The sequence below is a fragment of the Sardina pilchardus genome, chromosome 2 (assembly GCF_963854185.1).
Source record: "Sardina pilchardus chromosome 2, fSarPil1.1, whole genome shotgun sequence".
NCBI lineage: Eukaryota > Metazoa > Chordata > Actinopteri > Clupeiformes > Clupeidae > Sardina > Sardina pilchardus.
Window position 1 is genome coordinate 40,220,830 of NC_084995.1, and position 144,179 is coordinate 40,365,008.

A 144,179-nucleotide genomic window follows, 5' to 3' on the forward strand; every position below is an offset into this window, starting at 1 on the left:
GCATTACCTAAATGTTCCTAAGTGCTCTCAGATGGCAGTAAAACAGTGATATGGATGCTGGAAAATCAGCAGGGGTAGCAGCGAAACCCCTTTAAAACTCTCCACTGTTTATAAAGTTTACTATGGATGGCATTCTAAGAGGCAAGAGTATGCAGGCCAGTCTTCCCAAAGCTAACCAACTGCAGCCCTGATGTCAAATAAATGTTACATATCAATGGAGCTGCCTGTGGTTAGAAGCCCTTCACTGTTTGATCTGTAGCTTGGACCGGGTAGACAATGTTTTTGCGACGCCACTTTGTCTTCACCTAAGGCAGATCACATTTTATCTCGAACTCCTCAAGCAAGGTTATCTGTCAAACGGCATCACTGTGAAATGAAAGGATTAAGAAGCTCTTCACCACCATCTCCGAGCGTTATGCTCACTGCTTAGGGCCTGGCGGATCGATTGAGTTAGGATTGATCTGTGGACGCTCGTTCTTGACCCTCTGTGTTTTAGGTTATTTGGAGGTCAGAGAAGGCACGGGGGGTGGAGGAGTGTGTGTGTGTGTGTGTCTGTGTGTGTGTGTGTGTGTGTGTGGGGGGGGGGGGGGGGTGACGATAGCCCCAATCGCTGGGGGGGACACACGCCAGCAGAATGGCCCCCAAGTCTCCATCAGCTTCAGTTTACATCGGAGGGGGTGAGGCTGACTCCGAGTCTTCCCCCCCACACGGCGAGGCCTGGCAGGCCGGGCGCAGACACCGGAGTGAGCCGAGCGATCCATACGGCTGCATTAGAGGGCCTGTGGGGCAGCATCGGGTTACGCCCGAGGGTCGCTGCCTGAGAGGCCAGTGGGCGAGGGGAGGGGAGGGGGTGGAGGGGGGAGGCCAGGAAGCAGGGGTCCCGAATGGAAAGCAGATCTATAGAAATCGCGTTTGGAGGTCAAAGCCTCTCCTGACGGGGCAGACCCAGTGGACAAGGGCTGAAGTGGAGTGGAGTGGAGAGAGGAGGGCATTATCACCAGTTTACAAACATCTCCACTGACCCGCGATCAATAGGACAGGCCTCTGCTGCCTTGTTCGGTGATTTCCTCTATTGCATTGCCTGTCTGTTGCCGTGGTAATTCACACCTGGTCTCCAGGCCTGCTCAGCTGCGCTGTATCTTCTGTGGGGGCCCCCTGATCGTCCTCTTCCTCTCCAAATCTCCACGTAGTGGCTACAACTCGGTCAATTAGGCAGCTCTCTCCACCGTGGTCTTTCCAACGCGATTGATCCAGATTAGGAGGTTGCCACTGGGTTTGTCTGAGGTTTCAGAGCGGATACCCTGCGAGGCATTGTTGTTCGTTAGCTTCCACCTGAGAAGGAATTCATAAAAAAAGGGTGACAATTGCTCTTAATCTTGATAAACTATGTGAATTTAAAGCTTAAGACGTTATTACTTTTATTCTCCAGATTGCCTTTGTAATGATGAGGCACAACAGGAATGCCAATAACCTTTTAAACATTTCTTTTTTTTCTCAGCTTTTCTTGTTTTGAGTTGTACAAAAATGCAAAGTATCTGAATGGGCTAATTTGTGGTTTTTCTAAATAATTAGAGCTTAACAAAAGTCGAGCCAGACAAGTGGAATTCTTACAGAAGCCCTTCTGTGACTGTCAGAGCTCCAAGAGGCGGCTTTTGTGCTTAATCTCATGATTACAGCCTTGCTAAATGACTTTCATATCCGTGCACACTTAAGAGATCGTCCAATGACATTAGGAGTATTTAGAGGGGAGCGTGTTTCCTCGGTGGCAAGGCGAGGCTGGGATGGCTTTTGTGAGAGTGTTCATGGAAAGGATTACTGTCAGCTTCATCACAAAGGTGCAGTGCGGAATTCAAAAAGGTGCCTCGCCGCGCTCCCCTTGTTTAATGACTGTGTGCTAGCCTGTGCATGCTTCTCTCTGTGAGTGTGTGTCCCCCCCCCTTTCTCTCTCTTTAATATGTGTGAGTGTGCGTGCGTGTGTTTGTGTTTATGCGTGTGTTTTTGTCTGCACGAGAGACATTTTGGTTTGTGATCTTCTCTGTGAAGACCAATGCACCCTGAGTTACCTGTCATTTGGTCTGCCCTGCAACTTTCTCCACCGCAGCCTTGACCATGCCCTTCTGCACAGGTAACACAACAAGCCATGATTCTATTGCTCTTTAAACAAGCCCTGCTCCTCTGCCCTGTGGCCACGCACCCCCCCCCCCCCCCATCCCCACAGGGCTCTCTGGTGGACAGGACAAGGGTGAGTTATTTCCATACTGCTGATCGCTATCTGTCCCTTCAGATCTTCTAGGAAGGCCCGAGGTCAGAGCCCAAGAGAGTGTGGGCTTGTAATTAATTACTGCCAGCAGGTATGGAGGGGGGGGGGGGGGGGGACCCTCTGGGTCCCTCCAGCGCTGGACAGAGGTGAGGCCAGCAGAGCACCACAGCTCAGAACACGTTTGAAATCACCTCAGCAGAGATTTAAAAAAAAAAGCGGCCAATTAGTCGGTTTTTTGGTGTGAGAGAAAATGAAAGACTTCTAGAGGCATGGTAATGGGACGTATCCGATTGAGAATGCTTGACCATTATCTGTTTTCTGTGAATGCAAATGCTTCAGGTGAGGTGGGGTTTTTTTTTTTTTGCATTTGTTGGAAATGCAGATGGCGCTGTAATGCAAGGATACTTAATTAGATGAAACAGAGGAGAGAAGATTACGCACAAATAAACATTTGCATTAAAATACTGTGTTGCACCATTACATTTTACTGACTGATGTGATAACATACAATTTGTTATGCTTATACAGGTAAATTGTCATTAATCATCAACTTATTATGTCAAGAGGCATTTGAATTGCTCAGGTCATTCTGCTGTATCTTGTTCTATGAAGGAGGACTCATACTGAGATATTGTCCAATGTCCACATAGATCTCTGAATCATTACTTCAGCGAGTGAGAAGGTTGTTGGAGAACAAGTGTTTCCTAAGATCAGGGAATACATGCAGGTTTTCTTTCTGATGTAGTGCGACAGGATGACCACATGAGGGCACTATAGCCATCAAACATCCCCTGCAGTCCAGAAGCAGTTTTTGTGAAACCATACTGTTGTAGTATTGCAACGAAATACTGCAGACACGGGGCAGTGCCACATTATGTTATGTCATTTTATTATTATTATTTTGATATTTGCGATTTCATGCACTTCCAAAAATCCTATATATCATAGATGAAGAAAATCCATGTTGAGAATGTTGTTACATGTGTCGTTTTTTGTCTCCAAACATGTAATTTTCTCAACTGGTCCATTCTGAATTTGATTCAAAACATTTAATATTTGTATATGTGTCTGTCATGTGGCCTTGCCCTTGTCGTGCCACTGTCCGTCACAGTAAAGCTCGGTAGGATACAATGCAACACATTTGGCTGCATAAACACCTGTTTGCCTGGCTTTAAAGGTGTGAATTGTGCTCAATGGAAAAGGGATGTAAGACATATACTAGATCTGTTACCTGAACCCTGTACCCCCACCTTCCCACAAACACCTGAAGCCCCAGTCCACCGCAGACCCCAGAGCCCCCCCCCCCCCCCCCCCCATCCCCCATCCCCCATCCCCAGACCCCCAGACCCCCTGACCCCCCGTTGTCGGGCCAGCCGCGCGGCGCAGACAGAGGCGCAGACAGCTCCGCCGCCAGCCAGTGGTGGGCCGCCGGGCCTGGCCTATCAGCCTCCTCATCTGTCCCCTTCTCCACGCAGCCTTTCATCTCGTGTCAGCGCCTCGGGGCCAACACTGGGCCTTTGTGTGTGTGGCGGGATAGGGGACAGGACTGGGGGAGGTGTGTGTGTGTGTGTGTGTGTGTGTGTGTGTGTGTGTGTGTGTGTGTGTGTGTGTGTGTGTGTGTGTGTGGCAGGATAGGCAACAGGACTGGGGGAGGTGTGTGTGTGTGTGTGTGTGTGTGTGTGTGTGTGTGTGTGTGTGTGTGTGTGTGTGTGTGTGTGTGTGTGTGTGTGTGTGTGTGTGTGTGTGGTTGTGTGTGTGTGTGTGTGTGTGGCGGTATAGGGGACAGGACTGGGGGAGGTGTGTGTGTGTGTGTGTGTGTGGAGGGGGTGGTTGTGTGATTGATTTTGAAGGTGGGGGGTTGGTGTGCAGTGGCAGTAGAGGTGTAGAGGGCAGAGGGGGGGGGGGGGCTGAGATAGGATACAGCCATGAGCTATCAACTGTACAGTACCTGTGCACTCCAAACCAGAGTGATGACAGCTACAGCATCACTGCAGGACCGCACACACACACACAACCACAACCACATGCACAGCATTTGGAAATGTAGTGGGTTGAAGAAAATTGCTTTGTATTTTTTAGCAATATGTGTAGGTGTGTGGTTTTGTAGGTTTTTTGTAGAATACTGACAACTCATTTTGGTAAGATCAACACTTTAGGTGATGTAATGAAAGCATAAAAGTGCAATTAGCTACCCTACCTGGCTGAAGAATTGTGCTAATTAGAATCAACTGGTTTAAGTGAATGGTTGGAACAGATTTGGCAGGACTTTTACTCTCTGAAGCTGGACTTTTCCACCTCTTGTGGTATATGGATGGGGTAGTTTGGGCGCTCATTTAACAAATCCTGGCTTGGACAGCTGTTGTCCACATCTCACTACTTGGCCACCACGGGGGTCCCCCAGGGCTCGGTGCTGGGGCCCTTCTCTTCGCTATTGAGGTGGTGCAGCATTCTGAATCTGAATTGTAATAATCTCACTACAACGATGCATTGTCATAGTTTTGTCGATGGGAAAAGTGTGAAGGTCATCTCCCTATATTAAAACATCCCTTACAAAAATGATCTACAGTAGTTTGGGACATATTATAGAAGTATTGAAGTATATTGAGTTATGCTATAGAAGTAAGACTGTACAGGAACACTATAGAGAGTGAAGGGCCGTTCACCAAGAACGATAACTATTATAAACAAAATATCGCTCTTGTTAATATGAATGACAACATTCATACATGTTTCTCCACTCCCCGAGTTCATTAGAACAGCATGGTACATATCTGTTGGGAAACACACTTAGTTGGAAGTTCATCATTTTCTGATGTGTTAACAAAACACACCCTCAATCTGTGTGGGATCTGTGTGTAAACCAGGGCTGGACTGGTAGGCCTACAAAATATCAGCCCAGGCATATTTGGCCCAAACTTGCTTGTGCATGAAGATGACATTGAGTATTGTAGTCTAGACTCTTGTCTCCAAGTACTCTCACCTTTTCCTGGATGTAAGGGGTGTGGGTTGGGAAACACCCTTAGTTGGAAGTTGGAGGAGTTCATAGCTTTCTGCAATACACACCCTCAAATGGTGTCTGTGTAGAACAAACCAGAATAACACAAAAAGTGAAGAAGTGTGAAATACTATTAGATACCATTAATAAGCATATAAATAATAGTAACTCTACAAAAAAAAAAAAAAAAAAAATTATACAATAGTAGGTCCGGTCGAATTACAGCCGTGGCAATATCCTTTACCAACCCCACTCCCACTCGTGTCATATTACTCCACCTGTTCATGAATTTGTATGTGGGATATTTGGTCTCCTCAAATACTAATATTGATCTCATTTGGCATCAACACAACAATATTTAGCGTTTCAACGCTATCCAGTTAAAAAAAAAACAATTAAAAGGGCCATGATCCTTCCTGATCAACAGCGTTATACAGTGCAGTATCAAACAATCTGGGCACTGACAATGTCAAGGACTGGTCTCTACTTTGTACCACTTGACAAGTTAAGTTGTGACTATTAGAGTGCAGCTCTGATAGCCTGTGTATTTAGGCTATGAGATGTAATAGGCAGGTCAGCATCTGTTTTTAGGCTTATGGCATGTGTATAGGCAGAGAAAAGTTATTGCTCTCAAACATCCACTTACAGTTTTTCTCAGTCACTTCACTTTGGTGCATTTCTCAGATCATTTAACTTACAACTGCTTGTTTAAGCTCATATAATCTCACCTCCTGTGCTCATCATAAAAGCAATCTCTCCCAATCGTGTACAACAGCAAATGCTTTAATACATCCATGCAACTGATTGTGTAGAAATGTCTGCTGTTGTTTACATTTTCAGTTGCTATTGACATGTTGATCAACATGCACTGTTCTAGTTCCATGCTGAATTCACTTATAAAACAAATAGGTCTTACTGCATCACATGAGTCATTTCATGGAAAAGTGATGAACTAATTGTAGTAGAAAACAATGCTTCCTTGTGGATTTTTCATTAGGAAATACAACGGGACAAAGCAGTTTGAATATGTTTCATTGCCATAAATACTGTACTTGCTTTTGAGACATAAACTAAGCAGTCTGAGCAAGATACATGCTTTTGCAGGTAATACACTATATGGTGCAGTTTGCACTGGTTGTCTTTAGACATGCCCATTACGCATTACGGTGACTGTTGTGCAAAGTTAATGAAGATTCGAGAAAACAGAGTCATCAGTCAGTATACTGATGAAGGAATATTATATTAACAGAAGGTTTGCAAAGTGATTTCAGGCTCCTTTTAAAGAGTATTTTTAGTGTTTTCTAGTATTAGTGCTTTGATGTATTTTTGCCCATCCCTGTACACACACACACTCTCTCTCTCTCTCTCTCTCTCACTCACACACACACACACACACACACACACACAACACACACACACACACACACACACACACACACACACTCAAACAGGCACATCTGCAAGGCAACCATAATCACAATCACAATCACAATCACCATCACAATTGCACAGCATTGCATAACGCACATTTCTTCCATAGTCATCAGTCTTCCTCCATGTGTACAGATCAAGGCTTTTCTAATGCTGCCAAAGTACCGCACTGACACAATTCCCTCCACCCCGCCTATCCTGAGTCCACCTAAGCTTCAATCCAGAGTGAGTTAAAGGAGTCTAATCTCACTGTATGCTAAGTAGTCGTACCACTACACTATACACACGCTGTCATCCTTAAGAACAGAGGGCTTCAAGACCCCTAATCCTGTTCTGTTATTCTCTCTCTCTCTTTCTCTCTGTGTTTCTCTCTGAGACGTAGTTGAGTTTCTCTTCAGTGTGATTGGCTCATTCATTCCGTCACTCTCCACCTCAAGTTGGTGTGTGTGTGTGGTAGGCGTTCTGGCACATAATGGCTGCCGTGCATCACCCAGACGGGTGCTACACATATTGGTGGGGCTTAAGCGAGCCACCACCCGCTTTGAGTGTGGAGAAAAGCGCTGTATAAACGTTAAGGTGTTGTTCTCCTCCCTCAGGTTCTCCAGCAGTGAACCCTCTCTGTTTGTCTTCCTATGGGATATGTTCGCCTAACTGAATGATAATACCCTTAATTGGCCACACTAATCCTTGTCATAAGCCAGCGACTGGCACCTTCGTTGGTTTAAAGGGATGTGTCACGGTTCTACTGAGGGGGGGGGGGGGGGGGGGGACGCTGTATCTGGCCGCTTGTACAAAGCTGGGCAAACATTAGTCACACTCTGTCAAACACGAGGACAATGCATCATCACCCATGGCTTTAAGGGTTGCTTAGTACACTTCACCACTTTGTTTTGACTTGTGTTTTACCGTAATAACAACGTAATGAGGTATCCGTAGCCTTTGCTCAGTCGGCGTGTGCTTGCTTGGGGATTTAGAGAGCAAACAAGTGCATGGCCACAGCAGCGCAAGCATCCGTGTCCAGTTGGCAGGCAGGCAGCGTGCTGAGGAGGATGTTCATTTGAGCAAGCACACTTAGTGGGTACAGGTGTATTGGTAAGCCACACAAATGCCTTGACATGGCTTTTTTTTCTGATGACTATATGCATGCTGCAAACAAGGACACAAAAAACAGGGCTTTGTAGTCCAACGTGCCAAAACGTGGCGCTGTCCAGTATGTCACCTAACAGTACAGGCCTGCATGCGTAAACATTTGCTCTGTTCCCAGACGGCACAATGGGTGGTGGTGGGGGGGGGGGGGGGGGGGGGGGGGGGCACGCACGGGGATGACCCTGGATGTGATTATGGAAATCAGACCGCGCCATATCAGCAGGTCCCCTCTTATCAGCTGGGGTCGGGGCTGACCCTTATCACCTGTCCGCTCACTGTAAGTTACTCAATACACACACAGGCATGACCCTGGATGTGATTATGGAAATCAGACCGCGCCATATCAGCAGGTCCCCTCTTATCAGCTGGGGTCGGGGCTGACCCTTATCACCTGTCCGCTCACTGTAAGTTACTCAATACACACACAGGCATGACCCTCTATTAATCCCTCAGGTGGACAACCCAACCCAACAGATATAGTTTAGTAAGGCTATATAGCAGCTAAAGGAGGGGAAGAGAAGAGAAGAGAAGAAAGGAATAGTAGGACTAATAAATCAGAAGAAGAGAGGGAAGAGGGGATGAGGAGAAGGGAATAGAAGGACCATTTCAATCAGAAGAGGAGGGGGAGGAGGAGGCCTAGTGTGGGGTTAGGGAGAGGCTGTGTGTGCAGGGTTATCTTGGACAATAGCATGCTGATTCCTCTGGTCAACATGGGATCAGTGGTGGGGGCAATGTTGGCTCTTCCTCGTCCATCAGCTCTGCAGGGAAGACCATTGTTAGTAGGAGGTTTTACGTGTGTGTGTGTGTGTGTGTGTGTGTGTATGTGAGAAAGAGAGAGAGTGCACATATGTGTGTGTGTGTGTGTGTGTGTGTGTGTGTGTGTGTGTGCGCACATGCTCACATTTTACCAATACCAAATACAGTATGTCTTATGTAATATGATTCTTCCCTCAAAGTTGTTGTCCAGCTTTCGGGTCCATGTCACCACATCAGTTACCACTAGGGGGCATGGTTGAGACTTGATACGCATTGATGAAGAAATGCAAACGGGAACCTTTTACACATTTTTATGTTTGCCAAAGGCAAAATTTTAGATAAAGTTTCACGCATATTTCCACCGCCTGATTCAATTTTATTTGCACATCTCAGATTGTGTTGGATTATTATTAATTTCAGACAGCAGCTGAAGTCAGCACCCTCTGAGTGTCTGTTATTCAGATCAAATTGGATCAAATGTACACTGAGAGGAGTGAATGAGAGCTTGAGGGGTGGGGGGGATTATCTCCTAGGTTACCACCACCGCCCCACCCCCCTCCCGCTCACACACTTCCACCAACTTTTTTCTCAAATTGTAAAGCACCTGTTGCCTGGGGCAGCCGAGGCTGAACTCACCTGTGCAAACATGAGGGTTTGGAAGGACCGGTTTTAAATCCGCCATGTCGTCCCTCTGCTGCACAGCTCCTGTCTAACCAGCCCCCACACTTACCCTTTTCCCTTTCCTTACACAACCACCACCACCACCACCACCTGCCCCTACATCCTGGGGCAGTTCCTTTACACAGAGGGATTCCCTTTATGCATGTACCACTGTGAAGATTCTCACACACACACAGTGCATGGTTGTCTAGGCAAGTAAACACTGGGACACTTCATTTGAATAAGTTGTTATGATATGTTCATCCCTCTTCCAGGATGTGTGCGTGAGAGCCATAGTCAAATGTGTTGCGCTCTGAGACCCTGCGTGAGACGGTGTGTGTGTGTGTATGTGTGTGTGTGGGTGGCTGGCCGAGGCACTGCGCGACTGATGGCCATGGCCTTGCCTCTTGGTCAGGCCACTGGGCATAAACTGCTGCTGAATTTCTGAAATACTTTAACTGACACCTGTTGGTTTTTCCATATCATTTTTTAAAAAAAAATGCTGTTTGGTATAATTCATTCTGTTTTGATGTGTTTGCTTATTTTATGTGTGTGTGAGGGGAGGGGGTTTGTGGAGGTTTTAACATGAAATCGCAAACAAAACACGTTTTTTCTCAAAACACGGTTTAAAGTTACGATTTTATGAAGAAATTAAATTGGATTCTTGGAGAAAATAATCAGTGGAGAAATGAAAATATATTCTTACATCCTGAACAAAAGGGGGGCAGCCCTGTTGAGCTCTATAGGGGCTGTTTTCACTTCTTGTTGGTTTCCTTATGACTGATAACAAACTAAGCATAACAGTCATGCAGGTTTTGGGCAAGTCATTTACATAAAAACAGTTGAATCTCTACCTGTGCCAGTCAAAGTAGCTACAAAAGTATTTTTTTTTCTTGTGCATTAGATATGTTATTCACTGTTGCTGGATAACTAAACTCAAAACACCTGCATTCTTCTTTCATGCAGTGTCTGTTCCAAGGAAACCAAAACCTTGTGGTCCTAAAACCAGAAACAAAAGGTAAGGGTTTGAATATGTTTCTACACATACACATAGGATTTTATGACTATATAATACCATACAGACAGAGTGAAGGTAAGTAAAATGACAAGGAATACCTAAATAAAGAAATGTCACTATTGAAAAGCTTAAAGACTCTAGTTCCTCTGCCCTCTGTGAGCAAGGGATTTTGATGTGGTGTCAGACAATAGGCGATTTAGAGATTTCCTGTTTGAGAGTGTCATATGATTTGTCCTCAGGCTATGATGTTTTAGAAGCTTTTGTGTGGCGTTCCAAATGGTGGAAACTATACTTCCCAAAGGTTCTTTATGTCACTCGCTGAATGCCGGGATCGCAGGCCTTTGTGGGGTGATTTATGCTCAGTAACGCAGGCTTCAATGACCCCAGGTTGACGTGCGCTGCATTAACAGTGTATTTGATATGGCTGCCTCTTCTTCTGCACAGTCTCTCTCAGAAGAGAGTGCACATTGTGGCGGACAATGGCTTTTGTGCTGAGCCACAATGAAAGAGTTTTAAACCAGCTATTCATGTGTCTGCTGTTAGTGAAGCTACATGCATGTGAAATTGCATCAGATGACCCCCCTCTCTCTCTCTACACACACACACTCACAAACATCCATACAAACACACACCAATACAAGCCAGCCAGCGTACACAACAAACAGTCTCTCTCACACACACACCCACAAACATAGTGAAAAAAAATGTGTACCCACACAAACTCAACGCTGGCAACGTGTCAACCTCTCACTGAAAGATATGTTCTATTTAAAGGTTACCGTCAACAACAAAACAACAAAGTGCTGAAAGAACGTGTGGCCCGGGCCAAAACGCCCGCCAGCGACATCCCTCCATCCACCTGTGAGTTAAAGTGGCCGGGGGAGCCGCAGCGGTTGGGCACAGGTGCGGGGAATGCGCCGCGCCATGCCGCGCCGCGCTCTCTTCTCGGGCCCTGCCTCGACCTTTTGTGCCGCGGCAGCTCGTGCCTTTCTGTTGACTTCCCGCGTGTCAGCTCGCGGCGGCTCGCTCGTTGGCTCTCTCTCCGAGGAGGCCCTTCGGAGACGTCGGCGGCTAAGCGGAGCTGACAGGGCAGCGCACCCCGTCAGCAGGGGAGGCGCGAGGAGGAGGACGGCGAATCTGTCGCTGCACGCCCGCATGCCTCCCCCAAGAATTTCTCACTGCAAGCAAAAATGTCATGGAGGTGCTTTCGAAAAGAGGCTAATGTGTTTTGTGTGTGTGCATGTCTCTTTCTTTCTCTCTCTCTCTCTCTTTCTCTCTCTCTGTGTGTGTGTGTACAAACATGTAGGTTACGCATCATGTTCAATGCAACTCTTCATGTTGAAATGGTGGACTCATTGTGGATATTGTGGTTGCTACATCATATCATCATAACATCTCAGGAGTCAGTTACCACTTAGCACATTGACTGCGTGAACTCAATCCTTCGTCTACATAACAACCTCGTTTACTGTGACACTGAAGCAGGGCAAAGCCTCTTGCATGTGGCTGGACAGATAATGGGTTGTCCACAACAGAAAGAGAGAGAAAAGAGAGAGGGGGATGAGAAAGACAACGAGAGAGAGAGAGAGAGAGAGAGAGAGAGAGAGAGAGTGTGTGTGTGTTTGTGTGTAGCATGAGAAAGGTGCCTTGCTTTTCTTCCCTGAGACATCAAACATGGGGGGGGACTCTTGGGACTTTCATCTCGTCGGACGGGTTGAACTGATCCCGCCAGCCCCATTCAGGCCTGGGGATCAATACCACCTCGACACATCTGTGCTCTTTCATGTCACCCTGGTCATTGTCATTGAGATGCCACGGGAAGCCGTGCGCAATCTCATTACCCGCTCGCCGGACCGACTTCTTACCTGAAGTTCCACCCTCACAATGGAGTTGTCACACTCCTCTGGGGGGTTTTATGTAATACCTCCCAAAATGTCTGCGCTGCTCTCTGATGTGTGGCCTGTCACTTGTCCTGTGGATGATTAGACCTCTTCCCTTCCAGACTGTTTCTGCTTGGGATTTGAGTCTTTGATGTGGGGGGCCCTGATATTAGGAGGGGGGTGGAGGTCGGATTTGGAGAGAGGACTGTGCCCCTGTGGCATCCCCCCCCCCCCTCCCCTCATCCCCCAAACTTGAAGACAGCTCAGTCCCCTCTGGCCCCCACAAACAGCCCTCCTCGACGGGGTTGGGGATCCCTTGATGCGGCGTTGGGTAACCCGAGTCAGCTGCGAGGGTGAGTGTGCGTGAGTGAAGCGTTGTGATCGTGAGTGCCAGCACTGAAAGATTCCTGCGAGGTAGCTATGGCAACACCGGTGCCTCAACAGTCCAATTTCGTAACATTCAGCAACCCCTGCGCGGCCTTCTCTCTCCAGAGCTGCATCCTTCACTCAACAGTGTGTGTGTGTGTGTGTGTGTGTGTGTGTGTGTGTGTGTGTGTGACAGAGAGAGAAAGAGAGAGAGAGAATGAACAGTGGCACATTTACTCTTGATCAGCATGGCCTGCAACTCCTTTAAAACTATATTTGGATCTAGTCATGATGCATATCCTATGTATCAATCCAAATAAAGAATTAATACAGTGTGTGTGTGTGTGTGTGTGTATTTTTCGTACCCACTCACTACAATGTAAATGTGATTAGGACAAAGTCACGCGACTGATCTTTGACACAAAAATGGGAGAGTGTGTGTGTGCTTTAGTGTGTTTGGGTGTTGAGAACGTTTCGCGGCCTGCAGAGGGGGAGCGTGAGAGGAGAGGAGCGGAGTGGAGCGGCGGAGCGGCGGAGCGGATCAGCCACGAGGGAGCCGTGAGTGGCACGCACAGCATGCAGCCACCTGTCTGGGGAAGGGCAGCAAATCCCCCTCTCTGTCTCAACCCTCGCCATCAACCACGCGCGGGCCCAACCCGGCCCCGACCCGGCCCGGCCAGCTCACACAGCCGCCAAACGGCCACGAGTTCACCACCAATCTCCTTCTGTCTTCCGCTCTCACTTTCCTCAGCTCCTAACATGCCTGACAGGAACCGTGTCAACTTTTGACCCAGCTTTGACACATGACTAGGAACATTTTAAAGACGGCTTGCAGATCCATCGTGACACCGATTTGTAACTGACAAGATCGAGGAGCAACTGTCAGAACGCAGGTATTCCACAACATACTGAGGCTCCTTCGTCTACACCGCCCCAATACATTCTGCCAACATTTGCAGCAAGAGCAACTTTGTAATATGTGTTTAATACAGAGAAACTATCAGAGTAACAGAGTAAACAAAATGCAATTAATAGAAAATATATTCTTGTGCATATTTATAAAACAAAAAATATATAACTGACCTACATGATATCAAGACTCCTCAGACTGATAACTCAGCCAGCAAGTGGTTAAGCTCTGGTTCACTTTACTTTCTTTTTTTTTGCTTCAATGGAGGGCCATAAAATGAAATCATCAAACATATTGCAGGCTGCTGTTTACCAAGGAACTGTTTGGAGACCAAATAAGCTTCTTCCTCTTGAAGGTGTTTATTTTTCGTACCCACTCACTAAATGCGATTAGGTCACGTGACTGATCTTTGACACAAAAATGCCACCGCATAGCTTCTGGTATGTTATCTGGCATGCAGATAACATACATTCTACGTATCACTACTAGGAACTCAAAATCGTGTAATCAAAGTCAAGTATCTAACCCAGGTGTATTTTGCGAACCTTAACTTCATTGATCCGTGCACTAACTGACAAACAGACACACACACACACACACACAGAGGAGCTGACGAGTTTGCAACGAGGACATCGATGACCCACGGCTGTTGACAGACGAATGGAAGAAAGAGGAGGACTCTAGAAGGTGCCTCATTAGCCACTGTGTGGTGGTGAAAGTGACGCTGAGAGCAACACATGGATCTGTCTCATCAGTGAAACCATCAAACGTCTCAAACACGCGAAAGCTCCTCAGGCCAGGCTGTCACATACCTGACTGGCTAAGCACCACACTCCAGTATTGGCAGGTTGGAGATGATGACAAAGATAAGAAGGGGAAGTGTGTGTGTGTGTGTGTGTGTGTGTGTGTGTGTGTGTGTGTGTGTGTGTGCGCTTGCGTGTGTATGTGTGCATGTGTATTTTGTGATACACTTTGTTATCAGTATGTTGGTATGCCTATGTGCATACTGTACATGTACTGTACATGGTGTCTGCAGCTATGAGAGAGATAAATTCCCCTGTATGTAAGACTGTCGCTGTTTATATTTTTCTGTAAAATAAACAAATGTATATCTCTATTTTATATGTTCATTTAGGTGTGTTACAAGTACCACATCATTTCTTCCTGCTGGAGCCCTTGTTAAATAGTACACACATATTGTACATTAACTATATCCAGCGTAACACTATAGGAATCAGGTGGTTAATGATGTGGGTTGGTTAGATTGTATGACATACATTGAACTACAATACACCTAAAAACTCAAGTCTGAGACAGTACATACTTTTAAAATGTTACCAAGAATCAAAGTATGCATAAATAATGTCCATTATTGCCCTGTAATTAACTATAAGTCTACTTCTACTTACTGCTTTAACTTGATAACTTGTATTACTTACTTAGTTGGTTTCCTGTAGCTCTCAACAAATTATTTATTTTGTGTGCTGTGTGGAAGTTGATAAAGTTCTTTCTTCCCTGCATACTAGTTGTAATTGCGTTTGATCTATACCTGACTTGACTTCGGTTTAATGATGCAGAAAAAGATTACGAAGCCTTTCCGCAATGCTTTGACCTCCTACAGAAATTGTCAAGGCTTATAGAACCACCTGTTTGAGACATGTCAAACGACATCGATCATTACCCCTTAAGCCCACGGTCTATAGACTCTACACAAACTCTGGCACATCCAGAAACGTAGTTTACACATTTCTCAACACAGCAGATTATTCACAACCATGAAGGCTCCTCACATGGATTAATAACACAAAATTACTGCCAATGCCAAAGTCAACACCCAGTTTGAAAGAGCAAATAGGTGAGCTGAAATGGGACTGGTGATGAATCTGTCACTTCTGGTTAAACACACTACATTTGCCAGTATGAAATGATGAGGCAGCACATGTGGGAACAAATGCAAAGTTATCTCCTTATCATCATACAAAAATATGGTGTGATTTAAACCAGGGTATGACTGAATCGCCTGTTTGGTGGTGTTGGTTGGCGTTATGTGGGATATGACTAAACATCTCAGACCTATCCTTTCAGAGTCAAGGACTATATCAGCGTAATGGTACAATTAGGCCTCATTCAGCAGAGATTCAGCTGAGATTCAATGAAATTACAATATTGCATGATCATTTGAAAAAGACATCTATAGAGAGGTAGCGAAGCATCATGATATAAGTGCTTTCAGTGCTGAAATAGTCATGCTGATGAGGCTCAATTGCTCTTTGTCATGGAAAACGCAATAACCATTCCTTTTGTCAAGGGCGTTGATCCGGTGAGCTTTGAGACTTGTTTTGAATCTCACGTAAATATACCATAAACATTTAGTTTGAGCACATTCAGTATGTCATCATGTGCTCATGTTTTCAACAACAGAGGTTCTTGTAAATCATGAATGTAGATTATTTAATGCAGGGAACTGTGTAGTAGGCTGTTATACACAGGATGTAAGAATTATGGTTGCGCAGATGAAGGACAAAATTGAAGTGCTTTATTTCCAAAACAAACAAATCAATCAAAAGATAAAAAAAAAAAAATCAATCAAAATACAATAGAACACGTGATGACGTACCACTCTCAAACACACGCTCTCACCAACACCAAATACAACTTGGATCGGTTTGTGCATCGACCTCTGTAACCACCGGAGGGCGTCGTATTTCTCCTACAATCAACAGTTAAATCGTCAAAAGCCAACAGAAGGGACACCTGATAGGTTAGTAGGCCTAATGCGTGTCCAATTTACATGTTCCATGAGACCCAAATTTTGCACGTTCAATGTTGTCTGCACTTTGAATCCACATTCCTCGAAAACAATACCACCAGCAACTCTTGTGTGCAAACAGGCTATTTCAAACCATTTTAACCTCCAACATCCTTGATGTTCAGTTGTTTCCTCAACACTGACCACCAATTAGATGACAAGCCTTTGTATGATCACTGTCGCCAGTTTGTTTGAACACACTGTTTTTATTACGCACCGTCTGTGACACGGCCCGGGTGATAGAAATCCTTGGAGATCCGTCGTCACGTTTACAACATTGATAGCATTTCCTTATCAACGGTTCTGTTTATGACTTATTGGTTCATGAGTAGCATAATTATGACAAAATGATATCCGTAGCGATCTGAGCCTGCATCTCTTGGATTCCGCATCCCTGGAAATGTCGAAGCATGCGAGTGTGCCTGCCAAACACATTCTCCCTTTTTTCCCCTCCAAGAACCAACTGAGATGTATATCAAAGCATAAGACAAGCAAACAGAAGCCTTATCAGACCACAGCACCATGCACCATGCTAAATTGTATTTTGATCTAAGGCGCCATTATGACCAATGCTGCATCACACTGTGATAACGAAAATGTGGAGTGTGTGAGAGAACTTTGCGACATCGAGGGGAGGGGTGAGCGCAAGAGAAGTGACAGTCTACTGGTGCACTAGCACAACAGGATCTAAACCCAGAATCACCACTGGCAATTACCATCCCGTCCCGGGCCTTTGATGTTCAGTAGCAGCAAAAGCCCCGGGTTTCCTCTTTTAATTTTGAAACGGTTCGTTGTAGTCTCCCCGGGGGGACTACTGATACGTGCCATGGCCCATGCCGCTACCATCCTGGATAGAAGCCACATACCTCCGTGCCTGTCGGGTCAGAAGGCCGCCTCTTCCTCCCCTTCTCCTTCTGTGTATATATATTCTCCTAGTTCACTTCATTCCTCTTCCCCTCCCTGTCTCGTCGTCTTTCTGTGCTAGTGCACTTAATTGTATAGGCTAGCCTACCATGCGCCATTGCGCCCACACGTAAATCTTTTCTGACAGATGGCATAAAGGCACAGCTCATACTTTTATATGCGTTATATTGCGTAGTTGTCTTGTACAGTGCCAATGGGAAAATATGACGGCAGACACGTGCAATTGTTTTATGAAAGTCTGTATGTTAGTGTAAGAACGCTGATTGTATCTTCTGGACATCAGATCAATACAGTGGAGTGGAGTGGAGTTGGGGGGGGGGGGGGGGGGGGGGTATGGTTGTAGCACTTTTTTCTTCAGCACCTGTAATTCTCTAAATCCTATGGCTATGGCTATGGCTATGGCTATGGTTATTTAGCAGACGCCTTTGTCCAAAGCGATGTACAAATCCTGTAACCGTTTCCCAAAATATCCACATTGACTTGTCATTTGATAGAATACAAGGTGATCAGTTATCACAACCAACTCCACTACCGTGGTGGGTTGTAACATACTGGGGTAAGTTAGACAAAAGACAAAAAATAGTGGCCACATCATGCAATATGCCTCAAAAACATGTTTAGGGCATTGGAATAGGTCTTTTGGATGCTTAGATGAAATGCATAGTGTTTTGCCTCAGGTACAGTTTAATGTAATGAGGATGTAGTTTTATCTTCAATAGTAAACATACTAAGCAGCCTCGGGGGGGGGGAAAAAGTTACAGGTTCATGGCACATGGAGCAGCACACTTGAACCAATAAACTTCAGAACTCCAATACAAAGTGCTCTTAATCATAGCTCAGCAGTTCTTGTATGACTGCAAATCATTTTATGTAGTATATTTCTTATGGAATAGCCTATATAGGCTACTGTAATACTATAGTCAGTTGTTCTATCTGGCCACATTCATGTCCTGTTCCACATACGTGTTTCTTTTTCTCACAGTACTGCATTCTTCTCTCCTCTCTCCATCTCGACTTTGACAGTCCTACTATGTCGGAAGACACTGTTGGCATTAAGACTTGGATTACTCTGTCAAGGTGCAAATAGATATCCATTACTCGCTTATGACTGTTATTTCTGACAATTCAGGTAGAGAGAAAAGGGTGAAAGAGGGGAGATTCTTGGGAAGCTTATGAAACTACTTGGCACACTGCCTGAAATCACATCTCCCATGTGTCCTCACGCATGTGTAGGTGTTATCTCCTCTGCTGGTCTTTCTTCAGATGAGGGTGGATTAACTGAGGGAGCGTTCCTGTCAAAGAAAGCGTGGGGCCAGCAAATCTGTTGTTATTTGTACTTCAACAGTGTACAGTAGGCCTAGTCATTTTACAGTATATTTGATGTTTGAGTAACAGCAGATACCTGAAAACTATAACATTTCCTCAGGACAATTTAATCCCACAGTATTCACAGAGTTCACATCTCTACCAAATCTAAGGCAATTTGAAAGGATTTCTTACTGTAGATGTTGTAATTCATTGAAATATTAGTATTTGTCTCTTTAACTTTTCGTGGTTGTTTCAGATATGTTAATGCATGCTATTTGAAGTTCAACACCAAACATTTTGCCACTTGCCCTGTGATTGCTTATCGAAGCGCATTGTCAGCTCTAGTAATAGCTCTCACCGGCGTACGTCAGTACCTAGAGTACTATTTGAAAAGCATTCTCTCTCTCTCTCTCTCTCTCTCTCTCCTCTTTCTCTCCTCTGGTCAGCCCAGGCCACTGTTCGGTTTGGGACTGATTGATTGGTTCATTAAGGTGTGGATAAGTGTTGGCCAGTTTAATCTTCTATTTACAGTCAAAGTTCAGTTTGCAGTGAGAGAATGAGACATGCAGGCCAAGATCTTATCAGGTTTGCACAGCTGGGAGGCTGCTTGTGCAGGAGCTGAGAGCTCTCTGCACCATGTCTAGTACACTCTTGTAGATTCAGGATATAATTCATCCCGATACTTGGTGGTCTATTCAAAGGGCGCAAGCGACTCTTGGCTTGATAGACTTTCGTTTAATGCAAAGGGTACACACCTGGTGCAAAGATTAAGGCTCTGACTCATGCAGATGGAAACACCAGCAAACGAGACTAAATGCAGTGTAATCATATGTACCATGATAGGGCTAATATTTGCACATCACGTACAGATCAGAGCAATGCCTGCAGTTGTGCACAAAAGTGCATGAAATAATTTGATACAGTTCTTTTCCTTTATCGCTGAAACATTGCGCAAATGCTATCTTGCTAGATAGGATTATTGTGCCATTTCAAGATTTCAAGAGTAGTTTCCCTGTGGTCAGGAGAGGACATTTCGCTTAAATGTTTGTGTTTTCTGTTTTTGGAGTTAATCAAATGTATCTTTCATCAGTGTCGCAGTGAGCATGGTGACAGGAGGTTTGTCTGTGTGTGTGTGTGTGTGTGTGTGTGTGTGTGTGTGTGTGTGTGTGTGCGTGCGTGTGTTTGTGTGTGTGTGTGTGTGTGTGTGTGTGTGTGTGTGTGAGAGAGAGAGGTGAGATGAGCAGAGAAGGATTGACACCTACAAGACCTATGCATGCATACCTTAAAGGTAGGACAACCAGTGATGCATGTATAAGCAGACGATTTCGTCCAAAGAAATTGACATTTTATTTGAAATAATTGCCAAACAACGGAACAAGGTAAAACACGCCAGAGAGGTAGCTCACTCCTCCATCCAGAGCTCCTTAAGAAACATTTTTGTTTTATTGTTTGGGGGACAGAGTGCCTCCACTTTGTTTGTTAGTTTCGAGTTCACTGAAACAGGGCTGTATAAGAAGATCATTCCGTATGATTTGTGTGTGTCTATGTGGTGGTGGATGGGTGTGTGTGTGTGTAATCTTTGGTGTGGGTGAGGGTGTGGGTGAGGGTGTGAGTAATCTTTGTGGGCAATCAGGATTTTCGGTGGAAGCTATTCCTCAGGTGTCTTTACGGTATATCAGGGGAGTGGTTTGTGCACTTGCACGTCACAGCCCTGCGCTTGAAGGGAGCAGGACGAGCAGGAGAAATATGTGTGCAAGTGTGAGCTATACGAACAGAACATTTTGGATTCTCTGTTCCTCAGAATATCTTTGATTGGATTTGTGGGCATTGAAATGATTTCTAAATGCATTAATGCATCATGTCAACATCATGTGAGCATAGGCCTATGCTTGTTGTCTCAGCTCATGAACACTCTGAATAGAGCAGACCTGTGGCAATAAACACCATAGCTACCTAATAATGTTCGTGACGCAGATGAGGAAGATACCGGAACAGCACAGACGTCTTTAAGACTTTATGTTTTTTAATGCATTGGTGCACAGCAAAAGACTAACGTTTCGATGAGATTACATCTTCGTCAGAGAGAATGTGTGTGATGCTTCATAATCAGTTAGCAGAAGTTGACGTGCCTTGGTTTCACATTCAGTGTGCCTTGGCCCCAGAAAGGTTGAGAGCTTCTGCCCTAATCTACCATGGTCATTGGGGTGCCTAGTGTGCTCATTCCCTACACCACGCAGGCCTGGAGGAAGTGGGAGGTGATGGCCTCCCTCATGTTCCTCCAGGAATGGGCTTAATGAGCTCTGGGCTAACGGCCACTTCCTGCCCCGCTGCAGAGTCTCTCTTACCCATGTCTCCATCAGTTAACACGGGCGGCCACTTCAGCACACGGCGGGGACTGGGGACCGTCAGCGGGGGCCCGCCAGAGACAGAGAGACGCAGGCCACTGCTGCCGCCGCTCACGAGGGACCCCCACTTCGGGCTTTTTTGTGAGAGGGTTTTCCCCCTGTGTTGTGTCCGCTTCTGGCGGCCTGTGTTTCCCACGTGCGCCACGTTTGATGTTCACTGGGCCGAGCGTACGCGGGAGGAAGGAGAGGTGTGCGGTGGCGAGGGGGAGCCGAAGTGGACCACACAAACGGATATTTCACGGAACGCTTGCGTCCGGTGTTCAGTGTCTCTGGTTGCGTTCCACCCATCTTGTGAAGTTTGGTGTGACTGTGTTGCTTTTACACTCTACTTCTGTGTTTTTTTTGTATAATGACTGCATGTTGACTAGAGAGGAACTGATCAACATGAGAGATATGAAGAGTGAGCCTTGATCGAGCAGCTGAATCACAAGTCCTCAGGCCCTTATCAGATGGGAAGGGAATCAAGTCTTTCGCTTGTCTTGAAACACTATGGGATGTGCTCCCACATCACGTCAGTCCCTGTGAAACTACAGGATGTGCGTCCAGTCCTGACAGGAAGGAGCCGAACGAGCGCTATGCGCCCAGGGCACTTTACCCCACTGTGATGATGACACAGCGCCTCCGTGTTAGCAGGCAGTGCTACATGGCCTCACCCTGAAGTGCTTCAGCAGTGCAAACAAACTGGGAGAGGCTGAGCGGAAGCGAGGCTAACACATAACACACATGTAGACTTCATCAGGCATTCATTACATATTTGTGGCAGAGTTGCAGCAAAATTTGATGGATGATTTTTGGTAAACAAATTGAGTTCACTAGAAAATATTCAGGACTGCCAACACAACATTGCCAAAGGTTAACCCTGGCTGTTTGCCAGGAACCTAATATGCAAATGTAAGGCAACTGTTCGCCAAAAATGTCTGTAAGGGGTTCTAACAGAGTTGTGGTTAACACCTTTTTCAAGTCCCAAGACCAGGACGAGTCGAGACCAAGTCAAGATCGAGTCCACAATCATTGGATTGTGGACTCAATCCAAGTCTAAGTTCAGGCTAAGTCCAAAGTGACAGAGCCGAATTCTCTACACCATTTATCTGTGTATAATTTTTCTGTGATGTTAGAAACACTGCAAATCTATACAATTAGGTCCTACTGTTATAGCATTTTCACTTCAAGGATGAGTATTGGAAGGCATTCAATTGGTTGATAGGTGGTCGATGGCAATTCCCATTGCCCAGCTATTTAAATGGATTTGGAAAAACTGTAAAATACCAACTGTCCCCCTTCCAGCTTCTCTCGAAGGAAGGTCCGCATCAGGTGATTGCGTCTCGTGAGATCTCGACTTTCCTTCCAGAGGAGAGTTGGCAAGTTTTCTTACAGCCTTCTGTAATAAACGCTAGGTTCGCTAACTTCTGTTCGATGTTGGTTCTTCATTTTATGTGTAAGGACCCTGAGGTTTTGTGCTATTTTGAACAATATTTCTGGTTACAAAATGCTGTTTGGAAAGCACAATTTTGGGCTATAGCGCACATCAGTGCAAGCTTTGTAGTGCTTGATGAACGAAAAATACTGTCTCCATAGCTTATTTGATGTGTTTTCATGTAGAAAAAGAGTTACACGTTAAGCTGGAAAGACAATACTGGACATTTAGAAGAAGGATCAGTATTAGGTCTTCCTTTAGGCAATTTCAGGCAATTTCAAGCCCATGACATTTTTTGTCACATTCAGAAATCATCTTCTCACAACTGCTAGCTGCCCATTCCATCAGTACACTGTAAAAAAAAAAAAGGTCTCTGTAGGCAACCCAGGCCCTGCAAACTGGACACAAACAAAGAGGCGGCAGGCCTGGCTTTCCCTCAAACAAAAGTGAGTTTCTCTGGGAATACTGATGGTAGGGGTAGGTAGAGTTTAATTTGATCCTTGGTTAAAATATAATGTACATATTTTTTGCTCAAAAGCGCCTGCTAAGAAATGTAAATCTGAACATAAATGCAAACAAACGTGACTTCCAGGAGTACTACAGCCCAGTCATTTGCAGACCCCATGCTCCTCTTGCCTGCGTCCCCTGGCCGGGCCCATGAGTGGAGGCTCATTTGAGGGAACTGTCAGCAGCCGGGCCGGCCTAATGAGCCCAGGCCCTCAGTGACATCAAAGTGCCTTGTTTATCTTGGTGCTGGTTCAAGACAAACACGCAGTCACATTAGCAACTAATGTGGGTCAGAGTCATAGACAAACAGAGGATACAGGATGGGATAGCTACCAGACCAGTTCAGATTTACAACATAATTCCTGCTGGGAAATCTAATAAACCGGTAGGACTCTTTCAGTGTCCAAGTTTAAACTGGATATTAAATCCACATCTACAGAGTTCATTGACAGATTTATATGATAATATTTGGCACAACATACCGTTCTTTATTAGCATCAAGCGATGCTCTTCTTTTAGTTTTTTTTTTTTTTTTTTTAATATTTGACTTTGTCGCTGTGAATCATGAAAATATACTCAAAGCAAGGCTTCAATCTATTGGAATCTGTCGCTTGTGGTTGTCCAGCCCCCATTTGCATAAGAGGGGCATGTTCGTCTTGGCACAGAACTGGTGCAGTCGTGCAAAAAGCCAGGAAAACATCTGTAAATATGAGCGGCCGGACCTCCAGGAAGAGCCTTCAAGAAGCCTGCATTCTTATACACACGCCCTTTACTGCCCTTCATTTAGCGGATTTTCTCATTTTTCACAATCCAGCGTACACATTCAGAATGCATATGAGTTAGTGTTGAAATATTTACATTTATTCCTTTTACGGAAGCTTTTATTCAAAGTGACCAATTAAGGTTCCATTACTTTATTCGGTGTACATAATGCTAAGTAATTGTTCAACAACAATTTTCCACAGTGAACTTGAATGTTAACAGATTGGACCAAGTAACATGTTTCTGGAAATTGTGGTGGATAAAGGGGACTGCTGCATCAAACAATCACTAAAAGACATCTTGGCCAGGCATTTGCGTTATCAGTGTAAGTTCTTCCTGTTGAGAGATCTTTGAACCTGTAAATCAAGGCATTGTCAGCACCTTGTGCTCGTTCATTTTCCACAATGCAGAACATAACAGTATGGACAGCTACAGAACGGGAGCATCTTGAGTCTTGCGAAACCTCTGAATGTGATGATACGTGGGGCAATTTATTGTGCAGTGTTGCTAGACAGTCATTGGTGCCAAAACTGGTGCCATAAGTTCTGGTTAGATGATCATGCCAATTTGCCTTCTGGCATAGCTCACCAGAAAAAAGATGTGGCCGGTTGGCCCAATATCAATGGGAATATGGCAGACCAATAAATCTCAGGAAGATTGAGTAATTCACTTTTTAATTAATTATTATTGGGTTTTTTTTCAATAATGTGGTTGCACTATAAGCAAATTAGCATGATCATCCAATACGAGCTTATGGCACCAGTGATGTGATTGGCAATGGCCGGCAACATTGCTCATCGGCCCGTGTTCAGTGTGCTGAGCTCCGTCCGTCATGTGGCCGAGCCACGTGGAGCTCTCTGTGCTGTGCTGTGGAGCAGCTGCCCATACGTCCCCGGGCGGCTCAGCCCTTCGGCACGTCCCTGAAGAGGCGCTGGACTCCGGCCAGGCTGAGGTGTGGATGTATGGATCCAGGAAGTGGCCTCCGCGCCCTCCGGCGTCCATCTTGGCACGGTTGCAGGGGGGGGGGGGGGCCGTGTCCGACGGCGAGTCCGACCGCCGCTCGGCCCTCTCTCTGAAGGCTTGACCCGTCCAGGCAATGACGCGGGTCTGCTCACCTCCTTGTCCGTGTAATGTGCGGAGACCTTTCCCCCCTGCCTTCCTAGGGCCAGCGAGCGGAGGAGGCAGCTGTGAAAACAAAAGAACAGCCAAGAACCGTTGAGACATTTATGCATTGCACCACCTTAACTGTCAGGTATAACACAGGGGTGACATGCTGGTCAGGTCCGATATGGCTTATCGTCTAAAACTAACTAAGACGCCTCTTTCTTTTCTAGACGCTGTCTCTGATTGAAAGCCCAGATGATCTCTCTTGAAAGACTGATAGGTTGAACAGGTAAGGAAACCAAGTGAACTTCCAACAAGTCTCTTATCATGTGTGGTGAGTGTCTAGTGTGAGCCTTGGTAACGTCTCCACCTCGGCGCGGCCCTGCCGTTCTGGTTTTTTGCTGGATGACAGACAAACAGGTGTCTAGTCCTTTTGAAACATCCTGTGGGGATTAAGCGGCTGCTTTCTGCTTGTCCCTTGTTGTTTTAGTGATTCCTCAGCCCCTTGCGGCGGAAGCACTGTGCCTGACCTCTCTCTCCTTGTCCCCTCCCAGTGTGAACTGACACTGAGCGCACGTACTGTACTGTACATGACAGGCCCTGTGTGCCACGTTTCCTTTTAAGGTGGGATCGCCTCTGTCAGGATGTACTAGTAGGCCTCCCTCTCTCTCCCAACTCCACTGCACTGGTATGAATGCAGGGCTGTTTTAATGACTCTCTGAGCAAAAAGCATAGTCTTGGCCCTCGGTAACAGCAGCATTAACACCTTATTTCCCCATAAATCTGAGCCACTGTCTTGTTATTTCACGTATTGGTGCAGATTTGAAGCTTGTCTTACAGCAGAGCTCTCCCCTGTTAGAACCGTCACCTCAGCACACCCCAGCAGTTGCCCAAGCCACATCAGTAGGCACATTAAGGTGAGTATTAGCATTGGGCTGCGAGTCATTTGGGCTTGTTGAAGCACCAGGGGCTGTGTAACGGGGATAGGGTCTCCTGCTGGGGGCTGCTCTGCTTCTGGCAGGGCAGGCCAAAGGCTAAGGCTGGCCTGTGATTGTAGCCCCCCGCTGGGCCTGAATGAGGGGCCTGCCTCCCACCACTTACCTCGGGGAGCAGCCCCTGTGCAGGCACAAGGGGTTTACAGCGCCAATCCAATCGAATCCCCAGGCAAAAGAGGCCGCGGAGAAAGAGAGCCAGCAGGTAGTAATGGCCACTTAAAACAGCAACAACATTCCTCCGTGGGCAGCCTCACCCTTTCCTGCCCCCCGTCTCGGTGAAGCCCACCAGGCACCGTATACCAGTGACGGCGTCCCATCCATCTCTGCTTTAAGCTGAACTTTATACTGAAGATCTGTGATCTTTGAGCCATTTTGGATTTATTATACCCCCCCACCATCCCCCCCCCCCCACACACACACACACACACCAGGTCAAATAATGGCTACCGTTTTCATTGTGGCTTTGGGATTTTTTTTCTCATAGTGTTGAAAGAGTTAAATTGTTTTACTATAAACGCATTTACATATATTTCATATTTTCCTTGGAAGTGTGCTGAAACTACAGTATGAAGCGTCATACAGTATGGCACATCTCCAAATGTCTGCTGACTAAGCCTGCACACTCAGGTGCCACACCCTGCCGTGAGAATCTGTCCGGTCCCTGTCCCTACAGTGCTGGTATCTGCCAGTTGGGCAATGTTGGTCTAAACCTGGCAGGGCCTGGTTCTTTACTATTGAGATTGTATAAACAGGTGTTTTTGCTGCATGTCTGGTATCTTTTCTACATGGAGAGTATGACACTCCTCCCTTGTACCGGTTGGATTCAGTCAGGTAGGGCCAGGTAGGGATAGGCAGTTGGGCAATACTATTTTCAGGTAATAATTACTCCGACAGTTGCAGCCTCACATTCCCTTTGCATTTGCCCATACTGTATACAGTATCTCCTTTGAAAATGTGCTGCAGCACATACATGGTGGCAAGTGTCTAAATACCTCACTAAGTTTCAAATTAGACAGCTTGTACACTGTAGTGTCACACCCTGCTGTGAGAATCACTGCACCATCCATGGCTACATTTATTGATTTAATACATTTCTGAAGTTGTTTATTCTTCGGTATGATTCCCCTTTGAGTAGGCCTAAAGTAAGGATGATAATGCCGGTGTATGAGTGCAGGTGATTCTTATCTTATCAGAAAGAGTATATAAAACACTCTTATATATTCCCCAATTAGGATGTATATAGGCGGAATGTTGCTAGATTTGTGTTTGCAACAGATTTGTCGTTAACCGCTAATTAATGTCTAATTGCATTCTATTAAATTGAATCACAAACTAGCACACGTATGTACTGCAATCCATAGCTCATAACCTACATTGAAGTCAGTGCATAGGCCTACCTTCAGACACTAACACAGAGAGTCAATTTTTCACACTCTCATTAAAAGTGCACGTAGTTAAACTATACTTACAGTAAGTTAGTCAGGTAGAAGTAGATATTTCGGGGGAACATCTCCAAAGGACAAAGAACGTAAAGAACACAAAGTATAAATGGTAGAGCATGAAGGCGGAAGTTGTTGGGAAATGTGGCCCCAGTATGTGTCCTAACTTATCACATGGCGTGAAAATGCCGGTAGAAAATGTGAGCCTAAACCTGTATGGGCTGGGTATGAAGAGGTCATCATTGAGAGTGACGCATATACTGTAGATGAAGTGGAGGAGTGTGATGAAGCCCAAGATGAGTCAGGAAGCGCCAATGCTGCTTGCTGATCCTAGACCTGCCACCTCACTAGAACTGACACTGAACTGACTGTTTTAAAACAGCACTCACTGATGCACTAATTCTTATCGCCCACAAGTTTTTTCCTAGAATTGTTCTGAGATTTGCTTTAAAAAGCTTAAACTGTTTACCATGTTGTAAGTCGCTTTAGCTAAAAAGCATCAGCCAAATGTAATGTAAAATGAAATTACAATGTACAACTACATACAGTATTCCTTGGGGTTTGTTGCCGGGTCTGGGGAATGGTCATTCCGCTGACCTTACCTGGCCCCCTGCTGCCATTATAAATCTACACCCTGGCCTGCTTCAAGGCTTGGGTGGAATCAGCTTTGTCTTGTTCATAGCTTTGTTCTTGCTTGTTCACTAAGACCCTGTAAGGCATCACATTGCAGCTCCACACTTTTTTAACCAGTTTTTTACCCTGCCTGATTTTCATTTTTTATATCTTTGCAGAGAAAACACAAAAAAATCGTTCAGTACGGAAGTTGGTGCAACATCACATCAGATTCTCCTGAGAATACTGGTATCAAAGACACATACGGGCAGAAATGACAGTTGTTTTTGGCCCTGATCCATTGGCTGTCAGTCACTGGAACATTAAACAGCATTGACTGTTATTTTTGCGTGTTACGTTTAAACTGTGGTTATGGAAATACCACCCACACCCTTAAAGTGCCAGGAATTGTGTTGGAATATGACTTATAATCAACCAACAAATTAAAAAAAAAAAAAAACACTGATAAGCACAAATGCTTCACTGATGCTTGCAAACACAGAACCTGGGGGTGCCGCAAACCGGCTCGTAAAGTTTGTTTTATAAATTGCCCTTACAGTTCAAGCTCAACATCAACATGTTATTATGGTTATTTGGATATATTACTAAGAATGCATTTCACAAACACGATAAAGCCAGCTGAATGCAACCACTGAATTCCAATATTGCAGATTATCATAGTATGAAAGGCATTCCAACAATTCAGACCTTCCTTTCACAGTGCACACTTCACTGCATTACAAATACAATCTATCCACAGTTCCACTTATTTAAAAGAAAAAAAACTCACCAAAGCATTTTACAGTAGCTAGTTTAAGTTGTACAAAAATGCAGCAAATCCTCACAAAGTGAAGAGATTCTACCTCTTTCCCCAAGCTGTCCAGCTCAACCCAAAAGAGCATTTGATAGTTGCTTTGGCCCCATAGTGAGGCCACTCACCTGTGTGTGCTGGCTGCTGCATCCAGGGCAGGTATGAGTGCTGCAGGGGGTCGCCGCGGCCCAGGAGAGAGCATGTGGAGAGGGGCGGGCAGCCCCTCATGAGGCCCAGCATGGAGCTCCACTCCCAGGCCTGCCTCAGGGGCCCTGCCCTCCACAGCAGGGGCCCCACTCACCTTACTCTCAGACCTGTGGGGCAGGTGGGCCCGGGCCCCGGCCTTCAGCCCTGGGTCCCAGTCCCGGCCACGCCAAACACCCTGGCCTGTAATTTAACCTGCCCCCCCCCCCCCCCAAAATTACACACGCCGCCCGTCAGAAGCGCTGTTAATGGGGCCAGTTTAATTTGGGTGGGGCTAGCTAGGCCTTCCTCCTCAGCATCCACCTCCACCCTCAGCGTCCTGTTTTTTTTCGGCCATCAGTTCTCATTCTTTTTAGTTGTCTGAGATCAGTTTCATTTCTTACTTCAAATGAAGTTATGAAACATGGCTGCCATTGTTGACATCATGTAATATTGCCAAAAATGTTTGCACATGCCATCTCTTGTTGTGGGTAATTGCAGGAGATTATGTATAATTACTGAGTTTCCCAGTTGTTTGAGCAGTCTGGAAGAATAAAAGTCATTGATTTGAATGTAATGTACAATGATTTATAGTACATTAAGGTGAAGACCTGAAAACCTTAAAAGTTATACAGTGGCGTAATTTCATCAGTTCACGAAAACAATCTGATTACATTTCCGAAGAAGCTGAGTGTTGGGAAAGGCATCGTCCTTAGGGACGTGAGCCAAGGCACTGGGGGCATGTCTGGGATTCCTTTAATGGTTTCTCCTTTAAACACCTAAGGAGAGGGCCTGGCCTGGCCTGCCCCAGCTCCCTGCCGCCCCAGCAGGTGGCCAGGGGTTGAGCTAGCCTGGACACACCGGGCCCAGCATGGGGGAGCCTCGCCTAAGAAGACAGAGTATACGAGGCAGGGGCCACGCCAAAAATCTGCACAGGTCATTTATTCAGCAGCCCCAGCTCCAAAATTCCAGAGGGTTTTCTCTCTCACGGGAAAGGTGTGAGAGGCTGTTCCGCTTTTGCCAGCGGTCGGCTCGACTCATGTGTGTGATGTGGCTTTGGTAAGTCAACACAAATGGCGTAATTTCATCAGTTCACGAAAACAATCTGATTACATTTCCGAAGAAGCTGAGTGTTGGGAAAGGCATCGTCATTAGGGACGTGAGCCAAGGCACTGGGGGCATGTCTGGGATTCCTTTAATAGTTTCTCTTTTAAACACCTAAGGAGAGGGCCTGGCCTGGCCTGCCCCAGCTCCCTGCCGCCCCAGCAGGTGGCCAGGGGTTGAGCTAGCCTGGACACACCGGGCCCAGCATGGGGGAGCCTCGCCTAAGAAGACAGAGTATACGAGGCAGGGGCCACGCCAAAAATCTGCACAGGTCATTTATTCAGCAGCCCCAGCTCCAAAATTCCAGAGGGTTGTCTCTCTCACGGGAAAGGTGTGAGAGGCTGTTCCGCTTTTGCCAGCGGTCGGCTCGACTCATGTGTGTGATGTGGCTTTGGTGAGTCAACACAAACATTTGGGCATCTTATCTGAGGTTATTGATCAGCCATCTATTTTGGCAGTTTGGCTGTATCAGAACAGGTCTTTCAAAGCATTGATAGAAGTGACCTGCATTTTCTATTCTTATTCTTTACAAATACTGCATCATGATCAGACTATGAAGTTCCACCGAAAAATAATGTGCTGGCTGAGAGCCCTCCGAGGTTCATCGTCCATTTCAGTCTTGTTAAAAGTGACCTTGTGAGATTCCCATTCTGTGCAAAATCAGGTCAAATCAAAGTCCTCTAGAACGACTTCTGCAGTATTGTCCTTGCTCGTGTAAAGTATGCATTATGACTTCGGCACACCTGCCGGTTGCTGCCTCCTGGCCATAAACCTGTTCTCTCACCAGTCCATTTGGAATTTCCCCTCAGTTATAAATCCCATGTCAGTCGATTAATGATCCTTTGGGGTGATAGCTAAGGGTTCGGGGGTGCTTTGAGATTGAGGGGTAGAGCTTTCTCTTGTTTGGACGCATCCCAGCAAGTCATATAAATTCCTGCCATCCTCTACTTCTTTTCACCCACACTTCTCTACTCGACTACCCTCTCCTCTTAAGCTCTTTGACTCGGACCTCGGGAGGACTTGTTGTCCACAAATGTTCAGCTCGTTGTACCGAAAAGCCAGTCATCAATGAGAAAAGCTTATCCTACAATAAGGATCACCCCATTATGAATGAACGGTACAGAACAGTACTCTTACATACAAGACATGATCAGACTGTGACTTCTTTATTGAATAAATGGCATCGACTTTATTAGAGTCAAATGAGAGGTGTTGCGAAGGCCCTTTGCCCGAGGGAGAACACAAAAGATTTACGACGATACTAATTCCCCAAACATTCTTGCAAGTGTGAATCACATAGTTTTTAGAAAGTAGTACAGTTATTACAGTACAAACAGTATGTGCAGTAGATGGTGGAATACTAAGTGCGGTTACACACAGACATGCATTTTTAACCACATGCAGCACGTGACTTCTGTAGTATCGTTCTATAGAATGCAGCAGGACTTCAGCAACTTCAGCACGTGATATCAGCCATACGTCTCCGCCTCACGTCACTAGCAGGCCTCCCCCTCTCCCCCAGTAAAAGCTGCTGTCTTCATCATGCTTTAGGGTGATAAACTATGGCCTAATAGCCCAGTGCTTTACAGGCTGCCCGGTGCTGTTGAATCTGACCACTTCCACCGGCGGGTCATATAAATTCCTGCCGCCTCCTCTTTTCCTTCTACCGACACCTTTCGACCAGTCTGCCCCGGACCCAGGAGCACAATCCAAAGCCCTGGGAAGCCATTAGGATCATTTAGACGGCCGTAAAGCCAGCCGTGCCGCGTGGCTTTCACATCCCCGGGCTACAGGTGTCTTCTGTCGAATGTCTGTCCTTAAGGTGCACTATAGCTACACCTGAGTGGACAGGTAAGCAGCAGCAGCTTTCTGTTATTGGACGAGAGCGATCTGCCTTCACTTCACTCAACCAGCTGCGGTGGTTATTGTGTCCCGCCTGACCAGGATGGATTGCTCGAAAGCACAAGGGGCGGCGGTGATGGTGGTGGTGTGTGTGTGTGTGTGTGTGTGGGGGGGGGGTGCCTGGGGTCACACACGCACTGAGGTCACCCGCCGGTCTATTCTGGGCTGCGGTGCCACGCGTGTGTGTTGACCTCCGACCTCTCCTGGGTAGAGGGGTGGTCCGACGCCAGCGTACCCCTATTGCTGATGGAAAGGTGCTGTGACCCTGTTCCATGAGCGCGGCCCTTATCTGAGAGAGGGCTTTCCTGTTTCCAGACACACAGACGTGAGCTGGGCCGCTCTGATATCACCTCAGCCCTGGCCTGACTCAGTTTCCATCATACGTGTTCCATTTACTGTCATCTCAATAACAACAGTTCAGGTTATGTCATCAGAACAGAAAAACATTAAAGCACTGTTTGCGACGCTGTTTGTGCGAGTGTGTGTGTGTGCATAGGTGTGTGTGTGTGTGTGTGTAACCAATACATCTGTTACGGTTCTTTGTTATATTTTAGAAACATCCACCAATCCCTGGTGAGATGAACAGCAGTAGGCTATAGTAGGGTCTATTTGTGTCAACACACACAGGATCCTGAAGTGAGGAAATGTGTGCTGCACTTTATCACTTGTGTATTGTGACCTTGGTCTACAGTATTTGTAATGATGGGTTATTTCTATGAGTGTTTTTGGCATGCTTTTCTGTGCTGTATACAGCTGACAATCAGTTCACAGTAGTGATAGTGGTAGAAATAGACGTGATCCACTCAAAGTCTCTTTTGTGGTCTCTAATTACAAAATTGCTTCACGAAGTGGATGACTATTCACAGTGTCATTTGAGCTCAGGAAAAAAAATATGGAGGGTCATTTCAAAACAGCCATTTATCTCTTAATTGGGTTGTTTTCAGAAATGTGGCCCTGCATTGGCTGATTTCAGATATCTGAGAGACCATATCTGAACGCTGTGTCCTGTTTACATTGCGAGAAGCACGCATAGTTTAAAGATTAATGCCCGAGATGATGAGCACATGACTGTTGCACGTATGATGATGAGACTGGCAGAAGCCCATATCTGAATAAGAGCGTCCAGACATGGAAAGTGTGGGCAGATATGATCAGGATCGGCCTCTTACTCATCATATAATGTGTTTGTAAACAGCATGTCTGAGCACGGGCTCTCTTCTGGATCTCCTGAATGGGGGACTTCTGACCTCCCAAAGCCCACGTCGGCGGTGTCGGTGGGAAAAAGAGTCTCTGGTGGTGAGTGCCTTCGAGGCAATGCCACTGCCATAAAGCAGGAAGATGGAGAGGGCGAGGGGAGAGAAAGGGGGGGGTGGGGGAATGGGGGTGGCAGGGTCAGAAGAGGCTTTGATTACAGTGGACACAATATGTCAAAATGTCTGAGGTTTTTCAGAGAAAGAGGCCAGCACATTTGTAAGGCTGGGTCACGCTGGGAAAGTGACAGGTGAGAGGGACGGAGAGGAAGAGGGGAGGCTCGCTCTCGGGAAAGCCGACACTGACTAAGCCGCAGTCAGACAAATGAGCTGCTTTTCTCTCTGGGTCAGTCTTTTTGTGACCAAGGTTAAAGATCAAGGCAGTTTGTCACTGTTTCCTTGTAGGTCGGAAGCTATCAGACTCGGATGTGGGATCCAACTGTTTGTATACTAGATAAAAAGCCATCAAATTTACTCTCTATCATCATACCATTCTACAAATAAACGTAATCATTGGGTAATTATAATTGTAGAACTATTGTTTCGATAATGCTTTAAAGTTTCTTCCCTCGTATCGTAAAGAATTGAGAACTTGTAGCAATCATAATTGTGTGATATTTGACGACCAACCTAGATTCTGATGGCCAGGCTCCACAATTCCTCTTTTCCTCATTAGTGAGTCAGAGTCACACAGTTCATTTTGAGTTGAGTGAGGTCGTGTTTACAGTGGCAGCAGTAGAACTGAATCTGAAATAATGGAACCACTGCCAGTCTACAGCACACGCTTTTTGTCGCGGCACTAATGCCACTTATGTCTGATAACCATTCCGTTAAAGGCTTAGTTGGAGTGAGGGAGATGAGAGCAACAGAAGCAACGGATATTTTTAGTCTGTAGCCTCTGGTGAGGATCTAGTGCCATTCATGAAGCCTCACTGGCTATTGAAAGACAGGAATACAGAGTTAACCGTCACACTGTCTTGACCCCACCCCCACCCCACACACTGCCAAAAAAAAAAAAAAGTTACATTAATGGTAAACCAATCCACTGAGTTACGAAATCCCTCGAGCCCCCTGCAATGTCCCCAGGCCATGAGAGCAGGTGAAGAGAACGGATGGGTGCATGAGAATGGGTGAGAAGGCTCTCGTGGCAGGCTTTCATGAGCCTGAGATTTTCTCACAGCCACAGGTGAATGAATCGGCCGTACCTGGTTATGCTGGTCCAGCGCCTGGAGCGCTCCTCTCCACCTCAACCGTCTGCAGCAGATCTGTTTACCTGCCCCGACAGTGCGCACAAAAGCACGGCCAGAGAATGGGCTCAACTTGCGTTACAGTCTCCCTACTTTGGCTACATGCTGTTTAATTGCTTTTGTTTTGCGTGCTATATATGGTTTCACACACCTGGGAGAACAACTTGCTTGGTTATGTCAATGTTGGGATTTCGCAATGTATGTAATAATCCATTTATAGGCCTAATCTTTTTTTTTTTTTTTTTCAGGATTCAAAAAGTCTTCTGTTGCTGCTGATTTGAAACGCTTGCAGGTTCTTGCAGGTTCTGTAAATGGAAAAAAAAGGTTGAGTTGAAAAGATTCATAATTGCTTCGTGTTGATTGCTAAAGTATGTTGCAGTGTGTTTTGCAAGCTCAGGTTTCTGATGTGCGCAGGTGGAGAACATGTTGAGCAGAGGATGTTGAGCTGGAGTCACTGAATGACTGTCTCACTCAGTTTCAAAAAGAATCTGTGCTAAAACACGAGGGCCTAAACATGTAAACATATTACTCATTTGTGTGCCTTTCCTGTTTCGCCAACAGAAATATGTGTGAGATGTGAGCCAATGAAATGGAGAATGAGGAACGGCAGGCGGATGTGGTAGGTAATGAACTTAAATTGAGAGAGTAGGTAGTAGGTAACTCACTTACCTTATTTTCCTCTTTATTTTTTTGTCAGAGAAAGAACATTCTGAGAAAGGAAGCAAAATCTTTACATGGCAACCATCTCATGTGTGGCGGAAACAGGCCATATTTAGTAGCAGGGCAGGGGAAATAGACAACTGAAAGGAAAAAAAAAGAGAGCAAAGGCAACAAAGAAAGAAAAACAGAAAGAAAATGTTTCTTTGCCTGTGGCTGTGAACATTGCCGTTTTTGGTTCTTTATCATGCTCCCCCTCGACCCCCAACAATAATTGTGTAATTGCGTGTTGTTTTTTGCGTTTGATGTGGTTTGGCCCGATCGCTATCACCGGCGCCGTTTCGAGTGGACCTGTGCAAAAGTGACGACTTGCTTTCCGCTGAGCGTCCAGTGGACAGCGGGCAGACTTTGTGTGGTCTTGCTCTGGGAACTGGCATGGCACCGCCGCTCTTGCTCGTGTGTTTGTTTAGGGGCTGGTTCCCTCGTTCCGGCTGGACCATGAGTTTGTCACATCTCATTTGCAGCTGGCGCTGGGACACGCAAAGGGCCCTGAGACCCGGCCCGCCAGGACGGACCCACACCAGGCCTCTGGGTGCCCTCTTGGCCCCCGGAGCTTGGTTGGCACTACCCTGCCGCGGTGCATAGAGCTCTCACCACAAATACGTAAATGTCTACTTTGTGTAGAAAAAGGTGTGCAGTGTCAATGCATTGCACCTTTGGAACAGTCTACCTCATGACCTCAAATCAGCATCTTTTGTGACTGTTTTTTTAAATCATTGCTAAAAACTCATCTCTTATGACTTGCGTTCAACAGCCATTGAGCCTGTGGGAACTGTGTGGATGGAGATCCTATTTGTGTTATATCTGTATGTCTGTCTCTATCTGGGGGAACCTTTTGTTTTATTTTTTGTCTGGAGGTATCAGATGTATGGTGCCACCTTTTTTCTTTTATTGTAAAACACTTTGGATGTAAATGTGCTACATTGTTTAAATTTACTTACTTACTTACTTTAAGTGTACTGTACATACTTACTAAATCAGCACTTAAGACATGTTTACTTTGTGTAGAAAAAGGTGTAGAGAGATCAAAAAAGATCAAAGTCCAGAACAAGTCATAATGTATTACATGGGTGATATAACCTGATGACAAGATGGCAAATGGTGCGGCGTTATTTCCTAGTGTGATATCATTTCAGATTCCCCTTATATTATCCAATGCTTCCTTAGAGTGGTGAGTCCTGTTTAGCAGCTGATGACTCACCCCTGCTGCAGACCAGGCCCAGAAACACACCCAGAGCTGCCTCTGCTGTCTGGCTCATCAGGGTGGAATCAGCTAATCCAGGATTTGAGAGCACTGGCGCGGCCCACAGCTATCTGATTGCACTCTCATTCTCCTCATTGCTGTCCTCTCGCCGCCGTACTTGGCTCTAGGTTAAATCGCCGTCCAGCGGTGACTTGGGGGTGTCTGGTATTGAGGAGCTCTGAAGTCATGCACCTGCATGGATGAGACAGTCTGTCTCTGATGAAAGAGACATGGTTTGTTTTTTGGTGTTGTTTCTTAAACGAAACTTCTTTAATAATGCTGATGAATTGGAATTGAGGGAAATACATCTCTAATCCCTTCACTAGTCTCTTTCCTGGTTGAGTTTTGTACAGGTCTGATTCTGAATATAAGATTTACTGTATGTCCACCAATGCTCCATACCATTCTTTGCCTACCCAATTTAGTTGCGAATCACTTATGCATTAGGCCTGTTGATGATTCTCACACATCTATGGCTGACTGCTGCGTGGCCTTAAAGGGATATTCCGCCATTTTTGGAAATACGCTCATTTCCCACCTCCCCTCAAGCAAAACAATCGATATTTACCTTGTTCCCGTTCATCCAGCCATTCTGTGAGTCTGGCGATACAACTTTTAGCTTCAGCCTAGCATAGATCATTGAATCGGATTAGACCATTAGCTTCTCGCCTGCTAGCTTCATGTTTAAAAGTGACTAAGATTTCTGGTAATTTTCCCATTTAAAACGTGTCTCCTCTCAAGTTAGAAAGTGCAATAAGACCAACTGAAAATGAAACCTGGCGTTTTTCTAGGCTGATTTGACATGGAACTACACTCTCATCTGGCGTAATAATCAAGGCAACTTGCAAACGTACCATAGGCGCAGTGATATCGTATGCAGCATCTGAAAATAGTCCCCATAGCCAACAAGCAGTAGTAGTGCCAGTAGGGTGCAAGTTGCCTTGATTATTACGCCAGATGAGAGTGTAGTTCCATGTCAAATCAGCCTAGAAAAACGGCAGGTTTCAGTTTCAGTTGGTCTTATTGCACTTTCTAACTTGAGAGGAGACACGTTTTAAATGCGAAAATTACCAGAAATCTTAGTCACTTTTAAACATGAAGCTAGCAGGCGAGAAGCTAATGGTCTAATACGATTCAATGATCTATGCTAGGCTGAAGCTAAAAGTTGTATCGCCAGACTCACAGAATGGCTGGATGAACGGGAACAAGGTAAATATCGATTGTTTTGCTCGAGGGGAGGTGGGAAATGAGCTTATTTCCAAAAATGGCGGAATATCCCTTTAAGTCTAATCATTTCACTGTTCGAGAGAAACTTTCTCAGCTGAAGGTCCCCCTGGCGTCTGACACGCGCATCATTCTAAACGCTGGTCAGGAGCCCAGTGCGTCTGTCTGCGTGGCCTTTTGTGGCGAGCAATCGGCAGCGCGCAGCGCTCGCTGGCCAGCGGTGCGCCGAGATAGCGCCGCCGCGCTAACGGAAAGGCGAGACTGGGCCGCATGATAAGGAGCCTGGAGAGACCCTCACCCCTGCTGCAGCCGAGACTGATAGCGTCGCAAGCGTCGCTCGGCAGAGTGACTGATGGCGCAGTGGCAAGCCCTTCAGGCCTTCGCAACATCCTCAGGTTTCTGCCTCTTTCACAGAGAGGAGGGGGCCATCAAGCTGACGTTGACCCATTGTTGTGAGGGAGCGAGGGGGAGGGGGAGTAAAACATATAAAAGGGGCTTGATAGCTACAGGGAGTTTGATATCTTTCAAAGGTTTCCCAAACGTATTGTCATATCCATCAAACAGCTCACTCAGATGCAGTGGATATGACATGATAAAACATAGGTAAACATTTCATCAGCTAATTTATTTAGCTAATTATGTGGTCATATTTTGTTTTGTCTTCAACAAAGAGGGAAAAAAAACAAATATGTCAGTGCAATTTATTTACCTCATAGATTGCACAAGAGACCTCAGCCACTTACAACCCACAGCACAAGATGCCATCTCTGAGTGTGTGTGTGTGTGTGTGTGTGTGTGTGTGTGTGTGTGTGTGTGTGTGTGTGTGTGTGTGTGTCCTTGGGATTAGGCTCTTCAGGAATGTGAATATGGCATACTGATACAGGACAGGCGGTGCCGTTGCCAGTGTCTAGCTAATGATTGACCGAGCCCCAGGTCTGTGCTTCCTCCCACTGCCCCTGAATGAGCTCTCCTCAGCCTCTCAAACACCACAATGCTGTTTGCTCACTGTTACAAATGACCAGGCGATGGACTGAGCTCAAACACTCTTATCTGAAGTGCACCCATTACCCCTGGTTGTGAGGCTTAGAGGTGTCTTGGGGAGAACACCCCCCCCCCCCCCCCCTCCTCAGACACACACACACACACACACACACACACCCATATACATCTCTCACAGTCATAGTTGTCCATTTAACAGTGTGGCCCTCGGGCTGAACGATCCTCCATATAATGAAAATAGCAGCAAGTCACACGTGTGTCTTCTCCATCTCTGTGTTCCACACCTGCACTGCACTACATCCTGAAGTGAAGCAGACCGTACAAATAAATAAATAAAGAAAGAACACCTCAGATGACCCTGATTTTTTTCCCACTTCTTTTATGCATGCTCAGCATACTTTGTGTGTAGAGATAATTATAGCTCTCTCTCTCTCTCTCTCTCTCTCTCTCTGTGTCTATGCACAGGCTGTAACAACCAGAAGCATCTTCTAACTGTTCTGGTTCCACATTCCTAAGCTTCCAGTGACTAGCGAGACTCCTGATAGACAGCTAATGACTCCGTGTTGACCTATGAGGTTAGAGAAAGCAAACAGGCCTCTCTCCTCTGTCACATCCTTGCTCACACTTGTTTTATTCAAACGTTCCGATTATGTTCTCCAAGCATGGTTGGGCGATATTGCTTCTGCTGATGTTTCCAGAGCTCCCCTCTCCCACCCCTGCAACTGAAACGGTCATGGACACGCATCTCATCTGAGATCGGCTGGAACAGTTTGTTATGTCTCATGGTCCAGGCTGGACCAGGCTGTTTTTTTATTGATGTTTTTGGAGCCTGGGCTGTCTACAGGGACCACATTTTCAACAGTGTATTCAGGAGATGGTAGAAACCGCGTAACAAGATAGAACCTAGGCGTTAATGAAAACATATGCAAATATATTGATGCAGGTGAAACTAAGCGGTTCCCTCTGATGTGTCTTGTAAATATGTTTGTGGTATTAGATGTCTGAGAAACGTCAGACACGAGGAGGACAAATTTCATTGGCTCCTCCCAATGTCCCAAAGTGGTGGATTGAATTTCTCTTTCACCGCAGACAAAAGAAACGCTTCTGCATCCTAACACTTACTTGTTTATTAATAGTCAGAAAATGCACAGTGCATATGAGCAGATGTTTAGCATTAGAAAAATCCTTATATCTTGGAATGCCTTAATTGTCATATTCTTTCACTAATGGTCTAGTATACAGTACCATCAGAATAAAGTCTGGATGTTATTGTCTCTATTTTTCTTTAACCCTTAAAATAGTAATTGCCTACTGACATTTGCACAGGTAAATGCACAGTATTGTGCCTGTGTGCTCAAGTGTCAGATAACCATGGTGTTTTAATAAGTACTTCTCTATAAATGCTTGTCACATGTTGCAGGCACATGACTAGCGCTTCACACGCTATGCTACCTGCCCTGTGCCAGTGCTATTCAATGCCTTGCTCTTCCAACAGCCAGTGCCGCGTGAGCTGGACACATGCCAGAAATGAAGCCAACAGCTTATCTTATTGTTTATTCCTCTCTCTCTCTCTCTCTCTCTCTCTCTCTCTCTCTCTCTCTCTCTCTCTCTCTCTCACACACACACTCTCTCTCTGTCTCTCTCTCTCACACACACACACACACACACACACACACACACACACACTCACTCACTCTGTTTTCTCTCTCTCTCTATCTCTCTCTCTATTTCTCTCTCTCTTTCTCTTTCTCTCTCTCTCTTCAATGCCTTGTCTGGTCCTTCAAACTGAAAGTGTGATGTGGTTCCTTACACAAGCTCTGGTCAGCTGGCGTATGTCCACCTCAGGAATTCCTGGGATGTGCGTGTCAGGATGACCAACGCTGGCCTGTGGAGAAAGTGTTCAGTCCATTTCCAGGGAGTTCCCTCACTGGAGCGCTGGGTTATCCAGCTGCACTTTTTACTGCAGGAAAGGAGGTGCAGTCCGATGTCCACAACACACACCCGTAAGAGGAGCTGAGAGGACAGAGGATGCTTAAACACAGATATTAGCACAATAAATATATATATATACACAGTATATATATGCAATGGTAGCATAGTGGCTAAGAAGCTGGGCTAGCATGCTATAGCCAGAAAAGTTGTGCGAGTTGTGTTATTCGTTTTTCTCAATTGCTTAGATGCACAAACTTTATCTTGATCTTCTTAGCACAGTTGCAAAACATAATTTCATTGGTTTAACATGTTTCACATCCTTTTTCAAAACATTTAACACAGTTCTCATACAAAGACTAAGAAAAACTGTAATTCTCAGCTGCCACTGTGCCCTTGAGCAAGGCACTTAAACCTGAGTTATGATAGCTGACATACAGTATGTTAGTCGCAATAAATGCTATTTAGATAGACAGATAGATAGATAGATAGATAGATAGATAGATAGATAGATAGTGTCCTGGGTACAGAAAAAGCTGAAGTTGTCACAGACATACTCCACTCTACTATTTTGGTTTCGGTGGGGGTTGGGGTGAGAGGTCCTCTTCTCAAAAGTGTGCTATTATCATAACAATTGTCACACTATTAAAATCCAAAGCAAAACTGTAGCTGCACATTCTGAGGCAGCCTAAACCTGGTCTTACTGTATGTATATGTGGGGATGAGCAATGGCAGTACTATGTACCATGTCTGTCACACAACATGAAAACAAAAGCACATGCTTTTACACAAGCACTCACCATGGATTAAAAGGCTCAATCAGGTATGGGGAGGCATGGCTGTAGTATAGGGCTGGTTCATGCCAGACCTGCTCCACGTGTTTGGGTTTGTTTTGTTTCTTCATGCATATGACATGCGGAATGGCTGTGTTTGATGTGAACTTCCTGTTTTCCCTCCAAGACTATAGGCCAGGCAGGGCAAAGGGGGAATGTACTCTATGTGAAGACAGCCGGAGGGAATGTTGGACACGAGTCAGTGCATAGTTGAACGTGGCCAACTGTTGCACATGCTAATTCAACATCCACACTTTCTTTATTGGACCATTGCTGCCTAATCCTCTCCTTAGATGTCAGAAACGGAGGTGTCAAACGAAACATGCTGTCCTTGCACCTCTCTGGATTCTCATGGTCTGTTTCGACTGAAGCTTCAGTCATTGCCCCAGTTGGCTATCAAACACAAGCCTTAATTTGCATGGTATTTCAGTGACCCAGCTCTGTAAGGGATTTGGAACCTGTAATCAACCTGCTCTGTAAGCGTTGATGTTTCACATGTAGATGCTGTTCACCAATTACAATGTTGGATGTGCTGTGTATGTTCAGCCAAGGTGACCCCCACACAGTCATGAGGCAGGTGTAAGGCCAGGTGGATTACACGGACCCATCTCAGTGTGCTTGTTTGTTTGTTAGTTTGTGTTGTTTGTGTCTGTGTATTTGCTCATTTGTTCATTCTACATTTAAACAGCCCTGCACCTCCAAAGCTGTTTGCAGAGTAAATATGTTAATTGATGAGTTCTTATCATAGAGCCTACATAATTGACTTTCAGCAAATAGCTGGTAAATAGCCACTTGTTGATACCCATCTAATCCTATTAGATTCCGTCTCCCTGACTCCCGAGATGATGGGATGGAGTGCCCTACGGTTGGTCTGGTCTTGTCACACACTCAGTACCAAATTAATCCAGGGTTAATATTTTGAATGTGTTTTACTTTTGACTAGTGTAAATGGAAAGTTCAACAGGCACTACAGTCAATAAACCTTCATAGGAAAATACGGAAATGTTATTTGTGTTTAACCACTCGCATATTTATGGTTAATGATTTCCTAATGGTCCCAATATAATGATACTGCATTGCATAATTCTATTAAAGACTGAGGACTGTAGACTGTTCATCTGGAATAATTTATTCTCAGCATCATGCTGAGAATGATAATCGATCTCTTCGAATGTTCTCTTACTTTATACAACCTGGAGGGCCACAACTGATAACCATCAAAACAAGACAACTGCCCCAGTTAGGTCATCTTACTGGAGCCATGACGCACTCTCTGTAGGTGAAACTCAAGCATTGTGTTGCTAAATAACGAGTCCTTTCACCACAACACTGTAACCCCTTGTAGTCCTGAATGGCTCTGACACCATGTGTGCTGCAGTTCACAGCGCACGTGGGTGTTGCGTTCAGTTTTCCACTACGTGGTATAACCCAATGATAACTCAATGATGTAATCCAGAGAGCTTCACGGGCGTTTGATTATGACATACTCTGAAACTCCGTCGCGTTTATTTATTTTACATCGTGGACAATAAATGACCTCGGCTGGGTCTCGGGCCCTCACATCTGACTGAAACACCAACATGATTCATTACCATGTCCTTTCTATTGATTCTAATTTCATCACATACTGCACGTCACGCCACTTGAATAGACAGACATAGAGTAATGACAATGGCAGTGAATGGAGGATGGAGTATGTGTGCGTATGTTTGTGTGTGTTTGTGTGTGTGTGTGTGTGTGTGTGTGTGTGTGTGCGTGTGTGTGTGTGTGGGAGGGGGGGCAGGGTTGACTGGTTGTTTGGAGGTGAAAGGCACCTATGAGATAATGCCCCCCACTTGCGCTCTTTTGGCTTCTTTGCATTCTTCAGCACCCAAGTCAGAGTTGAAGAGGCCGGGGCAAGACGCAGAGTCTGCAGGTGGACAAAGGCCGACTGTTCAGCTGCAGGTGTTATCTTTTCCCCGCCTCAAGTGCCCTCCTGTCGCACAAACGTCTCCCATGGACAATTTCAATGACTGAAGAAGAAGAGAAAAAAAAGACTCGGTGATCTTTTCAAAGCACTCCCACGAGTAAAGAGAGAAAGAGAGGTAAACAGTTGGCACGCTCAAAGAGGCCATACCGCCGTGGCTTGTTCTGGTCCAGTGGTTGTTTGTTTTTGTGTGGTGAAATTTGTGATCCATGCAAACAAAGGTTGTCAGTGCTGAGAGAGTCTGGTGTTACAAAGAAGCTTAATGTTTTTGGCCCTTACACACAGTCATATTTTCACCTGTTGTTGATTTCTCCGTTGATGAGAACATGCAGGAAAATACCTGCACTTAGTCAATTGCAAGTGACAAGAAGCAATCAGTGTATGGCTCATTTAATTCATTCTGCAGATGATTGCAGTAGCTCTCATATTAGACCGTAGAAACTGAGTGAGACTGTATCTCATATGGGGCAAATTAGATGATATTACATTTAGCACGTGCAAAAAATTGCGTAAGACCTCGAGTAGTATTATGTTTATGAGCGTTATGTGGATATTCCAGGGAAGCTCCTATATACAGACGAGCAAAAGGCTCCCGTGCAAAATAGGAAAAGCTGGAAAACAGAGTGTAGAGTAAATAATTGCTTTTCCCAGGTCGGCTCCCATTGTGGGCGAACATTGGCGAGGTCTGACAAGCTCCCGCCGTATCCTTTTGACCCCGGGGGCCAGACATACAGAGAGGCGGCTTTGTGTGCTAAGACAAAGTTTTCTCCTGAGCAGCAAGGCCAATTCCACCGGGGGGGGGGGGACGACGACAAAAGGGACCCAGAGGAGGGATGAGTGAGAGGGAACAGTACCCTCGCTCCCCCAGGAGAAAGCTACCTGTGCAAACCTATGGAAAACAAACAGCCCAGTGGACAGGGCAGGAATGTAGAACGGCGACTCTGTAGCTTAGCAGTACCACACTTTATTACTCCCGTCAGATCGGGAGGCCGTCATCATTACACACCTTTGCACTCCTGCATGTCTATTAGGCCCATTTATTGTATAGTTGTCCTGTTCACTTATACAAGTATCGGCGAATGAACTCTTTTGAGAGGTGATAAACTCTAATAAGAGGTGGATAAACTCTGTTTCTGACATTTCAGAGGTGGATCAACTGTGTTTAGTCTCCACTACTACATCCCTGGTGGCAGTAGTGACTATAGTGCCTGAGTGAGACATTTTGGGTTATACAAATGGTCAACTCACTATCGTATTAATTAGACATTCTTTCAGTTCCCCTTTCAATATGATGGCCTGTAAATGGATTGGTGACCTGCTGCTGTTTTGCTTTTCTTTTTGCATGATTACTGAGGGAAATCTGTTCTGACTTCCTGCACGTTTGACCACGAGGCCCTTTTGCTTTGATACATTGGGAGAGGTGGTCTTTCTGTGGCCTTGTTCGGTCATACGTTCTGGGTTATTTACTTTAGGCTGCTGTGGATTTCCCCTCATCTCTCTCTCTCTCTCTCTCTCTCTCCGTGTGTGTGTGTGTGTGTGTGTGTGTGTGTGTGTGTGATTAAGGATAATTGCTATTCTGGACCCTTTAGATTAGATTGTAATTTATTATTTTTGCTGTGGCTGAACAAGAACATGGTATAAGAAGCAAGTTTGGGAAACAGAGAAAGAGGAGGCCATTAATGAAATAATGACAAGCACCTAAGTCCCAGTTAGTCATTTCCAAACCTCTGTAAGATAGCACATTGTAATAAAGGTAGGAACACAATTATAAGACCATAAACTATAAGCCATATACATGTTGGGAGTATGCTGTTTCTGTGAAAAGCTTGTGATCTGACTAACACCATTTGCTATATTCAAATATACTGTAAGTTGGAAACAGAGTCCTGGCCAAAGGACTGGAGTTTGTATATACAGTTAGGAACACAATGATTCATACCCCTGGCAAATATTGTTTTAATATTGGTTTTCTCTTGAGCAATATGTTTGTTCTTACTATAAACGACTCTGCCACATGCCAGAAGATTGTAAGGCAATGTGGTAGAAACATGCAATCAGAAAAGAAGCCTTCTTTTTAAACATTTTTATTTTTATGCTAAATGGTGTAAATGAATTCCCTTTTTAAATAATCAATAGAAATATTACTATTAGCCATCACAGCTATAAAATTGGCTCTTATAACACCTACCAAGCCTCTCCATTGTAGGCAGCACATTTTTAGCAGCAATCTGGGTTTTGAGGCAGTTACGATACTTTGCTTTCACTTTTTTATGGATTGAGGTCTCGACTTTAAAATGTTGATCCAATCCTGTGGCAAGAACTCTGTTTCCATTAGTGCATTAGTGCTCTCTCTCTCTCTCTCTCTCTCTCTCTCTCTCTCTCTCTCTCTCTCTCTCTCTCTCTCTCTCTCTCTCTCTCTCTCTCTCTCATACAGAGCACAAATTCACTCAGGGAATCCACAGGCTATCATGGCTCCTGTGATGGGACACTGTACTCCGTCTCTCTTCCCAAGGACTCCATGGCCCACCTCTACTGAAAAGGGAACCCGCAGTCTGCACACAGACACCCAGAGCAGCAAGAAAGTTGTGGGTCCAATGCCAACCTTCCACCGTTGTTCCCTTAAGCAAGGCATTGAACCCTGAGTTGCTCTGAGAACAATGGCACTTAATGTAGTAGTTGATATATCACTTTGGATAGAGGTGTCTGTTAAAATTAAAGTAAATATAATGACTGCAGAGCCAGTTCTAACTGGCCATGAATTCCCTTTTGAGTCATCACCAAACTCCTTGGATGAGCAATCCAAACATGATAGCCTGCCAGTTTCATTATGAGTCATCGAGGCGTAATATTAAATAAATGCAGACCTCCGAACATTGATATGTTCTCCTGCATGTATCTGTGCAATAGGTGGACAAATATAATACTTCAAGCATAAGTGTAAAGTCAACACCATTATTGCATTGTATAGAGTATATCTAGTGAATGTTGACTGTTAAAACAAGTCATGCTTTTCAAACAGCACTGCTGCACAGTAAGGATCGCTGCTACCAAAGAGTGTTTTATAAGGCAAGAGAACAAAAAAATATAAGTTGCCAGATGTGGTGATATCTACATTTAGTTCAGTTGATTGCTGTAGAGGCTTGGCTGATAACAGGTGTAAACATTATGAGTAACTCACCATTAGTCATAATCAGCAGCATGTTTCTGTAGTCTAAGTGAAAGCCACCCAACCAAACATGACTGTTGTTAGACTGAGTTGAACTGGATGGACTAGGAAAGGTTGCCCCCCTTGAGTGGTCCTGGACTGTCTGATGTAGTTACAAAACAGGATGTATGGACAATGAACAAGTACACAAGTCTTTGAATAAAAACACGGCTGTGAAAACATCATCATACATGCACAATACATGCACACTTCAGTATAGCCTTTCAGAAGCAAGAAATGGGAGGAGACCTGCACTTGTGTTGGAATTCAGCACACATACACACGTGCGCGCACACACACACACACACACACACACTGCTTTTTTCCATTGACCTCCGTGGTAATTGTCAAGCATTTATCACTCAATCCAAACAATGGCAACAATAAATGACACTACCATAGAAATACATCTCCTATGTTGCAGGCTTTCATAGCACTTTAAAAATTCTATGAAATTAAAAATGTAGCCTCCTTGTGTTTTTCTCATCACAGATCAGCAATAGTAGCCTAATAGTGATAAGCACCAACTAACTCAAAAGATGACAATAGTCATTTGTGGTGTTTTAAACACATAGCTTATTAAAGACATTTAATAATACATTTATGAGACCAGAGAATTACCACTTAAGATCGTCTCTTAAAACTTATGATACTGATAGCTGGCCAAAAGTCTCCCATTTTGTATAATCTTTCAAGTTTAACTAAGGTCCTTCTCATCAGTTAATATAGACTGTGCAGTGATAACTGATTGGACAGAAGGCTGCATTAGAAGTGCGTGTGGAATTCATCAAAACGGAATCTTGTAAATAAAAGCAGCATGTCTCCAGGAAGACGTTTGAGCGCCTGCCAATCTGCAATCGTCTTAATTATGTTTATAAAACAAGAAAGACCTCCCATTTTTTGAACACTGAAAAATATGCAAACGTGACCACTGATTGTCCTGTAACGGATCACTGCCCTGAAGCGTTTACCCCTTCTATACTTGAAGATGTTTTCAGTTCAATACGCCAATAAATGTTACTTCAATGAAAAAGTAGGACAGTTATGAATGATATAACTACATGTACTTGTGTCTTATAATTAGCTACTTTATCATGAACATTAATTAGGTGTTTTCACATTTTGTTCATTATTTCGTTAAACGACTGTATTCTGGGGAGTGAGGTGCGGCATAATAGGTGCGCGTAAAAGGGCAGTGCGATCGATGTAATGACATCTGATATGTTGCCCATCGGTGGGCATTGGTTAGTTCATAATTACTGCGTTGTTTATACATGCACTAAGTATAAGTAAAATACAAATAGTCTCTCTTCAATCTTAAGAGCTATAACTGCACTCTTGAGACTTTTTTTTTTACGGAGAGGATGTGGAACGGTCCTATTTTTGTCAGTGGTTAATTCATTCACGTGTTGCGAAAATAAATTGCAAAGTGATCCGTTAGATGGTCTTGTAAGTAAACTACTGTCCCAGTCATGCATCCTCTGCAGTCCGCACTGCATGGCACACTCCATTCTGTGCAGTCCCGTTTCTGTTTACCTTCGAAAAAAAATCGACTGTTTTGACTTTAATCTCAATTTACTGAGAAAGAGAAAGGATGTATTCAGACTGCGCACAATGATATAGAATTAGCACACTAACATGTTGCGTTCTCTCTTCAAGGAAATGGGCTTTGCCCAAACATATATTGTTACACGAAGTTACAATTTTGTCCGGATTTCTTGACAAAATGACGCACGCAACTGTAATTTCTTGGTGCTGTACATAGGCCTATATAAACAAAAAAACCTCACCAAACACTATTTATTTGCACAACAATCAACGCGTCAATTGGTCTCTTGACACTTTTAAATAATTAGCAAATATGCAAAATAATTGTTTAACTTTCCGATTATGGTGCCGTTTCGATTGCACCGAGACTTCTTATGGACTAATTACCATTGTAAACAGCCTGATATTTACTTTCCTTCAAATTAATATGATGCATGCTAATCATTCAAAGTTTACTTAGGAATCCTTCAGTAAATGGGGGTGAAACTTGCGATGCACTTGTTGAATAACCAGTTTAATGGCATGCTTAGGACTATCCATTCATCCACTTACAGTTAAAATGTGACCACTCTCTGTGCCTATAGGCTACTGCTGTTCTTATAGAACTTGTATCACTAATCTACAATAATTAACGATTGAAAACGTGTCTGCTTATTCATTGCATGGTGAAAGGCTCAGTTGAACCGGGATTTTGGAGACCCCTGTCGTACGATATCCTATTGGATAGGCCTGCCTAATAATAAATCCACGTCTAGATCTAGTAAAACGCGCCAAGCCTAAAAGAATGACACACACGCTCAAAGATTCTAACAGAACATGAACGCAAACCTGGTAAAGTAGACTAATACAGTACACGTGTTTAAGGATATTTGTTTACAAATAAGGCTACATCTTTTATTAAGCACTGAATAAATATTGTTTTTTATCATTATTATTATTATTCGTTATTGTTAAATCAAGCATAATAACATAATGAAATGAAGCCCATTTTTAAATCAACCACAGAATGTCACAAACTGTCACTTGAAAAGTTGAAAGTTAATAACTCAGTTAGCCTACTCAGTAACGCTGTATAGCGTACCAGAACTGTCAAACTTGCTTTAACTTTGTTTGAGAGTAGCCTAATTCAGCTTAATAGTAAGTCTACTATTACTGCATTTCTTAAAAGATAATTCCACACCTGGCTATTTTTGACTCCCCAGGTAGCCGACGATAACCCCTCCTACCACCTCGTATCAGCCCGCCTCCAACTCCCCAAATCGTTTATAATGAAGAGACGAGCCTCCAGCACGCCAGTGACAGGTCCACTGTCAAGAGAGTGCTTTATCTGTTGGACCCTTTCGATTACAGAAGTAAAAAGTAGTTTTCTATTTAAGAAGAATTTCTTCTCGATATATGGCAATGGCCCTCGCTGATGCGATGCTGCCATCAATATCTGCTTTTGCGAATCAGACACACGAGGAGAAGCAGTCTGCTCAGGTAAGTTTTTTTTTTGTTTCTCCGCTGATCTTAACAACTGGGAAATATTATATATAGCCTCAGCGTTTAAGGTAACCGATAAGGGGTCAGACTTAAGGGGCAGAACAGGTTTCTCCCTGCACTGTGAGGTGGCTTACCTTACCAGTGATAAGATACAGGTTGGCCTGTTGCACCAGTTTAACTGAATGTCTTGTTTATTTGCAGCCCTGGAAAGTGGAGACGAGCATCGGCGACGACATGAAACCTCTCATCGAGGTGGAGTTCAGCATCGTGGAGGCTCCTGCGCTGAGAAAGGAGGAGGATGACTTGTCCAAGTTTTTGGATTTAGAGTTCATCTTGTCCAACACAATCGGGAATAACTCCGGCTGTCAGTCTACGTATCCACTTCCAGAATCGCCGGACAGCTGCAGTACAGTGTATGACAGCGACAGCTCCCACCATACGTCCAACACTTACGGCAACGGCAGTTATGGCTCAAGTCCGGGTCAGAGTTTAGTGGCAGAGTTGCTGACCCCTGACATGAGCTATCAGGGCGACACGCAGCAAGATTACAGACTCACTGAACAGAGAGAGTATACTGAGCTTGGAGTCCCAAACTCGGATAACCATGTGCACTTAGCTGCAAGCACCGTAAATCATATGGGATACAAAATTAAAACGGAGAGTCACGAACAGTCGTGCATGATGCCAACAGACTTCATGGGACATGGCTACGAGCAAAAGCCCCCGCGGCTCATGCACAACGGACTTATGCAACAGCAGGCGTGCACGCAGGGCTTTGCACCTCAGATCCTTCACGGTTTGTCCCGGGACGGAATGCCGAGGAAAGACTGTCACCTGGCGGAGATGAGCGCACACCACCACTCCCATTTGGCACGCTCCCAACAATACCTGCCAGGTGCGCCATACCCGCCACAATACCCTCAGCACCCTGGAGCGCCGCAGTACCACGGACAGTATGGCATGTTCAGGGAGCCTATGCGTGCCCATCACCCGGGCATGCCTGGCGCGGTGTTGACCCCGCCATCATCGCCCCTGCTGGAATTCTTCGCCGCCGAAGACGCTAAGCCAAAGCGAGGCCGCCGGTCTTGGGCAAGGAAGCGAACAGCAACGCATAGCTGTGAATTCCCCGGCTGCGGGAAAACGTACACCAAGAGCTCCCATCTGAAAGCGCATTTAAGGACACACACAGGTATGTTTCTGTTGTTCCCTCAAAAATGTCGGTTGTGACTTGTAGGCCTACACTAATTTTCTAAACCTCAAGACCATTCGATCAGATGCTAATGTCTTGTTTGTTTTCTCCCACAGGTGAAAAGCCTTACCACTGCACCTGGGAGGGATGTGGCTGGAAATTCGCCCGGTCCGACGAACTGACCCGTCATTACAGGAAGCACACTGGACACCGGCCTTTTCAGTGTCACCTTTGCGAGAGGGCCTTTTCGAGATCCGACCATTTGGCTCTGCACATGAAGAGGCATATGTAAATGTTTATTTTGTAATTATTTTTCATCTCGCTGTGTAGCGGGTGTTACTTTTTTTTTTACATGTAAATATGCGATTTATTAGATTAAATTATAGTTGTATTTAAGAAAGATGAGATGCTGGATGTGCATCCCTTGTAAATTATTTTCTGTTGCCATGGATAAATGGATATGAGACAAATCGGGGCAGGACCCATTCCATATTTTTGTATAGGCCTATGCATTGGGTTAGTTTTGCTTCGTGCTTTTTATTGTTATTGTACATTTTGTAACAAACGCATCTGCCATGGGTGTGTGTTTGTATTATAGCAGTTAAGACTGACTGACAGTTTCATTTTTCATTTTTTTCCCAAAAGATGTTCTGTTTGCCTGTAAATGACAATCACTTGGTCTTGATGGTTATGGAAAAATGGTACAATCGAAACTGTCTTGCAGTGAAGTGCTTATAAATTGTCATGAAATGAATGGCATGATGATGAAGTTATGGCGTATGGGCTAACATTATCTGTATACTTGAACATTTCTTTAAATCCCTGTTTGAAAAAGACAGTTCTCTATCTGACTATTGTTGGTTTTAAAGAATGTCCTTCAAATGAGTCAAAATAAATAAAAACATTCAAAAGAATATTGACAATGAATGTGTAAATGTGTTTTGTTACAAAACCTCCTCTCAAAGCAATCTAACAATTATTTCAAGCCTGCTTGGCTGTGTAAATTGACTTTCAAATATTTGTGAACAAAAAAGTTTTGTTACTGGGTCTAATCTTAGACTTCTGGTTGCCTGGTCCAGCTCTACATCCCCAATGGCCCACTGTCCTCTGATGACCAGCCATTAATAGGAGGTCAAATTCAACACTTCTCCACGGTGGCTCCTCATTGGTGGAACAAGTTGTCTATAGTGTACTGCATAACTACGATAGTTTAAGGTCTTTCAAAAGGGTATAAAGACTGGCATGGTCAGCTTACAGTGAATTAATTAATTGATTAATTAATTGATTAATTAATTATTCTAGACTTATGATTTGTATGTTTTGCTCATTGTAATTGATATTTGATATTTAATAATGTTGTTGATATTATTGTTATTATTAGTATGTTACTTAATGTAGGCTTACCAAAAAAAAAGCTATTGTCAAAGAAAGTTATATTCTGTAAGTCGCATTGGACAAAAGTGTTGACTAAATACCATGACCAGAACCACAACCAGGACCATCAATAGTAAATAGTGGGAAAGGCAGGGGATGACTGTTTATGTTATGATGACTGTTTATCAGTCATCATAACATAATAAAATGGTTATGTGTTTGCTCCATTTTAACCCTCTCTGGAAAAAATAATCAAATTTAGGATACTGATACCATCATAGCAACATTCTGGACACTGTCCCCTAGAAAAATGATACCATCCTCCCAAAATCTTTTATGTTGCTGGGGATGGTATCAGAATCAGAAGTTGGTAAAGTTGGGCCATGTGAAGGGTTTTCCCAGATCCCACCACATTTTTCATCACACATAAAGACCCATAGCTGAGGTCAACTGTACACTCTGAGCTCTGTATCATTTTGGGTAAAGTCAAACATTTATTTTTTTACTTGGTTTGAATGTGTGCACAAATTCACACAAAGAAAGTGTAGGGTGTGTGTGTGTGTGTGTGTGTGTGAGAGAGAGAGAGAGAGATAGAGAGAGAGAGAGAGAGAGAGAGAGAGAGAGAGAGAGAGAGAGAGAGAGGGAGAGGGAGATTTGGTAAGTGGCAGAGATAGGATCAAACAGGCTGACAGACTCAAAGCTAAGACATGCTGCAATGGAGGCCAGTAGGAATTTAGTAGTTTGCTGCCATCTAGTGGCACAACAGTGAACACTGCAGGTGTGTAACGTTCTTTGTGTGTATTCTCTATATGTTGTTATCATTTATGTCATTGGAGATCAATCTGAGTTGAATGGCAATAGCAATTACTGCAAAAGAGTGCTGCTGTTTACTGGGTGTCTGGATCATAGGCTATCACTAAGTTAAATTGTTGGCTTAGCCTACCACGACACCATCAATCACACAGGTTAAATTGTTTTAGATTAGATTAGTAGATTCAATTCAACTTTATTGTCTTGGTACAGAGTACAAGTAGGCTACAGAGACAATGAAATTCAGAATCTAACCAGAAGTGTAAAAAAGCTGAAAAGTGCAATGTGATACAAAGAGTAGTAAAAATAATATAGATATATACGGTGTATTAACAGTACTATTCTTAAAAAACAGAATGAATATGGATATTCAGTATGAGCCGTAAAGACAGATATATACAGTATGCACAGATATGCGCAGTGTAATAGTGACATTGTATGAGTAGTAAAAGATAAGTGTGTGTGCCGTAAGAACAGTATAAAGAGCAGTCGAATTACATTACAGTATGTACATTTATAATAAATATAAAATATAAATGTAAATGGGATAGGGTAGTGCAATTGTCCAGAGGGTGGGGGCTGTTGAGGGGAAGAACATCCACCACCTTATTGTCCCTGTCAAGGTTGCCATGGTCATGGACACCACAATAGACAGGCACAGTCAAGGAGGCATCATTAGGGGGCACTTAGTTGGTTGGTTGTCATCAGGGTGCAGAGATAGGGTGACAGCTATACAGGTTGGTCTTATTGTTGGCGGTGTTCCAGTGTTGTTGTTTTGCACTCTGCTTTTTAATCAATCTGTTTCATCACCTTTAAACATTTTCAAATGTTGCCCTTTAAAGCTTTTATGCACCATTACCTTGTGTGTTGTATGTTTTCTTTACTTTTTAAACTAGAAAAGCACTCAGACAGCGCAGACCTCCACAATGTGAAAACATAACCGCCTCTTGGATCCAGACGGTGATATGGATCACTCCCAAAATGTAATCAAAATCCATTCATAACTTCGAGTTATCTAGCGAACAAACAGACAAACAAACAAACAAACAAACAAACCCTGATGAAAACATAACATCCTTTACTTGACGGATAACTATTCTTTGACTTTTGTCCTTCTATGCTTGTATTTGCTATTGTTTATTTAAAGCACATTGAATGACCTATGTGTATGAAATACACAATAAATAAACTTGACTTGACAGGCAACATGCTGAAGAGTGCCTTAATCACCACAATGACAGGAAGTCCAGAGAGTAGAATGCAGCATGCTGGCAAGTAAGAACTAGACGTTTATAGATTGGAAGAAAGGGGAGTGCTGGGCAGTGGGCAGTGTCTGACATTTTCCTGGTTAAGATTTGAATGTGCGCTTTACAATAGTGTGGTGAGAAGAGGTGTCAGATGGCTTCACAAGCTTTTCATGTAATGACCAGAAGAGGGCAGTGTAAGAACATGTTACAATGAACACTCTTGTCTTAGCTAATGCATAGGATTACAAGTAGTACAGTAGTTTTCCCCCATTGTTTGCATTATGCTATGGTAAAGTCAACCAATATGGTTTGAAAAGGATGGGAGAAATTTGGGCCTGTTCAGAGATGTTGGATTTTGCACGATTTAAGACAAGATCTCAATAGCTGGTAAATGTGTTTTATGACACATTATAATGAAGTGACATTGAGATGAATATGCATAAATCTCTCAAAATGGACTTCTTCACAACCCTCTCAGTCAGAGGGACACTGCTGTTTTCAGAGATGATAAACAATCGGACCGTGCCCATACATTGCATATTTCCCATTCATCTCCGTTTGGCTTTGTCTCGAATTTACATTTCATTGTCCTCCCTGTGTAGATCATACGGATTGCGCTATTCTTTGCAAGGAAGCCTGCTGGACTCAGTACAAACATATATTCAGTGATTTAGCTCCATACAACCATTCCCTTTAGGAACCGTTTTGGGGCTCCAATCCAATGCCCCCACCACCCCCGTTTCTTTGCCATATCCCCTCCCAGAGTCCCTTGAATATGGTTGGCTACTGGCTCCCAGAAGGGACGTGCCAGCACATAAACTAACTGAATATGGTTGGCTACTGGCTCCCAGGAGGGACGTGCTAGCCCACATAAACGAACTGAAAAACAAAATTGGTCTTGACACACACACACACACACACACACACACACACACACACACACACACACACACACACACACACACACACATAACGAGCTCTCTGACCCCTGTGCCTTTTTTGCTTCACTGTGTAGAAGTTGTGAAAGTTCCCTCCTCACCTGCAACTACTAAGTCAAAGAGCACATGAGGTGATGTTGCTTCCATCACACGCGCCTCTGTAATACACACCTTCATTTGTAATTATACCCTGACAGACTACCAGTCTCGTGTGTGTGTGTATGTGTGTGTGTGTGTGTGTGTGTGTGTGTGTGTGTGTGTGTGTGTGTGTGTGTGTGTGTGTTTGCGTGCTTTGGGTTCTCACGCTTGTTAGAACATCCTGCCCAAAACCCCTACTCTGTCTCGATGTTTCACAGACATCAGACTGACCAGTGCTGCATATGGTACGCATGGTTGACACAGAGAGAGAAAGGTCAGCTTGTTTGTGTTGCTGTTGCTATGACAGCAATGCAATGCCGGGAGTGGAGGCCCAGCTTCCATGTTCCTCAGTGGAGGGTTCTACCAGGGTCTGTGTCCTGGCTGCACTCATAGGTGAAGTAGTAAGAAAGAGAGGAGGGGGAGATACACACCACTCCTCACTGCCCACTCCAAGCATGGGATCAGTTAAAGAGTAACTTTTAACCCTTTAGATTAGATAACATTCCACTTTACTGTCATTGTGCAGAGTACAAGTAAAAGTACAAGTACAAGTACAAGTACAAGTACAAAAACAATAGGTTTAAGGCTTTAGCCAACAACACTGGATTTTGACATCAAAATTTCAATAGGCTGATAATGTACACAACAGAAGAAGTCAATACCTTCATGGTTGCTGTAGGAGCATTATTTACATTGATGATTTGTCTAATATTGAGAAAATATCAACAACATTCACAAAACAGTCAGACCTATTTTCCCGCAGTGGGCATAGCAAACAAAACAAACTGAGATTTTTGCTTCTGGTCCAGGGCCATGCCCTCCTTTGCATTACATAAGTCCACTTGAGGCTGTGACCACTGGAGTCAGAGGCCATGAAAGATTACTCCCATCCGTGTAGCAGTGGGGTCTTCGGAGCTGAGGCGTGTAGTCATGGAATCACTGCTATGTGCGTAATTACATTTACTCAACAAAGGCATCACGCCACACACACACACAACCCCCCCCCCCCACCCCACACACACACACACACACACACACATACACACACGCAAACTGTACAATAAGGTTCTCTTGAGGTGTCAGACAGCCTTCGCCCTTCATGTTTTCCACAACACATATCGCAGACAGTACAGGATCTCAGTTGAATTCACCAGCTCCGTTTCCTCCATTCTACTTATTCCTTTGCATCACATAGCAGTTAATGCACGCAGAGTGACCAAGCTAGATGTACATGTTTGAACAAGGCACAGACCAAGTGACCCAGATTATATAGCGATCGCTAGGCAGGAATGTTGCCAGTGATGTGTCAGCTGTGGCTATAGTGCAGAGGGACAGGACAGGCAGAGTGCGCTGGGCGAATGGCAAAGCAGTGATTGGGGAGATTGGGGTGGTAGAGGGTGGTTATTGGACCTCCTCCATCTCTTCCCCTCTATAGCCTCAGCATCTGACCTCCATCCACAGTGCTGTATACACTCAGCAAAAATAACAGAGTGTGTCACAGAGTATACGGTCACTACGGGTGATTTTGCGTTCTCACCAGCACACCATAAATCCAAACAGTCACTAACTCAAAGATATTTACTTTTACGTGAATTCGTTTACCATACTTTTATCTCTCACAACTTCATAACTCAAAAAAGTGTATGGTAAATGAATCACAACTGAGAAATGGCAGAGAGCAGTACACTGAACTGCGATCAGTAGGGAAGACAGTACAACACAGACAGGCAGTGAATAAGCTTAAAATGCTACCAGCAGGGAAGATGTACAACACAGACAGATGGGAAAGCCTAAGCTATGTGGCATGGACATATGTTCTAATCAATGCTCGAGAGTGCAGGGAAAAGGTTTAATGAGTCAATTAGATCTCCCAAGTTTCATCAGTTTATTGTTCTCCACAATGGTTACACTGATACCTCTGATATTTAACAGCTTTTACTCACCAGAACACGTCAAAGTTCACGATAAAAGACACAACCCGTGTCCAACATGTGTCCTACAGTGTTACACCCTGGGGGCATGTTCAGCCCCCATGTTCATGCCCAAAGAGTATAGCACTGTAGCTGAGATCTATGTGAAAAATCACCAAAATTCAAAATTCGTAAAGGATTATGGGAGTAAATTTCACAGAATGACACTAATGGCACATTTCTTTACATCACATTCATATGTGATTAATAAAGTCTCAGACTCAAGTGCAGTTTGGTTTTCTTTTATAAATATCAGCAAAGGTAAAGTCCATAATCCACGGAGTACCCAAAGAAGAAAGCCACACAGGTAATCCAATAGGTGAACAATCCAAAACGTAATCCAAAGAGCGAAGCCAAAAACCATGCAGACCCGGTCAAAGGCTAATCAAGTTCACAAGCTCACGTTGACGCAACACACAGAGGGTCCTTTTATAGAGCAAGCGATGCTGTCTGGACACTGGGATTTTACAATTCCATGACTTTTCCAGGTTTTCCGTGGCCATGCCCTGCAACCACCCATGCCATTTGTTCCACATTCCATGATAATGATGCAAATTACACATCATGTGTATGTCACTGTGGCATACTGAGTCACCTTACCCATGCAGCCCAGGGCAATGGACACTTTATGTCTCTGTTTAGGTCATTAGAACTGAAAGACACCAGTGCACACACACACACACACACACACAGTGCAGTGATCAACCTGACACCATATCCTCATCCCCTTCAGGAGTCATTGTGGGATAAGGTTTTTGCACAGCTGACTCGCCTGTTTTCCAGTGACCCCAGTCCGTTTTCCCCTGACGTACACCACGGTGCTCAGGACCAAATATACTGGACGAGACCTGTGGTCAGCAGGGGTAATGACCCTTGGTGCTGATCAGGCCTGGCTGTCTGCACTGGGGTTTTACCATCAGTGAACTCAAATGCTCATCTGGGATGTCAGCTCCCCCAACAGAGCAGCTGCATCTGTATCAGACTATCCATTCTCAAGATGGACATCAGTCCACATTTTTTTCTTTTTATTTGACCTTTATTTAACCAGGTGAAGTCCCATTGAGACCTTTAGTCTCTTTTGCAAGGGAGCCCTGACATATAAACAGATAAAACATGATAAGAAATATGACAAACATACAGAGCACAGGAAAACTGGTCCAACAGAAGATAAAACACAGACAATTAACATACAGAAAACCATACAGACAACACTGACAGATATAAAATAAAAAATAAAAACAAAAGATCAAGACAGATAACACAGCACAAGAATGACTAGTGAGTTAGTGAAAACATTGGCATATATCAGATCTGAGGTGTTTTAGACGTTTCTTAAATTGGTTTAGGGGAATCACAGCAGACAACTTAAGCACATGCATGGAGGGTGTGGATTTTAGTATTTTGCATTTTCAGTCATGGACTGTTGAGTGGACGCTGTGCATTGTTTGGTCATGAGTCCTTCAGCGATACACAAAAGTGGCTTATAATGATGCACTGAGAATTGTGCTTAAAATTCCTAGGTGGAGTAGTGCCAGTGAAATGTTTGTATCTAACAATGTGCCCACTTTTGTGCTGTTTTAAGAAATGTTATGCATTGATTCATGTGCAGACTGACAGGGTCTAAGAATGTGGTTATTGTCTCCATAGTGGATGTTTCTAAGAGTGACACAAGGTACACATCTTGCTTTTGGAAACATTGGACCCATTGTCTGTATAGGTTGTATAAATGATGCATCATATGCTTTATTCTTAAATGTCTTGTACTGTTATATATGTATTCATATTTGTACTGTGTTGTCTCTATGGACCTTTGTGTCTTGAATAAAATTGATATATATTTATATATATACAGTATATATATACATCTTGTCATGTATGTTTGTGAGAGGCACTGATGCTCGTGTCTCTTTATAAGCTATTCTTATATGGGATCTGTCCATGGTACTGGAGGGACTTTGAACAGCTCCTCCTTTGGACCACACAATTCTGTTTTTCCACAAGCTCTTCCATAACTCAGGATAGTCAATCTTGCCTCTGTTCTTCTAATCTACAATCTATAATCTGCATGCCCATTTCAGTAAGCGATACAATTACAATTACAATATACTGTAGTTACAATAACACAACTGATTGGCTATAAGTAGTTTCTGTTACAGTTGCCCTAGACTCTAGTTTTAAACTCACAGCCTCTACTGTGATGAAGTGAGTGTTCATCATTTTAACTTTGCAGAACACCCAGCTACAGCTAAAATAGCCATGGTACAGATGGATATGCTGACTGACCTAGGCGTTAGGGAGTTGAATGTCAATAAGCAGCTGTGTCATACAGTGGTATAGATTTCATCTATCCTCAGCTACTGAGGGCAGGTTTGAAGCAACTGAAAGAAAAAGTAAGACAACTGATTCACATACATAACCTCAGTCTTTCCTCGGAAATGAGTTGTTGCATAACTGCTGCATATACATTCAATGTCATATGGCTGACATTAACAAAATGTGGTGTTGCACCTCCAGTTACAGGGAAACGCACATTTTGCACAAAATCTGCAGTTTGATAGTTCAAAAGAAGCATTTGTCTGCTTGCTCCAAATGGTCTATCATTGCTCCAGGCTTTTTATAAGATGACTTTTTCAATGTAGCTCAGAGTGCTGTTGTCAGACTACTTTAAATGGTTGCTTTGGTGTAGGCTACCTGTAGGCCTAGCAGTCTTCTGAACAGCTGAACCCATCAGTCAGTGGGCTCCAATACTGGTGATAGATGAGAGGGTATTTTGTCCACATTTACAAATTGGATTCTGTTTGTGAGAAAAAGAGGCATAGCCTACCAATAGCCTACATCAGTTTGGACTGGTTTAGACAACAGAGGCTCTACGTTGTATTAAAGCTAATGGAACTCTAGAAAGAGAGATTTCTAGTGGCCAGCTATGGGGATGCTGCCAAGGAGAGCTGTATGCCAACATTCAACTGCCTAATGCCAAGGCCAGTGAGGCTGGGTGTTGTTAAAACACTCTTCATCACAGAAACAGTGGAGAACAACTTTGAGTTTAAAACTAGGTTTGTCAGACAAACTTTCTTGGGAAATCTAGTAGTGCCCTGACAGGGTGTGGCTAACCCACATGCTTGTAGGCCTATGCTGCAAACTATAAGAAATATCTCAGGATGGCATATCAGGCAGGGTGTTCCATGTCTGCCCCATGATATAAGTTTAGATATGGTCACCTTGTCTTCAGTGACTCTTAATGAAGGGCAGGCCTGTCATTCCATAGGGGCGTCATTTGGCCCAAAGTTGCATGAAATTTGATGCAATTTCATAACCGGATGCTCTAATATTTGGTTCAAATTATTTTGGAATTCGGATATCTAGATTCTAGATCTAAATCTAGAATCTAGGATATGGAATGTTTGCAAAGTTATATCAGATGGTCTTTTTTCACTCACCATGACAACGAGTAGAACATCCCCTCCAGAGCTAGGGTTCTAGCGCGCCATAGCGCTCCACATGGTAGCGCTCTATGATCTTAGTAGATTACTATGACCGAAGACGCAAGACGGTAGGTAAGTTTTGTTTTTATATAAACTCCCAGTAGCTTGCACTTACTAAGCTCTTGATTCTTCGTTTTATGTGTAGGGTCGCTCTTCATACAACTGCAGAATTGTTGCTATTTTGAGCATTATTAGTGATTGAAAAATGGCGGTTTGGAGTGGACCAAAGATCATAGAGCGCTCTGTGATCTTTCCCGTGACTTGAAGACTTTTCATCTGATGTCTGAGACATGACTGTCAAATTACTGCAGAATTACACTGTAAGTGGCCAGTGTTTGAGAGCAACATATTCTCTGCCGACACATGGCTACCATAACCTAGGCTACAGTCAACAGATGCTGACCTGCCTGTTAGCTGCTACATCTCATATCAACTGAAATCTCTGACATCGTTGATGCTTGCCCAGAGTGAGTAGGCTAATATTAAAAGGCAACCACGTAACCGGAAGATTAAAATTATCAAAAATGATCATTAAAGATTCAAGAAACTTGGTATGTTGGTATGAGAGGGAGTGTATCGTGGGTGAGCAACCTACAAGTTAGCCTAGCCTACTGACCTTGCACTGCATCAGCTTCCTGATTCCTATCACAACGCCAAATCAGTAAAAGTTAGACTGTTGTGAGAAATGCGAATAAAACCAGAATATAGCTAATAACCTGCAAATCTCTTGAAGGAGAACTCTGGCCAATTTTACGACGGAGCTCAGTTGATCATGTTAATGGAATACTCTCGGTCAAAAAAACGTGAAAAGAATTAGTGGTTTTTGATGCTAGTTAGCCGGCTAGTGGCAGCCAAAGTGTCAAGCTATGCTATGAGGACATGTAGGCTACTAAACTGTGCTTTTGTGCCTCCTAACAGACTCATTACAAGTGCTGTGCAACATGAACAGGGTCCTTACATGACACCCCTGTGCGTGTTCAACCCAGTAATTGTGAAGGAACAATATAAATCCTGTGTTTGTAGCGTAGGTTGTCAGCCTACCTGTTTCCCTCCATTGCTTCCTGAAGCCTAAATTCCACGTCGAAGTCGCACTCATGCCTTTCCCCATTACCACGGCTACCAAACGTGAAGTTAACATGTATGTCCAAAATGAGAATTATTCAGCATTGCAATGTGTATTAATATTAATGACTGTAACAACATGGCAACTCCAAATGAGAGCTGCAGCTGCACGCTACGGAATTGTGGCATATGGAGGACCAAAGATGACAGGATAAATAGCCTACATGCAGACATAAATGATGAGATGCACAAATTAATAGATGAATGTAGGCCTGAAACGAGTTATTCATTCATTCAGTTATGTATTTTTTCATTTATTTATGTCTGTCTGTCCATTTATGACTATGTATTTCCACATTGCTTGATGTTTATATCTTTCATTTCCACATTGCTTGATTAATGTAGGCTATTCATGTAGCCTAGGCTGTTTCTACATTTGTTTCATTCATTTAGTTATGTACTTACACATAGTTATATTTATTCACTGTAAATATTTACTGTACATAAATGAGGTAGCAATTAGGTTTGCCAAATGAATTAGGCCTACCAATTTACTAAACTAGAGACATTTATTTATTTATTTTCAGAAAACAATGGCAAAATTAATTCCGCACATAATTTAAACAGTATTTCTCCACAGAGGAAGAGTCCAGGTGCTAAAAGGCCAGGTCCTACCTGTCAAATTAGGTGCGTCATGGAATGATAAAAATGATTAAGAATACCCCATACTGTCGAGCAACTGAAATGGCAGTAATGGGACAACATTCATTTCTCAAAACAGTTGTAAACATACTCTGTCCCAACGTTTTTTGAAACATGTTGCTGGTGTCCCATTCAAAATGAACATACATTTTCCATGAAATAGTACACATTTTCATTGTCAACATTTGGTATGTTGTCTATGTCCTTTTTGCTGCTGAATATGAGTTTGCAAGAATATTATCACTTTATTTGTATTTTACACAACGTCCCAACTTTTGAAGTTATATGATCACAACAAGTCTGGGAAAAGGACTAAGTCAGCACCAGTCAGAGGCTACATTCATTGTTTTACACTTTTATGGTGTCATCACATCACCAAAAATAGACTGTTGGTTTTACCAAAGATATTTGGCAGTATAACTACAAAAATGCACACTTAAAGTATTATTATATTTCGATTTGATCCGTTGCCCACCCACCGCAATGCCTTTGACAATGATTGTTGTACTTTGAAAGCTAAGATTAACCAGAGTCAAATTCCTTGTTTGTTTAAACGCAAACCTGACCAATAAAGTTGATTCGGATTCTGAATTGTCTGGGGAGTCTGCGCTGTATTTCTACTGCACAAGAGACATGATCAAGTGTAGAGGGCATAGTTCAAATGACTGCTTGGATAGTCCTTCAACCAAACAGACCAATGATCTGGGTGCGCCACGTTGATAAGCCAGGTTGTCATTGGTCCCCACATATTTGTAACGGAAGCAGGAGAAATAAATGTGCAGGTTTCCAACCTGAGCTCCAGGGTGAAATCCAGTCGCCGGCAGACCAGGCTGGGTTTACCCAGTCTAACTCTGTGGTACATCTAGTTTTAAATAAATGTATCAGAAATATTGCCCATCCCTGCTTGTTGCTGGCTAGGTAGCCTACATCACAAATCATTAAATACTTAGTTGGCTATTAGGTCACAAAATATGAATTATTGAAAAGATATGAACTTAATATGAATTCCAAAATATATGAATGTGTTGAAACATGATGCCATCCTTTTATAGCCTTCTAATACAGGCATAATATATTGCTATTCTGCGTTGCTAAACTTTTGGCAACACCGTTAGCAGCATGATTGTCTCAGTGTTCTGGTAAAGGCTCATGGGACCCCAATGAAATGGTGACACCAAGACATCTCATGTGCCCCTTTGCCTTACTGGTTCAATACTTAGGCTCACATTGATCTGACATGATTCTGTTGGATAAATTCATTGCTGTGGCAAAATATGTCAGTTGAATGTAATAACCTTGTGTTGGATAGAAAAAAAGGAATTGGTTTAATTTGATGTTTTGTCATTTAGTTGTGACAACCCTCTTTTCATTCCCCCCCTAGTATAAGCTTATTACCTTACCTTATGATAACCTTACAATAAGGTTGTGTTTCATTCAAAAGTCTGTTTAAAGTAGTGTGATGTAATATGGTTTGATATATTGGACAGCCCTGACTTTTCTTTTTACAGAGTGTGTGGAAATTGACCTTGTCTAAATAACCGTTGTATTTCCTTATTAGCTGTAGTTAAACCCAGCCTGATCTGCCGGCAATTAAGATTTCGCCCTGCAGCTCAGGCTGGAAACCTGCACATCTAAGCTTATCTCTCCTGCTTCCTGTCCAAGTTTGCTCGGTTCAATCACAAACTGGCTTATCCACCAGGCGCACCCCAATTGCTGGTCTGATTGGTTGAAGGACTATCCAAGCGTACCAAGTCATTTGAACTATGCCCATTGATCATGCATCACAGACTCCCCACTAATGGTCAATCTTAAAAGATTGAGCTTAGTATGGTGATAGGCAGGCTGTATTAGCTGCATACTTGGTGTTGAAGATATTTAGGCATCAAGTTTCTCACATACTGGAACTTCAATATGCATAGCAACTGTATTAGTTTTTAGTTCATACTTTCAATCCCTTTTCACCTAATGAAACCCTTATTTGTCGGACATTTTTAAAAGTGGCTGCCATGGCCCCAGGAGTCAAACCTGAGGCGCCTATGATATTAAATCTGATCAGACCCCCTTTTGTGAGTTTTCACAAAATTATAGATTAGTATGTTTATAACACTATTATACATTTAGCCTACGGTCATCAGAACAAGAGAAGTGGTTAATTCTAATACAGGAGAGTTTACTTCTATTAGCTACAGTTGAAGTTTACAAAAAGTTACCAAATTTCATATAGCCTAATATTTCACACCACTGTTTTTCTCAGGAACCAGTTGAAGATAGCCTATTGAGGTTCTGCACATGCTCACTAGCCACACATGCCAGCCGCACATGTTGGTGGAGATTATGGGGCAGGTGAAGCCTATACCAATGTGCTGGAAACTGGAACCATCATCAGGTAGGCTAGTTTTCATAGCCTGTACATTATCAAATGAGTAATGATTAACGTGCTGGATTTTGATTGACCTAATGTACTACTACATTAAGTTTTTTTTAAATGTTGAAGCCAATAGATTTCATTTCACAATTATCTTTCTTCACGCGGGATTTGCTCACTTGTTGTGTTGTGCTGTCATTATAATTTCTGTTAAACATTTTTAAGAGAATATGAAGCCAGGTAAAAGAAAAAGTCGGGCTTGGCAATTAAACATCTCTATCTTTTCCGTAGCCTATTAATGCTTATTGCTCGCATTGCGCTGCCTCTATTCGTCGGAACATGTAATATTGTATCTGATTATCTCCATCAGGGTCAAGCATATACAAAGTAACTCACCCTCCCACCTTTGTCATATTTAAGGAAATACCGCCTACACCAAGCTGCGCCACGGTGAGCTGCTGAGAACGGATGCTCATCAATGGTCTTCAGCCTGACGCTTGTTAAAGGTAACAGTTTTACCGTGGTCTCACCGAATACGTTACTTCATGCGCACACGGTAGCCTATTGTTCTGTACGTCTGTATGCATTCCACCCACAGTGCGATCATGTAAGCTATCACCCATTCCTCACAAACCACACCTGTCTCAATCATAATCCCATGGCATAGCCTAACGGTAGCCCATGGGAACATATGTTATCCCAACCGAATAGCCTAATCTATGCTGGACCTTGACCAACAAAGGTTACGAAAATGAGATTTCGCTCTAAAGGCGACAGGTCCCGCTGATTACGCATAAGTCTGAACAGCTTTTCAGCTGCGTTTCAGGCGACAACGGCAAACCAGACATAAAGGAACAGTTATGTAGCTTGCAAGCACGTGTCCTACAGTGCCAGCACTTGATTGTAGGCTACTGTGATTCATTAGGGGTTAGGCTACTATATTGCAAGTGTTCATTTAGATTGGCTACTCAATCACTTAATGTGAAAATTAAAAGACTATGATTGTAATACAATTTATTTGAGTTAAGATGTAGTGCTTAGTCTCCCTTTGACTGATTGGGCAGAATTACATATCTATGCTGCAATAGACTTTTGTCTGATTGTGTCATATTTCGAAACAAAGAGCTTCCTTTTATTTTTTATTATTATGTTGTCCATACAGGTGTAGATCCTCGTTTCAGAATGATACTCACTATTTAGGGAGGAGGGTTTTGAGCAGGGAGGAGCTATATGCTCAATGCAATATTTGGAGGAGGGACGAAACTATATAATTGGTGGTCCCGCTGAAAGGTGATGCAACTTTTTAGCGTATAATATTGTCAAGTACCAAGAGTCCCACATACTTCAGCGGACCAGACCTTGTAATGGTAAGTATTTGTGTTTTCCCCTCATTGTCAGAAATATTAATAAAGAATATATGTATACCAACACTAGTTTGGTTGTATGGTAGGCTATAGGATACCTGTTAAAATCAGTATAATGGCCACTGTTTAGGCAAAATTGTGTTCGATGCCGTTTAAGACTAACCAAATTACAAACACGCTATCGAGTAGCTCTTCATTTACTTTATAACCTGATGTAGACGTAGTTCTCAACGTCTAGTTTATTGGCTGAACGCTGCAGTCCTCTTTATCTATTCTGCCAGTTTGGCTCTATCTAAGCTTTCATTTTGACATTTTATAACCAGGTGAATATACTTTGTAGCCGAACTTAACCAATGCGTAAAACACTGTTTATCAGTTTGCCCAAGCGTGCGCTTCCTCTCTCATCACTTCCTTAGTTTGTAGTGATGTAGGCTGCTACTACACGTGGCAGGCTGCCCTGCAATTACTTCTAATATTGGCTCAATTTATAACGTTTAACGTTAACGCGTGTGGCGTTTGCTGAAGTTATTGCCAATATTATTAACAGTGACCTTGCAGTGAACGTAGACGTGTGTCCAGGCCACAGAACAATCATTCAAATGACAGTTTTCGTGGTTTTATTAACACTTGTGCCGCTATGTGAAATGGGAGGACCTAACTAAGTTTAGCAGCGGAATCCTGACACCTTCAGCATCGTTTTACACCACTTTAGTGTCACCACTGATTGCATCCCTCCTCGAATCATTGATAACGAATCAGTCTGTTTTCACCACCAGGTAGTTTTTTATTTAAAATAAACCTAACACTCAGACAATATTTCAGGATATAACGTTGTCACCACAGTCGCGCCTTTTGTTTTGTCCTGTCCATGTTGTTAAATGGAATTACCCCCAGAGGTCGATGTTGCCACTGTTGTGCATGTCAAGCCAGATCTCACAGGCTCGCGGGAGAGCTCATTCTGTCTCCTTCGCCAAGGCTTCTTTTCGTTTAACGTCTTCCAGCTCCAGACACGGTACATGAGCTTTAATATAGGCTATAGATGCATATGACTGCTTGTGTAAGGCATCATAAGGGCACGATAGAAATGTTTTTTAATTATTTATATTTTGTTTAAACTCTCAAATTCGTTGTGCAAGTGGTTGAGGGGCCTTATATGAATTGTGATCAGGAGCTCAGCATGATGAGTTGTGTTGAAGTTGTTTTACTATTGCATAAGATTTCATCAACATGCATGTTTACAGACTTTTCAAAGTTATGTACTATGATGGATATTGAAATTGTCTCAGGAGTACTCATAGCTAAACTATGGGATAACTTAGAATATGATTAGAACATCTGTGGTCTGTAGCAGGAGTTACAAAGTAATGAACTCATACACTTGCATACACATGATGATTAATATCAGTAATATGAATAAAATCACATATGTGTATATGAATTAATACACATGTGTACATTTAGTTACATTCTTAGAGGACAGAACACATGTAAGCTAGTTTGGAGGTTATAGTCATCACAGTCTGATCAACAACACCATCTGTGACACGGGATGTCACTGTTTTGATAAGACATTCCCTGTAATGACACCCCATGGTCATATTATCAAAGCATTCACATGATGTGGCTTGGCTTGAACATGCTGTGGCTGATTTTTTATTAAATTGGAACAGCTTAATATCTCAGTTACACATCTATGACCTTAGTTAGACTTGCTTTAAAGAAAAATAATGAGAGAGATATTTTTTTCCCCCACCAACTTTTAAAAAAAATTCTTTATCATGCATGGTGCAAAGCTCAGTTAACAAGTCCCTGTCTAGCTTTATCAGTGTGTATTGCTCTGTAAAATTGCACAGCTGGATTATTCTAGAATACATATAGAATAGAAGAAGATATATGCTAGAAATAAGACATGTGCTTGAAACCACCTAGAAGTTCAGATAGTTTTCAAAAACATCCAAATTTCTTTGAGATATTTGCAGCTTTCACCTTCCTTACAGTAGCGTACATACTCAAGGTTTCACAGGTTGCCTTAATGGTTTGCCAGGAGGCGGTTAATGAAGTGCTGTTTGTCTCAGGCTTTGCTCCGGCCTGTCACTCATGAAGCCTAAGCGATCTCTAGCCTGCGAGACAGCACGCTGAGATGAGTTTTAGTGTAGAGGAGAGGAGACCCAGCACTGCCATTAGTAGTCAGGCTGATGCGCTGTTCATCTTCTCCACATCTGGGTCCAATCTGTGCGCACATATGTTTGGGTGCTCCTGATCGACCCGAATGCACCTAGAACCTTGTTGGCAGGAAAATGTAGCAAGTTTGTGCGTGTGTGTGTGAGTGAGTGAGTGTGTGTGTGTGTGTGTGTGTGTGTGTGTGTGGTTGGCAGGAAAATGTAGCAAGTTTTTTGTGCGTGTGTCTGTGTGTGTGCATGTGTGTGTGCGTATGTGTGGCTACTGCTCATGTTTTGCTTTTAACAGCGTTCATGTAGTACGGCAGTCGTTTCAGTGGAAGCCAACAGAGCTGTGTTATGAATGACAGTGTACACACTGTTGTGGTCTCGCCCACCAGGCAGTTCTCAGACCTTTTGGCTCACGGTGTTGTAGACAAACCACATCAGGCAAGAGATGCCTTTCTATTTAGAATGTATTAAGACAAAGGCCACATACCCTCTAAATCACAAGACAGCCTCACACTTTCAATCTCAAATTTGTTAGTGTGCATGGTGAATCAGTCACTCAGGCGTGTGGTGTTATGGTCTCTAACACAGTGAGGCAGAGAAGCATGGCTTACCCACAGTGGGTTGATCTTATATAGATATGGGACCCGCATTTAGTCGTGGTTCCTGCACAGAGGCTGTGGACAGGAACATAATTTGGCAGGGAAATTATTTCTACATGTAACCCATGTACTTTCCCACAGTGTTTCTAAAGGATATTACTCAGGAAATGGAAGTTTTCAAGATTAAACTTTCATTTTTTTTTCTCTCCGTGTTGTTTTTTAACGTTTCAAATGGCCTCCAGCCATTGTTTATGGCTTGTTATTAATGCACCCGTGCACTGTCACTTGAATCAGACACAAAATCAAAACACAGAAACTGCTGCACCAACCGGGTTGTTGTTCTTGGGTCTGTGGGATTAGATGCTCCTATTTGCAGTATTTGCCCAACGGTTGATTGGAAAGGTGGAATGCGGTGGACAGTAGGATGGGTTTTAGTAGTGCTTTATCTGCTGAGATTCCTGGCCTGGAGCAGACAAACCAATTTAATCACAATATTACTTTGTAGAACATTTAATAAAAAAAAATGTTTTGTTGGAAGAAACAAGTCCTCGTAGATGCCTCTGCTTGCCTCTCTCACTTTTTAGATTGAAGTCAAGCTAATTTGGTAGAATTTAAAGTTTGCTCGTCACCTCAGTAATGCCCATAAGACTGTAACATCTTGAAAGTGCTCTGCATTTTCACACTGTTGTAAGAAGCACATTAAATATGGACTCTCTCTTTTGCCTTCTATGCGTGCTATTGACTCAAACCAGAGATCAGGAACAAACAGTTGTATATGATCAGCTGGAATTAACGTGTAAGAATGTTGTGTATGAAGGTCACAGGTCAGCTACCCCATGCCCAGCCCTTACCCGGCAGGGTTCATCTCCACCCCTGTGCACACCTGTGTACACCTGCACAACATAATTGTTCTCATCTCCTGGTAGTGATGTTGACTCGTACAGTCTTTAAACTGCAAAATAGTTAAAGATTCTGGTGAGCAAAAGTAATAGATAGATAGAGTCTTTATAATAATCTAGTATAGCAATCTAGTAATAGATAGATAGAGTCTTTATAATAGATATGTGCTGAGTTTGTTAAACCTCAGAAAACGGTGTCAAATCGAAATGAAAACAACAAATTAAGGGAAACGCTGGTCTCAACATCAACCTAGGGTCTATTTTTGGATGACAAGTGTACAGTATATTGGGACCAAAACAAAGTCTGTTTGTACAGTTTGAGTAAGATCGGAATGTGCAGTTACAACTGAATAGCATATAGCATAGCCTTTGAGGCAATCTCGCTATGTCAAAATAAATCACTCTTTTAAGCCATTAACAAGGCAAAAATGTCATTACACGTCTATGCTAGTATGGAGAGGGTTTCTGCAGACAAACAGCAAAAAAAAGCATGAACTGAAGTGAGTCAAGGTCAGTATTGAGCTGAGGAAATCTGAGGCTGTGTGTTAGCACAAGAGGACTTGATCTTTAAAAGTGAAGGTAAAAGAGTAATTCTTGCCTCTGGAACTATTTCTCATCTTCAGTACCATGCCTGTTTTAGTCACTTATGGCTGATACAGATTGGAATGAATCTGCAGCCAGGTTCCATGTTTGGGCCAATTCGTTTTGTTGATCCTTGATGCAGATTGGCAGATACTGTATGCTAGGTTTAGCATGTGCAGCCTATTCAACTGAGAAGTGTGGACATAAAACTCAAATTTGTGGCAAGATTCAATTAAGATTTGGTGGTACAGTTCTTTAGTATGTACATGAGGCATATTGGGAACAAAAATGAGGGAACCTCAGTGTAGATCTGAGCAAACTGGTCAAACATTTTGGCAGAAGGGCATTGTGTTTATTATCATTATTGTTGTTATTATTTTGTTAAGCTTTTTAATGTATCCACAAGTTTACGGAGTTATAAACGTAATATCTTAATAGGATACATTCTATTATCTATCTATAAAGAGAAAACACAGTGCAGAATATGATTAATAGATAGATCATAGATATAAGGTTAGATTCAGGAAGCTCCATGGTTGTTTCTAGAATGTTTTTTCTTGGTCAAGGGTTATACTTTAGCCTTACTTTATTCATACTAAGTGTTACACAAACTCTGCTAAATAGAACTTCAGTAGTCAGAGATTTGTTTTCAGTATACTAATAAATCCATTATCTAACTTGAGCACTGCAAAGTGAATAGTCTAAAGCTGTTTTTTTTCTTAACTTAGTTTTGAGATTCTTTTTCGGGTGCTGTTACTGTGATAGTAATTGTCCATAAAGGACTGTCACACTTTTTGAAGCAGATAAAGTTTCAGTTCACTAATACTCACTAAATAAAGCTTCCATAGATTGACAAACAGGATTATCAAGGACTTTAGCATAGGCGCTGATTGCCAGTGGTTACTCAAACCAGAGCCATAGAAAGAGAGAGTTGCGACACTCTTTTATGTCACCACCACGCGGTCGCCAGTTCCAAAACTCCAAAGCGGGGAAAGGAGAAAAAGCGGATATGGGGTGAAGTTTGGGACTTTATGTGACTGTTAACATACTCTTTAATATCTCCTGTGCATTTGCCTTAAGTAGAACCTCAATAAGTTGGTTAATGTTAGGGTGTCAAGAGTCCCAAACTTTACCTCATTGGCACTTTTTTTTCTTTCCCCAAAGAGAGGCCACTTTGGTAAGGCATTGTAACGAGCACTTCTTTTTACTCGTGTACTAATGATCTGTTGGTACACAAAAGTGCATTATGTATGGACAACATATAGGTTGTTACTGTACCTCATTATTTAGGTACATTGGAACAAGAACTCTGTAAAATAAAGTGTTACCAAAGTTTCGGTACTTCTTGAAGTCATCCTGCAACATGCCCTTTCTGGATCCCGTTTTATCCACTTTTCTGCAATCCATCACACCGACCATTTTGCTGGCGGTGATGCATATTATTAATTCATTTCTGGAGAAGTTCCTTTCTCTTTCTAACAAGTAAGGATTACACCTTTGCTCAAGAAAAGCCTTTTACAGAGCAAGCATTCTGCTCTCTGTGTTATCTGAGCATACTTTCTGGTAAAGCTCTTAATTGTTTATGTCCCACCTCAAAGGACTTTTATTTAGTGTGTCTTGGCAAGGACAGTTATCAAAGTGTCACATCTTCATCACAAGTGTACCTCAGGGATCAGTATGTGAGCCCTCCTTGTTCTCCATTTACACCACTTTCATAGGTGAGATCATTCGTGGCCTGTCAGTACCTGTCACTGTGATGAGGGTGATATTCAATTCTGCTATTTCCACTGTCCCCTCTCGCCCCTGATGAGAGTCTGGGAACTGAGAAGACCAGTTGCTGGAGTTCTGAGATTGAATTGTCGTCCCACTCTTTCCCAATTTCAGCTGGTTTACAGTCTGCGGCATTTCCAATTGAGTCTTTTCTGTCCTGATGTATCCGGTGTGAAAGGGTGGATCGAGACTGCAGAGTGAAGACAGACCATTTTAGCATATGGACTCTTCTACTATGGAGCCATGCTGTTGTAATATGTGCAGAATCCAGTTTGCCACTGTTTTCCTGAAATATTCAAGGTTCCCTGAAAAAGACTCCTTTGTATAAACCTGTGTATATCACTCAACAATAATTGAACAGCAAAAAAATGAAGAGACCACTGCACATTTTTCTGATATAATTTAACGGTTGTTGAGTGACATTTCAGTGAGTTAACAGGCATATTTAAATTCAGATAAGTGGTCTGTAAATTTTGAATATGACTGGTTTGAATGTCACTGAACAACTCTCTCTCTGTGTGTGTGTGTGTGTGTGTGTGTGTGTGTGTGTGTGTGTGTCTGTCATGTTTGTCAGATTGGACAAAAGTGTCTGCTAAGAACTGTAAACATAAACACATAGTGATCTCCTACAAGTCCTTAACATGCAGACTTATCTTGGTGATGCTTTCTTGCTTGCTTTCTTTTTCTTTCTTTCTTTCTTTCTTTCTTTCTTTCTTTCTTTCCTCTGTGCTCCATCCCTCCCTCCTGCTTTCTTTCTCTCTCTCTCTTTCTCTTTCTGACACTTTTTCAGACCTCTTCTCGGCATAACGTTGGCAGAATGGCTCTGTCCAGCACACGTGACTGTCACTGCTTGTTGCTGTACTGGTTTCTAAAGACGGCCAACTTGTCCTTTGTTTACTCAGATGAACTGTCTCAGATGTTAGCAGTGCTGCTGGACTGTTTTACTGCTGCCCCCCACTTCATCTCGTCAGAGGCTTTCAGTGTGTGAAAATCAACACTGACCATGAGCATGAGATAAGCATGAAATCAGAGGAGATTACTGTACAGAAGATCAAAAGTGGTTGCTGAACAGCTATTTAGTTAGCTAGCCTAATTTAAGTTCTCACCCAGAGGAGAAAGAAAGCGAAAGGAAAAACAAATAGGCTACTTCCTGTTGTCTTGTGACATTTGTGTTACTCAATAATGCCTGCGCGTATCTCCTGTCTATTTTGTCAGGTGCCTCTGAGGTGTCCTTTAGCCACTCATTTCAGTGTACATGCGAAAGTCTAAGAGAGTGGCTAAGCCATCGTCTGGCAGGCACACATATTATGAAGAACTCACAGTTACAAAACCACATCGTGGCCTTTAGCTTGTTTGTGGTTCATTGACGTTGCTCTGATGAAAAAGTGGTCATGCCTGCTGTGTTTGTGGTTGAGGTACACAAGGTCATGGGTCGTGACCCTACCCAAGGGGATTCCAGACGTTTGAGCCAACAGATCATACAGAAGGGTTTGAACAGAGTCTCCCCACAAGACCGCAGCAAGGATTACATGAATATATTGAATGAAAGGGTTCTGTAAGCACACACTCATTCCAAGCATTCACATCTTCCCATCCCTTCCTTCCCTTCCTTACGTAATATGGTTGGAGCAGCCTGGCACGACAACTAGTGCATGTAGCGTTCAGTCGGTTTGATAAGCGAGATGATCTTAGTGACTTCCTAACTCCTGTCACCACTTCAAAACAATCAAGATTTACAGGAAATGTTGGGAGGTCTATCCTGTTGCCTATTGGCCTGACAATCTGCATTTGTCATGCAATGGTCATAACGTGAGGGGAGAGACACATGTAGCATGATGAATAGCAGCTTGAGCCATCTTGACAAGGCACTGGCAGGATTATTGGGTTTTAGGACCTTAGAGGCCTTTGGTGCTGTTTGTTGTCAGACTGGGCCTTGTCAGACTGGGCCTGCTGTTTGTTGTCAGACTGGGCCACTATAAGCAGTGTGTGTGTTTCAAGAAGACAGTTGGTGGTGTCTAGTGGTATAAGGATGCTTGCAGTCATCCAAAAACTTTTATCACACCATGTGGGACAGAAAGACAGGTTAGTTATATACATAAATAATGTATTGGAACTCAAAATATACAGTAAACATGCATAAGAACAGAGGGCACTTGTTGACTTTGTAAAGCATAAATAAATCTGTTGTCATTTTCTTTGATATACGGTATGCACAACTTTCATTCTTTCAGAAGGTTTGTGTGTGTGTGTGTGTGCTTGTTTGTTTGTTTGTTTTTTGTTTAGTTAGTTACAGTGTCACCATCAGTAGTTCCTTTAATACTGTACAGTGGAGTTTTCTGTCAGTCTGTGTAAAAGCACATTGTTATGGCACCTGTACTATGGGGAAGAGAGAAGTGTTTTTCTTAAATGCAGGTGTCTCTCTTTCTCTCTCTCTCTCTCTCTCTCTCCTTGTTATAGGCAGTGTTAGTTCATGTTCAAATCCCACCATGGCGTGAAGCCTGCAATGAAATTGTAGTTTTGGGAAGAAGAGGGGGTTGGGTGTGTGTGTGTGTGTGTGTGTGTGTGTGTGTGTGTGACGGGGGTGCACCCAGTGAAGAAACTAATTTGTGTCGCCTTCACCCCTCCTCCTTGTCACATGTTCCTTTCACAGCATAGAAAAGTTCCTGGATTAGCGGAGAATTAGCACAAAGCAGAGACGCTGCTTCAGCAGGAGGGTTTGCGACCGTTACCAACGAACGAGCGAGCGAGCGAGCGAGCGGACCACCGACCGGCTGAACGAGTGAGCGAGTGAGTGGCAGAGGAGGGACAGAGCGAGCCACCGAGTGAGCCGTGTGGCACAGCCCCGCGCCAAACGCCAGTGACCACCGCAGCAACAGCAGCAGCAGCAGCAGCAGCAGAGAGTTCCAGTTCCAGTGCGGAAAGGGACTCCGGCAACAGAACCACCAGGACGGGACACTCGCGACCAAAAGCTCCCCCTCCACAACCCGCAGTCTCCCCAGGATGGAGGAGAAGCAGTTTACAGGGATTCTGGTGAGTTTTTTTCCCCTCCCTCTCTCTCTCTCTCTCTCTCTCTCTCTCTCTCTCACTCTCTCTCTTGCTCTTGCTCTTTCGCTCTCTCTCTCTTTCTGAGCCAAGTTTGAGTGGAGCATATTCGGGTTGGTACCACTGTACCTTTCTCATAAGAACAAGACCAACTTTGGGGGTATGGAGATTACCTTGTACAACTTTTAATACTGTTGAGTGTTTATAAACCCTCTCCAAAAAAAGTTTGCTGTGCTCGTGTCCTGTCATCTGCCAAGTTGATTTCTTGCCCTGTGCCACCTTCAGGTGTTACAAACACCACTCCAAAATGACAAAAGTTTGCAAGCATGTTCTATTATTCAAAAAAGCAATGATAAAGTCACTTAAACTCAGGTCTCCATATTTTCAGTAATTTTGCAAAAACTGTTATGACGATAGCATAGACGATGTTCAAATGGATCATGTAAAGTTGCCGTGCCCAGATGGATTGGAAAGGCAGGATTTTGTCTTTATCTCTGTGTCAACACTGAAGTTGATTACATATGACCTGTTAAGTTGGCATTTATGTTTACATTATTTCAATGATTTGTTTACATTGTTGCAATCATGGCAGATATTGTATTAAAGCTGAAGAACAATAAAAAAAAAAAAACAAGGATGTTTGTGGAATGCAATAAACCGATGAATCCATCAGTCAGTTTAATCCTCCTCAAATCATCTTCAAACACAATGTTGGATTCTTAAATGAAGGCCTCTTTCGTAATCCCAGATGCAATCAACATGTACGACCTGCCCAGTGTCAAACTCATGCGATGTGCTTCGCATGCGATTTTTTACACTTCAGTGTGTGTTATATGTGACTCTAAAAAGGCTGCTTATTGCGTAATATCGGCAGTGCAGTCGGTCGTCAGTTACTGAGGTGGCAGCACAACGGAGAGAGAAAAAGTCCCCCAGTTAGAGCGGAGTGAAGTGCACGGACGCGGAGGGCATTTGAGAGCTGCGCTCTCTTACGCCATCATTGATGAATGCGCTCCAGATGCCTACAGAAGCTCATCTGGGCCAGCTAATGTAGTGGAAAAGCTCTATGGTTGATCAAACATGTGATCACAGTGAATAACAGCAAAATCAACATGAAGTATCTGGATGCGTGTTTAGCCTGCACCTCTGGGTAACAGACAGCGTGTGCAATAGAAATGGAGTATTGGTTTTATTTGTGCAAGTGTAGCTCAGCCTGTTACACTTAGGCATCCAAGTCTCTCTTGCTGCAAGAAGGGCAGCAGCTTCTACTTGTGCCAGTTGTGCCGCCTGCAGTGCCATCTCCCAGGCCATTGGGATGTGACCGGCCGTCTGCGCGCTGTGATCTAGAGCTGCTGTGCTTCTCCCATACGTCTGCTGGGCCCTCAAGGGGCAGGTACATGCATGCGGCTCGAGTGTTTGCTTTGGCCCCGGCGGTGCGCTCGGGCCACTTTTGTGACTGTGGATGGACAGGGTGTCCTTGGCCGATGGCCACGCAGAAGGAAGTCGTCGCCCACCGCTCCCAGACGTCGCCCATTCACTCTCGCCCAGCTGCCCCGTCAAGAGGGAGGGGTCCCCCCGAGCACATCCATAATGCCCCGCCGGCCCCGCGTCGGGCCTAGATCAGTAGAACCTCAAACACTTTGTCCGTTTTGGTCCGCTTCATTTGGTCACAAATTTAAGCCCTGCACCTGCTTCTGCTGGCTGGGGCCGGGGCTGCCAGGGCAATTTATCTGTCAGGGAGTTCCTATGTTCATTTATTTATCTCTGTGCAGCGCTCGCTCCAGCGCCAGAGCTGTGGCGGTGGTCTGTCAGGATAAGCTATGGGAGCGCCCAGCCCAGCCCATTCTTCAGCAGCTCACACTGTTAGTATTCAGAGCAAGTGCCCCTACTGTTTGACTTGGCCACTCTTTCTCTCTCTCTCTCTCTCTCTCCCTCTATCTTGAGGCAAGCTCTCTTGTCATGACTTCTGTCTTAAACCATAGGTAATGGTTTACGGGATTTTTTTAGTTTTTTTTTTTTTCATACAGTACTCGGTTTATGTGACTTGGGCTGTTTTGGTTTCTAGTCAAGAATACCACCCTACACATTCTAAAACTCATTGGACAAGGGAACTCTCTTGCCTCTATTTTGAACAGCTGTAATGTAAACATATATATTATGTTGTTGTAAATGTTGTGAAGGCAGCCAGACATTTACAGTGAACTGGAGAGCAGATATGGCCAAGGCCCCTCCCCACAAGTTTCCCTCCCCTCACCTGATTGGCTTGTCCTGGAGGGGTTGCAGAGTCTGATGGGGTTCTTATGAGTCTTATCAGCCCTATGTGGTGCTTCTCTTTAAGTGACATATGCTGCTCCAAACTTGGCCATATTCATTGTGTGACTGTGATGTTGCTGTTGCTGTTGCAATAGGCAGTGAATCTGTCTCCCCCTAAAATCTATACGTGTTTGCCATAAAGCACACTTTCCATGTGCGCAAGGTCAAGATTTATTGATTTGCTTAAAACTAAAAGTGAACCATTATTGAGAAACTCTTTTTATTGCGCAACGGAGACTTTACACGTCCCCCATTTTAACTTTGCGAAAGAGAGATGCCTATGTTTACATTCCTTTTTCACTGGCACTTTTTTATTAGCTGTGGATCTGTTAACGTTGGATTTGTGGGCCACACAGTGTCACTCGTTCCCCTATAGGGCCCTAGCATGCTTTCTCTCGGGGATGGGAAGGTGTCGGCTGGGACGCCCGCGAGAGTCCAGGCCCCGTGATTGGCACGTTTGTCTGGCCTCGGCTCCCTCCTGTGGCATCTCAGGCATGCCTGCTGATGGGCGTCCTCTTTCACCGTGATATACGTCGGGAGGGCACTCAAAGCAACTGTCCGAGGCCATTAATACTGGGGGCGAGACACAGTGGTGCCAGATGTGTCCGTGGTGGGAACCGCAAATGCATTTCTGGGGCCCCTTTGAAGTCGCCTGTTTACCTCTGGCTTGATGTTGATGAAGAAACGGTTGAATATGAGGCACTGTGAAGGCCATTGTCTCTGTCCATCTGACTGAGGTGCCTAATGGCTCCTTGTTGCTCCCCCGCTGGCAGGAGAGAGTGAGAGCCCGTCATGCTGATTGAGACCATATCTAGGGGCCGGTAATGAGCAGGAAAGACAAGAGAAGGATTTATGCTTGGGCTGCTAGACACTAAGGGCAGGCTGCAGAGCAACTGTTAACTGCACTGACCTATGGCTACCCCTCCCTTCTGGTCCCTCCCCCACTGCCCCTGTATACACACCATACACACACAACACGCACACACACAGACACACGCACACAGTCAAAACCCACCCACATACACACACACACACACACACACACACACAGTCAAAAACCCACCCACATACATACACACACACACACACACACACACACACACAGTCAACACATACACAACATACATACATACACACACACACACACACACAGACACACATATTCAACCCCCCCCCCCCCACACACACACACACACACACACCACACCACACCACACCACACCACACCACACACACACACACACACACACACACACACACACACACACACTCTCTCACACACACCCCGCCCCCTGCTTAGGCGGCAGCTTCCCAGCTTTTCCCAAGGGCCGCTAATGTGTGCTGTTTTCTGTGAAGTGGAAAATAGATGGAAACAAATATTGAAACCCTTTGGACTGCCGTTGTATCCCTCAGGAGGCAGGGCCATAGCTGCACACAACTCAGTTCAGGTGCACCGTTGCCATGAAATGGGCCACAGTGCACACACGGCCCACAGCGTGACCTCTCCATGCGCTCCATGCACTCGCAGGGAAGGGTGAAAATGTGTCATTTATTGCTGGGAAAAAAACAAAAAGAAAATAGATTCTGAAGCTTTATTTTCAGCCTCCAACTTTAAATCTTTTGGAGTGTGCTGTCATGCGTGTGTAATATGTAAAATGCAGTATATGCTCGTACGCATGTAAAGATGCACTGGAAGGCAGTCTATAGCCCTCACAGGTGGTCAGCAGCCACTGACAGACGTAGCCCAGGTCGGGAATGCTCGGAGACTTACGTAAGGAACATATTGAGCCGTCACTCACTCACTTGAATTAGCTTGAGTGTTCGCATCTCCGAAGCTGTGCAACCATGGTGCCTTCGGGGGCATGGGAACAGATGTGGCCAAGCAAACAAAAAAAAAAGAAAAACAGAAAGAAGGAAAGAAAGAGAATAAAAAAAAGCGAAAGAAGGGCCGGAGTCAAACGTGATTTTCAGTTCATCTCCGGAGTTCCCTGACTGTAACAGTGCGGCGAGCACAGAGGATCCAGTGAGGAGGCCGCCTCTGCGGAGGGCTCACAATGGAAGGACAAGGGCCACCAAATGCCAAACACGTCCACTGCTGCGCTTCCTTTAAAGAAGAAAAAAAAAGCAGGGGAGGAGGGGAGGGGAGGGTGGGGAGAAAGGAGAAAAAGTCCCCCACCTCTGCCAAAAAGGTTCGGTTGAAAGGCTGCCTTTGGATTTCATTTGGAGAAACCACTCAGCCTGAAAATTTTGGTTTTCTCTGTTTTTCTTCCCTTTTCTTTTATGTGAGGAGGTCCCCCATTCTAGAAAAGCTAAACAAAATACAAAAAGTGTGTGTGTGTGTGGGGGGGGTGGGGAGGGTAGGTTGGAGGGGTGAGTTACAGAAAGTGGGAGAGTCGGGTTGGAGAGATGCCTGTTGTTGAAATTATGGACAGCAGATCGCTATTGTTTCCCCATCAAAAGGCTCCTTAAATCTTCTCATTTGTGTTGTTATTCGCTATTATTATTATTTTTGTTGCTGAATTGAGGTCCCCCCGAGCCTTTTCACCCCATAATTTGTTGCGCTTGAACTCAACCTGCTCTCCCCGCTGCGCAGTGAATGGGGGACACAGGCATGGGACGAGGGGGGGTCTGCCGTTCTCAGGGTCCCCATGCACAAGCATACCCCCCCCTCCACTCCATTATGTACCACTGCATGCCTGCTAGACCTAAGTCTGATAGACTTCCACTGTGCATTGGCTCGAGATGTTTGGATTCTTCCACGGATATATAAGTGCGCGCGTGCGTGCGTGTGCGCGCGCGGGTGCGTGTTGCTCTCTCTGTGAGATGAGTCTTGGTGTGGTGAGCTGAACTCTGCATTGATGACCCAGCAAATGCAGATGGACAAACATTGCGCTACAGAAAAAAAAGGCCTCCTGTGCCGCGAGGCCCGATGTATGTCCGCATAACCCTCCGCTTGTGCAGAACTGGACCTTTGTCACCGGCTGAACAACAGAGAGCTGCTTCTGACTAGTTCTGATTGTGTGCATAGAGAGGGAGAGCCTTCACCTTTAACATGTTTGCCCTGACCTAATGGGCATTTTTAAAGCTGAGCCTGTTCACGGGTAGCAAATGCAAGTCAGGGTGTATTATTTATGATGTGGGATTTTATTCTATCTTATCGTGGTCCAGTATCGGGTCACATTCAGGGGGGAAAAAAATGAGTCCTTAAAATATTTTCTCTGTTTCATTTCTGAACGGCTGCCCGAATGTGATGGTTGCTTGTCTAATTTGTTCATTTGTCAAATCCACGTGAGGGACTGCAGAGTCACATGTACCTCTCTTTTATCCTCCACGATGGTCCCATATGTTTGTCAAAATGTGTATGTTGTGTGCTTTTTCCGGGCCGATTTGTGCCCGAGCCACTCCACCGAGCCCCATTCTCCCTGGAGGGGATTTGAGCTACACGCTATTTATAAAGAATCAGCAGCTGGGGCCCTTCAAGCCAAATTACAGAGGGAGAGAAATTATCATGGAAACTTCAGGTTTACCCAAGCGTTGGAAATCGCTCTCCTGTGTCCCCGAAAGCTGCTGGACCAGGCAGACGCCCCGCACACACACACACACATATGCACACACACACACACACACACACACACACACACACACACACACACACACACACACACACACATACACACACACACATACACAAACATGCACATACACATACATACACACACATACACAGTCATACACACACACACACATACAAACACACACACATACACAAATGCACGCAACACACATCCACATGTCCACACTCGCGGTGAGGAAAATGTGACAGGAAGTTGTTTTTGTCGCCTTTGCCCAATAACTTTGTCGCTTTGTTGCCCAAACAAAAGCAGTGGGTTGTGCTAGCGGAGGAGTTTTCTGACCCCGCTGTCCGAGGCCCTCGGCACTCGGATTAAGATTCTCCTGAGTCGCCTGCGCTCAGGACCATTCAGAGTTGCTTTTCACTGGGGAAAAAAAAAAAGATCTGAAATGCTGCTGCTAACCTCGCTATAGGGCGCTTTTTTTTTTTTGCAATGAGGATCAAGTCACCCTAGCCATAATGACGTTGTGGGGATATTGCTATTTTTAACAGTCCTGCTCACTTTCGTGCTAGTCCAGCATGGATGGCTAATGAAAGGTGATTGGACGTTAAGTGGGCAGCAGTAAAAGGACGTTGGTATGAATCGAGAGTGATGGAACCAGCGCAACCAGTAATTGCTAATCTTGCTCATGAGGTCAGAGAAACGGCAATCCATCCCTGACGCAGATCTAATGACCAATTCTACATGCCGAGCACCACAGAGAACTGTTATTCACAAACCCTGATCCAGGGGATTAGCAAAAACAAACAAACAAAAACAACACTGTGTGAAGGTCTCATTTGATTGTTAAGTTGAGCCTCAATCCAGATCATCAGTTTCCGTTGGTTGTAGTTGTTGACAGGGATCCCTTTTCTTCTCCAGATTGAGAGGTAGCCTGTGTTATAAATGAGTAGGAGCCGCATGCCATATTGTGGCAATAGATCCATAGAGCATATTATGCAACACCTAATATGTCCCAAACTAAATTTGGTGAGAGGGTGTTGGGGTATCACATTTCTTCCTTTTCCCCCAAAGCTGAATGTCACCCCTTCGGAGTATTACGTAAATCAAATGTTTTTCACAACATTTGAAAGTCGGGCATGTTTACTTATGATTACTTGCTGGGTGTTTTCACATTTTAAGAACATTCATGGAAGTTCAGAACATTTACATCCACTTACTTACCGTAATTTCCCGACTATTAGCCGCGGTTTATACATTGATTTTGCAAATTTTCTTCAGTTTTGAGGTTAGTACAAAGGTGCAGTTAATATGGTGTATGGTTTTGTTCATTTTAACTTGCATAAAACACTGTCCTGAGGCTTATATGCGGGAAATTACTGGGATGCTGTGGGATCAAACCATACACTATACATACCCCCTCAACTAAATTGAATTTGTATTAGCATCAGAAGATTTTCAAAAGCTTTGAAAGATTTATAAATTTCCAGTCATGAATTTGTATTCACATGGTCAAATCGTGCATCATAAAGTTGTCTGGAGACCTGGTTACTGGCATTTGATACAATGCTCTGATTAAGAGTTCTTTTCTAGCAGGCGCCACCATCTGATCATGTATTCACAGGGGATGTTGTTTGGTACTGTTGACTGTTGACCGACAGTGCTTCTCCTGTTGCTTAAAAAATGCCATTACGGCTATTATGCATTCACATGGGATGTTGTTTAGTGCCGTTGTCTGTTGACTGACAGCGCTTATCCTGGTGCTTAAAAAATGCCCTTATGCCAGGAAAGAGAGGCGCGGTAGAGACACCTCCTCATCCTTCCCTCTGTGGGGGTGTTTCAAGGAGGGGGTCGACCTCTTGACCCCCTCGCCATCTGCTCCGCCTGTCTGGAGACAGATTGACAGCAGATAAACATGGCTTCTTCCCTGTCAACAAAATGACCTCAGCGGCTCCTCGTCTTAGGCAACGAGTGGGCTCTGCGGTTTAACAGGCTCCTCACCGTGCCCGGCCGTGCCACAGGTGAGAAAGGAAGTGTTGAAAAATGCATCATTAAAAAAAGCTGTTCAAAGACACGGGTAATTACAGACAACCGCATCTGTGCTTCCCCTCCTAATTGGAGCTAAACAGCAGTAATATCCAGCCAATTAGCAAAACTAATTCCCCCCAGATGGGCAAACTCTTGTCAAAAGCTGTGTTACTGTGCACAGGCGTTTTTTTTAGTTTTCTTTTGTTTTTGTTGCTCGTGTTTGAGTTAATTTGACTGCCTGCTACACTTCTTTTACCCCCCCCCCCCCCCCCCAGACCAACACACAAACACACACACACTATCACACACCCAGATCATGTACCACCACCCCTTCCCCCTAGCAACACTCTATTCTGCCATTGATATATGGGCCTGTCAAAATAGTGTTGTGTAGATATCCTCATTAAAAGTGACCCATTATGTAGCGTGGAGTCTCTGGAGGCACACTGACTAATAGGAGTTGGCTCTGGCCCCCGAGGACTCTCTAATGACCAGTGCTGTCAGGCAGCCTGAAAGCCAGCCTCGTGCCTCCGCCACATCGCCCTGAGCACAGCAGAGTGGGGCAGAGCTGCATGTGTGTGGGATTTAATCCACCGGCCGTCGATTGCTCTCTTTCTCAATCTCATTCTCACCCAGTATTTTTTTTTTGCTCCCTCTCTCTCTCTCTCTCTCTCTCTCTCTCTTTCTTTCTCTCTCTCTCTCTCTCTCTCTCTCTCTCTCTCTCTCTGTCTCTCACACTCCTAGTCTCTCTCTAGTCTCTCTCACATTTGCCTAGAGTTGTCTCATCTTCCCACGATTGCGTGCAGATATTGATGAGTTAGGAGGTGGATTTACTTCTTCGTGGGATTTTAATCATAAACAGGGACTTGAGCCGTAAACAGTAGTCGTGTCTCCGTGTGTGCAGGTCAGGATCACGGTGCTGTCGGGGTAATGGCGGTGTTTGGTGTTGGTGTTGCCGTTGGTGGACTCTATCAGTGGGCTTTGTGGCCAGCTCTGTGTGGTGCATGGGCCAGAGCAGGTTTACTCCCAAAGGAGTTGAGCTGCACAGATGTGGCAAAATGTTTACATGGTAATGTAAATTCAGCTGGAAAAGCATTGTGTGTGTGTGTGTGTGTGTGTGTGTGTGTGTTCATCACAGGCATGGCCTAACAGCCCGATGAGGAGGGGAGGGGAACCTACTGGTTTCACTGTAACCCGAAAGCACAAGTCACATAACGTTTACGTAACTCCAATTCCACGTCTTTCGCTGTGAAGTTGTTGAATTGAGCTTTGACACATCATGTACATACACAATTTATTTGCAGTTTATTTATTTAAAGTGCAACAGATCCTTATGTGGCATCAGCTGCAAAAGCGGTTTTGTTTGTTGTTGTTGTTGTTGTTTTAGAAGATTGTCACTGCAAAAAAAAAAAAAAACTTTCTTTCCGAAAATTGTCAAATTATCGAATTATTTCAAAAATCTGTCGTCACACCGTGTCCAGCCGCACGATTACTATGGGTAGCGTGGAGTGGATGTTTAGCGGATGTAAAGCAGAAAGGCCGTAATGAAATGACTACATTCACCTCCTTGACGGTCATGTGTGAGTTTCACTCGAGCTCAAGCAGCACCCTGTGCCGACCCTCCCGCCGACTCTTGACGGCTGCCCGTCCCGGCCCCATTGTGCGTCGCCCATCAAACGCTCATTAGGCACGGAGCCATGTGTCTGTCAACTTCTGACACCACTAACAGGATACTCGGTGGGCGACACTGCCAAGAACCGCCACTGAAAAGTCTCCTTTGTGAGGAGTGGGGGGGTTTCTCGCACTTCTCCCCCCCCCCCCCCCCTTTCTTTACCTTTCCCTATACATTGTAGTGCTGCTCGCCTCATCCTGGTAAATGGTATCTTTCCCGCTGCTTGTTCCTCCATTGACAGCCAAGAGCGCCAAGAATGGGAAATCTGTTGACCCCTCGAGACAGGGAGAGGATCAATTACAAGGGGCTGACACTACCAAACGTGTCACGGACTGTTTGCAGGGTATATCCCCCCACACAAGACCAGACTTTGCCTCTTACAGGACCTTGCAGGAGAACTGGCAATGTCAAGGGATGAGGATTTGAGAGTCAAGTGCGGCTCAATGGGAGCGTTGGTGGTCCTGGTGCAGCTGCCTTGCAAACAAGTGGAAGAAATGGGGAGACAGCGAGGGTAGAGCACCCTGTGGACGAGCTCAGCTCCTCACTTTTGTCTGCCATCTCGTGGGGTTGGTGGTGGGGGGGGGGGGGGCTGGGGGCCGGGAGGGCGGCTGGGGGGAGCTTGGCAGCGTCCCCGGGCCCCGGCAGCTAAGCTAGCAGCTCCCAACACTCAATATGCAGCCAAGGTGCTGGAATGACAACGACTCCATTCATGGTGGAGGTAGAGGCAAAGGCTGTGGATCTCCCCTGTCTTTCTCACCCCTCCAGTGTGGAGAAAATCTGTGTGAGTGTGTGTGTGTGTGCGAGTGTGTGCGAGTGTGTGCGTGTGTGTGTGTGTGTGTGTGTGTGTGTGTTGGGGGAGCATTCTCCCTAACTCTTGAAGAGAGAGACCAGAATGGAGATTGAAAAGGAGGGAGGGAGGTAGAAACAGGGGCTGAGTGAGTAAGGGTGAGAGAGGAAAAAGAGATGGAGAGAGACCAGGAGGGAGGGAGGGAGAGAGAGAGAGAGGGACCAGGAGGGAGGGAGAGAGAAGGCTTCCATGCTGAATGATTGAGAGAGGCGGAGAGGAAGCAGAACTCCATCAGATGAAATGAGGTGAAAATAATTCAGGCATTAATCAAGGCTGGGCGAAAAGGAGGTTGTTCTCTTTTTCCCTCCCTCCCTCCCTCGCTCCCTCACTCTCTCTCGCTCGCTCGCTCTCTCTCGCGCGCACAAACGGAAGCAAATGGAAAGGTGTGAATGAAGAACTCGGGAGCGCAGTCGAGAAGAGAACTACTGGGCACTATCAAATCATGTCGGAGTCCAGCAATCCAGCTTGTATGGCTGATCAGGTCAGTCTGATTTAACTCTGTCCCTCCCAAACCCCATTCCCAAACCCCATTCCCAATCCCCATTCCCATCCCTGACGCGTCTTTCATCTACGCCGAAACTATGTCCTAGACGAGCCCTTACGAAATATCAGCTCATGTCGATACTTAAGTTTAATGACGGAAAAATACTCTGAGATGATATAGAGAAAAAAAGAACAGATTTCTGCGGGTTTTGTTCTTATTCGACAGAAAAGAAAAAAAAAATGAGTGAAAGAGAGCGGGAAAGAGAGCGCATTCAAGCATCAAAGCGGCAATTGTGCGAAGCTGCCCGGACGACGGTGCAAGGTCCTGAAAGAATTGAATTAATCAAGACTAAGCATTGTCTGCGCCGCCTTATTTTTCAGCCATCACTCAGGGGGCCGGTGACGACTCAATAGGCCACGGACCGCGTGAGGAGGGGGTCCCGGCTCTTTAAAAACCAGACCACGTGTGACCGCACTGAAAAGTTTTTATAACTAATTGCAGTGGGAAGGCCTGGCGCTATTGGCAGAGGGAGGTGAGATAAAGTTTCTAAGGAAGTGGGCCGGGGGGGAACAGTGTGTGAGAGAGAAAGACGGAGGAAAAGGGGGCAAAGTGTCCAGAGGAAAGGAGGGGTGGGGGGGATTGGCTCATATTTATGCCTTTTCTCCTTCCTTTGCCTCCTTTTTACTGGCCCGGGGACCTGTCAGTTAAACAATCCCCGAGGAAGATTTGTCTGAAATAAAATGTATAGATATCCGATATGGCACTTTGTTCGTCTTCGATTGATGCAGAATGCCAAGCTTGGTCACATCCTCCCCTTTGTGGCTCTCAACAATGAGCCTCCTGCCATCTGAGCGAGGGGAGACGTGGAGGAGCGCACTGTTGAAAGAGCCGGTGCACTGGGGGAATGTTCCGCTGATACGTGCTTGTGTTTGGTCCGTTTGGTTTCTCAGAAGTTGTAGTGAAAATATGAGATACTGACCAGGGTTTTGAAAATGTCATTGCAAATTCTGGAGAGGATAAGTGAAATGGGCCATTGACTGTGATAAGGTCAACAATGTTGTCTCTCAAACCTGTGCACTTTGCCGCTTTGTACTTTGACATATCGAACCAAACGCTGTCTGGTGTTCTTTTTTTTTTTTGTCATCCCACAGACTTGACCCATTTCACATCGTATATGTTTGGCCCAATTTTCAAATATTTGCGTACACTTTGGGGCAGGGGTGATGTTTACTCTTGTTTTTATTGATCTGTCTTTCTCGATTGGTCTTTATCAGCTGATCTGTACGATAATGAAACTGAATGTATCGGATGACTAGATTCCATGTCAGTGACGAGTGTGTCAGGTAACAAGAATGTGGAAAAGCGGTTACGGGATGTCTAGATTTTATGCTTGTATTGGAGGTCACTACATTGGCTGAAGTTGAGTAAAGTTGAAGTTGGCTTAAGAGATTTACCGATGACATGCAGTTATTCTGTATTTTCATGCTGTCTGTACACATGGTAATGGTTGCTATGATATTAATTTGGAGCTGTCATCGGGGGAGGAGAACATGCAGGCATAAACCTTAGGACTTGGACAAGGAGAACTACCTGCTTTTTTTTTTTTTTTTTTTAAACTCAACTCAATTTTGGGCAATCCGACTTAAATTTGTCAGTAGATTATGATCTGAATGGATTTGGAGCAAACATTACAATTGGCCAGTTTTTGACAATTTTAAATAATCATCTCTCTCTCTATTTCTTTCTCTCTGATTCTCTCCCTCTCTCACACACTCTTTCTCTCTCTCTCTCTCTCTCTCTCTCTGATTCTCTCTCTCACACACATACACCAACACACACACATATTTGAAGTCAATTGGCAAGAGGTTGTTAACTCCTTAGATCTATAAGGTGAAATGACTGACTCATTTGACAGAAACCGCTCCCTATTGAGAAATTCGTATCTGTCCACCAAATCTTATGTAGCACAGTGAGTCGTGCGGGGAAAGAGTCGTACAACTGGCAGCGTCAGAGGGACTGGCCTCTTTTCATGCCACCTCTTCACATGAAGCATGCTTGAGTAATAATTGAACTAATAAGAACTGTACGAGGAGGCTGTAATTGTGCGCCAGTCACCTCTGTCCTGGCCTGCCATCCCCGCTTACTCCAGAGGCCGGAATCAACTGCCTACCACAGTCAGTCAAATTTGGCTTGGGCGCGTGCTGGGTTTTGTGTCTGCAAATCATTTTTTTGTTGCTGCAAAACCTTTAGCTCATGTGTACAAGCCCAGTAAACACACTGAAATATCTGTATCTCCATTTGGAAATGGGCATATATAGGTCGTATCCATTTTTACTGTCATGATTCAGCATTTTTCCAAAAGCTTGGATGGTGCCGTTTGTCTCTGGCTTTTATGTGGTTTCTCATGGAATCACGTTGTTGCGTTTGATAGCCTATTCAAATTTGTTGACTTGAGGATTTTAGCCAGAGAAGAAAAGAGGGTATTGAGTTCAAAAAACAGGAATTCTTCAAAATGGAGAGGGAGGGAGGGGGCAGGAGAAGCTTGGCTTAGATTAGTAATTGTTTCCCGAATTTCAGTGTGCGGCTGCCGCATGATTGTGCCTCTGTATTATGCCATTGTCTGAGCACATTCATGTCAGTGCACGGAGTGAAGCCGTCACGTAGCCCACAGCAGAGATTTTTCTCTCAGGGGAAGAATGTGTTCTCGTCAGACCTGTCCAAATATACTGCCCATTCCTGCACCCCCTCGACATGGCTCTCAGGTTGAAAGGATCAGAGTCCAGTCCACTCATTCCACACAGGTCCAGGTGTGCTGCTCAGGTGCCTTTGGGAGTGTGTGGACAATCTGTGTGAGTGTTTGGGGTGTGCATGTGCGTGTGTGTAAGATGATGAACGAGTAGGAGGGAAGGAAAGTAAGTGAAAGTGTGGGGAGAGAGAGAGATCAAGGAGGAGGAGGAGGATGGAGAGAGAGAGAGAGAGAGAGAGAGAGAGAGAGAAAGATGAAGAAAGCAGAGGAGAGAGAGGGAGTGAGAGAGAGGGACAGCTGAAAGAAGCAGAGGAGAGAGAGAGAGAGATATGATGGAAGCAGAGGAGAGAGAGAGCGAGAGAGAGAGAGAGAGGTGAAGAAAGCAGAGGAGAGAGAGAGAGAGAGAGATGGAGGAGTGTGGTGCCATATGCATGCTCCAGGGGCAGCGGGCCCTCAGCCTGCCCAGCCGTCTCAGAGTGGCGAGTGCTGCCGAGCGTGCAGTGTGCCGCCTGCGCCCACCGCCTGGCCCCCACCGCCTGGCCCCCACCGCCCGTCTCCCCCACCGCCCGGCCCCCTCCGCCCGTCTCCCCCACGCAGGCCAGGCCGCACCGCGCCGCCGGTGATCGATCACCACTGTGCACGCTGAAATTGAATTATGAGTAGCAACTTTCTTGAAGGTTTCCAAACTATTTACACGACCACGGGTCAAGCTTTTTGTGGCTTTGTGTTTTTATTTGGACCATTTTCTAAGGTCTGTTGACCACTGTGCCAGACTGAGGAAGGAGCCCGTGTTTGATTCTTTACTCCGGTAGTCACATTTTACAGGAACAGGGAAATTAATCTCAGTTGCTGTACGCATTCTTAGCCAGGCTGAGGATTTATTTTGACCAGGCAACCTAGTGACCAAGTTTTTGAGTTTGTCTTGAGGTAGTTTCCTAAGAACTAATCTGCTGAAATCTGAATGGACTGGGCATACTCCACATATTTCCAGGAATCAAGCTTTATCTGTTGTTCTTATGTAGGTCAAAGGCTTGTCCCTGTATTGGAAAAGGTAGTGTGTTTCCGTGTCCAGGAAGTGTTTACTGTCATTTATTGGATGGTGATAACAGTTTGTCACTTGGCAATCACTAAGCGACAACAGCACAGTGCTGTTCATTTTTGTTATTTAGTTATTTATGTGTGTGTGTGTGTGTGTCTCTCTCTGTGTGCGTGTGTGTGTGTGTGTGTGTGCATCTGTTGGTCCACATTATGTAAGAATGAAAAGGGAGCTCAATGGGACCAAGGGTCCCTTTTAAGCACGACTTGATTTGTGCCTGTCTTGGGGCCCTTGTGAAGAGCCTCTCCACAGTTGGGAGCGATAGCCCAGCGCCTCATCAGTAAGAGCATCTACAGTCCCGTAGCAAATTACTGTAGCTCTGTAACTGTGCCCGACATTCAGCTCAGCCGCTCGGGGTCTGACGTGACAAAGAATGAACCCTCAGGCACAGAGGCTGGGCACATGGATGTGTGTGTGTGTGTGTGTGTGTGTGTGTGTGTGTGTAAAGGGGTGGGGGAGTAAAGTGTTGGGCCAAATTGGATTTTAGATTTTTAGATTGTCTGTCAAGAGTGTTAAAGCCAAGAACATTGGACTGCATGTCCATTCTAACTGCCTGCACGTTATCGAATGTCCTTTCTCTTGCTCTGCCGACACATTGATCGCTTGTCCAGATCTGTACATTCCTCCACCAACGGCTCTGCAGTCTCCAGCCATGTCTTGTCTAGTCGTTTTTTCACCATACAGAGAGCTGACCGCAAACGTGCTTCTTCGTTTGGCCTTGTGTTGTGATGCACTGCAAGTGTTGCATGACCGCTCCCCAGCGCCCCTCATTTGGGCCGGCGAAAAAAACTTGGATGTTTTCGCGTGCCGCTTGGCTCCCACTTCCTAACGCTAACCGAGCCTGATGATGTGTGCCGAGTCCTGCCTGGATTGCATGACTTTACGTCTTTTCAAGTCAAATAAGAAGTGGCTCTACTAGATTCAGGCATCTTTAAACGGCTCTCGGAAGATAACTGGGTTTGAAAACACGCTTAATTGGCATTGTACAAATGGGTATTTTTTTTTCCAGGCTACTGCCTTGGCCTAGACTTCAGCATGTTAAAGGCTTTAGTGGTTGTGTGTGTGTGGTCAGGGTGATTTTTTTTTTGTCGTTGTTGAAAAGCAACACACTGAAGTTAATCAGCTCCATATGAACATTCTCACCTACGAACGAACAGCCTCATTGTCATGGCGATGACTGATACAAGTGTGGCGGCCCTGGCAGGGAGACCAAAAGAGATTAAAGGAAAGGCATGCACCTGTGTGTGTATGAATGTGACTACTGTGCTGTAACATGAACATTGTGTGTGTGTGTGTGTGTGAGAGAGAGAGAGAGAGAGAGAGAGAAAGAGAAAGAGAGAGAGAAAGATAGCGAGAGAGCGAAAGATAGAAGGCGAAAAGAGCGAGAGCTGTTCTATTTCTGCCCGCGTGAGTGTGTGTGTGTGTGTGTTGCAGGGAGGCAGGTGAACAGCTTGCGCTGGCCCAGGGCTCCGCGGGCCAGTCTCCCGCCTCACTTGACGGCCGCGCTCACAGAGCACTAATTGAATGATGTAGTTAAGCCAAGCGCGTCGCTGCAGCTAGACCTGCCTGTCGTCTCAAATCAGAGCTCCCTCTCTCTCTCTCTCTCTCTTTCTCTCTCTCTCTCTCTCTCTCTCTCTCCTCTCTCCATGTTCTCAGTCCCGCGCCGCACAGCGCCTCGCTGGCCCGGTACCCGTGGACAGTGCTGGACGCTCTTTACTGCCCCGCGAGAGAGCAGGTTACTCAGACGATCAGGATAGTCCTTGTGGTGTGTGTTTGTGAACGTTGGCTCTTGTCGTCTGTATGTTAGTCCGGCGCATGGTGGGGCATTGTATTGACAAAAGAATTTGAAGTTTCCTGTTCTGTCTCGTTGAAGTTTTTTTTTTTTTTTTTGCCGTGGTTTGGTTTCAGTTTTAGTTTTGTTTTCAGTGGTGTTGAAAATCGGGAAGTATACTTTAAGATACTTTGATGTTGAAAATTGGGGAATTTTGGTTTCATGACATCACTAGTCAGTATTGGAGGGTGAAACCCCACCTCTTTTTGCCCACCCACACACCCACTGTTCCCTGCTCCCAGACATCATCCCCATTCAACCCCAAATCTCCAGGGCTGGAGGAGATGCAGGCTTGAACACTGTCAGTCTTCTCAGTGCATCACTCCAGGTTTGCCAGTCAGTCGAGCCAGCCAGTGAAGTTTGTAAGAGAGTGTGTTTGTGGTTGTGTGTGGTGGACACCCCTCAGATTCACCATGGGAAGTCTAGAGGTAAGACAATTCATGTCTAGCGACTTTTGTATGGATTGTGCGTGTGGGTTGGGTGCTTGTGTTGTTATTTGGCTTAATGTCTCTTTTATCCGAGCTATCTATAGAGGTGTTCTAAACATAGCTGTTTGTAGTTCTGATTGGAGGTCTAATGAGTCAAGTGTCAGAACTTCAGAAGTAGATTGGCCTGTTGCGTGGGTTGCTGAGTTTGGGTTTGCAACATTTTCTGAAAGTCATCCAAAGTCCTTTGTAGTCACCCCATCTATTTTGTAATGTGTTCATTGGAATGTTTGAAATGGTGCCTTGAAATGCAGGCATCTTCAGACTTGTATTCCTAATGGCCTGGATTGGTTTGGATTGTGTAAAAGGAGACAGGGTTTGACTTTAGATTCAAGAGCATGTGCTGCAGCTGACTTGACGTAACCCAACGCCCTTGTGGATGAGTTTGACAGAGTGACGTGACCCCCAGGCGACCCTCCATCTGGGAGGCCATCACACACTCTCTTCCTCCCATCATCTCATCCCCTACCCCCCCCAACGCCCTTACATTTCGGCTCGGGCTCATCCCAGAGTTTCCGGTACCCTCCGGTACTTTTTTGTTCGACGACTCACTGTTGCATTGAACTAATCAAGCATGTAACGCATGTGTTTAGGGGGGGGGGGGGGCAAGCCCATGATGTGGCTGGGAACGTGGCCCTGTGCTCTGGGAAGGGGTGGTGCTGGTGATGGGGTTTTGGGGGTGGTGAAGGAGCCACAGCCCCACGCCTTTTGCAGCATTACTTTCACCTCACAGAGGCCACATAATGGAGCCTTTGAGGACATTGTCCACGGCCAAGTCTTGTTTACTTCCTGACTGATGCTTTGGTGGAGTCTCTGCTCGACATTGGCACATTGGAATGCTGTCGTTACACATTTTTATTAAATGGCTAAATAATGTTTTTTTTTTTTTTTTTACTAATTGTGACTGTCTTGCCTTTTGAAGACAGTGATAGGCTTTGGTTTAGTGGTATTTTTCCTTATTCATTGAAAGAAACTTTGCCTCATCTACCTTTTGCCTGAGGATATGCAATAAAGCACCAGCATTTCAGAAGTTCAGGGATCACCAAGGAGAATGTCCTCAGTTCACATACTGAAGGGTAGTTGTGGAGACATTCTTTTTGCGTTTGTTAAATGTTTGTATGGTTCAGTGCAGTGTTAGTGAGATTCTACAGGATTTTTTCCCCTGAAGTGGCCTTGATGGTTTCCTTACTTCTGACCTGTAAAAATGGGGTCCGGGGTACAATTGTGTGTGTGTGTGTGTGTGTGTGTGTGTGTGTGTGTGTGTGTGTGTGTCCATAAAGTGGATTCTTAAATGTGAGGCCGGTAATAATAATCCCATACACTTTTTGTCACATTGACCAAAATATTGCTTATAGTCCTTAAATTGTCTGTTAGTGGTGAAAAGTATTAGTTCTTACAGGTCTCTGTAAATTGAAACCAAGCACAGGGGCTCAAACCAAGCCAAAGAACCACCCTAGCCCATCAATATGGTGCTTCAGGATTATGGAAAGGATGGTATAATGTGATTGCTGTGGAGCACAATTATGAACAACCTTTTGTGAAATTAAAGTAAAATCCCAGATGGCATCCTTAAATAGATCTACACAACTGAAAGTTCTGAAGCCTAGGCTTGTTGAAAACACTGACAGCTGTCATTGACAAGGAGACACACTGGTTTATTTTTCACCTCATCACAAAGGCCACTTTTGGTTGAGGGGCCAGGTGGTTTTGTTTTACCCTTTTTAAAATCAAAGCAGTTTATCAACCACAGGGCAGAATTGATCATGATCTCCCTCTATAGGTGCAGAAATGCAAACACAGGTATGTTACACACATACATACATACATTACTCTTTCTGTGTGGAGGAAACGGATTGCAACATTGGTAGAGACTGAGTCAGTAGCCATGGGTGGAGCTGAGCTCCATATTGAGTAACAGTAGTCTGGCGGAAGATGTGTTTGAAATGTGACCCCTGGGGGGTCAAGAAATTCCAAAGGTGAAATGTCACAGATTCCGTACCCCCAGGTGCTTTAACACATTTCAAAAATGCTTCTAGCGCATTCTTCTACACGTGTCCTTTGCTCTTCTGCCCTTATCTCGAATGTTTTTTGGCGACGCAGTCGTGCTCGGTTGCAGTTCTACTGGCTCCTGTTTGAAGACACACGGCAAGGCTTGATTTTTGAAGGCTTGGTTGTTTGGGGAATGCTGAGGGTCTTTAAAAAAGGCTCGTCTCACCAGGGAGCAGGCTTGAAATCCGAGGCTTGTCCCATCTCTGGGCACCTCTCAACAGAAACAGTGCAGATACAGTCATTATTGTACATGGGGCATCTCTCCATCATGCCCTAGCTGTGTTTACATTTTGTTTTTAAGTCGAAAGTAACGGAAGTAAATGAAAAAGGTAGAGCATGAAGAAGTGATGCTCATGTGCCGTACAGTAATGGTTCCATCTGCAACTCTGTTGATAGTAATACACATGCTGAACAGATTGATGTCAGGTTTCAAGAGGTCCATATTGCACCATAAACGTTTTAGACTTGGAACCCTTCAGAAAGTATCTAAGCACATATGCCAGACATGCTTTGTCTGTTATTCTAATGCTGGTGTGCATGTTTATTGTGATTTATTTATTTGAGCGCACATTACAAGGTATCATAATGTAGCCAGAACGTTCATTCTCATCCACTGTTCTCATTTTTTGGGTCTGTTGGTAATTGTGATATTAACAAAAAACGTAGTTGTAAAATGAACTCTGCCGATATGTGAGAGGTTTAGCGTGAACAAGGTGAATTAGTGCATGAACTAAAGTGTGAAAGGTCCCATGTGTGTGTGTGTGTGTGGTCAATGATTTTCAGTGGACACACGCATTGTGGGTTCTTTACTTTAGCACATTTCAGAAATGTCATCCTCTCCATTATTTCTTTGCCATTTTTAAAACACCACATAAAGGACTACAATCATACCAACACTTTCTAGCTGTTGAGGGCTCGTTGAAACACAACAAAATGCTGTTCTGGGCTGTTGTTTATTGAGGCATAATGCATAATGGGTTGCAATGGCAGCACAGAGGCAGGCGATGGCTGAGAGAGGCAGATTCGCACTAGATGCCAGTTTCCCCTCACACTGAACTTAGGCCACACAGTAAGACACACACACACACACACACACACACACACACACACACACACTCTTTGCTCTTCCCTCTTTATTGTACTTTTTTATTATTTGCCCCTTCATTCTTCACTCTTTTTTATTTTCTCTCTTCCTTTTTGATCTCTAAGTATCTCTCTGTGTTTCTGTCTCTTCTCTCTTTCCTTCTTTCTTTCTTTCTTTCTTTCTTTCTTTCTTTCTGTCTCTCTTTCTTTGGTTCACTCTGCTGTTCTCGTGTCCTGAATGGCAGAGTAATTGTGTCAGTGCAGATGATACTCTTCATTATTGGCTCTTAGCTTGCCAAGGGGCTCACCTGTCAGAGAAGGGCTGCTGTGGGTGAGAGTGAAGGGTCACGGCACCTGGGTCGTTCATCTGAAGACACACACACACACACACACACATACACACACACACTTACGAGCATAGAGCAAAACTTTCCATTCAAAATAAGTTCAAACCAGAGATTTTGAAAGATCTTTTGTCTGTCAACATTACATGCTGTTGACAAATTCTCCCACAAAACACCTAGTCAAACATTACTTAAACGACCTATATTTGGGCTTGGCCCAAAACTTGGGCTTGAGCGAACCACTGGCCTCTTGTGATGAATGACGGGCCTTTCAGCTGTGCCAATATTTGAACTCTCCCACTATGTGTGTGTCTCACCTTTAGCCAGGGGCTCTCAAATATGCACGGTCTTTGCACAAGAGCCTATCTGCACACACCTTTGAACCGGACGCGCCCCACACCTCTGTGCTACGGCGTGGGGAACAGTCGGCCTGGGACTCGGTCAGGACTCCCAACGCACCCCGCCTTCCCCTACACACACGCACACGCACATGTGCGCGCTCGCGCACACACAAACAATCACACACGTCTGCACCTGAGGGCTACTCTGTTCTCTGCATCTCTGCACAGGGAAGCTGGCAGCACTGAGAGGTTTCTGCCAAGGACAACTGAGTTGGGGTAGGCCCCTCTGAGACTGCCCGCGCAGAGCGAGAGAGGGAGACGGAGTGCGTGTGTGTGTGTGTGTGTGTGTGTGTGTGTGTGTGTGTGTGTGTGTGTGTGTGTGTGTGTGTGTGTGTGCGTGTGCGTGTGCGTGTGCGTGTGCGTGTGCGTGTGCGTGTGCGTGTGCGTGTGCGTGTGCGTGTGCGTGCGTGCGTGCGTGCGTGCGTGCGTGTGCGTGTGTGTGTGTCTGGCTGGCATGTGTGAAGGGCAGATGGGCCCAGTTGGGTCCTCTCTTACTCCCTATTTTTCTATTTCTCTTTTCACGCTGTACTTGGCCTGACTGCTCTCAGAAACAAATGCTGACAGTAAGAACACCTGGGTTTACAAGCGAGGAGCGCAGGGTGAAGAGAGGAGAGAGAGGAATGGGATCCAGCCAGGCTAGCTGGCCAGGGAAAGGACAAGGGATGGGAGAGGAGAGGAGAGGAGAGCCTGGCAAACAGGGGAGAGGAGATGGGAGAAGAGGGGAGGAGAGTAGAGGAGAAAGAAGAAGAAAGGAGATCTTGGCAAACAGGGGAGTAGAAAAGAGGAGAGGAGATGAGTGGGAGAGAGCGGGAGGTGAGAGGAGACGGGAGTAGAAGAGAGCAGGGGAGGGTAGTAGAGAAGAGAGGAAAAGAGGGGAGAGGAGAGGGGAAGAGAGGAAGAGGTAGAGGAGAGGGGAGCCTTGCAGGCACGGGGGAGGAGAGGAGAGGAGGTGCTGGAGGAGAGGAGCTGGCTGGGCCCAGAGAGAGCAGTGCACTGCGGCCAAACTGCCCGTCTGCAGAGGAGTCAGGGGGAGGGGGGAGCGCCCTGGAACCTTTTGGGCCTGTTCATCCGCATACAGCTGGAAAATCCTGTAACACGGCCATCCTTTGGTAGACCACAACAGCCCTGTCCCCTGCCTCCCCCCTGCCCTGAAACATCTGCAGCGTTTGAAGCATTTGAAGTGGAACACCAGACGTCTGACCAAATGACATGAATTGTAGTGTGTTGAGGAATATCTGCTTGGACAGCCTTTCATAATTTGTCTGGAAATACTTTGAATTCTTAAATACTCTTCTTGAATATACTGTATGTTTCAGTAGATTTAACCTGTAAAAGAGTGCAATTGCTGGCAATACCTTTTACATTCAATTCAACAAGTCACAAAATGGCCAAATCGCCCATCTATATCGGAGCTCATTTTTGCAACTGAGATGCTAGTCTACAGTAGCTACTCTCAATGCACTTGCATTTCCCTTAGCCACCAGGATGGCAGACCAATTGGTGACCAGAGGTGATGATGTTGGCCCCAGCCGTGGCGCGACTGGCTGGGGCACCTGCACCGTACGCCGGCGACCCGGGTTCGATTCCCGCCCCGTGGTCCTTTCCGGATCCCACCCCTACTCTCTCTCCCGCTCGTTTCCTGTAATCTCTACTGTCCTGTCACATTAAAGGCATAAAAAGCCCAAAAAAATAATCTTAAAAAAAAAAAAAAAAGAGGTGATGATGTTATAGTTTAGATATGGAAAGAACTAGGGACAAATGGTAGTAGCACAAACATTAAAGAATTACAATGTATGAATGTATGAATGTATAAGAGGTATACAGAAAAGGTAACTACATTGTTTCCTTACAGCCAGTGCAGCTTATTGTCAGTTTGCAAATGTCAGTGCCGGAGAAGGAAGTAGAGCCGAAGCGAGCTGTCAGGATGCACACCCAAATAAGGCCCACGCGTTGCAGTCCATCCGCCCCAACTCCCTGTGCACTGCACCCTGGGCCGTCAGCTGTGCGATCCGGGGTCGACTCCTCAGCGGGTGGCATCCCCTGCCGGGTCCCCACCGGTCAGAGCACCGAGGGAGGACCAGGATGTGCGCAGGGAGGGCAGGCTCCGCAGACTCTGTCCCAGATGTGCAAGGCCACACTCTCACAGCGACCACTTTAAAAAGACTGCTGAGTACACCCCCCCCCCATCCCCCACCCCACACACACAGACTCTCTCCCTCCATAACACACACACACACACACACATACACACACACACACACACACACACACACACACATGCCAAACACAGTCTTCAGAATGCATTGTTTGCCTTTGTTCCCAGTGTTTTGCTGCCTTTCCCCCTGGTGGTCTCAATGTGACGGCTGCTTAGGCCCTTTCTGCAGCGCTGTGCGTGTCAAACTCAACTTTTGTTTTTGGACGCCGGTGCTTGGCTTGGCCCAAGATAAATGAGGATTAAGGGTAGAGTGGAGAACAAAAGTTTGGTTTCATGTTTTTTTTTATGGTCTTTTTTTTCTTCCTCTTCTTCTTCTTCTTCTTCTTCTTCTCCTCTTGGATGCTCATGGCAGCACACTGCCGTCTGTTTGCGTGTGTGTGTGCCATCACCCCGGAGTGCCATGGCCCTGGGAGGTCTGCAGACTCAGATGGCACTGCGTGTGTGTGTGTGTGTGTGTGTGTGTGTGTGTCTTTCTCTCTCTCTCTCTCTCTCTCTCTCACTCTCTCTCTCTCTCTCTTTGAATGTCTCTCTTTCCTTCTTTTTCCCCACTCGCTCTGTATGTGTGTGTGTGTTTGTGTTTGTGTATGGATGTATCTGCGTGTATCCTCTGGTGAAAGAAGTGCACAGGACACTCGAGGCCATCTCCTCTGTGCAGACCACGAAACGTCAGCCTCATCAGCCCCGATGGTCACCAGGGGTGTCTGTATGGGACATGCCTAATCCATCGACAAGCCTGTGCACCTACTCATGCTGCATTTGATCTCTCAGCAGCACACAAGGTGTATTAGATAACTCTCGCACATCATGGAAGCAGATGTCTGTCTCTGCTGCTCCAGCAACAAGCCCCTCAGTTCTTCCCCGCTGTCGCGCCCTTGCTCCCGACCGCGTGTGTGTGCGCTCTGCGCTCGCGCTCGGGCTCTTGTGAAACGCTGGATCAGCAGGCTTTCGTCTGGGTCATCTGCTGAGGCTGCCCCCGAAAAAAGGTCAGAGCAAGAGACCATCTGACACGAACAGATGGGAGTAAGAACACTTCAAATCAGGCCGACAGGACCAAATGTTTGTTTTGTGCATACAACGGTGATTTCAGTTCACATCATGTGCGCTCCGCCACGCTCATGGCAGCCCCAGAGCGCTCGCATGCCATTTTTTTTTGCGGGAGCCGGAGTCAAATTGTTGGTGCATTGTGTGGACACGCTAGCGTTTGTTTTTATGTGCAGTTTTTCAATATGTTTGGCATCTGCTCCCTAATTTTTCAAATCAGCCTTTTTTTTTTTTTTTTTACTTTTTGTTGTCAACAAAGTTTCTCTCGGGCAGTTTTTCTGCCATGACATTCCATCAAAGATTTCAAAGATGTGGTCAATTGCTGTGGGAAAAGTGTTTTTTTTGTTTTGTGCTGTACTACAGTTTTGATGCAGACTCATACATTCGCCACGTTCTGAATAGGACAACACGGCAACAACTTCTCAACATCCTGCTATATTTAGCGACTTGATGCTAAGTATTACATTTCCTCTGTCAAAGGACAAGCTGATTTCATACAAAGCCAACACACCACACTGTCTCCCTCCCTCAGGGTTGTTTACGGAGTCACGCGCGGTAATGCTGTTGTTGTTGTGTCTCTGCTTGTGTTGCAGAACGGAGCGGTTCCGGGCGAGGCGGTGAAGAAGGACGAGAACTCCCGGCGAGGCAACTGGGGGAACCAGATCGAGTTTGTGCTCACCAGCGTGGGCTATGCTGTGGGCCTGGGCAACGTCTGGAGGTTCCCCTATCTCTGCTACAGGAACGGAGGAGGTACGGTGCCAGAAAGGAGACTCAAGGAAAAAAATGAAGGGGGGGAAAAAGAGAAGGAAAAAATGCTGTGATGTCACTTGTTATTGTCAGGAAGCAGGGAGGTTTACTTTACAGGCCAGAGGGTAGAGAGAACAGTGAGGTCGGCAGCACGGAACACAGGACATGGCTGCCTGCTTCAGCAGTTTGGTATGCTTGTTCTCGTGCAGCGTTTGCCAAACTATTTGAGTTTTAAGGCTCAAACACAATACAGTCAAGTCCGTTTAAAGTCCAGATGTACGTTTAGTGTACCATAGGCATGGCTGGATCACTGTGTTGCCCATATATGGCCACCGGTTTGATGTTGTTTTCTAAGAAAGAGCCGTGGAGTTCTGGCGTAGCTCAAGCAGCAGCCGTAATCATGACAAATGGCCTGCGCTGGACCTCCGGGCCCTGCTTCGCACCCCTCGCCGCTGCAGGGTTAGCTCACACACTCCGCGGGGCGCGGTGAGACCGGACGTGGCCTATAGGGAGCGGATGACCTGGGCGGTGATGTGACCCAGGTCACTAGACTCATCCACTAGATTTCAGTAGTTTATGTACCCCAGTTAGGTCTGAGGGTAATGTGATAATGTTCATGTACCCCCCCAAGAGACTGTCCATTATTCTTTTTTTTGCTTGTGTTTGTAGGATTTTTCTAAATGCAGGATTTTATACAATACAATACAATAGGATTAGGATTGGATGGAATATATGCAGTAGAATGTCTTTTTTTAACGGCAAAACCCTGTTGCTTGTTCTGCAGGGGCCTTCATGTTCCCGTACTTCATCATGCTGGTGTTCTGTGGCATCCCGCTGTTCTTCCTGGAGCTCTCCTTCGGCCAGTTCGCCAGCCTGGGCTGCCTGGGGGTGTGGAAGGTCAGCCCCATGTTCAAAGGTGAAGTTTGCCCCTCTAGATTTCTGCATTGTTTCGGAATGATGCTGCTTGTTCTATATGTCTGTTTTGAGAATTTTTATTTTCACGATATGGACGTGGATATCTTTTGAATCTCTTTTACGTTCTCCTTTTGCCTTGAGTATCTTTTGAATCTCCTCTCCTTCTCTGTCTGTCTCTCTCTCTCTCTCTCTCTCTCTCTCTCTCCGTGGTCAGGTGTGGGCTATGGGATGATGGTGGTGTCCACCTACATCGGCATCTACTACAACGTGGTCATCTGCATCGCCATCTACTACTTCTTCATGTCCATGACCAACCTGCTGCCCTGGACCTACTGCAACAACCCCTGGAACACGCCCGACTGCAGCGGCGTGGTGGGCAGCCCCCGCCTCAACAGCACCCTGGCCAACGTCACGGCCGCCGTGTCCGAGGTGGTCAACCGCACCAAGAGGACCAGCCCCAGCGAAGAGTACTGGAGGTGAGAGGCCAGATCTTCCTCACACAGATGGGGATAGAGTGAACTCCCTGTGGTGTCCAGTCACGTGCATTTCTAAAACACACATCGTTTTTTTTTTTTTTTTTAGTTTGAACTGTGTCTGATAGATAAAAGTGGAGTGAATCAGGCAGATGTCTGATAGCGCTCGCTTGTCTTGGCCACGGTCCCCTGGACACAGACCAGCTGGTTGCTTAAGGTCACCCAATTGGCCTCAATTAGGTGCAAAGCTGCCAGAGACAACTGTATTTTGGCAAGCCCATCATCCTGTTTGCCAGCACTCTAAGTCTACAATGGACAATGTCCAAGTGGCTTATGATGTTTATTTTGTAAATCATATAGAGTACAGATGTTTTTAGAAATAACTACTTTATTACACTGTTACATGACAGTGAATAAGACCTGCAGCCTTTTCAGATCCTAGAACAACGACTTTTTTTGTGGAGGAAAGGTCATTATATGTTCCACGCCGGGTTTATGCTTGTTATTTTTATTCTATTTTTTTTTGTCCAAAGGGCCTGCAAAACTTGTTTTTGTTATTTTGTCCTGCCTTTCTTTTGATATGTTGCAGTGCTCTTGAGAGGCATGGTAGCTGAAGTGAACTCATGATGAATACAGTGTATTCATAGTGCACTTGTGCTCCACTGGCTTTACAGATGGTTTTGTGCCTCGCCCTCACGGCCGTCTTGGCACTACACTAAGAATGGTCCCACTGTTCAAGTGCCCTATCAGCTCAAGGAAGCCATTGTGAGGGAGAGTTGCTTGTGGTTTCCTCCGGTTGTTTTTCTTTTCTTTATGGGCCACAGACGGTTCTTAGGAACGACTGCCCATCAATAAATGCCCTCATGGCAAACTTGGAACAGTGCCCTTAACAGTTATATCTCTTAGATTGTGTTGTTTTATGGTTTCTGTCACCCTTTAAACTGCCGTCACTGAAGTGCAACTACTGTTGATGTTATCGTGTTATCTCTCCTACTTGCCTCATCACCCTCCCTCTTCTGTTCCTTCCGCAGAAACTACGTCCTGGAGATTTCCGACGGCATCGGCAACTTCGGCGAGGTGCGCATGCCCATCCTGGGCTGCCTGGCCCTCTCCTGGATCGTGGTCTTCCTCTGCCTGATCCGCGGAGTCAAGTCATCGGGCAAGGTAAGCGACAGAGGAGGAGGGGGGAATGCCCTCTCTCTCTCCACTAACGAGCGCTGGCGCTCGGCCCGCGCCCGCCCGTGGCGATGCACCTGGTTTCCCGCACTGGGCTGCCGTATTGTCGCGGCGCGGCGCGGAACGGTATCCATCACGGCTGGTGCTGAGCCAGTGCCGCAGGGGGAGAGAGAGAGAGAGAGAGAGAGAGGGAGCGCTCAGGTGCTGACGTGTGCACGTTGTGTCGCCCGCTGTTGCAGGTGGTGTACTTCACAGCGACCTTCCCCTACGTGGTGCTGACCATCCTGTTCATCCGAGGGATCACGCTGGAGGGAGCCTACCAAGGGATCAAGTACTACTTGACGCCACAGTGGTCCAAAATCCTGGACGCCAAGGTAGACACTCGTATCGCGACATTTCTCTTTCTGTCTCTCCCTCTCTCCTTCACTCGCTCTCTCTTTCGTCGTCTCTGACATTGACTCACATCTTACTCTGTTTCATTCATTTCCATGTTTCTATGTTTTATGATATACATACAGTACACAAAGCCATGCCTTCTGTAAAGCATGTTACGTGTCTTATCAAAACCATGTGCCCATATGATGATTGAAACTACACTGATTGAAAACTAAACCCAACTCTGTTTTGCTCTCTGTCAGGTGTGGGGAGATGCTGCCTCTCAGATCTTCTACTCTCTGGGCTGTGCTTGGGGTGGACTCATCACCATGGCCTCTTACAATAAATTCCACAACAACTGTTACAGGTACAGTGTGGTCACCCGCACTCAAGCTCCTCTCTCTCTCACACACACACACACACACACACACACACCATTCTCTCTCTCTTTCTCTCTCTCTCTCTCTCTCTGTCTCTCTCCCAGTTTGTGGCCTATGTCCCAACATGAGATCATCTTTCCATACATGATTGTGAGATGTGCTTGACCCAGACTTGCCCCGTAGGAAAGTGTACATTTAACACGCTGCATTATGGACACTACATGATTTGCTTCAGGCCATTTTGCGCTATGTCACGAGGCAATCATGATGTGTCAGGCAGCGATGATGAGAAGAGGAGAAGAGAAGAGAAGAGAAGAGGGGAGGGGAGAGGAGACGAGAGGATGGGAGAGGAGAAGAGAAGAGAAGAAGAGAGAGGAGAAGAGGGGAGGGGCAGGGAGAGAAGAGAGGAGAGGAGAGGGTTAAGAGCTTGAGACTGGCAGCCGTTGTTTTGGGTGCACTGCACTGTGCAAAGTCTTCTGGGTCAGAGCCTTGGGTGCCGTGTGCTGGAAACGCAGAGTCACTCTGATTGCTGCTCAGCTCCCTGGATGCGCCGAGCTCATTTGCTCTGCAAGCCCAGTCCAACTCCCGCTCTGCTCTCGCCCTCTGCTGGGCTGCCACAGCTCCACCTGCTGGTGGCTTTGTTTCTCTTAAACACCTCATTTTAACAGGGAACTTGGCAACTATTTCAACTTGATAAACCCGTTTAGAAATCATTTGATGGATGATGACATGATGATGACATGATCTGTTCTGGAACTTCTGGTTAAAATGGTGACTTTCCCTGCTCCCCTAGTGTTCCCAGGCCAAAAACCAACCTGGCAACATTGGGACTTTACCGTCCTGGCAAGAGAAGTGAGAAACAGGAAACCCGTTTTAAATCGTGTTTCTTCCCTTGTAACATCCACATTGTTCTACTGAACTTATGCTAACCGTTTCACTAGCTTGTAAACAAATCCATGTGCTTTATCGTTACTTTTTTCACAGTTAATAAGAAATAGCATGCACACTTTCTCCAGCAGAGGGGGAAATATATCTAATCCTACCAGGGGGGGGCTTTAAATGTGAATAAACTCCTCATCTAGTTGACCTGCTTATGGAATAAAACTAATTTCTATCCATATCAAGTGTTCCTTCAGCAATGTGACATTTAAGAGTCTAGGTTTTAAATGGGGCCTATATTTTATATTCTATATAGCATGCATGAATTAACTATGACTAAGACCACGATGTGAGCGCCACGCTTCGTGTTGGGGCGTGAAGAGGGAAGTTCTCACGCCGATGTTCTTCCTCCTGTTGGCGAACAGGGACAGCATCATCATCAGCGTGACCAACTGCGCCACCAGCGTCTACGCCGGCTTCGTCATCTTCTCCATCCTGGGCTTCATGGCGCACCACCTGGGCGTGGGCGTGTCGGAGGTGGCCGACCAGGGCCCCGGCCTGGCCTTCGTGGCCTACCCAGAGGCCCTGACGCTGCTGCCCGTCTCGCCGCTCTGGTCCATCCTGTTCTTCTTCATGCTCATCCTGCTGGGCCTGGGCACTCAGGTAGGACTGGACTGGACTGCACTCAGGGCTAGCAAGAGCCGCGCCTAAAGTAGGGTTCATACCAAAGCTTCACAACGTTCTAAAACCTTGCGACTGCAACTGAACATGTTGAATGCTTTGAGACGCTTTGAGTGTGCTGCGATCCCTTAACTAACAGTAAATGTGTTAAACAACATGACCCACAAGCGTTGGTACTGATTAGTGAGACTTATAATTATGTTTAACATACAATATGTACAAAGTACAGAATTAACATTAAAACTGGATTATATGAAGCGCTTGATGTGTATTGGACATTAGTGAAGAGTAGTAATAATGCAGTATGTGTATCATTGTTGATTCATTATAAATGATGGCCTTGTGGGTTGAATGCTCATTGTGTGCCGATCTGTAGTTCTGTCTGTTGGAGACGCTGGTCACTGCTATCGTGGACGAGATTGGCACTGACTGGATCATGAAGAACAAGACGGTGGTCACCCTGGGAGTGGCCGTTGTAGGATTCCTTCTTGGAGTGCCACTGACAACACGGGTGAGAACAGGAAGTGCACACACACACACACACACACACACACACACACACACACGTTTTCTGTCTTTGATGTGCATACCCACAGCCACACATCTACTGACATGCATGTCCCATTTTGTCTCTGTGGTGCAGGCAGGGATATACTGGCTTTTGCTCATGGATAACTATGCTGCTAGCTTCTCGCTGGTCGTCATCTCCTGCATCATGTGCATCTGTATTATGTATGTCTATGGTAAGTCATCTGTGTCATATATCTGTGCCATATCTCTGTGGTCAGTCCTCCGCCTCTGAGCACATAACCCACACATGTCGTGCTGCATCGTCTGTGCATAGTGTGCATATGTTAAGGTCACTGTGTGGTCACTGTTGGGCTGTCCGTCACTTGCGCAGGGCACAAGAACTACTTCCGAGATGTGGAGATGATGCTGGGCTTCCCCCCTCCAATCTTCTTCAGGGTCTGCTGGCGATTTGTGTCCCCCATCATTATCTCTGTGAGTGAAGCCTATAGATAAGACAAGCACCCTCTGTAATTGTGTAACATAGAAATGTAAACCCCATCAAAATGATGTATTTGACGTAGAAATGTAAACCCCGTCTAACTCAAATTTTTATTTTAAGTCTGTAATAAGTAGAGAATATCACCGTTGGTCTAATATTAAATGTTTATTAGGAGCAAACGTTGCATGTGGCCATTGGCTGCTGAGCGAACCTGAGGAAGCCAACAGCACAATGCGTTGTTGGCTCCTAATAAACATAAGAACTAAAAAGTGTACTTTTTAAAGTCTATTATTACTGCAGTTCACTAGCACCTGGGATCTACAAGCAGCTAGTGCATAGGGATTTTTGTCTTTATATATATATATATATATCAAGACAAAAATATATATACTGTATATATACATTTAAGTCCTTGTTATATTCTAATCATGCATTTTGTAGCAGTGTTGTCAGGGCTTAGTGATGCATTCCTAGCCTTGAGTTAGAATGAGACCTGAATGGCAGCGTCATGAAGCAGTGATAATTATGCCAGAAACACTGACTACTGTGGTCTCCCCCCCCCTCCTGTCCAACCCTGCAGTTCATCCTGATCTTCACAGTGATCCAGTACAGGCCCATCACCTACGGCACCTACGTGTACCCGCAGTGGTCTCTGCTCATCGGCTTCCTCATGGCCATGTCCTCCGTCGTGTGCATACCCATCTACGCGCTCTACAAGATCGCCATGTCTCCTGGCGCCACCTTCTGGGAGGTACAGTAGATGCCACTGTCTCTGGAGAACACAGTCCAGTGCTCCCGTAAAGCAACTCAAGATTCCTGTTCAGATCTCAAGTGTCTGATGTGTTTGATTCTCCATGTGATTTTCTCCTGATGTCTTTCTTTCTTTCTTTCTTTCTTTCTTTCTTTCTGTCTTTCCAGCGGTTGAAGTTCTCCCTGAAGCCCGATCCCAGCTGGGGCCCCGCCCTCCTGGAGCACCGCAAGGGCCGCTACGCCTCGGGGCCGGACGGCGTGGAGGTCTGCCCCCTCAAGGAGGACCTGAAGGAGAAGGAGAAGGAGGAGGAGAAGGAGAAAGAGAAGGAGACGGAGCCGGAGAACGACAAGGAGAAGGAGAAGAAGGAGGAGATCAACGTCACCATCCAGGGCAGTAATGGCTCCACACACAACCCCACGCCCAGCGCATAGAGTCACCGGGCACAGCGTGGCACGGCTCGGCCCTGGCACTGTTGCTCTCTCTCATACGATGCCACCATCACCAAGCCGGGCATCTCCATGCCCACTGCAGCAAAACCTTTACATATTGTAAGGGCTTCCTTATTTTTAACCTCTAGTGATATGAATTGGTTGTCATCCAAAATGTTTTTTTTTTTTTTTTTTCCTTTTCCTTTTTCTTTTCCCGTTTTGGTTTGCATAATTTAATGCAGGTTTTTTGTATAAAAAAAAAGAAAGTGAAAAAGACCGTGAAAGCATTCGTGAGCATTTGCAAGAGGGAGAGAAGAGGCGTTGCATACCTACTATATGTATATTCTGTAGCGCGAGTCGGATCTTTTTTTTTTGTTTTTCTACCATTATGTTTTGTCATCTACCGTTTTGGCAGTGATAACAGTAGCACAGATCACAGCAGCAGCGACAGCAGCTTGTGGAAACGACAACCTGTACCTTGAATAGCAATAGGTGCTGGTCAGTTGAAAGGTGGATACCAAATCTTCTTTGTGTCAGCACAAGAACCACAGTCATCGCATCCATGTAGGGATCCTAGTCTGCTTTGTCCATTCTACAGGTATTGGCCAGCTACTTTCCAGGGTCTGACAGAACAGTTATTTTTCAACACCTGCTTTAAATGGTATCCTGAAAAAAAGGAGCATAGGGGCTAAGCAGAAATTGTTTGTGGTCCTAATTTAGTGACTTTTGGCCTGTAGCCAACCATAAGCAAGCACAAATCATTGACTCAATCGTCAGATATACAAAGGATATTTGGCTTCGGCTATTTAAACATTGTAGCTTCACTCATTCAAGCACATGGCTTATCAATACCCATTCTCAGGGTTCTACAGTACATACTGACATCCATTTTCAACACCTTGTTAATTGATTCCATGTTGGTTTGCTTTCGACTCTAAATAGGGACGAAAAGGCAGTTTGTGGTGGTAGGGGGAGGGAGGGGGGAGGGGGGGGGGTATTGTTTTAGCTGCAGCACACTACAGTAAGTGCCAACTTCTCCTAGTCCTCCAGGCATCTCTGTATGAAATGAATAGTTGGGTTAACCTTTGAAGATCGTGTTTCACTGGTGGATGATCTGACGAGCAGCTTGAATATCGTTGAGTGTAAAAGTAAACAGATACAATGGCAGGCACTGGCTGCATGTTGTGTCACTCGGCCCATTATTGGGGAGGAGGGCGGGGGAAAAGGAGGAGGCATGTTACCAAAAACATGTTCAACATGCACACACTTTTCCATCAGTATGGCCCAGCTAGAGGGTAGGATGTATGTAGCTTTCTTTCTCTCTGTCTCCACTGAGAAGACTTGTACTTGTGTGTGTCCCTGACATGTGGCTGTTTTTCGGAGCTGAGCCAATGGCTGTAGCAATGGACACAGAACAAGCTAGCACAGGAAGCCAGGCCAGGAGATGAGAGGGCCTCAGTCGTTTTGAATTCACTAGTCAAATGTACATCTCTGTTGTATTGTGAGCTCAGTCAAACCATTGTTTTTATTTCCGTTCTTACAGTATTAGGAAGTAATATGTCCACTTTGTGGGGAACCTACGTTAGACTACAGCATGTTCAGAAATAACAGTACATGTTTACCATTCCTCATCCATGACTTGACTTCTCATTTTTATTTTACTTTGTTTCGGGGGTGGGGGCGGGTGGGGGGGTAGAGTTTGTCTGAAGATCTCCTCTTTAGACAATATCTCTCCATGTTAAGACCTTGGGTCGTACCAGACTGCTGGAAATAGGTTTTTGCTGTGAAGCCTCTTCTCTTTTTTTTTTCTTTCCACCTGTAAAACACTCTTGTAGCCTAGAGCTGCAACACAGGGGCTATGTCAGTCAGATGCTCCCAGAGTTCTGGCCAGAAACTGTGACGAGAAAGAGAGAGGTAGACCATGCAAAGCGGCTGCTAGAGAACTAGAGAACTATGAAACTGATTTAAATGACCGTTTTTAATCTTATAACAGCACATCTCTGTAAATAATACTCAATATCCATGTGACTGACCGCATAAAGGTCAGGATCCTCTGGTAGTAGTGGATGTTATCTGTACATTTTTATGAAGTGTATCTCTATGGAAGTATCATGACAAGTTATATCAGATGTCTAAAAATATGAATGCAAAAAAAGACAAAAAAATAAATAAAATAAAAAAACAAAACAAACAAGCAAACAAAAAAAAAGAACTTGCAGTCCAACAGGAGGCATCGGACTCTCAGGGGAGTAGTTAGTGGTTTGACTCTTTGTTTCGTCTGAACTCAAAAAGCACAACACTCGTTGTAAGTAGAGCCGAAGAGACTCAAGCTTTACTTCAGATTGGGAGGATCCAGAGTGGAGCAAGATGAGAGCGGATTTGTTCCTTTTTGGACCGTGTGTGTCTGTATGTGTGTGTGCATGCGTGCGTGTGTGTGTGTGTGTGTGTGTATGTGTGTGTGTGCATGTGTGTGTGTGTGTGTGTGTGTGTGTGTGTGTGTGTGTGTGTGTGTTTGTGTGTGTGTATAGAGGTCCTGGGGGCACTTGAGGATGTTATTAGTAGCATTTTTTACTCGTCCTCATTGTGATAGAAAGCACACGTCATCCGGGCTGAGAGCAGCCCCCAATGCAGATTGCAATGAGATAAGGGCAGGGCGTACGGAGACTTGATGGTATTACAATGTTGCTTATCCACTGTAACGACACATTTTGTCTGGTGCCAATGGTTGAAGTCAGAAGGTTCACTTGGGCTGTCTTTTTTTCTCTCTCCTTAAATTTACAGGCAAGCCGTTCACTTGCAATCCTACTTTTGCTAGAGTAGCGATGTTGAGAATCATTGCCATGCAATTGCATCCTAGTCCTTTCTGTCCTGGTACTTTTCTCCTTGGCTATCAGTTTCTTGTACAGTAATGTAAAGAAAAATAATCGAACCGGTGTATGTATGTGTTTCTTGTCTTCATTGGGGAAGGTTGGAGTCAATGTTACTTTGGGGGGAGGGGGGGTGGGTGTGGGCAGACACAGTTTTTTTTTCCTTTTAATTTTTGCTCTTGTAGTGATGTAACTGGTGTTCAGTGTAATATGTGCTTTGTGTAGTTGTTATCCTACTGCTGACGATGGTTAGTTCAGGATAGTATCAGTATAGGCTTCATGTAATTCTAATCAAAATGTAACTATTCATGTTGTCATTTAACAAACACAGTCTACCTTTAAAATAGATTTCTTTCCTTTTCATTTTTTATGTACAGATACTTAAAAAAAAAAAAACTAGAAGAACTTTTTTTCTGTCTGATTTTAACCATTTTTTATCCATGTTCAGTTGTTCTAAAAAGCCAGCTGATATCAAAAGTATTGCCAAACTGTGGATTGAAACTTGAAACACAAAGGAAGTCTTTTTAACAGTGTGGTGTACGATAGCTCCTGCGACTCCAGTGAAATGCTATGGGAGAAGCGTTTGAAGTACAGAGGGGCGTGGATTTAGATTACCAGCCGACAGTGTTATACCTCCTGCGCAGCATACATTCAGTCTCATAGCACTGAAGTTAAAGCATGGGGCAGTTCCACTGATAAATGTCCATTTCTGATTCAAATTCATCCTGTTTTTCTGACAACAAAGACCCATTGTATTTTTCAATACGTGTACTTTTAACAATATACGTCCTCCTGAGCAAATTGGTGCATTAGAGATCCATTTAATGCATGTTTGTGGAATTGTCTTGACATTAATGCCATGGTTCGAACAAGCCAGGTGTATGGAAAAAAGAGTGAGGTTTTAATGTAACAGTATTAATAGGAAGAATTTAATCAGAAGCATTGTTGTGAAGAGACCCCTCTTACTAAAACAAGATAGTTTGTGACAACATATGTATTGATGGGCAACTTGAGGTACACTTCCATGCTTTCAGTGAACTGGAAAAAAAAACACAAACATATTCCTCCATTACCTCACTGTGTGTAGTGTGTAATTACCTATCACCAGCTCTATAACCTGACAGCATACTTCTACTAAAACTGTGAATTCCAATGAGGTTTTTTCTGTTAGCAAACAGAAAACTCTGCACACATTTAACTACAGTATTATATCATTATCATGTATCAGCACTTTAAAAAAACACAACAAATCTTATATCTCCAAGCAAAATGAATTAAGACACCCAGAAATGGTTCTTTTCCTCTTGTTAAAATGCCTTTACAAATGGTTTGTGTACACTACTGTATAAGTATTGGTAGGGCATTTTGTGATGCCAATGTAAGTCAATGGGATGGGGGAAACAAAGCACAAATGGGACGAACACAGACGTTTTATCAAACATATCTAACCATGTCTTTTGAACCTTAGGGCCAAATTGCATTGAAATTGTCTTAGTCATGTCAGCTGTATATCTTAAAATGCTCAATTACAAATGATAAATAAAGTTTATTTTAAAGATCATTTTTGACCATGCTTTTGTTTTCATGATTTTAGCTAGTAACTCAAGTTCTGTGAAATGACAGACGCATGACACATTCTTCCTGTCTACAATGCTGATATGAACTGTTTTGGTAAAAAAGACCAGGGAAATATACAGGATCAATGTGATTGGTGAGGCTGGACCAATCGCGTTGCAAGTGTTGCAAACAAAGTAGCGTTAAATATCAAGTTCCTGCGAGCATAAGCATTGATAGAAACACGAAGTTTGATTAAAAAAAAAAAAAACCTCTGCAATGATAAAACTTTGACGTGACACCCTCAACAATATTTCTAGTACCACAGTTATCTGGAGACTTAGTCAGGGTGATGGAAAATCAGTAAAAAATAAAAGAGAGATCGATGAGAGATCTCAGACATCAAGAGAGAGACACACGCTTCACCCAAAATATTCACCCACATCTCTAACTAGACAAAGAAGGATCCTACTGAAGCTGAAATGTTGTGTTGTAAACAAAGGTGTGTGTGTGACCTCTAGCTCTGTATAAATATGGAGCAGATGTACAGGGGTGGTCCCAGGTTTAGGTCCTCCTGGAGGGTCGTTAATTAGGGCAACCCTGCCTTGTACCTGGCCAAATGTTATGCTAATAAAGTAGTGTCTGAGTACTTGGGGCAGTTACTACTGCTCAATGACAAAGGTACGCTGTACAAGCCATCCATTCCTGCACATCCAGTACAGACAAAGGCACTAGCAGAGGTGTCTAGAAAGTCATGCTGGATCTAAATATACAGAGTGTACATACCAAAGATACAACTGGCTACAAAATCATAAATTAACATAAGAAATACACAGTGTGCACATTCAGGAAGAACTGATTCACAACTCTCACAACTTCCATGACATTAGTTTATCAATGTACTATTGCACATAAAAAAGGAACATGAGAAAGATTAAAGAGAATGTTGTGTTTATTCACATTATATCAATCCACAAATCAATGCACATTTAAACAACATAATCACATTCTGCTTTCACACATCACGCATGCCTTGTCTTAGTTTGTGGTTTGTCATACATTTGTAGTAAAAAAAAAATGTGTTGAATGGAAATTACCGTTTCACAGCATGACAGTGAAAAGCTTCTTTCTAGTGCAAGTAACCACAACCATCAAACTGAACTAATCACTTGGCGTCTGAGTGTATGGCTGGAGACACATGTAAACTCCCTGACTGCTCAGTGCAATGTCCCCAAAGGGATCCTCCAGGGTCAGGAGGGACTAACCAGTCTGTCCCCCTGAGGAAGGCCCAGGCGCCTGGCCACACTCTGCCCCCTGTTGGCCGGTTTCTGGGACGCAGGTGGACAGGGCACCATGGCGTCCAGGGACGGCTCGCTAGCCGGACCGCACTCTGTGACCCCGCTAGCACGAGGCAGTGGCCGCGTGGAGTCTTCCGCCCGACGTGGCTGTACACACTTCCCAGACTGAAGTGACCGCTGTTGTTGGAGTCTGTCACGCGCCGGGTCAGCGTCCACAGAGAGACCATCGTGTTGGCCCTCTCCCGCGATCGCACACTGCCCGACCTGCAGCTCCGAAGGCCTGGAGGTGGGAGAGGGGACCAGGGGCGGGAGGCTCGGTTCCCCGAGTCTGGAGCCTCCACGCCGGAGACGGGGGAGCAGCGGTGCGTCTGGGCTGCGGCCCCCCTCCCTCCACCGCTCTGGGGCGTCTACGGAGAGCGGCCCTGGGAGGCGAGGAGCCGAGTGGTCCAGGACGGGGGGCGACCCTGGCGTCCTACCTGGGTGGGCAGCACTAAGCTGCACTCCAGGAGCGGAGACGAGCAGGCTCGGACTGGACGGGGGCCTGGGGAGAGGCTTCTTTGATGCTGACGGAGGCGCTGGATTACGGCACATCCCTAAATCACTGGCATGCCGTTCTGTCCTCTGTCTGCAAGAAGAACTCAAGTTAGTTATGACCACCATACCACCAAATATATTAACTTCACTGAGGTAAATCAGAGACAGCCGAAAAAAACGAATACAAAAAGTTATTCATCCGTAATGAGTGTTTAGTAAACAGATTATTGCAAGAAGAGCAAAATCTACGACACTGCAAAAAGGCCTGTAATAGCCATTTAGGAATCTCTTCCTACAGCAAGTTTATCACAAAAAAGAGATCAAATGAAATGCTTGCACTCTTGTGAGTGAGGTGACCCAGCATGAGGGCCAGTGATAAGCGGTCCGTCTAACCTGGAGGGCCCCTGAGAGGCAGCCTTATCTGGGGAGGCCCCGCCGCTCATCTGGGTCTGCCGCCGCAGGTCCATCTGGATGACTTTCCTCTGCTCTTTCAGCTCTGCAGGAGCCCGCAGGGGATAGGGGGGGATGGGGGGGTGGGGATGGGGTGGAGGGGAGCGGAGAAGAAAGGACGACAGGAACATTGCTATGCTATAGTCATTACAGTCGCATCAAGCCAGCCTTTCACAACAGCACCCGGCTCCGCGCCACAATACCCCCCGTGATAGACAGGCAGCCCATGCAGCCCCGGTTTCATTTCCCCACTCTATGGTGAGCGGGAGGGAGGGGGAGAGAGAGAGGGAGGGGGGGGGGGAATCCATTAAAATGGAAGAACTCATTTCGCTCTCAATTTTTTCCCCTCCTTTTCTCTGTGAGATTGCGACTATAGGCCGTGTCTCTGGCAGGTTGACAAGCTCTTAATTTAGCCGCATTAGAGAGCCAGAGGAGCGCTGGCGCACTGACAGGGCCCCGGCCGAGGCTGCTGCTGGCGGCCCGGAGACGAGCGCAGGCATCGGGCTGCTCGGCGCTAATGAAAGATCGGGGCAGGAGATCCACAGACAGACAGACAGACAGACAGACAGACAGACTGTGGATCTAAAGGCCCAGTGTGGAATGGGCGGGAGGGCCTCGGGGGGAAGCCATGGTTCGGAATCCTAATAAGGCTCCACTGGTCCGAACACGCTGGAAAACGGGATGTGCAGCTTACAGTGTGCCTGACAAGGAGGCTGACCAAGGCCACTCTAAACCTGTGTGGCATTATGTGGCATTTTCTGTGAAAGTTCAAAACAATACCGTTTTTTTTGGTCGACCACATACCCACGCAAGGCAGGAAACATCTGCCTTTATGCTTACAGTAGGCCGAATACAGAGTTCTCTTCAGCAGTATACCACTAGATGGTAGTGAAAACCTATTCAGGCACATGCCTTGACATACTAATAACCCACTGACAATACACAATGTATTTCTTGCCCCCGCTGAACATTTAAGGATTTAAGGATGGAAGTATTCAAGGATGTCAATCTCGCTGACTTACAGAGAACATGTTTCAAAGGAGAACAGTTTTACACTGAATATGAATAAAGCTCTAATGTACTTTTTCCAAGCATAAAGTGTCATGTAAAGTTGATGATAACGATTACAGACAGGACTGAGGTTTGGGTAGCCCTTGTGGTCGGCATACTCACCTGTTACAGTGGGCTCCACGAGTTCCACAGCGGCCTGGCTGTGATGGGCCTGCTCCACACATTCCTACAACAAATCACACGCCAACCTCTTTAGTTCACAGAGCGCCACACTAGCATACTAACCTCTCGTTCAACCAACACTAAACCGATGCTGTCAAATGTAAAACTCGTCACAGACTTCTAATAAAACAAATAGGTAGGTGTCCGACGGATAGAGAAGGTGTCCCAAGGGCTCCTAACTATGGGGCTATTTCTGTTTTGGATATGCAAACACTATCATTAATCTAAAAAATAAAAAGAAGCATAACACACACACTCTCTCTCTCACACACACACACACACACGCCCGGCATTAACACAGCGTGTAGGCAAAACCACTAAATGATTCCCCAGCAGTGCTTCATGAGTATCTGGACTCCTATAATGACCACAGGCTCGACCACAACTCGACCCAGACAGTCATGATCGAGCCAGCGTGTCCAACACACTATATCACCGATGGCAGGCCGGCACCGTTAAACCCCGACACGAACCTCTCTGCCCTGTCTCTGTCTTGCCTTTTATTTGCTCTGAGGTATTTGTGCGAGGCCTCGGCCTGCCAGAGACGTGTCGCGCCCGCCCGTGTCATGCCTCCGCTGTCTGGCAGCAGGGTGTTGAGTACGCAGCCGAGCGTGGCGGGGAGAACCGTCTCGGCTTTTCGCAAAACAAGCAAACAGGAGCCCGGGAGCGATCTCTACGCCTCGAAGAGGCGACTCGTTTAAAGACGTGCGGTCGCACCACTGAGCGGAGGCCTCCGTCACAGGGGAAGGGACAAAGCGAGCGGAGCACCGTTGACATGAGCCTGTGGATGACTGGAGAGAGGGGGAGCGGAGCAGAACATGAGCGCTCGTCTCACTCTCCCTCTCTCAAATAAAACGGCCTGTAATTCACTTGCCACGGCCATAACGAGAGACTCGCTCCTGTTGCTCTCGTTCAGTGGCTTGTCTTTAGGCTATCTTCAACACTGTGTGGAAAAGAAAAGTTGAACATGTTTTCCGAGAGTTGGTCATGGAGGCTCTGGGTGCCAGATTGTCTCGTTAAGTTTTATACACAAGTGGATAATGCAAGCGGGAGGATTTCGAAATTTGGCCTGAGGGCTCTCCCAAAAATCAAACACAAGAGGCATGACAAAGCACATCTGGCAGGGATCAGAGTCTTTGCACCATGCAGATACGTATCTGTGTGTGGCAACTGCTTGACATTTAAAAGAAATGCTTTGCCTCATATATATTTAAGTACATCCACAGATCTAAGAACAGGACTCTCTCTCTCTCTCTCTGTATGTGTGTGTGTGTGTGCATGCATGTGTGTGTGAGAGACAGAGAGACAGACAAGAGACAGATAGACAAAGAGAGAGACTGTGTTGTGTTTTCATGGCCAATATAGTCTGAATACAGTACATCTAAATGTTGTGCCAGTTAGTGTATACGAGTGCAGCATGAGTGATGAATGTATGTACTGTATGTACGTATGGAGCATACAGTATGCACGTATGTATGCACATGTGTGATGCATGAATGCATGCTTGAGTATGTTCATGTTGAGTGTTCATGTCCAACAAACAATGGGAGTGAAATGCCTGTCTACCGCATGCTTTTTAAAGTTGTGTATATGTATGTTTGTGCATATGCACACGTACGCGTGTCATGCATGTGTGTGTGTGTGTGTGTGTGTGTGCATGTGTGTGTGTGAGTGTGTGTATGTGTGGGTATGTGACTGTGTGTGTGTGTGTGTGTGTGTGTGTGTGTGTTATGCGTGGGTATGTGTGTGCGTCGTGTGCCAGACACGGGGAGATAGATCCCCCATCTGCTTGGCAGCCAAAGAGCCCACATCTGTTCTTTGGCTGTGTCCTGACTCCGGAGCCAGCACGGAGAAGAGGGGAAAGAGGGGAGGAGAGGGGAGAAGAGATGGAGGAGAGGGGAGGAGAGGGAGGAGAGAGGGAGCTGGGCACGGGGCTGCTGCAGCGGCGGCGGCGGCGGTACTCAGAGAGCGTCGACTCTCTACAGTAGAGGCCTGGAGAGGCCCTGAGTGAGCGAACGAGAGAGAGCGAGAGCAGAGAGAGAGAGAGAGAGAGAAAGAGAGAGAGAAAGAGAGAGAGATAGAGAGAGAGAGCGAGTCACTTACGGCAGAGCGCTCTCACATTGTGCAGTTGGCCGAGGGAACGGAAAAAAGAAAAGAAAAAAAAAGAGAAAAAAAAACCTGAGCCCTCCATGGGCTAAATTTATATCAGGGCCCTGATGAACGACTCTAAGCAGGAACATCTGGCGACGTGCAGACCAGGAACACAATAAGGTGTTGACTTACTGCGCTTCGTACGGAAGGCGGCGGCAGTGTTTCCAGTCGAGGGGGGGGGGCGGCGGAGCCACACTTGAATAGCTACAGGGGGAACTTCAGCGGGCCACAACAACAACAACAACCTGATTGATACCCAACAGATGGGCGGCAGAGCGTTTTGGATCCGAAACTAAGTGACCACCAGCGCGAGGTAAATCTCGGCGGATTTTCTAAAGAGACTGCGTGCCGTTGGCAGCCTGCGGAGGCTTACTGTAGGGCCGCCCGCCGTCTCGCTATCTCTTCTTCCGCACAGGGCCGGGGCGCCACGGGGAAACGAGCAAACGCACGCGGAAAAGCAATAAGGGGCCAGGGGCCTGGCCAAGGCCGCCGCTGGTGAAAAGTGACCTCTAGCAGTTTTCTTTTTTGCCTGCGCTCAGCAATCTAAAAATGTTCTCCCCCTCGCTACAATCCCAGAAATAAAAACCTCAAGTAACTTACTTCAAGAGGACATTCTCTTGGGGAAAAAAAAAATCCCTGACTTTACACAGGCGAAATATAATTATGTCTTTTCCTGCCTTGACATCTTACTAGAAACTGAGATATCTCTCTAAGGTATTTTGGCATTTAGAAGTTGAAATTGTGCCACAGCTCACCTGCAAAGAGTGAACTTCCATTTTCAAAGCTTCACAGTCGTCCGTGAGCACTGATCTGTTGAAAGAAAACAGCTAATTTCCTGCTCCAAATACGGCATGCTTTCTGAAAAGCCTCATGCACATGAATTAGTCAATGTGAAGGTATTCCAACAGCCAGAGAATGAAGCGGGTGACACAGAGAAGCAGGCATGTGTTTCACATTTGGACCTTATTTTGTTAACCGCCGCTCTAATTCTTTCTTGTGTGATGTGTGTGTCTCACACAATCACACACACACACACACACACAAATATGCAAACACAGACACGCACACACATACTACACACACAAACATGCACACACAGACACATTTGCATGCACACACAAACACACAAACAGAGACAGACAAACAGACAGACAGAAACAGACCCAGACACATCCCCCCCACACACAAACACGCATGCACACAGATTTGCAAGCACAAACACGCATGCATGCACACACATACACACACACACACACAGACACACACACATATTGCACACTGCATAATCACTTATAGAAATCATGGTTATAGCTACTGTAGATAAATGAAGGATTACTAAAAACATGACAAACTACTATGAGGGGGATACAGTGCCACTTTTTCAGTGGCAGTGAAGTGAACCTCTTCAGAGACGGTGAAGTGGCTGCCAGTGCCTATGTTTGGGTTTTAAATTCCAGATGGTGCTCCCCTCATCCATGGACTTCATTAACTGGACTCCATCATCTCAGGACATGGGTTGGGGGACAACTGACCTACTTGTTATGTTATGTAACCATGGGAGTTTCTTCCATCTCCTCACTTTGTTTCTTGCAGACCCCAGAATCGTGCATATGCCAGGGGTCTGGTATTCATTTTCTCACAATAGGGGCTTTTGTTTGGGGCTGAGCGACGGATCGAGCCTGCTCAACTCAGCTCTGTTTAACCTTCCTCATTGCCACTCTTATTGGGCCACACCCCAACGCCTGCATTCCCCAACACAGACCCTCATGATGAAGTCCTCCACACAGAGGCCGAGGGAGAGAGAGAAAGAGAGGGAAAGAGAAAGAGGGAGAGAGAGAGAGAGAGGGGGAATGGCAAGTGTGCGTGTGTGAGGGAGAAAGAAACTTGTACAAAAGACATCACAGTGGAGTGTGAAGACAGATTGAGGCTGAGAGAGGAAGGATATGGAGGGGAAAAAAACAGTTAATGAGAACAGAGAGGAGAAAGAGGGGGTGAGACAGCAGGGTGATGGAGAGAGGCAGACAAAGAGAAACAAATGATACAAACGGATGGCAAGAGAACAGAGAGAGAGAGAGAGAGAGAACTGAAGATGTAAATTGGGAGGAAAACAGGATAAGACGGAGGAGACGTGAGGATAAAGAGACAAAGAAAAACAGGGATGTTCTGATGGGGTAAATCAGAGGTCCCTTAGGCAGCGACCAGCAGGCATAGCGGCGACTGTGGCAGTCCGCTGCATGGCATGTCAACACCGAACATGTCCACTGACTTTGTCAATTTAGTGTCCTTACTGGGCCTTCAGTGGTGACTTATTCAGAGCGACAGCCGTGGTTTACAGTCTCCTTAATCTTTGACTTGCACGCATAGTGTGCAAGAAGTGGCATATGGTGGCATATGGGGGAGGGTGGAGGTGGAGGAGGGGGGCAGTAAAGACGAAGCGGAGACTAGCGAGGGGCAGTTCCAGAGGCCAACTACCCCTCTGTCACTGTTTATACAATAAGGAGACCAGGCGGGCGCTCGGTAAACTTTAGGCCATGCCAGACTGGGGGAGCTCAACCATGAGGAATGTGAGGGAGGGGAACAAGAAAAAAAAGAAAAAAAAAACAAGGCTGACTTGAAGCATTCGTGCGACGTCTCGAGTGCCAGACCGGCAAGCTCTGTGTTCTGCAGATATGGGGGCCCTGAGACCCCGCCGCCAGGACGGCCACTCACTGGAGGTGGGAGACGACCTCGTCCACATGGGAGACGTTCAGCTTGGCCTTCACCGACTCGATCTCGTCCTCCAGGCTGGAGGCGGAGGAGAGCCGAGAACTGGACCTGAGGGAAGCCCATGACATTGTTCCACTCGAGTCCGGCTGCCAACAGACTTGCATTTCTTTTTTTTTCCATAATCGAGCATTTATGCAATGTTTATGTTATGTAAGGAAACCAGACCGACCTACTTCCATTTGGGCTCTGTCTGGACTGGGGTCTGTTAGGTGGGTCCCTGTTTTCCACAGAGCTTCTGGGACTCGTGGAGCCGTTGCCAAGGGCGTAGCTGACCACGCTGGGGCTGTAGCGGGACAGTGCAGTATCCCCATCCCTGTAACACACATACAGTCAGCAAACCATATGATGAACAGGTGGATTAGCTCAAGAGAGATCTCTAATACATACACATTGAAGCTCTTTTTAAGACATTAGCAGCTCTTAACAGGACATTACAGGCAGGTGTTGTAGATGAGGGTGACAAACAGAAATGGCCAGTTTGTCTTGTAGGTGAACTAGGCAAAGCCCCTGTGTGCTATTACCATACATTTCTAAGTCTGGAATTATGTTTATTTATTTATTTTTTGTATGTAGCTGTAACAGCAGCCAGCGTAAACTCACCTGACACCTTATTCTATCAACAGATGCTAGCACACACGGATTTTAGCCTCCCTGCTAGCATGTCACAGCCTACGCCCGAGACTGCATTTTCATGTCCAGTGAAGGGCTGTCTTTTTGTCCAAACAAGCAAATACTGTTTTCTGTCCCCTGGATTGGGGGTGTCCAGCAAAAAAGAAAAGGAAGGCCATTGCCCCAGAAAGGTGTTTGAGAGAGACAGTGGAGCAAAATCAACACTTTTTGGCCCAGAGAGGCAGTGACATCATGCAGTGCCTACATCACACATTCCCATGGATAAAGGGCCACTGTTCAAATGTATGCTGACGTACGGACACTCAGGCCCTACACAGTGGGCTTTCAGTCCAGCTTTTGCACACATTCTGTTGCTCCTTCTGTCTGTCATGGACTCAAATGACCAAGCAGTAGAATCACACACACATGACATACACACAACACTCACTTGCAGTCACACTCACACTCACACACGCACGCGTGCGGCTAATTCCAGCCGCGTGTTGTGAAGGTGGCGGTTCAGGAGGTTGAGGTGTGGCTCCAGCAGTCTGGGGCTGTGCTGCGGAGATGGCCATGTTGAACAGATTAAAGCACTGGAGGAGCGCAGCGCAGCGTAGCGGAGCTGAGCAACATAGAGCCCACAATATACAACCACACAACACCACCACCAACACCACCACCAACACCACACCACACCACACCACCACCACCACCTCTGCCTTCATCACACGCCAACCTCTCCAGCCATGAAACGAGCCCTTACACTCACCAGCTGTGGCTCTCTCTCTCTCTCTCTCTCTCTCTCTCTCTCTCTCTCTCTGTGAGAGTGTGTGTGAGCAAAGGTGTTTTATAGGACCAGGGCAAAGGAACACCAGAGGGATAGAATTATATTCATTCTATAATTGTATAATTCAATGTCAGGGATGTCTGCCATAGATAATTAGATTTCTGTCAGTTACATTTCTATAGACACTACAATACTACAAACAGTCTAACACGTTCAGTGATAAACATGAAAAGCTGCAATGTATCATTACATCACTAGAGGTGGAGCAAATCACTATTGGCACAAGTGTCAATTCACAATATTACAATGCAATATTGAGTATTATCAGTCATAACAGTCATTGATAATATAGCCTATCATTGCTCCTGTAAGACAGCTGTTGGCAACGTAAAAGCTGCAGAACTAGCCTATGGCAGTTCTATTATTGCCTTTTATCCAGTGGAATGGAAACAATGACACGACTGATTTCTACAGCACCCATGGTCTACTGTCGGCCCGCCACGGTAGATACATCGCTATATTGAGATATTTCAAGACAGAGACCAAAAACATCCTTTGGAATGTGTAGCACGCTCTCATATGGACATCTGGCACAGCATGAGTGTAGGTACACCTGGACACAATAGATCCAGTTGCATGTTAACAGAAGTCTAAAGCTGGGACTGATTCTTTGAGATGAAGAAAGGGGAATGAGTCACTGCCGAAGAGGAGGCGGTGGACTGTTGGATGTGTGAGTGTGTGTGTGTGTGTGTGTGTGTGTGTGTGTGTGTTTGGGAGGGGGGGGGGGGCTTGAATAATGATAGAAACAGAGGCCACATTGTGGGTGCTAGCAGAGATCAGTAAGCGGCTTAGAGGTGCTCACAGCAAAGGGAGGAGATCTAATCGCTTCAACAAAGATGGCTTAGAAGACCCCAAACATCAAAAAGCAGGAGAGACGCGAGAAAACGCGCCATGTTTTCACATAAATAAGAAACCTATTGAGCCAGCTTCTTTGGGACTGATAAATTGCCTACATGTGAAATACACTGTACACACACACACACACACACACACACACACACACACAAACACACACAGACACACGGTCTTTGAGGTTCCCAGTTCCTGCTCCTGATTGTTATGCTAGTTTCCACCCGAGATTTAGGGAGCCCTTTTGGGGCGCTTTTAAGGCGCAGCCCAAGCCCATTTGCTACTGATTCAGCCAGAGTACGGTCCTCTTTTCAAAGAGGCATTCAGCGCACCCCCCGTCCACATAATGGGACAGGTGCAGCTCGGCTGCGGATGGCCAAAACAAATCACCGAGACAATAGCGAGGAGGCGGACCACACAAGAGGCTAGTGAAGAGATCCAAAAAAAAAGAGAGAAAAGAATGTAAAAATAAAAAACACAAAACAAATCCAAACTGCCAAACCAGCTCTGTTAAATCGGCTCACTTTCAGAGAGGGGTCAGCCGCCACTGGCCGGTTCTGAGGACTCTCGTCGACTCCGCCTCAACAGCTTCCTGCTTTGGCCGGCATTCAAAGTCGGCCACTGGAGCAATATTGAACAAAAATGATCCTGATTGGTCCTCAAAGCAGACTGGCTGATTTACAGTAAGGACCTTAAAAAACAACGATCAAAGGGACGGACGTGCATGTGGACACACCACATAGTGGGCCTGGATTCAGCACACAGCATAAAAGAAAACAGCCACTGCCAGGACACCGCACGGATGACGCACCGATACGCGATAAATATCATGGCAATTTCGGACATTCAAGAAAGCCATTTTAGAACTTAATGAACAGCACAAACAAGCAAACTAGCGTAACCAAATGCTAGCTACACAAAGCGTTCTTTCAGGAGATAATAGGACCAATTAATGGTATTGTCTGTCTCTCTACAGAGGGGGGAGAGTTGAAGGTGGAGACAGCATTCTTTCCAACATCTCCTCAGTTGCTGAGTGATGGTCAACCTTCTCACTGGCACCTGTAAACAACTTCTTTCCAGAAAAAAAAGAAAAGAAATGGCCATCCGGCTGCATTGTTGAGGAACAGGAGGCCACCGAAACCAGTCAAGTCAGCAAGGGTCCGGCTGTGCACCATCCTTCTCCAATAAAGGATGGCAAAGTGGAACACGGAAATGCAAGAGACGTTGCCTAAAGTGCCTGGTTTACAAAGAGTGTGCCACCAAAAAGAGGATTACTGCTATTGTGCCACTTCAAAGTGGGACTTAAAGTGAACAAGTGGTTTCAATGCCAATGTTTTGGTATGCAATAATAATGCAATAATTCATAGACGTGCATTCTGCAATGACAAATCCCTGGATTCACTTACAGTCTCAATTATTTCAAAAGGCTTATGGCGCTATCACTGAGTGGTAACCATTGCATTGCACAACACAGGTCCTTAAAATTATCTAAAGAAGCCGAGGCATGAAACTCAAACTCTAGTTCAACTTATATGAGGGCAGGTGCTCTCACTTCTTCTCTCTGGACCATTTGCGATTTAACTGCCAGCATTTGCATGCATAGAACAACTGCTGTCACATAAATCAAAGAGGTAAAATATGCCTTGACCTTTGAAGCCCATCTCATGGCCCTAAAGAACCAGAGGTCTCCTCTCAGGTCATGCCAATTTGTCAACTGTGACAAAAAAAAATGTCAAGGGGGGCTACTGGGGTGTCTTGGGGCTCTGGGAGTGAGGCCCAAGAGGGAGGATGGCCACATATTCACCAGCACTCGGTAATATCACAGCAACCTTAGTGAGTAGTGTTACCACTGAAGGATCTACCAATGCAGACAAAACAGTGTCTAGTAGATGTGTAAAGGCAGACGGGGTTAAAAGTGTCTCTAGGTTTCTGCAGCCTAATCACCACCAGTTAACCCTCTGTTAAGGTAAATTGTCGTTTTCTCTATCTTCTGAGGTAGACAGGTTTCAAGACCATTTTACATTCCCGTCATCTGAAAAAAATGTCTGCTGTTGCAATCTGTAACAAGAAACTGATAAGGGCTGATAATGAAAAAGCACATATTATTATTACTGAGCCACTTCCCGGTGCTGACTGTGAGCAGGAGAGGTGGAGATTAGTGTGGTCTCCTTACCTGCCCTCCCTGGACGCCCTCTCCCTCACCGACAGCAGCAGCAGCTGGATCTCAGCCTTCAGGAGGGCTTTGATAGCTGGGGGGTCAGCCAGGGGTGACGGCGCAGTCTTCGGCCGGCTGCCCTGCCGGGTGGAGAGCGATTCGCTCAAAATCTGCTCCCACGTCTCCACCTAACAACATTCCAAAATAAACCACAAGCTGAGATCTTTTTTTCATGCGCAACGGAATAAAAAGTCAAAGGAACGAAATGCTGGATTTTTACTTGGGATTTTCCAAGATTTACTGAACAGTTTGAGTCACCACACACCATATATTACTGACTTTAAGATCCTTGTCTGGCTTCCCCTCTTAAAGTTTGACCCCTAACTCCGTCCATTTATTGAGAGCACCTTCTGGGGACTGAAAAGATCACACACAGCCTTGCAGAAAAGAAAATCAACAATACTTTCGAGGCAGTTCCCATCTCAAGAGACAAGTTGATAACTACCCCTGGAGCACACAGCCTATTCCCCATTAACACTCTCTGTACCTGCAGTCGACCCCCCCGCCATTTCAGCACCCCAAAACAATGCCAGGCCCCAAAGCACACTTCAAACGCTGGCAGTTGACCAGAGGGGAAAGCTGAGCCCGGTGCAAGGAAGCTCTGATCCTGGGGTGCCTTCACCCCCCCACCGCTGCCTTCCCCTTCCCCTCCCCTCGGCTGGGCACAGACGGCCCACACGCCCTTGCTGACCCACGGCTGCCTGCTTCACGGCTCGCCCCAGTTATGGCCTCTCAGGGTCCAGGTGTTTATGATGTGAGCGGCTGTTGCTGGGTAGTTATGAGTTGTTGATTGCCGTTCTTAAGCCTTGGGAGAAGAACGTGTGCTCGGACATTCAAGGAAGCTACAGAGCTACACAGGCTGGCTTCTTGCATGTGGAAAACCAGGTCTTTGTTTAAAAAAACCAAGGCTTGGATAATGGCCCTTCTATCATTCCACAATCTTCTAGACATTGACAGTGCATGAACCCTTTAAGGGTTGCGGAGCAACTCGCTTCAACTCTTCACCTATGTTCTCAAACCAAAATACACAATTCCCCATTATATAATGGCAACAGATCGGTCGCAAACCTAACAAAACAAGCCCCTTTTGGTATGCTACCTTAAAGGCTGGAAAGTCCATTTTGACACTCACCGCCACATGGCCCTCGTCCAAGAAACCACCATAGTCTCATATCCTGAGATAAACATGAAAGGGAGCAAGCATATCTCCTGTGAATCAGCCTGCTGTGGACCGTGACCTTGCTAGGGAGGGTTAGTGAGTGCAGAACCGTTGCGGCCCACCAGAACTTAGATTTTGGGGAGGGGGGAGCCATTACTGGAGCAAACTACCCCGTGTGACCTGGTTTTACTCGACTTCCTTAAGTACATCCAGAAAGTCTCAGCCTGAGTACACTACAAGACAAAAAGAGTATGTGTTGACTCACTCAACAAACGGTAAAATAGCATGGAAGTGGCGTGGGCTAACCCAGACAAATATGTGCGCACATTTGAATTTGCAGATCCGTCTGGTGATCTTCCCATTTCCGAATCACCAAAAGAACAGGAGCCAATCACAAATGCTTATCTGGAATTGGATGGGCTTTATTTGGGCCTCAGTCTCAAGAAAGTCAGTGGGAACCTTGCAACCTTCCAAGGAGCATTGTGAAGGCACAATATTTGTTTTGGAATTGAGTAAACAACTTCATTAAAGACCTTCATTTACAAGAAAAATGGGTTTGAAATGAAAATGAAATTATGTTTTGTTTCACTGGTGGCTATAAATGAACAATAATGTCCCCAGACAAATTCCCATTCTGGTGTCAGTCAGGCTAACATGGAAGAGGGTACAGTACCTAAGGTTGTCAACAAAGGGATACATGTAAGCAAATGAGCAACTTATTCAAAATACTATCATTAGCACACATGGACCAAACAGATGTTTCTTACAGTATATTATGTAGTACACACATTGCATTTTAGAGAAGTTGTGTGTAATGACAGCTCTGAAATGCCCTCAATTCTTGGCTCTGAATTGCCCTCAATTCTCTCAAGGTCTTATTTCTACTTAATTTCTACTTATTTCTGTCTTTTTACATGAGATAGATAGATAGATAGATAGAAAGTTGCTTGCTTGCTTGCTCTTGAAAATGGTACAAGATGAGTAGGCCTACAGATAGAATTATGTGTGACTCCACACCACTTCACTTCTGCTGGAGTGTATTGTACATCAGCTGCTGACAGATCGAGTTTCTGTGTGTTACAGCTGAAATATATAATAATTAATAAATTGTTTGGCTGGGTCAATATGAAGCCTAAAAATAGCCTGAGATATGACAAAGTCTCTGATATATATTCTATTTTCTCAAGCAAGGCAGAAGAACGTCGCATTGTTTTCCCTAGGGGCACATTATCAAACAAAACACTACATAAAATAACTAAATAGAACTTTTTCAGAGTTTTTGATGTGCACCTGCAACTTTCTGGTCCTGATTTGGAGTAGTTTATTCAGCATAAATGTTAAGAAACACGTACTGGCCTTGGAGACCTTGCTGAGGAATTTCACAGTAGGCCTACACACTAGTTGAAAGACTGGATCAGTGGTGTAGATGGCCTGTGAAGGCCACTATAATTACTATTATTATTATTATTATATTTTAATCAAATACAAACCAAAACAAAACAAAACCAAATTACATTTAGCCTAATTTATATCTATCTTAATAAAGATATTATAAATAACTTTAACAGTTTTCCCATTCTATAACTAATATGAGGGTGTTTAGGCTACAAGCCTGTTCCCATTGCCCATCACTTTCTGTTCTTTTGGAGGATAGGCCATGCCATAGCCTGTATTAGTCCTCACTAGAGAGCCACTCACCTCGGTGCACAGATCTGAATAGAAGTCTATCAATGCTTCTCCTATTATGGAGCGGACCTCGGCCAGTTCAGAGGGCGGGACGTGCTCCATAATTAAATTCCACAGGGAATGCTGCGATGCTGATCCATTAGTACGATTTAGAGATTCCATAGGACACTTACTCAGCCCCAACTGAAAAAGCAAGGGACAAATAACAAAATATAAACTTAAATTCATTTGACATGGAAGTAGCCTATAGCTAAAAAACAAATTAACTGAGCAAGTTCCATCATGTGCTAGTTAGCAAGTAAAGCTTTGCCTTGAGATTGCTGGTGATGGTATGCAAATGTTAGGTTAAGCCAACACAGACTTGGTGCATAATGATAGATGGCTAATGTGATGTGCAAATAAGATGAGTATTATTTGCTACTGTCTTTACACAGTGTGTGCAAACGGCTGTTCACAACATTAATGATTTCGGAGCAGAGACACTTACCGAACTGAAACGTGTTGCTTCCTGTATCTAGAGTAAACATTGCTGTATCCAAGCACATACCATCGCGAGACCACAGTGCCGCACGTTAATATTAAATAATTTTTAGCCTAAAATAGGGCCTCTGAAAGTAAATTGGTCACCCAGATCTAATCATTTTGTCTTCTCTTGTCATAAAGAAGGCTATAACATGTATTTATTTTCACGTAAAAGTACCAAATTCAGATAACGGATTATAACGTAAAGTTTCCATACATTATTGCTGTAGGCAAATAACATAGCCTAATACATAATGCTAGCCTGTAACGAAAGGGAATAGTAAGGCTATGCTTCCCATCAATATTCTGGTATTCGGCTGTCACGTGTAAATTGAAACATAACCCCATCAGAGGCGTAGATGTTTCTCTGCGAGTGTTGCAGTCCTCGAAAGACGTGCAGTGCAGGACTACCTTGGAACACTGGCACTTTCCATAACTGGAATATTCACTGCTAAAAATGTAGGTCATGTTTGAAAGCTTTTACACGTAATTTGAGGATTAATTCATTAGGTTACCGGACGCTATAGCACTTCTAACTTATCCGACAGATATGGTTGGGAATAAGAATTACCCGATGGGGATTATTCACACTTGGTTGGCACTGCTGGTACATGCCCAATGCTGCATGGCTTTCTCTGTTGCTGGGCATGAGAATACATGCGAGGCGAACGGGAGCGTTTACTACGTGGGGGAATGGTACTTCTTGGACTCAGATCACTGCACCCAGTGTGAATGCACGGCAGAAGGTTCGGCTTGTGCTAGAACCGAGTGCACGTCCCTACCTTCAGCCTGCATCCATGTGAGCCACTACCCCACTGACTGTTGCCCAAGGTGCGAGAAGATCGGCTGCGAGTACCGTGGGGAGGTGTACGACTTGGGTCAACAGTTCCAGGTAGAGTACAGTAAAAATCTGTTTCAAAATTTAACCTCTGCTCAGCATCGAGAGGCATCACATTCTAGCAAGCCTTCTTTATCAGGCTGTTGCCGAAACTCATTAGGCTTTTTTCTTTCTTTCTTTCTTTCTTTCTTTCTTTGTAAGGTTTAATTTGAGCTGACTTAAAGACATTCTCGTCTGATTATAATGGCAAAATAGACACATTATACCAAAGTTGAGTGCTGTGCTGTCCTTTGGGCTTATGCAAAATGTCCCATAATAGGCCTATTATCTTGTGAATAACTTGTCTGACTGACTTGTGAATTCCACATAGGCTATAGCCACAGAAATCATCAGTTCCCCAAAACATCGTCGACTAATCCCTTTGAAACTGTAGCCCGTAGGCTAGACTGTGTTTTATTGAGCTGAATTAGCCTACATTACAACTCTTCAAAGCAAGCAAATAAAAAAGATCAATGAGGATATCCTCAATAGATATTTACTAAATTAGCCTAGGTCTATTACGCCATCATGTGGCTAATCTTTGTAGCACCCATATAGCTAGGCCTGGCATATAGGCCTACTTTTAAAAATAGACCTTACATAGGCTATTGATTCTATATTATCCTACTATTTAATATTTATTTAATATTTAGTTGGCTGCATTGATTATTAGGACTTGCTTGTGATAGTAAAGATTCCTCCCAAATTTGTTCAAAACTTTAACCTGCTACTCTGGAAATCCAGAGTTCTTTCTTACACAGACAAAACAAACCTTTAGGCTACTTTTCCTCATAGGCCCATAGCATGTTTTGATATCCTTACTTATCTATATCTACCACAAGGAGGCAGTATAGAATTATCAAATGAAAATGTGAAGTCAATCCGATTTCCTATACTGTAAATAGGAGGGTTGGCTAATATAGAAATATAACTATTTTTTCATTATTGTGAGTGACGGCTCATTGATATTTGGAACATGTTGTATAAGGTAGGCCTAACCATATGCCGATGTTGATCAGTGCTTTTTGACTAATTGCAAGTGTTCCCTCCATGTCAGTTTGTAGTAGAACACTTAGAAAAAGTCAGTTACAAAAGTTGTTTCAAAGAAGAGGTTTCAAATGGACTGTTTTCATTTCAAAACGACACAAAGAGACTAAAATGTAGATGTGATGAGTAGTACCACCATTTTAAAGAGGCTTCAGGCCTAAGTCCGCCATCATATTAATTTGATTAGCCATATGATGTTAAACAGATGTCCTCTTTCAAATGAACACTGCATGACAGAGATGATAGATCCTCATCCAGCGCTGCATGCATATTGTATCAAGATGGTTCACGCCATTCCCACTTTAAAAAGCAACAGCCAGCAGCTATGCTCCAGGAAGGTGTTTAAATGACTCTTCATATAACCAGAAAACATCTCTGTTGGCACAGACTGGAGACTGCTGATTATTTATATGTGCCTCATGTCTTCCTGGTCTGGCTGGTACTAATGTAGGGTCCTTGATGAAATCTCTGGACTGGATGACTCATGCAGTGCCCATGAGAGCAACCCAGGTCATTCATCAGCCAGAATAGCTCTTTGATTAGGATTTTTGCAGATGGTCAGTCGTTGAATAAATTCCTGGGAAAAAAAGGATATTTAAGTGATAACTTGGACTGCAACAATTAATCAAATAATTAGTTGTAAACTATGAATCGCCAACTAGTTTGGTAATAGGTTTGTGTAACATTGTCTGATTCCAGCATTGTAAACTTGAATACTGTCTGCTATACTCACTTGTGGACAAAACAAGGCATTTGTGGACATAACCCTTGAGAAAATTTTATTGCACTAACAACTAATGCATTAGGCCCAACTGAGGAAGCAACAGACTAATGAATGAACTATGAAAATATTTGTTAGTTGGAGTTGTGAGGGCCTGCCGGGACTTTGGCGAGAAGGTTGCATAGGATTATGATTGAGAAGTTTCCTTCACTGCTCTGTGACCCTGTCTGCTGTCCCGTGTGTTTTGACAGCCCTCGGAGTGTGAGCAGTGCACGTGTGAGGACGATGGCATCGCGCGGTGCCTGGTGGCGGACTGTGCGCCCCCACCCTGCGTCAACCCTGTTTATCAGAAGGGGAAGTGTTGCCCTGAGTGTAAGGATGGTAAGTGATCGCCCCCAAAAAACAACCACACGATCTCTTGCATGAACTCACTGATCTCTTTATGAAAAGATTAGTGTGGATGAGGACTGTGTTGCTTGGGTCATTACAATACATCAGAATGAAATGCAGCGCGAGTCAGAAAATCTTGTTCTGGGGTGTGACTGATTCACTGGGGTTGATAGCATCAGTGCTTGTTGTTGATGTAATGAGAGTATAAATTACTTTAGCGCACGCCACATTCAATAACACTAGCAATTATGTATCGCCTCATCTACTGGATATGCATAACATTGCATGAGTTATGTGATGCTCCTTTGTGTCTAGTGACAAATGTGGGTTATTGTTTGCTGTCCTTGTAGAGCCATATCATTTTCCTCACTGTGATGCCAACTAAACTAAACTATTAGATGACTGAGCTCAGTTTTTACTTAAATATGCATTGTTTTCACAATATACCTTCAAACATTTAAACTGTTTTAACACATAGAATGGGATTAATACATGTACCATTGTTACATTTATGATAGTTGTAGTAAGGTTTTAAGTGTCATTGCACTGTTGTTACATCCCCAGGCCCAAACTGCTACGTGGATTCCTCTAGGACCCAGGTGATCCCTGGGGGCGAACCAGTGTGGGTGAACTCCTGCACCAAGTGTCGATGCCACGATGGCCAGGATGCTGGGTACTGGGAGGGCAACAGGCTGGCCACCTGTACCCGTGTGAAGAACTGCCAAACAGAGGAGGCCTGAAAATGACGAGAGACCGATGAATTACATCGCGGAAGTTTTCCTCTGCTGAAACGAGGCTCACCTGAAGAGCTTGTAGCGTACAGTATGTGTGTAGCACTAATTCCATCCTAAACACATACATGTATTTCGAGCTTGGTTATGGTGGTAGTAGTGCTCATTATTATTGCTTAGGTGCACTGTGTATATTCTTCTCAAACTAATTGAAAACAATAGCCTTGTTCATTAGAACATATACCAAAGAGATGTTTTCAACTCAATTAGGCATACATAATAAATGCACCCAAAGACATTAAGACATGTGCACACAACTGCAAACTCCCTGCCATGTAGGTAGAATTATGTACTGTAGTTCCATATTATGTTTACTTTATACACATTTACATGTACAAATATATATGCTGGTTTTGTGCGTAATTCATCATATAATTTGAGGTATACAACATCTTGAGCTGGATAAACTGCTGTATATTCCCATAGATTTCTTTCAAGTAATGTGTAAATCATGTGGAACGTGATAAATGACTTTACTATAGTAGTGTGTAAGTAGTGTATTGTGGAAAGCTGACAACATTTTTTGAATGACAAATAGGTTGACTATTAGGCGAGGTAAGGCATGCATACAGTACGTACATACAGTATCTTTTTAGATTTGTAGAACTGAATTGATACCTTTCTACTAAATCCTCTGATGTGATCCATTTAGATGAAGTGGTGGATTTTATTAAAAGGTTGCTGTGTTTGACAGGGATACGTAATAAAAGTATTCCAAATGGTATTATACTTTGTTTGTTTTTTTCTTCGGAGTTCAGTGATATTTTGTAGATTCACTTAAAGCCATTCAGGCATGGGTACTAATACACCAGCATACTAAATACTTAGTGTAGATGTGAAAAGTAATGGTGTTGGCACCTTTCCCTCTCCCTGTCATTGCTGATAATGAGTTGATAATATGTGGCAATGAATCTGTTCCAGAAGCAGATCATAAAGTACCGTAGCCTGCAAGCCGTTTAATCATGTTCTTTTTGGAAATGAAAGGCCCATTCCCTCAGGTCCACCAACAATAGACTCCAAAAATATTAATCTGTCACTTCAACCTAGCAGCCAGCCGCTGCACTGAGAATGGAAATGTGTGTATGGAAATTTCATCCTGTCTGCACTACAGGCAGGTGAAATAACTTGATCATGTACGTACGCAATAGAACTAAACGGATAGATCTGCTCTCCATTTCCTTTCCTGGGCAGTCCGTGGGCGCCTTGTCACGGCGAACGAGTCAAGTTGGCGTGTACTGTGTGCGGCTCCATCCGGTGGGGGTAATGCTGATAATGAATCAAATCTCTCTGAGGGGATGGCGTACGCGCGTAGCTTCATTACCCTATCAGCCTCAGTCTGTCTCCCTGACAGTTTGGGGACATGATTTCCCCTTCACTAATAAAACTGTCATGTTCTTTTGTTGTGGTTAGGATTTGGCCCACTGAAAGATATGACGTTTAAATAGGAGAGTGCCCCCACGCCCAGTAATAAGCCATCACACACACACACACACACACACACACACACACACACACACAGTTAAATGTTGTAGACCTAATTGTTTTGGCAGGATGGATATTTCACCTCTTGTTCCTCAAGTGATGCATTAGTGACAGGCTGACTCACTTACTCACTCACCACAAGGCATACATGAATGCATGGTCACACATAAGCTCATTCACCCATTCCAAGTCTCAAAGACAGTTTCTCTCTCTCTCTCTCTCTCTCTCTCTCTCTCACACACACACACACACACACACACGCATACGAGTCGACTCCTTTGCTCTAAAAATGTTTGTCTCAGGTGGTGGTGACTCTACCGCCTGGCAAACCTTGAGCTCCCTTAAATTGAGGAAGTCCAAATCTCAGCAGTGATTTGAAGAGTGTTTTGCTCTGCCTTCTCTCCCACATAAACACACTCACACACACAAACACACACACCAAAGGCCTCAACGCAATTCAGTCCTTCCATTTGTGAAATAGGCCTCGTTATTTTCCTCCACTCCAGTGTAACGTGAGCACCATCAGCAGCAAGTCGGTGGAAATGCTGACTGACTCGCCCAATCGCCTCTCCAGCTTCCTCTTTTTTCTGTGTGTAATCAGCGCTCCAGCCTGGAAAAAAGTAGAGGTCTCTCTCCCAGTACAAGCACTTCCAGTTTGAGCCAAATTCTGCACTATGGGAACAGTAGACAGTCACAACCGCAGTGAGAATAAAAGACCCTTGAGGACCATGAACCCATTTTTGCTCATCAGATTTATTGATTGTATATAAAAAGTATGATATGACATTATGCATTCTATATAAGATATAACATTTTTTTTTGACATTCAACGTACAAAAACCTATATAGGTACAGTAAATCTTTAAAAATGCACCACAGGCTCCAATGCCCGAGGCGGTCAGTAGATGTTTTGCTTCCAGTGTCTTGTCATTCTGTCCTGTAGGGTGTTCCAGCTGTCCTGCCCATCCTATAAATCAAATCAAAAGCACAGGGGGGTTGGGGAGGGGGGAGGACAAGCAAAAGCACAACAAGTGCTAGATCCCAACACTGAGAAAGGCATGAGGAAATGGAGGTGAGGAAAAGATGAAAAAGAGGACAAGGGGAGTGAGAGATTCAGAATTAAGACCAGGAAATGAGGCAAAAAAGTATAGACAGATAGAGGCAGGAGGGGACGCAGGCGGGCTGAGTAGGGGGGTGAGGGAAGATACAGTATACTACATGTAGAGTACAATGATGTCAGGGACAACATGTCCATCTGTGGGCTTGCCGACCCGAGGCTACATAAAAAGCAGAAAGCGGTAAACTGGAAAGCCGACGGCCTGGCGTCCCCCCCTTGTGACCGGACTGGGCTCCGGGCTGTGAGATGACACTGAGCTGGGCTGTGGCTCCGTGTGCAGTCAAGAGGAGCAGTGATGGTTTATAGGCCCTAAGGTGATGGGGGAGACGCGCCGAGGAGAGAGGCCAATGTGACCCACCCCGTTTCAGTGCAGCCTGTATGTGTTAACCTGTGGCATGTGCAACGGACCAGACCGAGAGGCAAACCCATGCCTTACTACAGTGACAATGAACCTCCACCATCCAAACTGAACAGAGATAGAGCGCACACACACACACACACACACACACACACACACACACACACACGCCATCATATGAGGCTGGTTTCTCATTAGAGAGACCAGGACCAACACCGAGCTAATAGGAACTCTATATACAGCTCTAGCTGACCAATTTGTACGAGCAGTAACGCTTTGCCCATCCCATAGACCTTTTGACATACTACAGCTGCGTATTAGTGCTTGATATGTGAACCGTTTGCAAAATCCTTGACTGGTCTCTGATAAGCCTAGAGTGTTTAGGTACGGTATGTGGCATGAATTGATAAGCATATGCAAGGCCACCTATACAAATAAGCTTAACATGGTAAGATGTTAAAACTTCTTCAAATGACAGCACGTGGTAACTGTAAGCATAGCAAACCAACATTATAGAATTGAGATCACCTTCAACACTGATATGTATCCCAGAGGACCAGCACATATTCAGCTGCACATGAAAAGCAGACAAGCCGCACCATAAGATTCTTGTACTTTTTCTTTACTTTTTTTCTTTTTTTTTTTTACAGAAAATGTGTTCTTTTGTTGTTGTTGTAGTTTTTTAAGCAGGCTTATACCAGTTTGAAAACTTGAAATGAGTTTCAATGGCATTTGTCAATTCCTATCAATATCAATGTCAAGAATGCAACAATGCTACTTTTTCAAATATTTGAAAGACTTGTTAAATCACTATATACCCACAAGGGTAATAACGTTCAGCAAAGGAACTTAGTTAAGGCCTTTAGTGAACTGGATTTATACACTTTTTTGGCCTCAAGTAAAACAAAAGCAATGATCCAGCGTGAGGAGCAGAACATCTTTGTTTCCCAGCCACAGCAGTAGCACACTCAAATAAACAAACAGGCAGCAGCTGGACAGCCGAGATGGAGCTGAAGGGTCCTCAGAACGTCCTGAAGTGAATCTGTGCCTCTCATCCGGAGCAGCTGAATCTTTAGCTCAGTTCAGCAACAAACAAAAAAAACAAACAAACGGAAAAAAAAAACATACATACATACTGTAGCTCAATGGGGAGAGTGGTGAGGAGGATGAAGGAGAAGGCAAAACAGGATCAAAACAAAACAAAACAAAACAAATGAGCAGAAAGAAAGAAAATAAAGGCAATTGCACAGAGCCTCGATGCTCATCTGAATAAACAGAGAGAGAGAGAGAGAGAGATTGAGATCACTGATAAAGTTCTCTTTCATGCGAATGTGAGAGAACTGTAGCAAGTACAAAAGAGATATCCACATCACTTCACACAACAGAGACCTCAACAAAACCAAAATACTCTCAATCTTGTTTTGGCCCTCATAACAAAAACAACTCGAAGGCATCGGTTTGGTGATTCAGGCAGTACAAAACAAAAGAATGAACAAAAGAATAAGCGTATTTCAAACCGAGAGGCTTCTGTAAACAATAAGGGGAGTTTGTGAGATATTGCTACTTCCCATTGTTGGCGTACAACCATACACACTAAGTGATCTGAAATATCAACACCACTGCTGAAGACCACTGCAAAGCTAATTCAGGCCACGATATCATGATCAATTCTATTAATATAACCACAAAAATCACCCTCAAAAAACAAGCCATTCTGGAGATACCCAGCAGGGGGCGACCAGCAAAACCTCTCATACAGGTGAAGAGCAAATCAATGTTGCAGGTTGGCGAACTGGTTTGACACAGCTCAGGCCCAAATGCACGAGAGAGTCTGCTGACGTTTTGCACTTGGTTCACCAGATTTCAAAAAGCCTTGCAGTTCAGCTTTCGAGAAAAAAGAAGAATAACATCCGAACAACAAACCAACACACAAACAAAACAATCAAAAATCGACTTCAAATCCAGATTTGTGAAAGCATTGAGTATGTGGGGTGAACACTACAAAGAAAGGACCAATAGAAAAATTGTCTTCTCTGCACAGATATGCTATTTTTTTGTGTACAGAACTGTTCCTGTGAAATTCACCATGAACCATAGAGGACAGAGGACAGTCTGCATGTAGTCCTTCCAGTAGGTCTTCAATCACCTGGGATCTCTACCAGACTTCCAGAAAAATCGGACCTCTGATCGATCTCTGCCCATTTACAAAATGTCTTCAGAGATTCACTTGTTTCCATGGTAGACAAAATGCTTTCTCCATGAAAAGATAGACAGCATGAGAGAAAGAAATGACAAAAAAAGAGCAAAAGAAAGAGACGAAAATCGGCCCAGAGCTTATCTTGTTCCATGAATCCCCTTTCGGTCAAGCTCGTCTTAGTCCTCAGATATACGAAGAGAAAGGGAGGAAGAGAGAAAGAAATGAAGAACGAGAGAGAAAGAGAAAGAGAGAGAGAAAGCAAGGAAAAAACAGAACACTGCAATCACTGCAGCTACAAGACACATTCATTCTGCAATATACAATATGTTCAACACAGATTTACATGAGAGGAGCCGGCTGTTCCTCTAGCCTTTGATTGGGTTCTGTGTCCAGCTCCCACTCATCAAGAGCGCCAGCAGATGGTCCTGTTCTGTGCATGAGATATGTCACTGCTGGGATCCCTTCAAAAGGACTCTCCAGAGTCCAGTTGACCAGTGTCTGGGCGGATCCCTTCAAAAGGACTCTCCAGAGTCCAGTTGACCAGTGTCCGGGCGGGTAGCCCTGGCCCTCCAGCGGGACTACTGCATGGAGATACTGCATTAGTGCATTAGTGGGAGGCCTTTCTGTCCAGCATGCCCCCCTCCAGTGTCTCGACAGAGAACGTGTGTGTGTGTGTGTGTGTGTGTGTGTGTGTGTGTGTGTGTGTGCTTGTAGTGTGTGCTCAAGTACAATCGTGTGTGTGTATGTGTGTGTGTGTGTGTGTGTGTGTGTGTGTGTGTGTGTACCCTCTCCCCAGGTGGAAAGCTTGGTGATTTCCTGAGAGGTAAGCCACTTGATGTCCAGGTCCATGGCTTCCCTTTGTTTTGGATGTCTGAGAAGGTCATTAAAGTGGACGTGAACCCTCTTTCCTTTCTCTCTGATGCAAGAACCGGAGAGTCCCGATGCCTCCAAAGGTGTGTGTGTGTGTGTGTGTGTGTGTGTGTGTGTGTGTTTTATGCGTGTGAAGGTAAGTGGCAGGTGCGGTCCTCTCCTCCTGAGCTCCTATCCCCTGAGGGGTCTGGGCGGGGGCTTGCCGATCTCCACAGAGATGTTGGTGTAGAGCGGGTACCTCTTGACGGACACCACGCGGTACAGCAGCGAGCTGATGCCGTCCTTCCGCATCGTGTTCTTGGTGTTCTGGATTTTGTTGAACCTTCGCAGAAAAAAAGAGGCAAAAACAAACAAACACTTTTAGACTTTTTTTTAAAGCATCAGCATTTCCTTTAGGTTCTACACACACACACACACACACACACACACACACACACACACACACACACACACACACACACACACACACACACACATGTGTATGTTTTAGGGGCAATTAATTGATGGCTAAACCACCGGCCAGATGGCCTGGGCCTCTGTGTGGTGTGTGTGTGTGGCTGCCTAGGACAGCCTTAGCCAGCAGATGGTGCCCCACACCAGAGGAACTGCCAAATGGCCCGAGTCGGGGACCCGACGGAGGCGTCTACCTTCCCACGCCCTCGGAAACTGGTCTCACTCCCGCCTACAGCGCGCGAGGGAACACAGCCGGGCGTTTGGTCCAACTAGCCCGTCTGTCCGACTGACCACCTCCACCCTCACAGTCTTCAAAGAGGCATACATCGATTTCTCCAAACAATGAGCTTGAATGCTAACTTTAATCCATGTGATAAAACAAAACAAAACAAAACCAAACCAAAGCGCATCCTCCGGCGAGGAGCCTGCAGATCTTTTCTGCTAATTCACAGAGTCGGAGATATAAAGATAGAAAGAGAAGACCGGAGTGGGAGAGCTTTATTTACTAGAGCCTCTGCAGACCAAAGTCAAAGCCGACCCTGTGAAACAGCGCTAGAGAGATGATAGCCTACTCCATACATCCCACGTCATCACCTCTTCTGTAAACAACGCTGACAATGCCCTCGTTCACACACACACACACACACACACACACACACACACACGCACGCACGCACGCACGCACGCACGCACATGCATACAAACGACCTTTCCACTGGATCTCAGAGACCAGAGCCCGACTACTCACCCCGGTGACTTCTCCGACTTCTCGGTCATATCAGCTTACATATCTTTCGCGTGCGGCCGCGGAGCGTGATACACCGGCCAGGGATTATGGTTCATGCCCAGCGATTTGATGCCGCCGCGGCGGGTGGCTCACACGCACACGCCAGGATTAATGTGCGTGCGGCGGGAGAGGGAGGCTAGGCTGAGCTGGGCTGGCTAATCTAGGGGAAGGTGATTAACGACAGCGCCGTCATCCACCGATGAGCACAATCACAATGTCTCATTAACCCGGAGCTCAACTGCACGGCCAAACGCAGAGGCAGCGAGTGTGTGGAGGGCCAAAACATTTATCATTGTAAACGCGTGTGCACACACACTAAAACGCACGCACACACACACACACACACACACACACACACCAGTCACACAAACCAGTCACACCTGAGTCAATCAGCAACTAGCCTTTCTCCTTGCTAAGGCATGGCCAACCATTTGGGGGAGTGTGAGTGTGAGTGTGTGTGTGTGTGTGTGTGTGTGTGTGTGCGTTTGCGCGTGTGTGTGTGTGTGTGTGTGTGTGTGCGTTTGCGCGTCTGTGTGTAAAAGAAAGACAGCGCAGCACGAAAGATAGGCCTACTGTAAACACTTTATGAGGCCAGCATTAGAATGCAAATAAGTGCGCGCGGCAAATTGTTTACACCAAGGTAATATTTCCATAGTGTTCGCGCCCTAATATCAGAGGGAAGACAGATGCACGGCTGGCTGCTCAGAGACGGGCCTGGCCCATGTTATGCAGTGATTGCAAACCCTCGGTCCCACCCCGAGACAATGAGGGATGTTTGTGCTGGGGCTGTGTTGGTGCTGCTGTGCTCCGTGGCCTGACCACAGAATAATAACAACCCCTGATTACCACAGCCCCCTAAGCCCACTGCAGCAAAACGCCACACGAGACTTTGGAGCACTTCTGATGTAAGCCCCTCTGCATTTCCATCCGTGACTTTTTGGAGGGGGGATTCTTTTTTTTTCTTTTTTTTTTTTTAAAGGGGAAAAAAAAAAAAAATTCTTTGGTTTGGGTACTTTTAAAAATCCAATACCCTTATTGCGTTGAATCCCACTGGTATTTAAGAAATCCCAAAGTATTTTAACAAAGGGCCAAAAATCTGGGGAAATGCCTTAATGGGGTTCTTCGTTTCTTCACTTTTATGGCAGCCATGAGCTGCCATGAATTATTTATCAGTCTCTTAAACGCTCTGAGTCCATGTCACCTTTACAAAAGCTGAGCCTCCAGAATCCATACCAACAGCAGAACAGAGAAGGGTAAGAGAGAGAGATTGAGAGAGAAAGAGAGAGAGGGACAGAGAGAGAGAGAGAGAGAGAGAGAGAGAGAGAGAGAGAGAGAGAGAGAGAGAGAGGGAGAGGGGAGAGGGAGAGGGAGAGAGAGGGTGAAAGATATGTGAGGAGTGGAAAGAAATGGCAAGTGAGCTGAAGAGATGAAGAGATATCCATCACACAAAGGCCCTCTGTGTCTGATTTATCGATTTTCATAAAGTGGCGGCACCCACTCCGCGCCTGTCTGCTTTGTCTATGTGTCTCCATCGCTGTCGTCTGGGCTGGTCATTTGTCCTGGTGTGAAGCGCTGGCTGACACCACGCGCACGCGCTGCAGTGTTCACCAGTGCTAAGTCAAACACGCCTGGTCAGACAGAACAGGACATACTGATAGAGGCCTTACACCCTGGTCAGACAGAACATACTGATAGGGGCCTTTTTGAGGATGGCTAAGAGGTGTGAAGGGGAGTGTATGACTTTGAAGGATGTAACATGTAGGCCATCTGGTTTGAAGCAAGGATTAGCTGAGGCTAAGCGAGGGAAAAAAATAAATCTCCACAGGAGATGTTCTCCCAAAGAAGTGAAGGACAAAAGAGGACGATTATTTTCCAAAAAGCTGCTTTTGAGAGAGCACATTTTTAATTGCCAGAAGAATTTTTCACAACGAAACCTTTTTCCCCATCTCCCTTTCCATTTTTTTCTGATTAGCTTATTTTCCATTTCCGATGAAGCCATCGCTGCTGGCTAATTGGACCCATCTCCTGTGGCTCATTAGCTCCAAACCAGGCAAAAATGTGCAAACAAAAGAAAACCTGTTCACGCAAGTGAAGACGGCGCCGAACAAACGGTGTCTGAAGTAATTATCCTACCAGCGTCTCTCACTTCCCATTCTGTCACCTGACTTAACTTCCTCTGTTTGTTTGATGGAGCGCAAACTTCACAGGCAGAAGGCCCACTTTGCGGAGGTATGTTTCAGTTCAGCGGGACTCTAACAACTCATTCACTGGCACCTTGCGCTTTCTCCTCTCCACCGGAAATGAGAGAGAGGAGTGTTCCTAATGGAACCGCACACTGGTGAAGTCATTGTGATTCCTTCTCAGAAGCCCTTGAAGGAAATTAACAACAGGAGAGTGCGAGAGAGATAGAGATAGCGAAAGAGGGATGAAGAGAAAGGGAGCAAGTAAATGAATGAGAGAGAGAGACAGAGAAAGAGAGAGAGAGAGAGAGTGAGTGAGTGAGAGAGAGAGATAGAGAGATAGAGAGAGAGAGAGACAGAGAGCACTTTGAGAGAGTTATCAAAACACAGTGAACAGGCTATGAACGGTGACCCGTATCCAAATATCACAAGTATCAATCCAACTTTGCTTTCACAAAGCCACCCCCCCCCCCGGGGGTCCTTTAACCGGTTTGGCACGCCTGAGGAAAGCGCACGTCCTTGAGCGATGGCACACGCCGATCTCCACGCCGCGCAGAGCGACGACGGCTGAGTCGCCGACTCGAGAGGAGAGGCGCTGACGGATGAGCCGCTCATGCATGAAAGAGTGCTCTTTAGCGGCGGATGAACACGCCCCGGCGTTCCTCCGACGAGGGCAGCTGGGAGGGAGCAGCGGCGCTGAACTCACCAGGGCCTTAAACAATGCGCCAACATTAGGTCAGTGAACTGCGCAGATGTCGGGCTAAGCGAAAAAAAAAAAAAAAAAAAAAAAAAAAAAAAAGCGGCTCCACCAAGGGTCACCAAGGGCAACGGCCGTTGGACACGTTCATTAAAACACGGCAGCAGACGTCAAGAGCGGAAACCTGCACTCTGGGAAAAAATAACAACTGAAAAAAACCTGAACGAGGCCCTTAATGATGAGAGTAATTATGAGATGGTAATAAGAGCTCTCTACCTCTGGGGGTTGGGCTCATTGTGCTTGTCTCTCTCGTGCTTGATCATCCGGTAGCGGCCGATCTTCACGTCCGGCCGGGACACCTTCATCCCGTTCAGCGTGATCCTGTGGACAGATAAAAACACCCCACGTTAACATTCACATTCATTCCAGACTATAGTATATATGCACATCAACCGAGAGCATATAGCCAATCTCCATCCCTCTCCATATAATATCCATATCCGTATGCTCCTTGGGTAGCGAGCCTATAGAACATGACAGTTATTATCAGCCAGCAGGTGCTTATGAGCTCATTTACTGCATGAGCTACTGCGACTTCAGGGACGCTACGTTGCCCCTGCGTAAGAACACGGAGATGGCAGCTGTATGTTCCTACAGCTGAATCCACAGTGGGATGTGTGACAGAGAAGCATTTTTAAAGAGAAAGAAAGAGCAAAAAAAAGACAGAAACAAAAAAAGAACATGAGGATACACAGAGAAAGAGAGAACACGAGGATACACAGAGAAAGAAAGAGAGAGGAGAGAGAGAGAGAGAGAGAGAGAGAGAGAGAGAGAGAGAGAGAGAGAGAGAGAGAGAGAGAGAGAGAGAGAGAGAGAGAGAAGAGCAGACTAAAAGCTGGGTGTTACAGAATGAGCCCTGTAAAAGTGTCTGATAGTTCCACGCCAGCCAGATAGCGTTGATGGGGTCTTCAGGGGAGTTTCTGTTGATTGACATCCAATAAAGAGCGGGCAGCTTGACCTCATCCTAGGCCCATTCACCCGGTGGCCAGCACAAGCCACAAGAGAGAAGGAGAAGCATTATGTGGCAACACCTTTCTGTGCTGGGGCCTGTGGGGATTTCCTTTAGACTCTAGCCGATAATCACATACAAACACTCCTGCCTGCACAGATACACACACACACACACACACACACAGTCATTCACTCTGACTCTCTCTCACACAAACACACACACACACACACACATTCTCTCTCATAGTCACTTACACACACATGCGCACACTAGTACGCACACACACAAACACACACACACTCTGTCTCTCTCTGTCTCTCTCTCTCACACACACACAGTCACTCAATCACACACACACAAACACACACACACACAAACGCACGCACGCAGGCACGCACGCACAATATCTCTAACGCTCTTGAAAAAAATGAGCCCAATTGTTTAAAGAACAGCAGCTTACAGCCACACAGGATTGCCCGAACAATCCCACCATTCTAATCTGCCTCCTTGGCACTCAGACAGACTCCACTTAGAGGAATTCTTATGTTTGCAATGTCAGCATCACCACCATGGCCTGACCCTGTCACACTGGTGCAGCCGAGGACAAGAAACGCTTCTTACAGCATCTGATTAGATGGAAATCCCACAGTCGCGTGCCCGCGTCTATGTCTTTTCGCCTGTGTGTGTGTGTGTGTGTGTGTGTGTGTGTGTGTGTGTGTGCGTGTGTGAGAGAGAGAGAGAGAGAGAGAGAAAGAGTGTGCGTGTGCCTGTGTGTGACAGTTTGTGCATTTTCCCCCATAATAACACAAGACAGACAGCATTGTGATGCATAATTCAGAAGAGGGATTTAAAATAATCTCTGTGTATTCTTGACCCAGAAACAGCACAATTATTTCACAAAGACAGGAATGTGCGTGTGTGTGCGCGCATGGGTGTGCGTGTGTGTGTGAGTGTGTGCACGCACATGCATGTGGTGTGCTTATGAGTATGTCTGTGTGTGTGTGTGTGTGTGTGTGTGTTTGTCTGTGCATGTGTGTATGCATGTGTGTATGCTTGTTTGTCTGTATGTGTGTGTGTGTGTGTGTGTGTGTGTGTCTGTCTGTCTGTGTGTCTCAGTCTGTATGTGCGTGTGTGTGTCTGTGTGTGAGTGTGTGAGGCTGTGCCCTCTATTTCACGTAGGTGAGCAGAATAGGCGCTGGGAGCCAGACGACTGACGGTGATCAGTAGTGCCAGGCCCAGGCAGGGGGATGCCAGGAGAGAGGCCCGGCTGCACTAGGATATGATTTACAGCCCAAATGGGCTCGGCCCCGTCCACAGGCCAGTTGGCACGGAGGGCAGACCATGGCAGCGGCTATTCTTAGCCCCGGGGCACCGCATGAGGCCTGGCAAACATCCAA

At 45.1% G+C, this 144,179-nt stretch overlaps 5 protein-coding genes across 5 annotated transcripts in view; 3 read left to right on the plus strand and 2 right to left on the minus strand.

The window, feature by feature from the left end:
* Positions 1-49,162: 49,162 nt before the first annotated feature.
* Positions 49,163-51,447, plus strand: klf17 (Kruppel like factor 17). The gene is made up of 3 exons (XM_062530452.1): positions 49,163-49,341; positions 49,546-50,533; positions 50,650-51,447. The coding sequence occupies exons 1-3, from the start codon at positions 49,258-49,260 to the stop codon at positions 50,823-50,825; spliced, it is 1,248 nt and encodes a 415-aa protein (XP_062386436.1). The 5' UTR covers positions 49,163-49,257; the 3' UTR covers positions 50,826-51,447.
* Positions 51,448-64,535: 13,088 nt separating this feature from the next.
* On the plus strand, positions 64,536-107,953 carry slc6a9 (solute carrier family 6 member 9). The gene is made up of 15 exons (XM_062557105.1): positions 64,536-64,642; positions 65,042-65,127; positions 74,654-75,033; positions 99,843-99,999; positions 100,781-100,912; positions 101,126-101,387; positions 102,416-102,548; positions 102,800-102,934; positions 103,199-103,302; positions 104,620-104,857; positions 105,252-105,386; positions 105,519-105,618; positions 105,777-105,877; positions 106,465-106,635; positions 106,803-107,953. Exons 3-15 carry the CDS (start codon positions 75,004-75,006, stop codon positions 107,064-107,066), a joined length of 1,962 nt encoding a protein of 653 aa, XP_062413089.1. The 5' UTR covers positions 64,536-64,642; positions 65,042-65,127; positions 74,654-75,003; the 3' UTR covers positions 107,067-107,953.
* Positions 107,954-112,456: 4,503 nt separating this feature from the next.
* ccdc24 (coiled-coil domain containing 24) lies at positions 112,457-127,784 on the minus strand. The gene is made up of 9 exons (XM_062557117.1): positions 127,769-127,784; positions 127,294-127,464; positions 124,395-124,564; positions 120,086-120,229; positions 119,860-119,964; positions 117,906-117,960; positions 114,940-115,003; positions 113,710-113,812; positions 112,457-113,407 (listed from the first exon to the last, which is right to left on the minus strand). Exons 2-9 carry the CDS (start codon positions 127,441-127,443, stop codon positions 112,735-112,737), a joined length of 1,464 nt encoding a protein of 487 aa, XP_062413101.1. The 5' UTR covers positions 127,444-127,464; positions 127,769-127,784; the 3' UTR covers positions 112,457-112,734.
* Positions 127,785-128,167: 383 nt separating this feature from the next.
* zgc:113531 (uncharacterized protein LOC541359 homolog) lies at positions 128,168-132,353 on the plus strand. Its single transcript, XM_062515562.1, has 3 exons — positions 128,168-128,695; positions 130,700-130,829; positions 131,403-132,353. Exons 1-3 carry the CDS (start codon positions 128,354-128,356, stop codon positions 131,576-131,578), a joined length of 648 nt encoding a protein of 215 aa, XP_062371546.1. The 5' UTR covers positions 128,168-128,353; the 3' UTR covers positions 131,579-132,353.
* Positions 132,354-133,848: 1,495 nt separating this feature from the next.
* Positions 133,849-144,179, minus strand: part of b4galt2 (UDP-Gal:betaGlcNAc beta 1,4- galactosyltransferase, polypeptide 2) — an 89,755-nt gene continuing 79,424 nt past the window's right edge. Inside the window, exons 6-7 of the mRNA XM_062530453.1 lie at positions 142,047-142,151; positions 133,849-137,975 (exon numbers count right to left, since the gene is read on the minus strand). Of these exons, the coding sequence (XP_062386437.1) occupies positions 137,825-137,975; positions 142,047-142,151 (256 nt within the window). The 3' untranslated portion in view covers positions 133,849-137,824. The remainder of the gene's footprint in view (positions 137,976-142,046; positions 142,152-144,179) is intronic.

Bases quoted from the DNA above. Each gene is read 5' to 3' on its own strand.
- klf17 (XM_062530452.1), top strand. From the start codon at position 49,258: ATGGCAATGGCCCTCGCTGATGCGATGCTGCCATCAATATCTGCTTTT. The intron at 49,342-49,545 runs GTAAGTTTTTTT...GTTTATTTGCAG, and splicing joins AGGAGAAGCAGTCTGCTCAG to CCCTGGAAAGTGGAGACGAG. The intron at 50,534-50,649 runs GTATGTTTCTGT...TTTCTCCCACAG, and splicing joins GCATTTAAGGACACACACAG to GTGAAAAGCCTTACCACTGC.
- slc6a9 (XM_062557105.1), top strand. From the start codon at position 75,004: ATGGAGGAGAAGCAGTTTACAGGGATTCTG. The intron at 75,034-99,842 runs GTGAGTTTTTTT...CTTGTGTTGCAG, and splicing joins AGCAGTTTACAGGGATTCTG to AACGGAGCGGTTCCGGGCGA. The intron at 102,549-102,799 runs GTAAGCGACAGA...CCGCTGTTGCAG, and splicing joins GAGTCAAGTCATCGGGCAAG to GTGGTGTACTTCACAGCGAC.
- ccdc24 (XM_062557117.1), bottom strand. From the start codon at position 127,443: ATGGAATCTCTAAATCGTACTAATGGATCAGCATCGCAGCATTCCCTG. The intron at 124,565-127,293 runs GTGAGTGGCTCT...GAATGTTGTTAG, and splicing joins ATTCAGATCTGTGCACCGAG to GTGGAGACGTGGGAGCAGAT. The intron at 115,004-117,905 runs GTGAGCTGTGGC...GATTTGTTGTAG, and splicing joins TGGAAGTTCACTCTTTGCAG to GAATGTGTGGAGCAGGCCCA.
- zgc:113531 (XM_062515562.1), top strand. From the start codon at position 128,354: ATGGTTGGGAATAAGAATTACCCGATGGGGATTATTCACACTTGGTTG. The intron at 128,696-130,699 runs GTAGAGTACAGT...GTGTTTTGACAG, and splicing joins ACTTGGGTCAACAGTTCCAG to CCCTCGGAGTGTGAGCAGTG. The intron at 130,830-131,402 runs GTAAGTGATCGC...TTACATCCCCAG, and splicing joins TTGCCCTGAGTGTAAGGATG to GCCCAAACTGCTACGTGGAT.